The sequence below is a fragment of the Somniosus microcephalus genome, chromosome 6 (genome assembly GCF_052327205.1).
Source record: "Somniosus microcephalus isolate GS21.2 chromosome 6, FLI_Smic_1.0, whole genome shotgun sequence".
Classification (NCBI taxonomy): domain Eukaryota; kingdom Metazoa; phylum Chordata; class Chondrichthyes; order Squaliformes; family Somniosidae; genus Somniosus; species Somniosus microcephalus.
Window position 1 is genome coordinate 206,642,454 of NC_140992.1, and position 108,704 is coordinate 206,751,157.

At 45.4% G+C, this 108,704-nt stretch overlaps 1 protein-coding gene across 2 annotated transcripts; it reads left to right on the plus strand.

Moving 5' to 3' along the window:
- Positions 1 to 12,687: 12,687 nt before the first annotated feature.
- Positions 12,688 to 89,898, plus strand: hsd11b2 (hydroxysteroid (11-beta) dehydrogenase 2). 2 transcript variants are annotated; one of them, XM_085991288.1, is made up of 5 exons: positions 12,688 to 13,029; positions 61,933 to 62,145; positions 68,921 to 69,025; positions 70,864 to 71,001; positions 86,339 to 89,898. In XM_085991288.1, exons 1-5 carry the CDS (start codon positions 12,759 to 12,761, stop codon positions 86,674 to 86,676), a joined length of 1,065 nt encoding a protein of 354 aa, XP_085847414.1. In that variant the 5' UTR covers positions 12,688 to 12,758; the 3' UTR covers positions 86,677 to 89,898. The 2 variants fall into 2 exon arrangements, with proteins under 2 accessions (XP_085847414.1, XP_085847413.1); XM_085991287.1 differs by having other exon boundaries at positions 12,691 to 13,029; positions 68,921 to 69,106.
- The last annotated feature ends 18,806 nt before the right edge of the window (positions 89,899 to 108,704 follow it).

Consider the following 108,704-nt stretch of genomic DNA (forward strand, 5'->3'; position numbering starts at 1 on the left):
GCTCCTGGAGATGGCGGAAAAGGACGCGCAGGTGACGTAGGTGTTCTTCCTTGGACGCGCTGACGACGAGGATGTCATCGAGGTATACGAAAAGGAATTTGAGATCCCGGAGCACCGAATCCATGAGGCATTGGAACGCCTGCGCCGCATTTTTAAGCCCGAAAGGCATCCGTAAAAATTCAAAAAGGCCAAATGGGGTAATGACCGCCGTTTTCTGGACGTCCTGAGGGTGGACGGGCACCTGGTGGTATCCGCGGACGAGGTCGATCTTGGAGAACCACGACATGCCGGCCAAATGGGCGGAAAAATCTTGAATATACGGTATCGGGTACCGGTCTGGAGTTGTGACCTCGTTGAGGCGCCGATAATCACCACAGGGCCGCCACCCACCACCGGGCTTTGGCACGATGTGTAGCGGAGACGACCAGGGACTATCAGATCGGCGAACGATGCCCAACCGCTCTATAGTGGCGAATTCCGCCTTTGCGGCCTCGAGTTTACTGGCCTCTAATCGCCGAGCCCGGGCGTAAACCGGGGGGCCGGTCGTCGCGATGTGGTGTTCAACACCGTGTTTGGCGGTCGTCGCAGTGAAAGTGGGTCGAGCGAGCTCCGGAAATTCCTTGAGCAGGCGGGTGAACTCGTCGGGCGGCGACTTGGTGCTGGCAACCGCGTGGGTCGCGCCGGAGCCCCGAAAACAGGGGATGGGGGCTCGTGAGGTGGCATGGATCAGGCGGCGATTACGTACGTCGACCAGTAGGTCATGCGTGCAGAAAAAATCGGCACCAAGGATTGCCAGTGGTATCGTGGCGGTGATAAACTCCCAGTGGAAGAGTTGGCCGCCGAGACACAATCGGATACGCCGCTTCCCGTACGTATGGATGGCGCTGCCATTGGCGGCCTGTAGTGGAGAACCGCGCCGCCCAGATCGGACGTCGAGAACCGAAGCGGGGAGGATGCTGCACTGAGCGCCCGTGGCGCATAAGAAACGCCGGCCCGAAATGGAGTCGGTGATGTACAACAATTTCCCGGAATCACCAACTGTCATTGTGGAGGCGAAACCAACCTCGGGGCTTCTCTTCCGGTCGCGCAATCGGCGTTGCTGCTTTCTCGGTGCCGGCGGCACGAATTTACACGGGGGTCAGCAGCATCTGGCTTTCTGACCGAAACGGGCGTGGTAGTAGCAAAGGCCGGTCTGCGGAGGTGCCGAGGCGGGGTTCTTGGAGGTGGGGCACGTCAAGGTGGCACAATACTGTTGCATCACCGCGTAAATGGTGTCGGCTTCGGCCACGAGTGCCACACCGTCCGTAGCTGTCGACCTGGCCAGGGCTGCTTGTACCTTCTCAGGGAGCTGGCTCAGGAACCGTTCACGAAATATAAAACACTGCGGCTCAGACCCGAGGAGGGTGAGCATGTGGCTCAGCAACTCGGAAGGCTTAGCATCGCCTAACCCGGGGAGTGCGAGCAAGCGTCGTGCGCGCTCCGCCTTTGTGAGACCGAATACTTGCATGAGGCGCGCCTTGAGCGTTTCGTACTTGTTCTCCACGGGCGGGGTCTCCAGCAGGCTGATAATGCGGGAAGCCGTCGAGCTGTCCAGTGCGGAGACCACATAAAGGTAACGGGTCTGATCCAGCACTATGTTTCGCAGTTGGAACTGAGCCTCCGCTTGAACGAACCAGGAGGCTGCCTGTTGTTCCCCAAATTGAGGGGGCTTCAAACTCGCTGCATTTACATCCATCTTGTTCTCGAGCTTGCCTCCGCGAAAATCGTCCGCGAAGCTTCGGAGTCACCAATGTAGGATTCCTATCTAAATCACTGAGGTCGAGTCAGTTCAGTAAATTAACCGAATTTAATTAAACTGGTGAACAAAACAAAAACATGCAGGAACAACAGCAAACAGGTCTATACCGTAGCTTGTTCCACGAGGTCTGAACTCAAAACCTCCCACCTCTGACGTCATGATGTCATCACATTTCCCGCCACTCGGGGCACCACATGACCAACGTGATGACGTCATCGCGTTGTTTCAGGGTTTTTACAGAAAGCTTGTTTACACTCAGCAAACGGACATAGGTGCTGTAACATTGCTTTAAAGACAGTTATTCATTTGTACAGGAGTTCATTGGTGGTTTTACCACAACATTAAACTTTTCCACCATTACCCAAATTGGACTAGAAAATCTGCATCAAATAAGAACAGGAAAAATAAGTCTAAACTAATTTTCTTGTGTGGTAACAGCTATAATATGTATCCCAAACTAATGCAGCAGTAACACGTCAGAACACATTAGAGAAGCTGAAGCATTTATAATTTAAACTTGTAATATTACATATTTAGCATCTATGTGAAGCAGTTTTGGCTTTGTATTGATGCAATCTGTGTGGTATAACTTGGGCACAAAGTTACCCACATCAAATTTAAGCAGGTGGCATGCGCCTTGTGGGATCTAACTAACACTTTGTTACTGAACCCAACTACCAGCTCCAGCTCACTTCCCAGCCAATGTCACAGGCTGAAGCAGACTGTTTGCAACCTGAGCATCCTGCAGAAGCAGGCGATGTTATGGAAGTAGTGTGGCAGAGCCACTGAGGGACTCTGAACAACTGTACATAATTCCCTTTAACGATGTGTTAGCTACAGACTAAACCTGTACCATTGTATATACTGTTTGCATGTACAGTGCGCGGTCCCTTTAAGAGCGCGGGCAAACGCGATGACGGCATGCCGCTAATCACGTGATCACCGAAACGCGGGAAAAACGTGATGACGTCATGACGCCATCCACGGGACCGCCCAGGCAGTCCTCGTGGAGCCTCCGACCTGTTAAGACCTGTATTCATAGTTCTCTTGCATCAATCTGTTTAAACTCGTTAGTTTGACATTAGAAACCTTTTTGATTGATTGCCTGTGTCGAACTCAATCTCTAGATAGGAATTTGACCATTCCTACTTTGGTGACCCCGACTTTTGTGAACGGATTTCGCAAAAGGAACACAGCATGGAGGCAAACGCCATTTCGTTGAATCTGCCGCAGTTCTGGGAGCAACAAGCGACCTCGTGGTTCATCCAAGTTGAAGCCCAGTTCACCCTGAGAGGCATCGTTGAGGATCAGACCCGATACTTATATGTGGTCTCCGCACTCGACGGCGCTACCGCCTCGCGGATCATCAGTCTTCTCGAGAACCCCCCGACGGACCGCAAGTATGAAACCCTCAAGGTGCGGTTGCTACAGGTTTTCGGGCTCACGAAATCAGAGCGCGCCCTTCGGCTGCTCGCTATGCCCGGGATCGGGGACTCCAAACCTTCCGAGCTGATGAACCAAATGCTCACACTCCTCGGCTCCAAACCGGAATGCTTTCTCTTCAGAGAGTTATTCCTCAGTCAATTACCGGAGCAAGTGCAAGCGGCCTTGGCGAGATCCGAGGTCAAAGACTGCGCAGCGCTCGCTGCCGAGGCAGACAAAATATTCGCAGTTACGCAACAGTACTGCACTGCCACGAGGTGCCCATCCCCCACAGACGCCGCCCCAGCTCCTCAGCCCGCGGGGCTGTGCTTCTACCATGCGCGGTTTGGCGCGAAGGCGAGATGTTGCCGCCCTCCCTGCAGCTTCTCTCAAAAAAAAACAACAGCTCCGTCCAATGAAAAACGGGTCTAATGGGTGCCCCGTGGCCGTGATGGCAATCGGCAATGCCGGCAAGCTGCTCTTCATCACAGATACCATCTCCGGTCGTTGGTTCCTGTGCGACACCGGAGCGCAGTGCAGCATTCTACCCGCGTCAGCTCTTGATGTACAGGCTGGGAGGCACGGCCTCCCCCTCAAAGCGGCTAATGGCGGAGCTATTCAGACCTTCGGCAGACGGCGGGTCCAGGTGTGCTTCGGCGGCCAGCAGTTTTTCTGGGAATTCGTTACGGCCAAGGTTTCGCAAGCCATTCTCGGTGCAGATTTCCTGTGCGCCAACGGCTTCCTGGTCGATGTAAGGAACCGATGGCTGATCAACGCGGCCACGTTTCACTCTATCCCTTGCCACCGTAGTAACACCATGTCGCGCACCATCTCCTGCGCTTTCCCGACTCCGAATGAGTTCGCTTGCCTGCTAGGCGAATTTCCAGACCTGACCAGGCCCACGTTCTCCTCCACGGCCACGAAACATGGTGTGGAACACCACATCACCACCACCGACCCCCCGGTCCACACGCGGGCCCGGCGCCTCGAACCTGGCAAGCTAGTGGTCGCGAAGGTTGAGTTCGCAACAATGGAATGCTTAGGGATTATTCGCAGGTCAAATAGTCTCTGGTCTTCGCCTCTTCACATCGTTCTGAAACCTGGCGGCGGATGGCGGCCCTGCGGCGACTATCGGCGCCTAAACGATGCCAACACTCCTGATCGATACCCGATCCCCCACATCCAGGATTTCTCTGCCCATTTGGCAGGAAACACCGTTTTTTCCAAGGTTGACCTTGTCCGAGGCTACCACCAGGTCCCGGTGCACCCGCAAGACGTCCAAAAGACCGCAGTCATCACCCTTTTTGGTCTCTTCGAATTTTTAAGGATGCCGTTTGGGTTGAAGAACGCCGTCCAGGCTTTCCAGCGCCTCATGGACTCCGTGCTGCGGGACCTCAAGTTCCTTTTCGTCTACTTAGAAGATATCCTCATTGCCAGTCCTAATAAGGAGGAACACATCTCTCACCTCCGCACCCTCTTTCGACGCCTCAGCCAACATGGCCTGATTATCAACCCAGCCAAGTGTCAGTTTGTTCTGCACCAAATTGATTTCCTGGGACATCGCATTGCCTCAGAGGGGGCGGTTCCTTTGCAAGCGAAGGTAGAGGCGGTGACATCCTTTCCACGCCCGCAGAACATAAAGGCGCTGCAGGAGTTCCTCGGCATGGTAAACTTTTACCACTGTTTCGTGCCTAAGGCAGCAATGCTCATGCAGCCCCTGTACGAGGCCCTCAAGGGCAAGTCTGGCAAGGATCCAGTAGGCTGGACGGTTGACATGGACCGGGCATTCACTGACACCAAGAGCGCCTTAGCCAACGCGACCATGCTGGCGCACCCGCTACTGGGAGCCACCATCGCCCTCACCACCGACGCGTCAGATTACGCAATCGGCGCCGTTCAGGAGCAGTGGGTGAACGGGACGTGGCAGCCGTTGGCATTCTTCAGCCGTCAACTGTGGCATAACGAGCGGGCGTACAGTACTTTTGACAGGGAGTTGCTAGCCCTTTTTCTGGCCATCCGCCATTTCCGGTTCTTGTTGGAAGGACGTCCTTTCACCGCTTTCGTCGACCATAAGCCACTGACTTTTGCCATGGCCAAGACCGCCGAACCGTGGTCATCGCGACAACAATGTCAGCTGACATACATCTCCGAATTTACCACAGATATCCAGCACGTGGCCGGTAAAGACAACCTGGTGGCAGATTGCCTCTCCCGCGCGACCGTGCATGCGGTCCAGCTGGGCATCGACTACGCCCTCATGGCAGCAGACCAAGTCTCAGACGCAGAAGTGCAGGCTCACCGCACCAACACCACTAGCCTCCAGTTGGCCGACGTCAAGTTCCATTCGGCTGGTACCACGTTGCTGTGTGACGTCTCCGTTCGGGACCCTCGACCTATTGTGCCGGTCGCCTGGCGCCGCAAGGTGTTTGACGCCATACATGGGTTGTCACACCCAGGAATGAAGGCTTCTCAGAAGCTAATGTCATCTAAGTTCATTTGGTGGGGCCTGCATAAAGATGTCCGTGACTGGGCCAACACCTGTGTGGTCTGCCAAAAGGCCAAGGTACAGCGCTACATCAAGGCTCCATTGGCCACCTTTGCAGTTCCTGAGCGACGGTTTAACCATGTTAATGTGGACCTGGTAGGACCACTTCCACCTTCCCATGGTTTTACGCACATCCTGACCATAGTAGATCGCACCACCAGATGGCCGGAGGTGGTTCCCCTGGCATCTACTACTTCGGCGGACGTGGCCAGGGCGTTCATCTCTTCATGGGTCGCCCGTTTTGGAGTGCCTGCTGACATCTCTTTGGACCGGCGACCGCAGTTTTCCTCCGAACTCTGGAATGCGGTGGCTCAACGACTCGGTGTCAAGTTACACCGCACCACAGCCTACCACCCACAAGTGAACGGTCTGTGCAAACGTTTTCACAGATCGCTTAAGGCCGCACTGAGGGCCAGCCTCCAAGGCGCTGGATGGGCAGACAAGCTGCCGTGGGTCATGTTGGGCCTTCGCACGGCCCCCAAGGAAGAGCTTCACTCTTCCGCGGCAGAGCTCGTTTATGGTCAGCCACTGCGAGTGCCAGGGGATTTCCTGCCAACACCAACGGAGCCATGGTCTGCATCACGCCAGCTTATCAGTCACCAGGAAGCAGCCAGATGTTTCGCGCCGGTTCCCACATCGCATCACGGGTTTCAGGGCTGTCACGTTCCAGCGGAGCTGAAACAAGCTGACTACATGTTCATCCGCCACGATGCTCACCGGGATCCGCTCAAGGCCCCATACACTGGTCCTTTCCGCGTGTTAGAGGCAGGAGACAAAACCTTCAAGGTGGATATCGGTGGTAAACCGGACCACATTTCGGTCGACCGTTTGAAGCCAGCACACCTGGACCTTTACCATCCCATCGAGACCGCACAGCCACCGAGACGAGGTCGGCCGCCCACCATCGTCACGCCAGATCAAGTGCAACCACCCGCCAGACCGCCCGCCGTCCAACAGCTTCCGCTTCAGGAATACAGGAGTCGTTCTGACAGGCTTGTCAGACCCCCTCACCGTTTGACTTTTTCCGTTAAGGACAATTCTGGGGGGGCGCATGTGGCAGAGCCACTGAGGGACTCTGAACAACTGTACATAATTCCCTTTAACGATGTGTTAGCTACAGACTAAATCTGTACCATTGTATATACTGTTTGCATGTACAGTGCGCGGGCAAACGCGATGACGTCATGCCGTTAATCACATGATCACCGAAACGCGGGAAAAACGTGATGACGTCATGACGCCATCCACGGGACCGCCCAGGCAGTCCTCGTGGAGCCTCCGACCTGTTAAGACCTGTATTCATAGTTCTCTTGACCCTTAGTGTTAGGGGGTTAAATACGTGGGGTTACAGGGATAGGGTGGGATATGTGTCGGTGCAGGCTCGATGGGCCAAAATGGCCTCTATCTGCACTGTAGATTCTGTGATTCTGTGATTCTGTGAATCTGTTTAAACTCGTTAGTTTGACATTAAAAACCTTTTTGATTGATTGCCTGCGTCGAACTCAATCTCTAGATAAGAATTTGACCATTCCTACAGTAGAAGTAGACAGCCTTTGTAATGGAGAAGATATGGAGTCAGTGCTCAGCTCGGGCTCAAATAGGACGTTGAGATTGCAAACAATCTGGTCTAACCTGAGACAGTGACTAGAAATGGATGAGAGACAAGCAGTCTGACAGCACAGAGGCAGTGGAGGGGTTGAGTGCCTCTTTTAAATGGACCAAGTAAATTAAACAAATAAACTGTAATTAAACCTCTAAAACTTTAAATAAACCTTAGCAAATCAAATTAAAATTTGGTTGTCCAATCCAATTATGCACTCCAGTCCCCGCGGCGCCCACCGGTCACGGAAGTGCTCGGGCGCGCCGGCGGACACCGCGTGCTCCATCTCCAGGGCCACCCGGGCGCGAACATGGCCGCGGAAGAGAGGGAGGCAATCTGGCTGGACGACCCCCTCGACCGCCCGCTGCCTGGACCAATTGATGGCTTTCTTAGCCAGGCCCAGGAGCAGACCCACGAGGAGGTCCTCCAACCTGCCCGCTCCGGAGGGGTTGAGTCAAGTGGTGAAGAGGTACAGCTGGGGGCCATCAGCATATATGTTAACACCATTGAGGTTAAATTGGAGAGCCCCTGATAAAGGGTGCGTGGATCGCGATGGGCGATTACCCTGTGCCCGTTCAATGTAATGCAGGCAGCACATAACTTCGTGCTGCCTGCTCATTATAATGATTTTTGCGTGCAGCCAGCGCTACCTGCGCTATTCATTGGCTGCACGCATCAGCTAGGGCCCAATATCGTTACTTGCTAGCACTACTTAAAGCTAGACTGCACTGCCAAAGCTAGCCTGCACCTCTTAAAGGGAAGGTTCATTGTGGCTGCTGGAGGTGCTGACAACATTCAGAACAGTGCTGTGCAACAAGCAACAATAGATGACCATGGGAGAGAGCATGCACCAAGGTTTTCTGACGCTGCACTGGATGTCTTGGTAGAAGAGGTGGAAAGGAGGAGAGATGCCCTGTATCCGTAGGGGGAAGGCAGTGGGAACAGATGGCCATGGAAGTAAATGCCAGGAGTTTAGCCCTGAGGACCTGGGATGCAGTGCCACAGAAGTTTAATGACCTCACATGAATGGTCAAGGTTAGTGAATGTATCTTCAAATGGCATATCCCACCAACTGCAACTCTAGTCTCAGCCACTGCTCAATTCACCACACCTCCATTACTCACCAACCAACAATCTCTATCAATCAGGACTCATACCTAACATTCATATGCTTCGCCTCCTCTCACACTTAGCATTGTTGCAAGCCTCACACCTACATCTCACAGCTTGCACACACTGCCAGCTATTCAACCATGACAGCCACATCACCCAAACACATTGCACCACACTCACTAACACACTTCACCCAAACACTTTTGCACCACATTCACTAACACACTTACCTCTCTCTTGCAGGTGAAGGTGGCGTGCCTGCATGTTCTCTTCCCCCATGGAGGAGACATTGCTGGCCATAATGGGAAGGGCCATTGCTGAGGCTGTGGCCAATGGCGGGGCTGAATCCATTGAAGAGGACGGTATCCTCATACCTAATCCTTCTTCACACATCCCACTTCCCCATCCCACAATTTAGTTTAATTTTGAATGCAATATGGCATGGTTTAATTTATAAATTTATTTGGAATGTGTATTTTGTGTTGGCTTTTATTTTTGCATTGGGGTCAAGAGGACGATGTGCTAGTCAGTGACAGAGGGAAGGTAAGGAGTGTGAGACTGTTGGTGAATGGGGAATTGAGGTTGAGGTTACCGGTATCGCACTTGAATTAGTTCTTCAAGTACAGCTCGGGCGGAAAGGGGCTGTCTAGGTTGCAGCCTTCCCTTCCTTTTCCTTCTCCTCCTCGTGCTCCTACTCCTCAACTGCTCGCCTGATAGCTGGTGGCAAGGGCTGTTCATAGAATGGTTACAGCAAAGAAGGAGGCCATTCGGCCCATTGAGTGTGTGCTGGATCTCTGCACTCAATGCCTCTGACACAATACCTTAAGAGCTTCCGTTTACACCATTCCTTCATGATGGCAAGGTTGTGCAGCATGTAGGATACCACCACAAATCTTGAGACCTACTCAGCCGAGTACTGCAAGGCTCCTCCAGAGCGGCCCAGGCAGCGGAATCGTTGCTTCAGCATGGCAATGGCCTGCTCTATCACATTTCTTGTGGCAGCATAGCTCTCATAGTATGCATGCTGTGCACGTGTGCATGGGTTGGGGATTCATGAGCCATGTCATCAGCAGATAGCCCTCGTCACCCAGTAGCCACCCGCTGGTTAGCCATGGTGGCTGAAATACAGCTGGCACAACAGACTGCCGCAGAATGAACCCATCATGACTGCTTCCAGGATACCGGGTATGATGCACTACTGCATATGGTCACACACCAGCTGGAAGTTGAGGGAGTGGAATCCCTTTCGATTCCTGTACATGGCATAGTTGACATGCAGTGCACGCAAAGCAACGTGCATGCAGTCAATGGCACTCTGCACCGTGGGAAGCCTGCAATTCTTGCAAACCCTCGTGCTCGCTCTGCCTGCTTGTCTCTGGCAAGAGGGAATGAAATGAAGTTATATCTCTTTGAATAGAGAGCCTCAGTGACCTCCCTTATGCAACAGTGGATGGCAAACTGCAAGATGTTGCTAATACTGTATCTCCAGCTCCAGCCTGGAAGGAGCCAGACGCATAAAAGTTCACAGCCATGGTCACCTGGCAACTCAGTCCTTGTCTTGCTCGGAGGTTGGAGTTGTGGCCGCAGCAGTTGGCAGATTTCAGTGACGACCTCCTCAGTGAAGCGCAGACGTCTCAAACATTGGTTGTCACTGAGGTTCAGGTCGGAGCATTGCTCCCTGAACATCCTGGGCAGATATTGCCTCCTACTGAGAGCCCCTCTCCTCTTCCTCCTCCCTATTCTAGCAGCTTGCCCTGCTCATTGCAGCCTCTGCTCACCCAGTCGTGCTCTATTCCAAGAGGAAGGCCGACTAGTGCACCCATGTCTGGGAGCAACTGGTTTGTGCAGAAGCCTTGAGGTCAGCAAAAAGTACTTCAGCACCTGCCACACTACTCCCTGTACACTTTTGAAACTACAGGTACTATGGAAAGCACCACAAATGCATAGAATTGTAGCAACAGCCAGAAGAAATAAACCAGCAACTAACCTATAAGTAGTTGATGATCCCTTTAAATAGCACTGGTGGGGGTCCTTCATGCTGCTTAATGCCTGTTCAGCTGTGCAAGGTTAAGACAGGGCGTCGGCTAGAGTGTGGAGTTCTAAAATGGCAGCACTGGCGTCAAATCAGCGTTGCACGTTGATTTATCAAGATCTGCCTGCTTGGCATGATTCTGACGGATGTGAACTGCGCGTGTGCACACTAACCCGGTGCACTTCGTATCAGACATGTTTGTGCACCCCACAGACTCCATTTTGGAACCCTAACGACACTCATGGTGCTACTGAGCCCACTTTTGCCCCCCCCATGTCTTCAGATGATATTGCCACGGGGCAGCATGTAGATAAGGAAGAAGAGGGGCAAGGATAGATTCATGGAGACTACAGAGTTAACTACATGGTGCTGGGAAGAGAAGCTATTGCTGAAGATGGATAGGTAAGATTGGAGCCAAATGAGGAGAGTCTCACTGAGTTGGATAATGGAAGAGAGGCATTTAAGGAGGATGGTGTGGTTGATTATGCCAAAGGCTGCAGAAAGGTCAAGGAGGAAGAGGAGGGATAGAATAGCATGATCACAGATGTCATTTGTGACTTTGATTAGGACTGTTGCAGTGCTGTAGAAGGGGCAGAAACCTGATTGAAGAAATTCAAACATGGAGTTATGTGGAAAATGGGCACAGTTTTGATTGGCAACATGTCCAAGGACTTTGGAGAGGGAGGTTGGAGATGGGTGGTAGTTTACAAGGACAGCAGAATTGAGTATCGTTTTTTTTAAGGAGGCGGGTGATGATGGCAGCTTTGAAAGGGAGGAAGACCGTTCCTGAGGAGAGGGAACCATTTTTAATATCAGCTAGCAGGGGGAACCAAGAAGGGAAGTTGGGTGGTTAGCTCTTTAGTGGCAATGGGGTTAAGGGAGCAGGAGGTGGGTCTCATCGACAAGATGGGAGTAAATTTCAACTTCAGGGGTGCAAAACAAGTGGTAGCTGTTCAACCACCCTTCATACCCCGCCTGATTGACATCAATGGAAAAGAAAATTGGGTGGGGTGTATTGGGGCTGCCGATCCCCTAACACCCACTTTACACCCCTGCTGAAGTTGAATTTTACTCCCAGTGAGCTTGGAGAGGGCATGAGGGGAGATAGGAAAGAAACTAGTGAAAGTTGGGGGGGTCTTGGTGGCCAAGGGAAGGGGGGGAAGCAGCAGAGGCAACCGAACAGATAATCTCAATCAGCTTGGATAGCGTGCTGGTAAATTCTTAAATCAGGAGCTGAGCGATCTATCAAACCATATTTAGAATTTACCAGCCTAGGAGTCATCATTGCCCACCTCGGCTGTTAGTTCTTCCCCCCCCAAAAAAAGCAGTTAAATATGAAGGCAGTGGATTCAGGTTGTGGCTTTCATTACCGAAAGGGTTCACGGAAATTGACAGTTTGCGTGTCCTCAGCATGAGGTCAGATGCAGTATTTTCTGTTTTTAATGTAGAATTACAATACATTTAAGAAAAGAAAGCCCATCGAGTGTTATTTGGAGAGTATTCTTTTAAAAGTGGCCTCTAGATGTTATTTAAACTGAATGAGACGCTACATTTAATTTAGTACAAGGAATCAAACTAACCAGGGGTTGCTGTGCTCCTGAAATGCTGCATTCTCTGAATAGCACATTTCAGGTTTGCACAGTACTCCGTTTCCAAGCCGTTTTACAACTGAGCATTTGGCCTTCTCTTCCACTGCGACTGGGAACGGAGGGACCTCCCATGATTTGTGGTGAAATGCACGATTTTCTTGTTTAAAATTGAAATATTGAATGTTACACTTGAGTAGTGCAGTTTGTATGTATACTGCTCACATTGTTTTAATTAATTTTTTTTTAAGTCGTGGCTCTCCGTGCTGGGAAGTTTCTGTGTACCTCTTCAGGTTAAAGTTCAGCCTCTTGGCAGACTTCCAACGTGAAATGGCAGCCTATTCTTCCAGCCCGAATTTGTCTTTTTTTAAACTGGAAAGCATCGTGCGCGGGGCACTTATAAATTAGCTGATCAGAGGTATTGGCACCGCCTCCAGCAATTGACTGAAGATTTCAAATCGTTTTGTCTCCAATAGTGAACTTCATATTAGACGTCCGAGCTTTTTAAAAAAAAAACTTTTCTCTAACTATTTAAACTAGTGCATATTTCCATAGTCCCGCCCCCTTTTGGGGCTACGCGCTCCTTTCGAACAGTATATAAATCCTGTCTTTGCATCAAGTCGGCTCTTGGACCAGTTGCATATGTGCCTCTGCCAGCACTAATGGAGGGATACTCTAGTTCCTTTTTAGCTTATGTGTGTGTTATCACCGTGTTAGGCACTATTGCTTTTCTGAGATTGGTCATGTCTGAAATACAATTGACTCATCGCCTAGTCATTTATGTGATTCTCCTTATCGCCCTGGAGAGGATCTGTTGCATGTATCTGGCAGGCTTGTCAGGAGTTCTGATTTTCACAGCTGCATGCTTGCTTGCCGTTCAGTCACTTTCCTCTCCTAAGTTATCTGTGCAGGGAAAGGCTGTGTTCATTACAGGTAAGAGGTACCCTGATTTAAATAAATGCAAGTGTATTTGGATTTTTTTATTTAAGTGTTTTTAAAAATAATCAAAACACATTTTCAAAAATAATCATCACTTAAGCAGAAATAATGTATTCTGTTAAGAGCTTATCAGTTCAAATTATGAATGGAGATTTTTGAAGTCTCAAGTATGTTTCAGTAGTTCAGAGTCCAGCATCTGGTGCTCTGAAATGATAAAACATGAGTTGCATTGTGTACAATCTTTTAATGTCTGTGCCTTAGTCCCACAGTGGCAAAAATAATTGTGCTCCCTAAGGCTCGGCACTTCCTTCTGATTGATGCTGTTATTATCTGCTAAACTGCAGTGGGCAGGAATATTTTGCGAGCACTCTCAATATGCTGGAACTCTGGTAGAGCAATTCTTGGCAAGGCCTTGCTTCATGCCGTGTTTAAACCTATCTCAAATTACCTACTTTTTAAAATGATTCATTAAAGTTTTTTTTAAACAAAGGTTAAAGTATTAATTTCTGTTTTTAGAAAACAATCTAATCTTTCCTGGAAATCATTTTGAAGATTTGATCAGATCGAAACCAAATTAAGCTGGACTGGTGCCAGTCTGCAGTGCAGACATTGCGCTTGCTATTTCTAAGAAACTCTAAAGAATATTGTTCTCTTTGCGTGTGATGAAATAACTGTGTTCTGGATTGTCTGTTGTTGTACTTGTTAATGTCTGGAATATTTTACAGGTGTAACTACTAATGTTCCTCCCTAGCTCCGCCTTTATGGATCCTCCTGATTGGTGTGAGTCTAAGAGCTGGGTTTTACTCATAAGGGCTGGGTCGGTGATGAATGATGGTTGCCCTGTGTTAACTTGATGCCATGATTCTTACTTAATAAAAGTCTTTAGTTTTAAGTTTTAACCTCATGGATTCAGGCAGTTATTTGGCACATCATTGCGTCATGTACCTTTTTTGAAAAATCAAGTATTTCACAAGTTGAAATCAATGGGCTGAGGCATTTTCCTTAATCAATCAGTGAGGAACAACAATCTTAACACATACTCATCTATTCACCCAGGTACAGACATGACTCTCTCCCCTTTCCCTGCCTCCTCTTTCTCTTCCATTCATCCCCATCACTGTAAACAGGAAAAACTGGCACTGCTTTAATTGATGAACCAGGCTCAGACACCACTGAACTGGGCACTTCCCCAACTGCAATTCTTGGTGCTTGCTTTTTAAAAGTTTGTTTCAAACCATTTTTGTTCTAGCTCCAGCCTATTGGTTGTCTACAAATCCACACCATCCACTCACTGAAGGCAGGGCTTGATAAATAGCACTTGCTGCATATAAAAAGGGAATTTGGCCCCTCTGCATTTTTGTTACCATTCTTTTAAAACAGCAAGTCAAAATGAGCAGAGTTTTGCAAATTTTGTGTATTCATAGTTTAGAAGCTCTGTTTTGCCACACAATCATTGGGGGTGTGTGGAGTAGGCCAGTCAGCCCCTTGTACCTGTTCGCCATTCAATTAGATCATAGATCCTTGTTAAGATACAGATCAGCCATCAAGCTCTGTTTTGAATTTTTTATTTAATTAGCTGTAACAGCTTTTTGGGGGGAGAGAATTCCAGATTTCCACTACCTTTTTGTGTGAAGTGTTTTTTGACATCACCCCTGAACACTAATTTTAAGATTATGCCCCCTTGTTTTGGGCTCTCGCCACAGGAAATAGTTTCTATCTATCTATCTACTCTATCAAATCCTCTAATTATCTTAAACACCTCAATTAGATCACCCCTTAATCTTCTATACTGAAAAGAATGCAAGTCTTGTCTATGCAACCTGCCCTCTTAATTTAGCCCTGGTATAATTATGCTGAATCTGTGCTGCACCTCCTCCAAGGCTAATATACCCTTACTGGGGTGCGGTGCCCACAACACAGTGCACCAAATATGGTCTAATCGGAGCTTTATACAACTGTAGCAAAACTTCCATTGTATGGGGTGGGTGGAGCATGGAACAGTGTTCCATCTGCAACACCATTTTGTTTCATGTCATAGGTTATGTTTCTCTCTCGGCTCCAAATTTCAGAATTGCCATTGATGTTCCTTCTCCCCCCCCCCCCAAAAAAAAAACTCCATAAGTGGTTGTGCCCATACACCCTCTCGTACTAATAAATCATCTCCTGTCAGTCAGTTGATGACTGAATAATAAACCATTCCTTGATCCAGGCTGAATATAGAAAGTTCAGAGGGGAAGTGCAAAAGAAAGAGAGGCAAAGAGAGAGAGTATGAGAATAGACTGGCAGCTAACATAAAAGGGAATCCAAAAGTCTTCTATAGGCATGTAAATAGGTAGTAAGAGGAGGGATGGGGCTGATTAGGGACCAAAATGGAGACCTCCGCATGGAGGCAGAGGGCATAGCTGAGGTACTAAATGTGTACTTTGCATCTGCCTTTACCAAGGAAGAAGATGTTGCCAAAGCCATAGTGAAAGAGGAGGTAGTGGAGATACTGGATGGGATAAAAATTGATAGAGGAAGTACTAGAAAGGCTCACAGTGCATAAAGTAGATATGTCACCCGATGGGCTGCATCCTTGGATGCTGAGGGAAGTAAAGGTGGAAATTGCAGAGGTACTGGCCATAATCTTCTGATCCTTCTTGGATGTGGGGATGGTGCCAGAAAACTTGAGAATTGCAAATGTTACACCCTTGTTCAAAAATGGTGTAAGGATAAACCCAGCAACTACCAGTCAGTTTAACCTCGGTGGTGGAGAAGCTTTTAGAAACAATAATCCGGGATGGTCACCTGGACAAGTAATTAAGGAAAGCCAGCACGGATTTGTTAAAGGCAAATCGTGTTTAACTAACTTGAGTTTTTTGATGAGGTAACAGAGGGTTTATGAGGGCAATGCTGTGATGTGGTGTACATGGACTTCCAAAAGGTGTTTGATAAAGTGCCACCCACACAAGGGACAGTGGCAGCATAGACACAAAATTGGCTAAGTGACCGGAAACAGTAGTTTATCGCCTGGAGGAAGGTATCCAATGGTGTCCTCCAGGGGTCAGTACTAGGACCATTGCTTTTCTTAATATATATTAGTGACTTGGGTGTACAGGGCACAATTTCAAAATTTGCAGATGACACAAAACTTGAAGTATAGTGAACAGTGAGGAGGATAGTGATAGACTTCAAGTGGCAGATGAAATTTAATGCAGAAAAGCGTGAAGTGATACATTTTAGTAGGAAGAACGAGGAGAGGCGATATAAACTAAAGGGGGTGCAGGAACAGAGAGAACTGGGGCTATATGTGCACAAATCGTTGAAGGTGACAGGGCATGTTAAAAAAGCATACAGGATCCTGGGCAGTGGAGGCCAATTCATTAAATATATTCAAGAAGGAGTTGGATATATTTCTTAAGGCTAAAGGGATCAAGAGATATGGGGAGAAGGCAGGAACGGGTACTGAATTTGGATGATCAGCCATGATCTCATTGAATGGCGGAGCAGGCTCGAGGGGCCGAATGGCCTACTCCTGCTCCTATCTTCTATGTTTCTATAAATAGAGGCCTAGAGTACAAAAGCAACAAAGTTATGATGAACCTTTATAAAACACTGGTTCGGCCTCAACTGGAGCATTGTGTCCAATTCTGGGCACCTCACTTTAGGAAGGATGTGAAGGTCTTGCAAGAATGAAGATTTACAAGAATGGTTCCAGGAATGAGGGACTTCAATTATGTGGATAGACTGGCAAAGCTGGGGTTGTTTTCCTTAGAGCAGAGACAGTTGAGAGGAGATTTGATAGAGGTGCTCAAAATCATGAGGGGTCTAGATAGAGAAAAACTGTTCCCATTGGCGGAAGTGTTGAGAACCAGAGGACACAGATTTAAGGTGACTGGCAGAAAGTCCAAAGGTGACATAAAGAAAAACTTTTTTACGCAGCGAGTGCTTAGGATCTGGAATGCACTGCTTGACAGGGTGGTGGAGGCAGATTCAATCATTGCTTTCACAAGGGAACTGGATAAGTACCTGAAGGAGGGGAAAACATTTGCAGGACTATGGGGAATGGGACAAGCTGAAGTGCTCTTGCAGAGAGCCGGCACGGGCTTGACAGGCCGAATCGCCGCCTCCTGTAATTCTATGATGATAAAAGTAATTATGCCATGTTGTGACTGTGTTCAAAAACTGTGACAGAATATCTTCATAACACACTTCTGTCTCAGATTCTTTTGGTGGGGTGGGGGGAAATACTTTCAGATGGTCATTAATACAACTGAGAATCCCCTCCGCAACAGTTAAAAGTCCCACTGAGGAAAGGGTCAGATTCGGACAGATGTTCTGTCTGCTGCTGTGGGAACATCACTGTCTCCAGCATCTTGCACCAGCTATTTTTTTTTTAAATTGAGCTGGGCAGCATAACTCCCCAAGAAGGCGCCAATGAATTTTAAAGTGGTCCTGAAGTGACAGTTACAGACTCCTTCTCCTTTTCACACGTTCAGTTCACTTTTTTTCTTCTCTGCTGTTTTCTACTTAAACATTTGATGGTTTAGGGGGAAGGTTTCTTGCTGCTATGTGTCAGCAATGTTGTAATCACAGCAGGAAGATTGCCTGTTATCTCAACAAAAATCATAAACCCACTCTAAAAGAATGGGTTTACTGTTCTAGAAATAGTAATCCGTGGAAATCTTATCACTTTCTGAGGTTGCTCACATATATTGCTCCGAAGAAGGCTCGCTCCCCCACCCCTGCCTTACTTATTGTGTGGTGTTTCCACTTTAAGTTCATTTGCTCTCTCTACTTTTTCAGTCTTGTTCATCACTGCCTTTTTCCCTTTCTTTATGATCTTTCACCTTTTTTATTATTACCTTATTTTCCTTTGGGTCAAATTGCTTGCCTGGGTTGGGCTATATCTCGTATGTCCCTGCTTTGCTTTGTCTGTGCTGCATTTTTTTCTCCATTTCCTGTGTCTCTGTAGAGTATCTATTTCTGAGTCTATTACCTTCCATTGCATTTCTTTTTTAGCAGTCCCATTCCCTTTATGCAGCTCCCTTTCTCTCGGCACAGCCTCTTTCCTTGTGAACACTGTTAAAGTTAATACAAAAGTACTGTATGTTGGTAGATGGCTGGGGGAGGGGCACTAATAGCAGATGGCTGTGGACCTGAGTGGCACGCTGTTGCTGGAGTTACTGTAATGCTTATAAACCTTGCAACAATTCACCCTTCCATCTAAGGCATACCACAATAATTTAGGGATACACTGAACAAAATATAGGGAAATCTGAGGAAATGGGATGCTTGGGAATTACGCTTGGGGCAACAACAATAACAACTTGCATTTATATAGCGCCTTTAATGTAGTAAAATGTCCCAGGAGCGTAATCAGGCAAAAATTGACCGAGTCAAAGGAGGAGATATTGGACTGGTAACTCAAAGCTTGGTCAAAGGTGGGCTTTAAGGGTGGTCTTGAAGGAGACGAGAGAGCGGTGGAGAAGTTTAGGGTGGGAATTTCAAAGCTTGGAACCTAGGCAGCTGAAGGTACGACTGCCAATGGTGGGGCGAAGGAATAGGGGAGGGATGCAAAAGAAGCCAGAGTTGGAGGAACATAGAAATCTTGGTGAGTTGTTGTAGGACTAGAGGAGGTTACAGAGTTAGGGAGGGGTGAGGCCATGGAGGAATTTGAACAGGCGGATGAGAATTTTAAAATTTGGGCGTTGGTGGACTGGGAGCCAGTAGGTCAGCGAGCACAGGGGTGATGCGTGAGCAGAACTTGGTGCATGTTAGGATACGGGCAGCAGAGTTTTGGATGAGCTCCAGTTTATGGAGAGTGGAAGGTGGGTGGCTGGCCAGGAAAGCATTTAAATAGTCAAGTCTGGAGGTAACAAAAAAGCATGGTTGAGGGTTGAGGCAGGGGCAGAGACCGGTGATGTTCTGGAGATAGAAGTGAGTCGGAAGCTCTGCTCAAGGTCAAGTAGGACACAGAAATTTTGAACTGTCTGGTTCTACCTGAAACTATGGCCTGGGAGGGGCACGGTGGCATAGTGGTTAGCACTGTTGCCTCACAGCGCCAGGGACCCGGGTTCGAATCCGGCCTCGGGCGACCGTCTGTGTGGAGTTTGCACATTCTCCCCGTGTTTGCGTGGGTTTCCTCCGGGTGCTCTGGTTTCCTCCCACAGTCCAAAGATGTGCGGGTTAGGTTGATTGGCTATGATAAATTGACCCTTAGTGTTAGGGGGATTAATACGTGGGGATAGGGTGGGATATGTGTTGGTGTAGGGGTTACAGGGATCGGGTGGGATATGTGTCAGTGCAGGCTCGATGGGCCGAAATGGCCTCTCTCTGCACTGTGGGGTTTCTGTGATTTCTGAGGGGTTGAGCCAATAGATCTATTTTCAACATGCATTGAACTGAATAGAATGGATCTATTTTAACATGTGTTGGCAATTAGAATTATTGAATCCCAGCTCTCCAATGGGATGAGAGTGAATATTAATAGGGATATTTAACATGAAAATGGGAGGAAAGGAATACTTTAAGCATAAAGCTTTCCTCCACGTGTATAATTTCAAGAATTGAAATAAATTGCCTTGTTTCTATAGAGAGAGAGAGAGAGAAACAGTTAACGTTTTAGGTCGATGACCCTTTGTCAGACCTGAAACGTTAACTTTGTTTCTCTCTCCACAGATGCTGCCTGACCTATTTCCAGCATTTTCTGATATTTTATTTCAGATTTCCAGCATCTGCAGTATTTTGCTTTTGTGTAGCCTTGTTTCTATCCCTGATTTCCTGCTTGTGGCGACCCTGCCTTTATAGACTAACTCAGAAATCAACACTTTGGATTGTCATGAATGGTGATGGGTAGATTCCGCTCCTGGCCTACCCATATAGGCTATTGATGTCTCCGGCTCTGAGAAACCCACTGATAATTGCCTGTGCAGGCGTAGTTATTTTTCCTGTGTTACTATTGGTAGTCTAAATTCAGCTCCGTAATGCAAGCAAAGCAAATCCAATGCATTAGGACCCTCCATATTATATGAAGTTGCTTTCAATATAAGTGGTTCTGAGAGCAGACAGCTGACGTAATGCTGCATTCTAATCGTAATTATTTGTGAGCACTGGGAAGCTCCGTCGCCAGTGTCACTTGGCTTTACTTTATGTCAAAAGAAGTTCTAGTATGCTGAACCCCAGAGACGAGCATGTTTTCTCCCTTGTTGCTGTATTGTTTTTGTACAACTGTAGTATGTTGCGTTTTACTTGTGTTTTGTAAGGGTTGATAATATCACTAGTTTCTTTTGGGTCTCCATGGGTGAGTATGCACGGGGTACTCACCCGTAGGCCCGATTTGAAGTGCCGGTTTCCTGCATGCACTGCGCATGTGCGGGAAACCGGCACTTCCGTTCCCCTGAACAAAGAGGTTCAGAGGTCGAACGCGTGCGCGGGGGAGGCTGCGCGTGCGCATCGAACGTAGGTTTTATTTTACAGGTTTTCCCAGGAGGGTAAGCCTGCAGAATTTAGAAATATAAAAAGCAGGCATAAGGCCTGCTTTTTACAAGGTAAGTGGTGAATTAATTAAAATTAAAACATTTTTTCCACAGGTTTATTATTTTTAAATACTTTAAAGAAAGGTAAGTGTAATTTTAGCCCCATTAGAAAATAAAATTATTTTTTTCAAAAATTTAAATTATTGTAATTTATAGTTTATTTAAAAAAATGTGATTTAAAAAAGAAAAAAAGAAAAATTTGAAGATTTAGTGCTATTTTGGGGCCGTAGTATTTATAAGTCTTGACAGCTCTTCCTGTCAGACTTATGAATGGAGCATTCCCTGCTCCGATTGGCTGCCCATGGCCCACGTGATCCCAGGGGACGCATCGAACTAACTGCGCCCCTGGGATACGCAAGCACTGCGCGCCGGCAGCTGGACCAGGCCCCGGATCGGAATTCCACGCGGGCCCACAGCTCAACGGCCGGCGCGCAAGGTAAGTGCAGATCGGGGGCTTGCACCCGTGGGAAGCCCCCGACCCGAATTTCTGGGCCAAACTGAAAGGCAGAATCTCTGACTCTTGAAAGCAAATAATAGTTGGAAATTGGGCAATAGGAGAGTAATTCTTCCAAACCCAAAGCTTAGAATTCTGATACAACTGTTGGTATTTTGTACTGGAACCTTTTTCTGGAGTAACTGTCGCCACTCTCTGAACTGTTGTATTGTTCATGCAACAAAAAGAAAAATTGCTCATGTGGAATTCGGTAGTGAAGAGTTAAACCTTCCCATTTGCTAATGATTTGGTCAACACTTCAAAGAAATGTCCTATTTAATCATCCAGGCTTTCTGTAAATGATCCATTGCACTGCATCCTTCGTTATTCCACAGCACAATGAGGACCAACTATATAATTAAGTAGTTTATGTTCCTGGTCACAGCGCTGTGTGTTTGGTTGTAATGATGTTACTAGTGGTCTGGCAGGTTTTATTGTGCGTTTAAAAATGCCTGAGGTATTTCGGTATCGATCAAAGCAGCGTTATTTTCTGTGAAGTTCAAAGTTATGCCGTCTATGTCGAGGATCAAATGGCATTGATGACACAAAGTCCGTGTTGAAACCAGTGTTTTGCAATTTTCTCTCCTCCTCACCTGAAGGTGCTGATGAGTGGTGGGTATCGTGCCTCGCCCGTGTGCCATTCTTCATGCTGGCAGTCTAGCTCAGTTGACAACACTCTCGCCTGTGGGCTAGAAGTTTGTGGCAGGAGCCCGCAAGAGTCTGGCGCTCCAGTACAGGGAGTGTTACTTTGTTGGCGAAGTGCCGTCCAGCAGATGCACTTGTGGTTTGCGTGGACATTCAAATTTCCACAGCACTATTTTAAATGGAGCAGGCAGTTCCCCCATGGACACCGCCTACATTCCTCCCTTAACCAACGGCATTTAAAACTAGATTGGTCGTTCATTTTGGAGGAGTTAATGTGGACGCAGAATCACTGCCCTGGTTTTTTACATATGTCACTGCACTTCTGACATGAAGAAGCAATTCCTTGTGTGAAACATTTTGACATGAAATTATATAAAATCAATTATTTTTAACCTAGACAAAGAGCTGAAAATCCTCTGCTCTTCCAGCGCACTCCTGCTAGAAGTGTGTCGGAAAGGTCTGAAATGTTGGATTCCAACCTTCTCTGCTGGCTCCTGTGGGGCCTTGTTTGGGGAGATTCTTCTTCGAAATAGAGCCATGGGATCTTTTACATCCACCTGAGAGTAGACGGGGCCTCGGTTTAATGTCTCATCCAAAAGGCAATGCAGCACTCCCTCAAGGTTATGGCCAGTGGACTCCCAGCCCAGGAGTTTCCTGGGAATCTGCTGGCAGACTGGCACACCCAGTGAGGAAAGGGTGTACTAGCCTGCCAGCCAGCAGAAGTACTAACCCATCTGTAGTTACAGGTCTGGAACTTGGCCTGTACCCCCAAAAATTTTGAAAATTTCCAATTATTTTCCACCCCTCTTTTTTTATAAAGGGCAGGCAGCCTCCGCTGCATGTTGCAGCTTTCTTCAAATGGTGGTCACCCAAGATGCACCCCTAGTGTGCCAGTGACTTGTAAGATGCTGTGGTACGTTTAACCCTTCCAGTCTCTATAAACATTCTTACGAACATATTCAAGGTGTACTTTGATTGCAAACAGCGGCTGTTGCTAGGCTACGGCAACTCTGACTCTCTTCCCTCGACTGTTGCCCGGCTGTCTCCCTCATGTACCAACACTAAGGGAGCACTGCACTGTCGGAGGTGCCGTCTTTTGGATGAGATGTTAAACCGAGGCCCTGACTAATCTCTCGGGTGGATGTAAAGGAGCCTATGGCTCTATTTCAAAGAAGAGCAGGGGAGTTATCCCTAGTGTCCTAACCAATATTTATTCCTCAATCATCATAACGAAAACTAATTTTGTGGTCATTATCACATTGCTGTTTGTGGGAGCTTGCTGAATGCAAATTGGCTGCCACATTTCCTACATTACAACAGTGACTACACTTCCAAAAGTAATTAATTGGCTGTAAAGCACATTAGTGGTGCAGACACCTGCCCTGATATTAAAATTAGGGAACCCACCCCCCCACCACAGACTTTGGAAAGCACACCAGGATCTCCAATAAAGGTTTCTGGCAGACACCTCCCAGCACCTGTGCCAGGGGGTTGCCCCATGGAATATCGTGGCCAGAGTATCTATGGGGATCACAGCTGAACTCCCCCAATATCCATGTTCATTCTCCAGCAGGGATCACTGAGGAGCAAGAGCCGTGCCTGAACTTTATTTTATCTCCGGCCTCTTTTAGCCCAGGGATGCTGAAGCCAGTCATTGTGTTTCACTCCCTGGCGGAGATTAGCTATTCTAGCATAGACAAGGGTACAAGGTGCTTCTGCTCTGCATCATGCCACATATCACCGTTTGAGCAATTAGGGCAGTTTTCAACAATTATTTGAACATTATTGCACATCCTGGTTATGAACTGATGATTTTCCCAGGAACCCTGCAGCAATGTAATTTCAACTGATAATTTTTGTAAAAATGAAAACTGCTTTTTTAACAGGGGAAACTGCACTCGGAAGTGATCACATCAACTTGTGCATGGTTTTTAAAAAAAAATAAATAAAAAAAAATAGCTTCTTGCAAAGGAAATTTAGATCAGATTACAAGATGGTAAGAACTCTGTAAACCAGTATTGCACTCGATTCAGTACATAGCATTGCAATTGATATTTGTTTTTCTAATGGAGCAGGCACTTTAAAACATTAGGTTTTTTTTTAAAAGGAAATTTAATTTTCAAAAATTCTGGGTGGGGTGGTGGGGAAGGGGAGGGTGGCTCAAGCTTGAGGGAGTGATCCTCAAGAAGGTCATCACTGGAGTTTAATTCTGGAAAGTGAAACAAACTATAGGGCCAATTGTCTTCCCGAAACTGAGCAACTGATCAGCTTCTAAATAGAGTAAGAATAAGTGAGAACAGGTTTGACGAGTCAACTTTGCAATAACAAGTGAGGCGGCATTCTGATGCATACTTTACACTATCGCAAGACAGTGGAATTTCAGGGGTAGGGCTACAGCTACTCCTGAAGCTGTGTGACACTTTTAGTAAAAGAATCTTCTTTCAGTCCTGAGACATTTTGAATCTAGCCCAGTCTAATGCAGTGACGATGGTCCCTCTTGACAGCTGTCTGGGCCCTTCAGTGAAATGAGGTTGTGCAACTTCAATCTGGTTCCAAGTGGGCAGGAGTCCACAGTACAAAGCTGCCCATAATTTTTTACTAATTGACAGTAAATTGGCAGTTTTGCTCAAAGAGGCCACAAAGATGGCTAGAGTGAGAAATGGAAATACTGTTCTAGTGCAGCAGGACTGTGTTGTTCAGGCACTTTTCTTTGGATGGTGTAGGTGGAACTTGCCTGTACTTTCAATGTTTGGTGTCGAAAGCAGAAATACTTAATTTCCCCAGGACTGCCATCCCATAGCTCGATAGGAACTAAATTCACAGAAATTGTTTTATGAAAAAGAAAACTCGGGATTCTACTTGGGACTCATAGGAAAGAAGATAAATGGAGTTGGATTCTCCAACACTTAGTCATCTTTGCCATCCAGAACACCACAACCAGGGTCTCTTCTCCTTGGGTGTCAGCTTTTGGTCAGTGCTAGCTCTCTCACCTCTGATTCAGAAGATGGTGAGTTTAAATCCCATTCCAGAGACTTGAGCACAAAATCCAGGCTGACACCTTTTGTGCAGTACTGAGGGAATGCTGCACTGTCAGAGGTGCTGTCTTTCAGATGAGACGTTCAACCGAGGCCTTGTCTGCCCTCTGGTGGAGGTAAAAGATTCCATGGCAATATTTCGAAGAAGAGCAGTGAAGTTCTCCCTGATATCCTGGTAATTAATTTACTTTATTCATTTATTTCCCTCCTCCCTTCTCCATTCCTGATGAGATTCTTATCCGCCTATTCAAATCTTCCCACCCTAACTCAGTCAGTCTTTGTATGCACGCTCAACATATCCAGCAGCGTATGGTTCCTTCCTTAATTCCTCTGCTCTTATCAGCAGCTCTACTTTCAGACACCATGGTCTGTCCTCCCAACTGCTTCCCTAAAGTCCTTTGGCTCGCCGTCTAGCCCCCTCGCTTTCAAAGCCCTTGTGCTTGACCGTGCGCTTGCTCCCTTCCCGAATTTTTGTTTCCCCTTTTCTCTCTTGCTTGGTCGCCACCTTTTCCATTATCCTACGAAGTGCTCGGAGACTTTTTTTCTCTCTGGAAATGGAAATGGAATAGAAACAGAAAATGCTGGAAACGCTCAGCAGGTCAGGCAGCATCTGTGGAGAGAGAAACGGTTAACGTTTCAGATCGATGACCTTTCATCAGAAATGGAAGTTTGTTGCTCGGTGTCTGCCTTGTTCGGGTAGATGTGGATGCAAGTGTCTTTGACACAGTTCTTCAGTTTTATGATTTGCAGACTGATGTTTACATTATTGAAGAAATCATCTAATGAAATCTGAACAATTATCCTTCCCCTTTTGCACGTGTTGGGAGAGTTGCAGTCATTGCCCAATGCTGCATTTATCTTCAGGGTTTTCAATGCTTTCAGATGATCCAGACTGATACGGGAGTACTAGTCATTGAATCCAGCGCTCCCCAATTACAGGACTGAGCCAAGTTCTTAAATGTCATTTTTTGTAGCAGCGCCATTTTCTGTAGCAGCGCCAGTCACAAAAATAATTTGTACGCCTTCAATTGTGGGGGGGGGGGGTTGTTGAGGTTCAGAAATACAAGAGCCACTGGTGCTGTTCAAGCTTGTAAACTGGTTAGAGGCCAGGGTGTAATTAGCATTCTGTGCCAATGTACATATCAAATCCTTGTTAGAGCAGGTAAAGAACATCACCCATAGTTGCATTGGGAAATTTTAGGTTGGCACCATTTCTGGGGAGCTACTCCAGAAATGACTGACACTGGGAAGCTGTTCTATGGGCCAATGATGAGATTTCCCAGCTAGTAGCTTGGTTTCACTGGGTTGAGCAGCTCTGGAAAGGCCCTCAGACTGGGCTAAAGTCACAGTTGCCACTGTTTACTATGGAGCTGCATTTGGGTGCAATTGGACCCTCCCTATTGTCGACGCCATCATTTGAACCAGCTTGATGGAGGGATACATGCCTGCAGTCTCTCCATACTGGCTGAAAATTAATGTTTTTAAAAAAAAAAAAAAACTCTTTCAGAAGCATATTTTTGTTTTCTATTAAATGTGGGGGGGGGGGTACTTTGAATTAAATAGTGCTCCCCTGTAATTTATTTCTTTATTAACCAGTTGATCAACTGAAGGGGCAGCGTAGTCCATTGATGCATTCACCAGTCCAGGTAGAAATTGCAAACACAGTCAAAGTGCAATTACATCGCCTCCAAACAAACGCACAAAGGACAGATCACTGTGGCTCTACCTGCTTCTGGGAGGGTGGGTAAGCTGCTGTGCCTAAATTTGGAGTGGTTGGGGGGTGGGGGGGAGCTTCTTAAATTGATGGATGGGGTGCCGGTCATAATTCTCTTGTGTGCTTCCAGCGCTAGAAGCTCAATGCTGAAATCAGTTAAAGATGAACATTGACCCTTGTGTTTAATTGAGGTAAGATGTGAGAAACAAAGACACTGGGGCCGGGGGAGGGGGTGGTGGTAAATTGAACATTACCACCTGGGATGACAATCGGACGAGATCTATGAAGGGTGGGAGACTTGCTCTGCCGCCCAGACGATGTGAAGTTGAAATTGCTCCCTAGTGGAGTTCTAGTTGTTGGATACTAGATGAGCATGCCATTTATATTAAAAAAAAAAAAAAAAAAAAAAATCTGAAGCAAAAACAAATTGCTGGAAACCTGCAACATTTATATAGCGCCTTTAACATAATAAAACTTCCCAAGGAGCTTCACAGTAGTGTAATCAGACAAAGAAAAACCACAGCAGCTCCTTCATCTGGAGGAAGGAGCTTAATGGCCTTTTTTTTGTTTTGTTGTATCTGTAATTGTCACATAATAATGCACACAGCTTGCTTCATGGTGTTTAGTATTATAAACAGCTAACCGCTGGCACTGATGCACAGGAAAAACAATCTTGTTTGCTTATCGCAGGATAGCTAACTTTAACCAATGATTTGGCATAAATCCAGATATATTTCAAAATAGATGTCTAGATGAATTATCTTTAGGAACCTAATGTTACATTCCTTGGGTGCTGGATCAACAGGTGTGTTGACTGTTTATGGAATATTGTATTTTTTTTTAGAGATTTCCCTCAGTTGTGAGAACTGTGCTTACCCCTCACCTCACTTACCCCTCACTTTATAGAGCAATTAACCAATCCATTTGCTCCATTCTGCTTTAGAAGTGATACTATAATTTTGTTAAACAATAATAGCACCATAACATGTTACGATAACTGCCATCTGATGAATGCATTTACAAACAATTTATTTCACCTGAGCCAAGCTAGCAAGAGGGGAGGTGAAGTTTGTCAATTAAATAAGATTCTTCACTTCCGTTTAATAAATCATTAGATTAGAGGGTACATATTACACTCATTTATACAGTGCCTTTCACGACCACCAGATATACCAACACGCTTCACAGCCAATGAAGTACTTTTTGGAGTGTAGTCACTGTTGTAGGAAACGTGGCAGCCAATTTGTGCACAGTAAGGTCCCACAAACAGCAATGTGATAATGACCAGATAATCAGTTTGTGATGTTAATTGAGGGATAAATATGGCCAGGACACCGGGGATAACTCCCTTGGTCGTCTTCAAAATAGTGTCATGGGATTTTTACATCCACCTGAGAGCAGATGGGGTCTCGGTTTAATGTCTCGTCTGAAAAAAGGCACCTCTGACAGTGCCATGCTCCCTCAGTATTGCACAAATTGTGTCGACCTAGATTTTTGTGCTCCAGTCGCTGGAGTGGGACTTGAACCCACAACCTTCTGACTCGGGTACTACCAACAGGAGCCACAGCGGACACTCATTTCAGGATTAGCTTTATTGAAGGATACTGATTTATGAAAGTAGGCTTGTGTTGACAGGACTCCTAATAACCAAGAGAAAATCCACTTCAAAACAGGAGGATTACAGTGTGTGTGTGACGTATGAACGGTAGCATAGTGGTTCTATTACTGGACTAATGATCCAGAGACCTGGATTAATATCCAGAGTTCAAATCCCACCACGGCAGCTGGGGAATTTAAATTCAGTTAATTAAATAAATCTAGAATAAAAAGCTAGCATCAGTAATGTTGACTGTGGAACTATCGGATTGTCCTAGAAAACCCATGTGGTTCACTAATGTCCTTTTTAGGGAATGAAATCTGCTGCCCTTAACTGGTCTGGCCTATATGTGACTCCAGACCCACAGCAATGTGGTTGACTCTTAACTGCCCTCTGAAATGGCCTAGCAAGTCACTCCGTTGTGCTTTTTTAAAAATAAAAAAAAAATGAAACCAGACGGACCACCCGGCATCGACTTTGGCACCGGCTACGGACACGACAACAGCACACCCAGCCCAGTCGACCCTGCAAAGTCCTCCTCACCAACATGTGGAGACTTGTGCCAAAATTGGGGGAGCTGTCCCACTGACTAGTCAATAACAGCCTGACATAGTCATACTCACAATCATACCTTTCAGCCAATGTCCCGAACTCCTCCATCACCATCCCTGGGTATGTACTGTCCCACCGGCAGGACAGACCCACCAGGGGTGGTGGCACAGTGGTATACAGTCGGGAAGGAGTGGCCCTGGGGGTCCTCAACATTGACTCAGGACCCCACGAAGCCTCATGGCTTCAGTTCAAGCATAGGCAAGGAAACCTCCTGCTGATTACCACCTACCGCCCTCCCTCAGCTGATGAATCTGTACTCTTCCATGTTGAACACCACTTGGAAGAAGCACTGAGAGAAGCAAGGGCACAGAATGTACTTGGTGATGGACATTGAAGTCCCCCACCCCAAGAGGAGCTTGGTAGCACCACTACTGGCTGAGTCCTGAAGGGCAAAGCTGCCAGTCTGGGTTTGCGACAGGTGGCGAGAGAACCAACATGAGGGGAAAAACCTACTTGACCTCGTTCTCACCAATCTACCTGTGGCAGATGCATCTGTCCATGACGGCATTGGTAGCAGTGACCACTGTACAGTCCTTGTGAAGATGAAGGTCTGTCTTCACACTGACAACACCCTTCATCATGTTGTGTGGCACTACCACCATGCTAAATGGAACAGATTCGAAACAGATCTAGCAGCTCAAAACTGGGCATCCATGAGGTGCTGTGGGCCATCAGCAGCAGCAGAATTGTATTCCACCACAATCTGTAACCTCATGGCCAGGCATATCCCTCACTCTCCATTAACATCAAGCAGGGGACGAACCCTGGTTCAATAAGGAGTGTAGAAGAGCATTCCAGGAGCAGCACCAGGCATACCTAAAAATGGGGAAGCTGCAACACAGGACTACATGCATGCTAAAAAGCAGAAGCAGCATGTACTATAGACAGAGCTAAGCGATCTCTCAATCAATGGATCAGATCAAAGCTCTGCAGTCCTGCCACATCTAGTTGTGAATGGTGATGGACAATTAAACAACTAACTGGAGGAGGAGGCTCCATGAATATACCCATCCTCAATGATGGTGGAGCCCAGCACGTGAGTGCAAAAGACAAAGCTGAAGCATTTGCAACCAACTTCAGCCAGAAGTGCCAAGTGGATGATCCATGTCGGCCTCCTCCCGAGGTCCCCACCACCACAGAAGCCAGTCTTCAGCCAATTCGATTCACTCCACGTGATCTCAAGAAACGGCTGAGCGCACTGGATACAGCAAAGGCTGTGGGCCCCGACAACATCCCGGCTGTCGTGCTGAAGACTTGTGCTCCAGAACTAGCTGCGCTTCTAGCCAAGCTGTTCCAGTACAGCTACAACACTGGCATCTATCTGACAATGTGGAAAACTGCCCATGTATGTCCTATCCACAAAAAGCAGGACAAATCCAATCCGGCCAATTACCACCCCATCCGTCTACTCTCAATCATCAGCAGCACGTACTCCTCAATAACCTGCTCACTGATGCCCAGTTTGGGTTTCGGCAGGATCACTCTGCTCCAGACCTCATTACAGCCTTGGTCCAAACGAACCAAAGAGCTGAATTCCAGAGGTGAGGTGATGCGTGACTGCCCTTGATATCAAGGCAACATTTGACTGAGTGTGGCATAAAGGAGCCCTAGTAAAACTGGCTGGAGTCATACCTAGCACAAAGGAAGATGGTTGTGGTGGTTGGAGGACCATCATCACAGCCCCAGGACATCGCTGCAGGTGTTCCTCAGGGCAGTGTCCTAGGCCCAACCATCTTTGGCTGTTTCATCAATGACCTTCGTAAAGTCAGAAATGGGGATGTTTGCTGATGACTGCACAATGTTCAGTGCCATTCGCAACTCAGATAATGAAGCAGTCCATGCCCACATGCAGCAAGACCTGGATGACATTCAGGCTTGGGCTGACAAGTGGCAGGTAATATTCGTGCCACACAAGTGCCAGGCCAGCAAGCGAGAGTCTAACCACTGCACCTTGACATTCAATGGCATTATCATTGCCGAATCCCCCATCAATATCCTGGGGGTCACCATTAACCAGAAACTTAACTGGACCAGCCACAAATAATGTGGCAACAAGAGCAGGTCAGAGGCTGGGTATTCTGTGGCGAGTGTCTCACCTCCTGACTCCCTAAAGCCTTTCCACCATCTACAAGGCACAAGTCAGGAGTGTGATGGAATACTCTTCACTTGCCTGGATGAGTGCAACTCCAACAACACAAGAAGCTCGACACCATCCAAGACACAGCAGGCTGCTTGATTGGCACCCCATCCACCACCTTAAACGTTCACTCCCTCCACCACCGGCACACTGTGGCTGCAGTGTGTCCCATCTACAAGATGCACTGCAGCAACTCGCTAAGGCTTCTTCGGCAGCACCTTCCAAACCCGCGACCTCTACCACCTAGAAGGACAAGGGCAGCAGGCACATGGGAACACCGCCACCTCCAAGTTACACACCGTCCTGACTTGAAAGTATATCGCCATTCCTTCATTGTCGCTGGGTCTAAACCCTGGAACTCCCTCCTTTAACAGCACTGTGGGAGTACCTTCACCACACTGACTGCAGTGGTTCAAGAAGGCGGCTCACCACCACCTTCTCGAGTGCAACTAGGTATGGGCAATAAATGGTGGCCTTGCCAGCGATGCCCACTGTAGAGATTAAGGCCAATTAGTAGCTTATCTCTAGTCTTTCAAATAATCAGGATCGACTGCAAACCAATATGGTGGGAATATTGTGCTTAATCAGAGTTTGAAGACCGAATATAACATGCTAGTTATACAGCAAAAACATACGACCGTGACAAGCAGATGGTACTGGTCCCGATCAGACGGCTGGCACGCATGGCATAGTGGCATAGTGGTTAGCACTGTTGCCTCACAGCGCCAGGGACCCGGGTTCGAATCCGGCCTCGGGTGACTGTCTGTGTGGAGTTTGCACATTCTCCCCGTGTTTGCGTGGGTTTCCTCCGGGTGCTCCGGTTTCCTCCCACAGTCCAAAGATGTGCGGGTTAGGTTGATTGGCCATGATAAATTGACCCTTAGTGTTAGGGGGATTAAATACGTGGGGTTACGGGGATCGGGTGGGATATGTGTCGGTGCAGGCTCGATGGGCCGAAATGGCCTCTATCTGCACTGTGGGGTTTCTGTGATTCTGTGATGAACAGCTCTCTGTCTGTCTCTCTGTCTCTTGAGTTGGTGAGCATGGGATCACTCTCAGAGCGTTTGACCAGCCCAACTTCTGCTTGGCTCTCCCATCCACCGTCTCTGTGGGTAAGCACTCGGTGTTATTTTTATTCTCTTTTTAGGGGTGGGCCTGAGGCCAAATTCTTGACAAGACCATTTAACCTATAGAGGTTCCCCATAAACCTCATGACCCAATGGGGCATCAAGTTCTTTGTCTCGATTCTTGGATGAAAGCCCTCCCCTACAGGGATCTTCACAATCATTACACATGCTTTACTGTGTATACGTTTTGAAGGCCTACCCATTGGAATTTCTCTCATCTCCCTTGTCCCTATTCTCCTTAGTTTGGAGTTGGACATGCCATTCTCTGCCATCTGATGCTCGTAACTGCTTGTTATCAGTTATTTATGTTCATGCAGCTTTAGCTTTAGCTATGCAAAACTATCTATTTCATTATCGGACTATTGTACCATGGAATGAATTATTAAATTCCCAAAGATATCTTCTATTCTCATACATTGTTTAACAAAACTGCTTTAAAATGCATAAGTTAACCAAAAGTCAAAATCCTAACTTAGCATTATAATATTTCTTCCATTACTGCTAATAATCATAACGTTGGGCCTTGGGTTGGTCAAATTAAAGATGCATAAAACAACCTTCCTAGCACACAAACAGCAGACAGGTAGCCTGGAAACCAGGCCATATGTGACCGTCACACTGCAAAATGTTATAACCTAAGCAGATTCTAAGCATCTATCCAGTTATTCTAATGCTAGTCTGAAGACTTTTTGTCTCCAGTTCTAATACCATCCTGTAAACACAGCATTATTCACGTCACAATTTTGTTCGCATAACCATATACATTTTGGGCCCCCTGATTTCTAACACCACATCTCGTGAACGAATAAAGAATGATGCACTGGGGGTACCTCATGGGTCAACAGCCAAGGAGGGGCTGCTGACTGTCTGTACCATAATCACTTTTTTTGGCCTGTGTTGGAAATAAAGACTAATTGAAAAGCTGGTCATTGTTGGCTGAATTACAAGTGAGGCTGAAAGAAAGGGTGCTCCTCTAATAAGGAGGGGGCCACTCTGGAGTAGAATGGGTCTTCTTGAAGAGTCTATCCCAAACTGACACTCGACACCACTCCAGTGTTCCAGCTGCAAAGAACTTCTGGAGCCCTAAGCTCAAGTCCCTCCCTGAACCTCTCCTCAGGTCGTAGTCATCATCTTAATGGGTTTGCACACATCCGAACCCCTCTAAGATTTGTAATCACGCCTAGGTCTCTGTTATATTCAGTAGTATCTCCCTCCCTCCTTCCTTCTCTCGCTCGCCCTCCCTCCTTCCTTCTCTCGCTCGCCCTCCCTCCTTCCTTCTCTCACTTTCCCCCTCTCTTTCTCTTCTCTCCCTTTTTCTCCCCCCCCCCCCCCCCCCCCCCAAATGTGGTCTGTGTGTGTCTCCCTCTATCTCGCAAATCCTTTCTTTCTTTCTTTCTGTCTCTCTTTCTCTGTCTGTCTCTCTTTCTCTGTCTGTCTCTCTTTCTTGTCTGTTTCTTTCTTTCTTTCTTTCTTTCTTTCTTTCTTGTCTGTCTCTCTCTCAAATGTGGCTCCTTTTTTTGTATTTGTTCCTGGGAAGTGGGTGTCGAGGCCAGCATTTATTGCCCTTGAGAAGGTGGTGGCAAGCCACCTTGAACCGCTGCAGTCCATGTGTTGAAGGTACTCCCACAGTGCTATTAGGGAGGGAGTTCCGGACTTTTGATCCAGTGACTATGAAGGAATGGCATTATGGTGTGTAACTTGGAGGTGGTAGTGTTCCCATGCGCCTGCTGCCCTTGTCTTTCTAGGTGGAAGAGGTCGTGGGTTTGGGAGGTGCTGCCGAAGAAGCCTTGGCGAGTTGCTGCAGTACATCTTGTAGATGGTACACACTGCAGCCACAGTACACCGGTGGTGGAGGGAGTGAATGTTTAAGGTGATGGATGGGGTGCCAATCAAGTGGGCTGCTTTGTCCTGGATGGTGTTGAGCTTTGAGTGTATTTGGAGCTGCACTCATCCAGGCAAGTGGAGAGTATTCCATCACACTCCTGACTTGTGCCTTTGTAGATGGTGGAAAGGCTTTGGGGAGTCGGGAGGTGAGACAGCCGCCGCAGAATACACAGACTCTGACCTGCTCTTGTAGCCACAGTATTTATGTGGCTATTCCTGTTAAGTTTCTGGTCAATGGTAACCCCCCAAAGATGTTGATGGCGGGGGATTCAGTGATGGTAATGCTGTTGAATGTCAAGGGGAGGTGTTTAGAGTCTCACTTGTTGGAGATAGTCATTGCCTGTCACTTGTGTGGTGCGAATGTTACTTGCCACTTATCAGCCCAAGCCTGAATGTTGTCCAGGTCTTGCTCCAAAAGACAGTAAGTAGTAAACCATAGAGATCCGGAAGATCCCAGAAACAATCCCAGGCATCTGCTAATTTAGTGGATCTCTGCCAAGGTAGCACTTGGACATTACAGTTAATCCAATTATCATTCAGGATTCCTGTTCTTGGATGTGTGTGGACATTGGGCCAAGATTAAACTTGGCTGTGACTCTCCCTACAGTTGATATCCTGCTAACACTCGCTTTTCAGGCTTGTACATGAAGAACAGATGCTTTAGCAAGGTCCACTAACAGCACGCACCAGGAATTGACCCAGTGAGCTTCATGGCACAGCTATTCGCTGTGTAGTCCCACTGAACCATGGGGGAATACGACACAGCTGTTACTGGGCAGTTCTACTCCTACAGCCCCAGTCTTCTTTCTATGTCTGAGTCATAAGCATTTTACTTAGCCACTTAGTTTAATGATCTACTGGAAACGACTTGGCTCTTGGTCTGTGCTTCGTTAATCTCAGTAAAAAGCATGACCGAAGGCCCCAACATCCCTGGGCGAAGGAGAAGTGGGGGGGGGGGGGGGGGGGAAATCATTCAAATTTGACAACCCCCCCACCACCATGGTCAAAAAGAATGCCAATGCTCGTTGTCTAAAGTTGATCATCGAGAATGACCAATTTTCCAGGAGCGCTGCTGGGTAGCTGGTGCTGTTGAGCCAGAATCCCGATGTGAGTCAGCGCCTTCTGAGGGAAGGGGAAAAAGTTAAGTATAATGGATTTCTCTTTGTGATTATCTACGCAAGCATGGGTACATTTTCAACATGTCCACTGGGTGTAAAACTGGCATTGCAGTTTGGCCGCCTGTTCTAGAAACCGCCTGATTTTGAAATCTGCCTCGCAAGTTTTACGACGGGGTGGCAAAGTGAAAACCTACCCCATAATGTTACACGAGTGGTGTTTGTACATTCATGTCACGTGTCTATAAACAACACAGGGAAAAACCCATCCAGTAACTTTTCAGTGGCAAAAATATCCTCCTAAATTGCCCTTTGCCCAGTTTTTTTATTTTCATCTGCAGTGGAGTCCTGTAACCATTAAACCATTGTGTCTCTTCCAACTAATAACATTTGCTGATGATTGGAACTGAATGTGTTCATGTGGTCCATAGAGCAGACCTATTGAAGATTGAGGTGGGGGCTGTGTACAAGCAAACATCTAACTTCCAGATATTTTTGGTTTTCTACATGTTTAAAGGAAATTGTTCTGAGAGCATAAAACACAGGTTTATATCGAGGACATTGATTTTTTTTTTTTTAAAGATGTTTAGCGCTGGATTATTGCAATCTTTTTTCAGCTGAGATTTTTGGCATGTGAGCTCAGGGAATAAGTGTCGGCAGGCTATTGGCCAATGGGGGACATAGAAACATAGAAGTTAGGAGCAGGAGTAGGCCATTCGGCCCCTCGAGCTTGTTCTGCCATTTAATGAGATCATGACTGATCATCCAAATTCAATACCCTGTCCCTGCTTTCTCCCCATATCCCTTGATCCCTTTAGCCTTGAGAAATATATCTAACTCCTTCTTGAATATATTTAATGAATTGGCCTCAACTGCCTTGTGTGGTAGAGAATTCTACAGGTTCACCACTCTCTGGGTGAAGAAATTCCTCCTCATCTCAGTCCTAAAATGGCTTACCCCTTATCCTTAGGCTGTGACCCCTGGTTCTGGACTCCCCCGCCATCAGGAACATCCTTCCTGCATCTAGTCTGTCTAGTCCTGTTAGAATTTTATAAGTTTCAATGAGATCTCCTCTCATCTAAACTCTAGTGAATACAAGCCCAATCAACCCAATCTCTCTTCATACGTCATTCCTGCCATCCCAGGTATCAGTCTGGTGAATCTTCGCTGCACTCCCTCCATGGCAAGAACATCCTTCCTCTGATAAGGTGACCAAAACTGCACACAATACTCAAGATGTACTCTCACCAAGGCCCTGTACAACTGCAGCAAGACATCCTTGCTCCTGTACTCGAATCCTCTCGCTATGAAGGCCAACATACCATTTGCCGCCTTAACCGCCTGCTGCACCTGTATGCTTACCTTCAGCGACTGGTGCACAAGGACACCCAGATCTCGTTGCACTTCCCCTTTTCCCAATCTATTGCCGTTCAGGTAATCTGCCTTCCTGTTTTTGCCACCAAAGTAGGTAACCTCGCATTTATCCACATGATACTGCATCTACCCAATCACCCACCCTGTCTAAGTCAAACTGGAGTTTCTCGTCATCCTCCTCACAGCACACATGACCACCCAGATTTGTGTCGTCTGCAAACTTGGAGATATTACATCTAGTTCCCTCGTCTAGATCATTAATATACATTGTGAATAACTGGGGTCCTAACACCGATCCCTGTGGTACCCCACTAGTCACTGCCTGCCACTCGGAAAAAGACCTGTTTATTCCAACCCTTTGCTTCCTGTCTGCCAACAGTTCTCTATCCAAGTCAGTACCTTACCCCCAATTCCATGTGCTTTAACTTTGCACACTAATCTCTTATGCAGGACCTTATCGAAAGCCTTCTGAAAGTCCAAATACACCACATCCACTGGTTCTCCCTTAGCTATTCTACCAGTTACATCCTCAAAAAATTCCAGTAGATTAGTCAAGCATGATTTACCTTTTGTAAATCCATGTTGACTTTGTCTGATCCTGTCACTGTTTTCTAAGTGCTCTGTTATTACATCTTTTATAATGGACTCTAGCATTTTCCCCACTACCGATGTCAGGCTTACCGGTCTATAATTCCCCGTTTTCTCTCTACCACCTTTTTTAAATAGTGGGGTTACATTAGCTACCTTCCAATCCATGGGAACTATTCCAGAGTCTATAGAATTTTGGAAGATGACCAGCAATGCATCCACTATTTCTAGGGTCACTTCCTTAAGTACCCTAGGATGTAGATTATCAGGCCCTGGGGATTTATCGACCTTCAATCCCGTCAATTTCCCTAACACCATTTCCCTACAAATACTGATTTCTTTCAGTTCCTCCCTCTCATTAGACCCTATGTTCCCTGACATCTCTGGGAGGTTATTTGTGTCCTCCTTTGTGAAGACAGAACCAAAGTATGTATTTAATTGGTCTGCCATTTCTTTGTTCCCCATTATAAATTCCCCTGATTCTGACTGCAAGGGACCTACGCTTGACTTCACCAATCTTTTTCTCTTCACATATCTATAGAAGATAAATGGAGTAAGGGACGGAACTGAACCTGATCTAAGCCTAGAAATTGGACTGCACAGTGCCCATTTTTTTGGACATTAAAAGGCCTGCTAGGACTCCAGTATGGTGGGAAAGAAGTGCATACATGAGCTGGAAATGTGCTGTCCACCATGTTGGTAAGGGCCAAAAAATTGACATGCAGTGCCCATGCCTGAAATAGGTGTTGGGTTCCTTATTTGAATATGTAAAAGGTATAATGAATGTCCGAGGCCATCATTACCCCCTGACCTGGTCACCCCACTTCATCAACAAAAATCATCAGGGGGGTCTAGGATGTTTTTTTTAACATTTACCTAAATTAACCTTCACTGCTAAAAAGTGTTACTTGAACTGAATAGAAGTAAACCTCTAAAATACGCTTTTGTCAGACACAGAGCTGGTCACTGGAGTAAGAAATAGATAAGGGAAAGTAAAGTACAATGAGAGATAACGCCTAAATCTGAGAGAGGCTGGCGAGGCGTCTTGGTTTTCAGATTTAAAATAAAACTTGACTGAGCTAAATTTCCCAACTCTCTAATGAACACATTCAGTGGCTTTTACTGTGTGACTGCAGACTGTTAATGGCTGATTAATTGCATAGACCACAGGAGAAAAGGTCACCGGCACTGCATTGAAGAGAAGAAAATTGTTTATAAATGAAACAACTTGCACTTATCCTATTTGGTCGGTCTATAAATTTGTGAGGCGCCCCTTAAAAGAGTAAAGCAGTGCATTTGCTATTGTCTCCCATAGCAGTGAATCCTTACTCCATTTAAAGCCTCGTGCAACACATCACCATGACATTTGTTGATTTTGCTGCATCTGATTCACAGGGAGTAGATTTTGCAGTAATATAATTTCTGTTGTATGAACACTTCAGTGTGGTCATTTGTCATTTGCAGGTGCACTTTCTGGTGACTTCAAGTTGACTCTTGGGATGCTGGTTTTCAATAGTTCACACGAGCACACCCATTGTAATTTATCACCGTATGCCTGTGTGAATTTATCTCCCGTTCCAAATATCGCACTTTGATTCTTTCTGGAGTTCCATGGATGATCCAAGGATGATCCAAGCATATTCTAACATCGCCCTTGTATTTCACATTTGGCTTTGGAGCATTTCAATTGTTTGGGTTGCACCAGTGCTAAAGTCAGTGTAACACTGCTGATCTTGCATCGATGCCGAATGTGGTACCAGTAGCAGGCCTACCTGGAAGAGATGGACTCTTGTTGGCACCAGGACTTCAACTGCTGTTACATTCTAGCGCGTGTGCAGTCCGCTTTTCCAAAGCGCTTTTGGAAAATTCAGAACGACCTGCTGTGCCACGTTGGGTTATAATAATGGGGCAACAAAAGTGAGCTCTTTTGAATCTGTAGGAATCCCCCGAATGGTTGTTGGCCAGCTATCGGCTCTGTGCCTGCGTTCGTAGGCAGGCAGAGAGCTCTGTCTTGCCCACACTCAACCGTGATGTGAGCAGCCAGCCAGAACAAGGGCTTATTGCTCACAGTTTTAAAAACTCAGTATCACTGCACTGGAGTATAACAACCACATCAAATAACTCATTGGCAAAAATAGCCCAAAAAATGAAGGGACCTGCAGTAAGAATAGGGCTGATTATTAACTCCTCTGGTGTCCTGAGCAAATTGGATTCTCTTGCCCAAATCTGGATGTTAAAGCATTAAATCAATATGCTTGACTGAGACTGTTACTCAAGAATGACTTCCTTCTGGGTTCCTTTCAAGTTTACACTGCAGTTAATCAAATGCTCACCACAAAAGTAATGCATCCTTTTAATAATGGGCTTCATTTTTTTAAAATTAGAATCGCAGCACGAAAAATGCACTTTGCCTTCACTTAAAATAAAATCCTCCTTCAATCTAAAAATAACCTGGCAAAAGATCAAGGAAATAAATGTAGACAGCCCAAACTGCTGCATTCAGATTTATTTGCACATTTAATTTTTTTTTTTTTTTTTTAATCTTTTGCTTAAGATATCATATGGTTCCTGTTCAGAATAATGATCTAGGCAGCTGGCATCTCTGCATCTGGCTTGTGCTCGGACCTTTCTCGAGTGTGGTTTTTAAAGCTATGTACCATGCATGTACTGTCAAATTAAGTGTTGCTTGAAAGAAAACTATCTAACCCACAACACACAATAAACCGTTTACACAGTTTCTCCAATTTACATTGATCTTCTACCATAATGTTGGGAGGTCGGGTGAACCCCTGGGGAAATTTTACCCCATAGTTTGTAAAAGATCTATAGTGTTAAATAAGGTACAAAAGTGATTAAACAGTTTGATTGGCAATTGATTTGGCCTTTATAGAGCTATGTAAGGTATTGAATGGGATAAAGTCAAACCAGAACTGCACTTTCAGATACCCAGGGAAGCGGGACAAGACCACATAGCTTCAAGGATGTAAATATCAAGCTTGAGAAAGATGCTAGAAAGCATTTCTTTATACCGAGTGTGATAAACAGCTGGAATGGGTTACCAGAAATGGTGGTTGCATCCATGATGTTGGAATTCTATGAAGAAAAGTTGCCGTAATGAGTTGATATTTTGGAAGAGTATAGAATCAAATGGGCTAACAGACCTCCTTGATCTTGTTATAGGATTCTTGCTGGTGAGATGCATAATATAGCACCTGCCATTCTCACACTGGCCAGGTTACCTCCTTCCCTTCCTCCTGTAACCTCCTCCAGTACTGCAACCCTCCAAGAACTCTGCCATCCTCCAATTCTGGCCTTTTGTGCATTCCCCACTTCCTTCGCCCCACCATTGGTGGCCGTACCAATGCAAAAACCTACCTCTTTGACCAAGCTTTTGGTCACCTGTCCTAATGTCTCCTCTGTCTCAATTTTTGTCTGATTACACTCCTATGAAGTGTCTTTGGGCTGTTTTACTATGCTAAAGGCACTATATAAATACAAGTTGTTATACTGGCTGTGGCTGGTGGCACTATGGGGTAAGTTTAATGGGGGCCAGGGCATGCTGACCTCTACCCCAATTCTTGATGAGCATTCCTGCCTTTGAAGCTCTGTAGACAGTGTTGTGCCCTAAACTCTACCCCGAGGCTTCTTCTCAAAACCTTGAGCTGCTGTGCATGTGCGGGGGTATATCCTGAATCTACTCCCCATGAGAGTTTATTGGCCGGAAGGCAGTCAGACTTGCATCAGTAAATAAATTAATAATGTGGTTTTGATGTGCAGTGTGATACAACATTGACTTAAATTGATTTGTGGTGCACCGCTCAGCTTTTCCAGCATGAATCATCCACTTGTGTAGGGCTTGGTAGTGGTGGGCTCACCTAAGATGTTGGAGCAATACCTAAAATCTCAAACAAATTGATTTTAGTTTTACATCTTGAGCCTGCCTTTTGCACGCAACTTGTTCACTGGTCCATTTTTAGTTGCAAATCACCAATTCTTTTCCCCTCGTGTTCTCTCTCTTCCCTCTACTTTTTTTTTGGATTCTCCTTTCCCTCTCTGTCTTGTAGCTCTTCGCTATCCTTCTGTGCATGATTCACTTTGTCACCATTTGTAGTTGATGCCCTTGGGACAACTTTGGCGGCTCCCAACCCGCTCTCTGATTCTGGCTGCTCCCAATGCATTTCCATACCAGCTGTCCATTAGATGAAGATTTCTATGCAAATGTTTCCTCATTTGCAAATTTGCATTTTAAATCTGTAAAATTTCAACATGCAAGTAGGCGCCTACTAAAAGTAAGAGGATGCCTGTGCTATGCAAGCATCAAGCACTGTTTATGGTATACTGCTAGATTTGCAAAGTCCTGGCCTCATCGCTTGCGTCTTAAACCTCAGAAGCTGCACCCCCAACTTGGTGCTAAAGGGATTACATCAATTTACAGCACAGAAATGGGCCATTTGGCCCAACAGGTCTATGCCGGTGTTTATGCTCCACAGGAGCTGCCTCCTTGCATTACTTCATCTCACCCTATCAACATATCCTTCTATTTCTTTCTCCCTTGTGTTTATTCAGCTCCCCCTTAAAAGCAGCCATGCTAATCGCCTCAACCACTCCATGTAGTAGCGAGTTCCACATTCTCACCACTCTGGGTAAAGATGTTTCTTCTGAATTCCTTCATTTAAACAACTCTTGACATGTTTTCTCATTAATTCACTATGATTCTGACAACAATTTACATGCTTGCTGCACATCAGGTAGACTTGTAAGCTGCTCATTAGAGCAATCTTGTGTTACTTTGAGTCTTTGTCCTGTTCTCAAAAGACAAGGCTGTGTACAACCATCGGCACTGGTGGAGCAGCCAACCTGTAGTGCTGCAGCCATGGTGGGGAGTAGACCATCCAAATAATTGGGGTGGATTTCCTCGGGAATGGACACGGGAGAACTGCCTGGCCGTGTCCCAGTCCAGCAAGGTAAGGCCTCAATTCAATAACTTCTTGCTAGCCTTTTACTCATTTAGTGACTCAAAGCTGCCACATCTGTCCCTCTGCTGCAGGGAACAGTCTAGGCTTGCTACTGTGGTTACAGCCAATGGCTACATAACCAATGCTAATATGTACCCTTTCCTTTGTGTTAGAGCTTTCCCAAGATGAGGATGCTGGCCCCAGGGAGGAAGAGGAAACTGTTCCCCATCACCTCAGCTACTGTCAAGCATGCCAGACCCCACAGCACCAGTACAGAAACATTCACTTCAGGGGTACTCCAATGGGGGTATTGGGATGGAGCAGTGAAGCACTGAACACCAGTGAGGAAGTGAAATTGAAGATGGCATTAGATGAGTAGCAACAAGAGGAAGGGGCTGCATATCGAGCTGCACTGGTTAATTAGTGGAAGCTCCTCATGCAGTCCTTTGAGAATCTCCAGAGCTCCCTGCATGAAATGTCTCTCCAAGATGCAACAATGCTGCTCCAACATCTGTGTAAGTATGGAGAACCTTCAGAACATCATGGAATGAGTAGCAACTCCTGGGCATCCTTCAGGGCAGCCCCCAGAGACGGAGCCTTAAACAATGATTCAATTCTGCTCCCCAACTGTTTGCACTATAAAGATCTTGGACTCCAATTTACAGGAAGTTCTTCTGATCTACAGAGGTCAGGGGATCAGCTTGAGTGGGCCTTAATGGCAGGCTTCACCCTCTTTTAGTGGTTGCCAAAAGTCTTTCAAGGCACAGATGCCTGGTCTTCAGCTAGTAGCTGAGGCATGACATGAGGATTTTATTTCTCCCTCTCAATTAGCCCCTGCAGAAATGGCAGGTAAGGCAAGGCTGTGTTGTCCAGTACATTAGCCAGTGGCCACCTGTGGCTAATTGGGAATCTAGATTGCATTTTTGATTAGTAAATAAAAAATGAGTAATGGGCATAGTCGCTGGGTCTTTGATCCCAATACTCATGCACACAATGCACTTCATCAATTGGCTGAGCATGTTGCTGGCAAGGGATTGCTCCCCATGCACACCACCACAGATTAGCCCTAAGGTGCCCCTACCCCAGCATGCAACATTTGGGGTCATCCTATCATTGTTTACCATATATGATGGGATTCATGTCTTGGGAGACTGTGTGGATTCTTTTACAGATCTGGCAAATCAAAGGCTCTCTGCCTCTGCCCACCTCCGGGTGTTCCATAGAGCTCTTGCATGTGGTGACTGTACGTACTCATTTCATTTGCCTCCAGCTACATGATAACATAAGAAATAGGAGCAGGAATAGGCCACTTGGCCCCTCGAGCCTGCTCCGCCATTCAATAAAATCATGGCTGATTTTGGGCTCAAAGCCTGCTCCCCATAACCCTTCACTCCCTTATCTTGCAAAAATTTGTCTATCTTTACTGTAAATGTATTTAATGACCCAGCCTCCACAACTCTCTGGGGCAGAGAATTCCACAGATTTACGACCCTCAGAGAAGAGATTCCTCCTCATCTCCATTCTAAAAGGGCGACCCTTTATTCTAAAACTGTGCCCCCGCGTTCTAGATTTCCCCATGAGGGGAAACATCCTCTCTGCATCTACCTTGCCGAGCCCCCTCAGTATCTTGTATTTCAATAAGATCACCTCTCATTCTTCTAAATTCCAATGAGTATAGGCCCAGCCTGCTCAACCTTTCCTCATAAGTCAACCCCCTCATCTCTGGAATTAACCTAGTGAATCGTCTCTGAACTGCCTCCAATGCAAGTATATCCTTCCTTAAATAAGGAGACCAAAACTGTACGCAGTACTCAAGGTGCGGTTTCACCAATAACCTGTACAGTTGTAGCAGGACTTCCCTGCTTTTATACTCCAACCCCCTTGAAATAAAGGCCAATATTCCATTTGCCTTTTTGATTACTTGCTGTACCTGCATGCTAACTTTTTGTGTTTCATGCACAAGGACCCCCAGGTCCCTCTGAACTGTAGCATTTTGTAATCTCCATTTAAATAATTTGCGCTTTTATTTTTCCTGCCAAAGTGTATATCCTCACACTTTTCCACATTATACTCCATCTGCCAAATGTTTGCCCACTCAATTAGCCTGTCTATATCCCTTTGCAGGTTTAGAGTCATAGAGTCATAGAGTTTTACAGCACAGAAAGAGGCCCTTCGGCCCATCGTGTCTGCGCCGCCCATCCATCCCTGTCCAGTCTAATCCCATTTTCCAGCATTTGGTCCATAGCCTTGTATGCAATGGCATTTCAAGTGCTCATCCAAATGCTTCTTGAATGTTGTGAGGGTTCCTGCCTCTACCACCCTTTTAGGCATTGAGTTCCACATTCCAACCACCCTCTGGGTGAAAAAGTTCCTCCTCAAATCCCCTCTAAATCTCCTGCCCCTTACCCTGAAGGTTCTTTGAGTCCACTGCACAACTTGCTTTCCCACCCATCTTTGTATCATCCGCAAACTTGGCTACATTACACTCGGTCCCTTCATCCAAGTCATTAATGTAGATTGTAAATAGTTGAGGCCCCAGCACCAATCCCTGTGGCACCCCACTAGTTACTGTTTGCCAACTGGAAAATGACCCATTTATCCCGACTCTCTGCTTTGTTAGTTAGCCAATTCTCTATCCATGCTAATATATTACCCCCAATTCCGTGAACTCTTAACTTACGCAGTAACCTTTTATGTGGCATCTTATTGAATGCCTTCTGGAAATCCAAATACACCACACCCACTGGTTCACCTTTGCCCACCCTGCTCGTTATCTCCTCAAAGAACTCCAGCAAGTTTGTTAAACATGATTTCCCTTTCATAAAACCATGCTGACTCTGCTAATATGCTAGATGTTAATATGCCACTTAACATTCAAAATAAAAAAGAATGTGCCTGTCTGCTTCCTCATGGAGAACTTGGCCTTCATTTTATTTTCCTTTCGCTGAATATGCACTTTGTAGATTTCCAGCTAATCTCGTTAAATACTCACATTTTTAAATTCTCACAGAATATTAAAGCATTGCAAAGATGGCAAATTACTATGGGATTTCTGTATAATTGCATGAGAACAAAAATTCAGTGAATGCACTGGAATAGTGGCATTTCTCAAATGTTGTAGCATTAACTTGCTTTTAAAAAAGCAGTGAACCACTGAAGAGGAGGATTCTACTTGTATAGCCATCTGTGTTGCATGCTAAACTATTTAAACAACTATTTCCCACCCACCATACTTGTATGTTGCAATTTTGCTATCCTGCCAAGCTGTTTATCATTTAATATCCTCCAGCAGAGAGTGTGAGGCAGTGTGGACAACAGATGTCTCCTGACTCAGCATTAATAATGCATGACTGGCCCTTGCGTTAACCACCTAAGATGTTACTGTCTTCCGACCAATCCCCCCACCCAAATGAAACATCTTCACCATGGGAAGTTCAAGCAGCAGATTGCAAACTCTCCACCCAACCCTGAAGCAGTCAGCTCCAACCCCCCCCCCCCCCCCCCCCCAAAGTACAATAGCTAGCTCCCCAATTGGAACAATAAGATTGATGGTGATTCAGAGCCAGCAGCAGTTTAATAGTTGCAGCAAATTTTGGGTAAAGTTGGGTCAAATGTATTCAATTGGCTGCAGAGAGTCGGTTATGGAAAAATAAATGTTAAAGGTATTTACTCCGACTGGTGGGAAGTGGTGTTCCACAGAGATCGGTGCTGGGACTACTGTCGTTCACCATTTACGTAAACTATTTGGCCTCTGGAGTCAGAAGTACAATTTCAAAATTTGCAGATGACCCCAAATTGGAGGCTACAGTTAATACAGAGGAAGACGATGACAAATTGCAAGATGTTAAACTTTCAGAATGGGTGTGTAAATGGCAAATTATTTTCAATACCGATGAGTGAGGTGGTGCATTTTGGTAGGAAGAATAAGGAGGCCACATACACCTTGGAAATAAGTCTAAATGGGGTAGAGGAGCAAAGGGATCTAGGGGTATAAATTCATAAATCATTTAGAAGTAGCAATGCAAGGCCATAAAAATTGCAAATGTAAGAAGTCACACAACACCAGGTTATAGTCCAACAGCTTTATTTGAAATCACAAGCTTTCGGAGCGCTGCTCCTTCTTCAGGTGATTGCAAACTAAGCACTGGGATTCATTTCTAGAAGAATAGAATTTAAAAGCAGAGCAGAGAAGTTATGTTAAACTTGTATAGAACCTTGGTTAAACCACACTTAGTACTATAAACAGTTCCGGTCTCCATATTTCAAAAAGGATATAGAGGCACAAGAGAAGGTGCAAAAAAGATTTACAAGTATGGCACCAGAATTAACTGAGGTGGTAACTATCAGTAAAAACTAAAAAGAGAAGACTGAAAGGTGACCAAATAGCAGTCTTTAAAATCATGAAAGGGTTTGACCGCAGATGTGAGAAAATGTTTCTACTTGTGGAAGATAGTCACTAATAAATCCAATAGGGAATTCGGGAGAAACTTGTTTACCCAGAGTGGTTAGAATGTGGAACTTGCTACCAAATGGCAGTAGTTGAGGTGAACAGCATAGTAGCATTTAAGGTGCACTGACCATACGTCCCTGTTTTCCAGGGACAGTCCCAGGGCAAACCATGTCCCAGGGCAAACCATGTACCTGGAAGAGGCCCCGGTTCAGGAAACGCTTCCCTGAATAGAGCCATATTCATTGGTCCACTGAAATTTCAATCTTCTTCATGCCTCAGATCTTCTAGACCAATCCGAACACGGCACTTGAGTGTCAGGGTGGTGCCCTCCTGGGATTGGCTGCTGCTGGTGGCGTAGGTGGGACATGTGGATTAGGTTTCATCCTAATGAGGAGGCAGCTGTTTCAGCCAATAGTGACTGGTGGGAGGGCAGATCCTTTAACCTGAGCAGGAAAAAAAAATTCGGAGAAGCCAAGGGCGCGGTGAGTGGATTTACTTTACCTCTGAGATCCACACGGTGCAAAGATCGGATCAAATTTTTTTTAAAAAATGAGTAAGCTCTAAATTCTCCCAATGGAAAGAGGTTTCTGAGACCGAGGGTGTTTCACACCTTGTATGGAAAATCTCCGTCTGTTTGGAACAGATTTAAAATTGAGAAATTAATAGGTTATTCGGGGACGAGTATAGATGGCACAGCAATATTGCAGTTGCCATAACTACGACACTGACTGAACGGTGTATGACGTAGAACACGCAAGATTCGAGATTCGGTGTAAAGTGAAATTAGCGTTGTCAAAAAAGCATAATTGTTTCTTACAACAACACTGTTCAGGCTGTTTGTTAATTATTTATAAGCTGTGTCTGAATTCACTTCAATAGTGTGACGTCACATTTGCAGAAATTATATGCACATTTGTTTTGCATTTGTAGTGTGTATGTGCAACTGTTAAAACATAGGCTGCTAAAAAATGTTGCCTTGCTACGCTGAGCAACCTACATTTTCCGCCCTGGCTACTTTGCTGATACTTTAACAAAACAACCACATGCAGTTATATAGCATCTTTTTTAATTTGGAAAACGGTCCCCAGGCATAATCAGACAGAAATGGATGCTGAGCCAAAGAACGAGGTATTAGGAGGCAAGACCAAATGCTTGGCCAAATAGTTGGGTTACTTGTTACAATACTAGTGAGTTGCCTGTTACTCTTGCTGTTGGATCCGTGGTTCAGTGGATATGCTATTATTAAATAATCACACGGATGCTGTACATTAACAAATAACAGGTCTTTACTGGAGGAGGGTAGTCTCTAGACTGGGGGTACAGAGGCATGCGCAAAGCTTATATACCGGTGTGGTCACTGCCGGTACTACAGTATACAGGAGCTGTAAAAGTAGTTCTGACTTAAAGGCACATACACTACAATTCCTCCCCTTTTTAGATTAGTAATACCCCTAATATTCAAATAACAATTAACATTTCAACATGTACATTAAACAACAAAAGTCCATTTATAGATTCAGTCTTTGGGGCGGCTTCCTGACCCTTTCGGGATAGCGCCTTTCCAGAGGTTCTTGTTCTTGGTGCAGAGGCGATTCTGACCCCTTTTCATCGGGTAGTTCATCGGGTTCCACTGCTACTGGGTCTGAAGTAGATGCTACCGGTATGTCGGGTTCATCCCCAGGTACTCGAGACATGGGGTTGACGCGTTCCTGTGACGCTAAGATCTGATCGACGTGGCATCTCACAATGTTCTCCCCGACATCCACTGTGTACATTAATGGCCCCTACCTTGTACATATCGTTCCGGGTTGCCACTTCTCTGTTCGATAGTCACGGGCCAAGACTGGTTGCCCTACATTGAAGCTCCTTGTCGGCTTCTCATTGATGTGCTGGAATTGTTTGTCCTCAACATTTCTTCGCACATTTGGTCTGCGCAAGTCCATATGTGATCTCAACCTTCGGTTAAAGAACATCATGGCCGGGGTCTGGTTGGTAACTGCATGTGTTGCGTTTCGGTAGGCTAATAAGAAATTGTCCATCTTATGCTGTAGTGGAATTTCATCGTCGCACATGGCCTTTATCGCCTTCCTAAAGGTTTGTACGAACCTCTCAGCCAATCCATTTCTGGCTGGATGATATGGGGTGGCTGTGTAATGCCTTACCCCATTCCTTTTCATGAACTTTTAGAACTCGTCGGACACAAACTGTGGTCCATTATCAGAGCAAATCTGCTCTGGCGAACCGTTTCTGGCAAATATGGTCCATAGGACTGCAATCGTTTTCTCTAGTGGTTGAAGACATTTTTATCACCTCAGGCCACTTTGAATGAGCATCCACTGCTATTAAGAACATTGAGTCCATGAATGGACCAGCGAAATCAATATGCACCCGTTGCCATGGAGAGGAGGGCCACTCCCATGGGTGTAGAGGGGCATGTGGTGGTGCGTTTTGGACCTTCTGGCATCCTAAGCAGCTCTTAGTTAGGTCTTCGATTTGTTGATCGATTCCCGGCCACCACACAAGCCCTAGCAAGGCTTTTCATTTTCACTCCCCCCAGATGACCTTCATGTAGCTCATTTAGCACTCCCTTAACTTGGGTGGAATCACCACTCTGGATCCACATGATGCGCCCTCAATAACGCCAGAAGACTAAGAGTTAAACTTATAACAAGTAGGCTTTTATTAACAAAAGAATACGAGCATGCCTCTGCTGGTAGACCGATCCTTAAAGCCAGGGGGACTGGAGGTCAATCACCTTTATACCTGGGCTTAGGGGTGGAGCCAGGGGCGGAGCCAGCTGAGGCATGCCCAGACATGTTCTGTACAGGCAGATTAGTGGTTTACCACATTCACCCCTTGTTTAAAATGAGTCCGGCGGGGTGAAGTGTCTCAGAAGTTCGTATAGGCAAGCCTCTCCGGGGGTCTTGTCTGCCGTAGTGATCGTCGTGGTGCCGGCTGCGGCGGTTCTTTTCCCGCGGCCGTTTCCCGCGTGGGCCAGAGCACCGGTGTGTCGTCTTCGTGGGTGCGGGGTCGGTGGGTGTATAAGGGTGGGTCACAGGGCCCTGGCGTGCCGTCTACTTGGGTTAGATGTGGATTCCCTTCTAGGGGTGTGTCATGGGTAATGGTAATGGGGTAGTGGGTAATGGTGTTTTCGGTGGCACCTGCGGGTGCGAGGTCTCGTATGGAGACCGTGTCCTCCCGCCCGTCAGGATACGCCACGTATGCATATTGTGGGTTGGCGTGGAGGAGGTGGACCCTTTCGATCAGGGGGTCTGTTTTATGGCTCCTCACGTACTTCCTGAGCAAGACGGGTCCTGGAGACGTCGGCCATGGCGGTAGCGATGTCCCCGAGGTGGATTTCCTAGGGAAGACGAACATTTTCTCGTGAGGGGTGGCGGTACAGAGTAGTGACCGTATGGAGTGAAGCGCATCGGGGAGGACTTCTTGCCAGCGGGAGGTTGGGAGGCCTCTGGACTTTAAGGCTAGCATGGCGGTTTTCCACACTGTCGCGTTCTCCCTTTCTACTTGTCCGTTACCCCGGGGGTTGTAGCTGGTGGTCTTGCTCGTGGCTATCCCTTTTTCGAGCAGGTACTGGCGCAGCTCGTCGCTCATGAACGACGAGCCCCTGTCACTATGGATGTAGCTGGGAAAACCGAATATGGCAAAGAAGTCATTGAGACATTTGATGACTGTGGCGCTGGTCATGTCCGGGCAGGGGATAGCGAACGGTAAATGGGAGTACTCGTCAATGATGTTGAGGAAGTACGTGTTGCGGTCAGAGGAGGGGAGGGGCCCTTTAAAATCTACGCTTAGGCGCTCGAAGGGGCGGGTGGCTTTTATCAGGTGCGCCCTGTCTGGCCTATAAAAGTGCGGTTTGCATTCGGCACAGACTTGGCAGTTCCTGGTCATGGTCCTGACCTCCTCGATGGAGTAAGGCAGGTTGCGGGCCTTAATGAAGTGGAAAAACCTGGTGACCCCCGGGTGGCAGAGATTGTTGTGGAGGGCCTGTAGCCTATCGACCTGTGCGTTGGCACATGTTCCACGGGATAGGGCGTCCGGGGGCTCATTAAGTTTCCCGGGCCGGTATAAGATATCATAATTGTAGATGGATAATTCGATCCTCCACCGCAATATCTTGTCGTTTTTGATTTTGCCCCTCTGCTTGTTATTGAACATAAATGCTACTGATCGTTGGTCAGTGAGCAGGGTGAAGCGTTTACCGGCCAGGTAATGCCTCCAATGCCGTACAGCCTCCACTATAGCCTGGGCCTCCCTTTTCGACTGAGGAGTGTCTAATTTCGGGGCCCTGGAGGGTTCGTGAAAAGAAGGCCACGGGTCTCCCCGCCTGGTTAAGGGTTGCGGCCAGGGCGAAGTCAGACGCATCGCTCTCCACTTAAAAAGGGATGGACTCATCCACGGCGTGCATTGTAGCCTTTGCAATGTCCTCTTTTATGCGGGTGAAGGCTGCACGGGCCTCTGCCGCCAGGGGGAAGGAGGTTGACTTGATAAGGGGCCGGGCTTTGTCCGCGTAATTGGGCACCCATTGGGCGTAATAAGAGAAAAACCCCAGACATCTCTTCAGGGCTTTGAGGCAGTAAAGCAAGGGTAGTTCCAGAAGGGGGCGCATTCGGTCGGGGTTGGGGCCGATGACTCCGTTTTCCACTACACAGCCAAGGATAGTGAGGCGGGTGGTGCGAAACATACACTTTTCTTTGTTGTATGTCAAATTTAAGCGCTGGGCTGTTCGGAGGAATTTTTCTAGATTGGCGTCATGGCCCTGCTGGTCATGGCCGCAGATGGTGACATTGTCCATGTGGTGTATTTAACCTGTTCCACCTTAAAAGAACTCGAGCCTGTTCCACCTTAAGAGAAGTACTACGTAATACCGGTGGTGCCCACCGGTATATAAGCACTGTGTAGTAAGATTGTATTTCATATAGTCCTGACCTCCAACCAGTAAAGACCTGCTGAACTTTAATCTTGTAGTCTGTGTGTTATTAATTACAACTAGAACACACAGACTTTACAGTGGCGACGAGTCAGATTCTTACCCTGCGGCAGTTATATCCATGGCGGCTTCGTCCACAGAACGGACGTCGAAGAGAGGCTTCCACCCTTATCACCCTGCTGGAAGACACGTCGCGCGGCAGACATCGAGAAACCAGAGTGCAGAAGACATCCTGAACTCGAAGCCTCCATCAGCGGCTGTCAGCTATCTTCTTTCTACCTCGGTAGTGGGTAAGCCGGGCAGCGACGCGACCAGAAAATCGGCCGCGTTGGCTGTACAGACGGGGAGGGAAGACGGAGGAATAAGGGCGGTGAGATCGATCGCGACCGGAGATAAGGGCCGGGCCGCATTCGGGCTAAAAAGGCGCAGCGTCTGGGGGCAACTGAAGGCGCGAGAGCCGCGGTGAAGCGGAGACAGCGTTGGGGGAAGGGTGAAGACCGCCAAGCGCGGGAAAACCGCCATTTTGTAGGCGGAGGACGAAGACAAGAGCGCGGAAGCCGCCATCTTAGATAAAAATAAAAAGAAATTAAATTGCAACGATGCCTAAACATGGGAACATTAATACCTTTGATAGCGAAATCGAAGATTGGGCTATGTATGTAGAACGCATACAAAATTATTGTAAAGCAAATAAAATCCCAGATGAAGAGAAAGCACTAACCATTATTAAACTTAATGGGTGCGAAGACATACGGGCAATTGAAACACCTTGTATCACCAGATGAACCGGCGGAGAAGACGTTCAAGGAGATTGTTACTGTCCTGAAAAATCACCTAAACCCCACGCCGCTGATGCTAGCGGAACGATTTAAATTTTACAGCAGAAGGCAGCTGAAGGATGAAAGCAATGCTGAATATTTGATGGAATTGCGTAAGCTAGCAAAGTACTGTCAATTCGGAACGAGACTGAGAGGCGCTACGAGATAAATTTGTGTGTGGTTTATTAAAAGAATATACACAAAAGCGATTGCTCGAGGAGAATGAGCTGACGCTTGAGAAAGCGGTCACTATGGCAGCAGCACACGAAGCCGCAGCGAGAGGCACGGCAGTAATGCAGCTACGGTCACCGGAACTCAGTACAAATAAATTGGGTTTGAGTACTGTAAAATGTTATCGTTGCGGAAAGACAACGCACGATCAGAACCAGTGTTGGTTTAAAAACCAAGAATGCAGAACGTGTGGCAGGCTTGGCCACATAGCTAAAGTATGCCGGTCAGGAAAGAAGACCAGCAACAAAAAGTCACCGCAAGGAAAATACATAAAGGTACACAAGGTGACAAAGAACAGTTCGAACGAACAGAAGTCAGATTCAGACGCCAGCAGTAATGAACTGGGTAGCTTAAGAGTACACAACGTTGGTAAGGATGCAGACCTCCAGACAATTTGGGTCACTCTTCAGATAGCAGGAGTCCAAGTAAAGATGGAATTGGACACTGGATCGGCATTGACGGTCATGAATAAGAAAGATTACAAAAGGTTATTCCAACATATTCCCCTACGGGATACGGAGATTATATTGAAAACATACATGGGGCAAAGAGTGTACCCCATCGGAAAGATAGAGGTAAAAGTGGTCCACAAGGGCAAAGAAAGCCAAGTAATGGACTTATATGTGCTACCTGAAGGAGGTCCACCACTACTGGGACGGGAGTGGATTAGGAAAATGAATATGGACTGGCACTCCTTGAAGGCACTAACGGTAGATTCCGGGGAAACCGATGTCAAACCTAAACGATTGTCCAGAATATTGGATGATGCTAAAGAGGTGTTCCAGCAGGGACTGGGAACACTGAGAGGAATTACGGCAAACACCAAGATTGATGAACATGCACACCCAATTTTTTAAAGCCAGACCGGTACCCTATGCGATACGACCTACTGTAGAAGCGGAACTGGAAGCGCTAGAACGTTCAGGTGTACTGTCTAAGGTAGATTGGAGTGAGTGGGCTACGCCCATCGTTCCCGTTATGAAACGTCCTTCGAGCAACAAGCCAGGAGAACCAGGGAAGGTTCGCATCTGTGGAGATTTCAAAATCACCGTTAATCCGGTGCTTCACACGGTGCAGTATCTGCTTCCGCGGATTGAGGATATTTTTGCTTCGTTGTCTGGCGGGAAACACTTCACCAAGATAGACCTGGCGCAGGCGTACTTGCAGATGGAGGTTGAAGAAGAGTCACACCAATACCTCACGATCAACATGCATCGAGGTTTGTACCGGTACAATAGGCTGGTTTTTGGAGTGGCATCGGCTCCAGCAATTTGGCAGAGGGCCATGGAGCAGGTATTACAGGGAATTCCAGGCACACAATGTTACCTGGATGATATTCTGATTACAGGTGATGGTGATGAAGAACACCTCGCAAACTTGGAACTGGTGCTCAACAGACTGAAAGAGTATGGACTTCGAGTTAATCGGCAGAAATGTGAGTTCTTCCAGAAGCGGATCTCGTACTGTGGTCATGTCATTGACCGGGAGGGGCTTCATAAGTCTCCTGACAAGATAGAGGCAGCTGTAAAGGCTCCCGCTCCAGATAATGTGTCTCTGTTGAAGTCATTTCTAGGATTGATTAACTATTACCATAAATTTCTACCAAATCTATCCACGGTACTGCACCCGCTAAACGCTCTTTTACAGAAGGGGGTACCATGGGAATGGAGCGAAAACTGTAAGAAGGCATTTCGCAAAAGCAAAGAATTGATCACCTCAGGAAGCGTTGGCTCACTTCAACCCGACACTGCCTATTCGGTTGGCTTGTGATGCTTCTCCATATGGTATTGGGGCAGTACTCTCTCACAAGTTGCCAAATGGCACGGAAAGGCCAGTCGCGTTTGCATCCAGATCATTGACCTCCGCTGAGCGCAACTATGCGCAGATCGATAGGGAGGTTCTCAGCCTTGTATGGGGAGTGAAGAAGTTTAATCATTACCTGCAGGGCCAAAAATTCACACTTCTGACAGACCATCAGCCGTTGGTATCCATTTTTAACCCTAAGAAGGGTGTTTCAGTGATGACAGCACAGCGTCTCCAGAGATGGTCCCTTTTCCTAGGGGCACATCAATATCAAATAGAATTCAAAGGTACGAAACAGCATGGCAATGCTGATGGGCTGTCGCGCCTGCCACTACCTGAAGAAGAAGAAGAAACGACGAAAGTTGACCCTGTTGAGTTATTTCGTTTGACCATCATCGAGTGTTTACCAGTCACCAATGCAAGTATTGAAAGAGAAACCAGGAACGACCCGACACTGTCCAGAGTCTACGAAGTGACAATGAAAGGATGGCCAACACGTGGTGATCCTCTGTTACCGGCATTCTCGGCAAGGCGAGACCAGCTGTCCGTCTGCCATGGTACTTTGATGTACGGGACAAGAGTGATTATTCCTCCCAAGTTAAGGGAAAGAGTTCTAAAGGAACTGCATGAAGGTCACCTGGGGGGAGTTAAGATGAAAAGTCTTGCTAGGGCTTATGTATGGTGGCCGGGTATTGACCAACGGATAGAGGAGTTGACGAAAAGCTGCGCTGGGTGCCAAAAAGTGCAAAATGCACCTCCGATCGCACCACTACACCCATGGGAATGGCCTTCAGCCCCATGGCAACGCATACATATTGACTTTGCTGGTCCATTCATGGACTCCATGTTCCTAATTGCGGTGGACGCACATTCCAAATGGCCAGAAGTGATCAAGATGAATACCACTACTTCAGAAAAGACAATTGTGGTGTTAAGAACAATATTCGCAAGGAACGGATTGCCAGAACAGATATGTTCGGACAACGGACCACAGTTCGTGTCGGAAGAATTCCAAAAATTCTTAAAGAAGAATGGGGTGAAACATTATACCTCTGCCCCATATCATCCGGCGACAAACGGGTTGGCCGAGAGATTTGTCCAAACATTCAAAAAGGCAATAAAGGCCATGAATGATGATCAGATTCCGCTACAGCACAAGGTGGACAATTTCCTAATGGCGTATCGAAACGCCGCTCATGCAGTGACTAACCAAAGTCCTGCCATGATGTTTTATAACAGGAGGTTGCGGTCCAGGTTGGACTTGTTAAAACCAAATGTGCGGAGGGAAGTGGAAAACAAACCGTTCCGGCATATTAATAACAAGTCCATTTGAAGTAGGACAACCAGTGTTGGCAAGGGGCTATGGAAACGAAAAATGGCAGTCCGGAACAATTCGGGCCAGACAAGGACCTCTGATATACACAGTAGATATTGGTAACTATGTGTGAAGGCATCATGCAGATCAACTGGTAGAATCAAGAGCATGGGTCGAACCCATGGTTGCGACAGAGACAACTGTGGAAGACGTTAATGAACCTGAAGCATCTACCTCGGCAGGGACTGTACCTGATGATGACGTCCAATACATAGGAAACCAACAAGAAGAGTCACCTCCGCAACAAGAATCAGAGACCACTGAAAGGCGTTATCCAGACCGGATCAGAAGGCCTCCTGAGAGACTGAACCTTTGAACTGTTTATACCTGAAGTTATATATGTATATATGTTATGATGTTATGTTAAATGGGGATATGACTATTAAGCTAAAAAGGGAGGATTGTGGTGTATTTAACCTGTTCCACCTTAAGAGAAGTACTACGTAATACCGGTGGTGACCACCGGTATATAAGCACTGTGTAGTAAGATTGTATTTCATATAGTCCTGACCTCCAACCAGTAAAGACCTGCTGAACTTTAATCTTGTAGTCTGTGTGTTAATTACAACTAGAACACACAGACTTTACAGTCCAGGTAGGGAAAAGTGGCCTGCAGCGCGTTCTGGTCAACCATCCGGTCCATCTTCCTTTGGAAGACTGAGGGACGCCGAAGGGGACTCTGAGGAAGTGGTAGAGGCGGCCGTTTGCCTCGAAGGCAGTATACTGGCGGTCTTCAGGCCTGATAGGGAGTTGGTGGTATGCCGACTTCAGGTCAATGGTAGAGAATACCTGGTACTGTGCAATCTGATTGAACATATCAGATATGCGGGGAAGGGGGTATGCGTCTAATTGGGTATACCTATTCATTGTTTGACTGTAGTCAATGACCAGGCGCTGTTTCTCGCCGGTCTTCATGACCACTACTTGGGCTCGCCATGGGCTGGTGCTGCCCTCGATAATCCCCTCCCGCAGGAGTCTCTCTACTTCTATTTTAATGAAGCTTCTATCCCCGGCACTGTACCGGCTGCTTTTTGTTGCGATGGGCTTGCAGTCGTGGGCGAGATTAGCAAACAACGGGGGGGGGGGGGGGGGGGCTGACTTTCAGGGTGGCTAGGCTGCATATTGTGTGCGGCGGTTGTTTTAAATTTTGCCGGCTGCAGACTGTAAGTGGGGGCAGGGGCCCGCCGTACGCCATCGTGACACTCTCTAGGTGGCACTGGAAATCCAGTCCCAGCAGCGCAGAGCTGTGGCAGGACAAGGAGTTTAAAGTCTTTGTACTCCGTGCCCATTACTGTCAGGGTCGCTACACAGTAGCCGTCGACGTCCGCCGTATGGGACTTGGAGGCCATAGAGACCCGGTGGCGCGTGGGCATGACTGATGGGGAGTAGCGTCTCACTGTGTCGGGGTGGATAAAGCTCTCCGTGCTCCCGCAGTCAAATAGGCAGTTTGTTGCGTGACCGTTTACCTTGATGTCCATCATGGACCTGGCCAGTTGGTGAGGCCTGGATTGGTCCAGGATGATGGAGGCCATCGTTGAGGTCGGTGGGTCGCTGTTGTACTCTCGCGAGGCAGTGGGGGAGTCAGCGGCCTGGTCCCAAAGTGACGTCCAAGATGGCGGCCCGCACCGCTCACACGTGGCTGGTGGTGTCCAAGATGGCGGCCCGCACGGCTCACACGCGGCGCTGCTGGAGTTGGTCGGTTTTGCCCTGCACACTTTGGCATAGTGCCCCTTCTTTCCGCATTTGGAGCAGATCGCGTCCTTCGCCGGGCAGTGTTGTCTGGGGTGCTTGGCCTGGCCACAGAAATAGCACTTTGAGCCTCTGGACATCGCAGCTGCAGGTGGGCTGTGGTGGTGGTGGCGTGGCGCAGGCCTGTGGCCTTACCGTGTCCCAAGATGGCGGCCCCCGCGACATCCATGGGGCGGGGAGGGCCGTATGGTCGGGGGGGGTAGGCATCCATGTTTCGGAGGGCCACGTCCAGCGAGTTAGCAAGGGCCACAGCCTTCTGCAGATTGAGCCCACTTTGCTCTAGCAGCCTCTGTCGAGTGTAGCTGGACCTGATGCCGGCGACGTAGGCGTCTCTGATTAGGTCATCAGTATTTTCCGCGGCCGTCACCGATTTGCACTTGCAGTCCCGGCCGAGGACTCTCAGTGCCCGTAGGTATTCGTCACCCGATTCCCCGGGTAGCCAGGAGGTGTCTAGTGTAGACCTCGTTGACCGGCTTAGTATATTCTTTTAGTATCGTGCTAGCGGCCGTGTAGGATACAGCGTCTCGGATAATCGAATATACTTGGTGGCTCACCCGTGAGTTCAGTACTAGCAGTTTGTCAGCTTCGGTCCTGACGGTAGTGCTGGAGGCCTGCAGGAATGCTTCGAAGCAGCTCAGCCAGTGCTCGAAGTTATTTGATGCATCCGCCGTTTGAGGGTCCAGTTCCAGGCGTTCCGGTTTCAGGATTTGCTCCATTTCAAAACCTTTTGTTAATAAAATTGATGCGCCCTCAATAACGCCAGAAGACTAAGAGTTAAACTTATAACAAGTAGGCTTTTATTAACAAAAGAATACGAGCATGCCTCTGCTGGTAGACCGATCCTTAAAGCCAGGGGGACTGGAGGTCAATCACCTTTATACCTGGGCTTAGGGGTGGAGCCAGGGGTGGAGCCAGCTGAGGCATGCCCAGACATGTTCTGTACAGGCAGATTAGTGGTTTACCACACCACACATCACTGTCCCCTGGCATACTGACAGCTGTTCTCTTCTGGATGAGCATGCTGGCAACAGTGAGTCGCCATGTGTTGGCCATCCCCTCACCGTCAATTCATATACCAGTGACAGCGTCGGATCATTGCGGGTCTCCTCTATATCCGCGTTTGTTACTGGCAATCGTTCAATTATTGACGAATAAAATATCTCTATGGTCCACTGCTGGTGCTTCCTACACAGTAGGCAGTGGCAGACGCGATGGCCCATCAGCGTTCCCATGCTGTTTCGTGCCTTTATATTCTATTTCATATTAATTCGCCCCTAGAAACAGGGACCATCTTTGTAACCGCTGTGCAGTCATCACTGGAACGCCCTTCTTAGGATTAAAGATGGAGACAAGTGGTTGGTGGTCAGTCAGCAAGGTGAACTTCTGCCCATGCAGAAATTGGTTGAATTTTTTTACTCCCCATATTAGGCCGAGGGCCTCCCTGTCAATCTGGGCATAGTTGCGCTCGGCTGAGGTTAGTGACCGAGACGCAAAGGCTACTGGCCTCTCCAATCCGTCTGGGAATTTGTGCGACGGCACCGCTCCAATACCGTAGGGTGATGCATCACATGCCAAACGAATTGGTAGTGCTGGGTTGAAATGGGCCAACACCTCTTTTGATGTGATCAATTCTTTACACTTCTGGAAAGCTCGTCTACGTTCGTCATCCCACTTCCATGGTACCCCTGTTTGCAGTAGGATGTTCAGCGGGTGTAATACCGTAGACAAATTTGGTAAGAACTTGTGGTAGTAGTTTACCAGCCCGAGGAACGACCTCAGTTGTGACACATTTTCCGGTGCTGGAGCCTTGACTACTGCCTCAATCTTGTCAGGGGACTTATGTAACCCCTCTTCATCGATGACGTGGCCACAATACGAGATCTGTTTCTGGAAAAACTCGCACTTGTGGCGATTAGCTCGTAGCCCATACTCCTTTTAATCTGGTGAGCACCTTCTCCAAGTTGGCGAGGTGATCACCGTCATTTTCGCCCGTGACCAAGATGTCGTCCAAATAACACTGGGTCCCTGGAATCCCTTGCAGGACCTGATCCACCGCCCTTTGACAGATAGCCGGAGCCGAGGCTTCTCCAAACACCAGCCGGTTGTATTGATAGAGACCTTTGAGTGTTGATCGAAAGGTAACGTTTCGAAGCTTCTTCTACCTCCATTTGCAAGTACGCCTGGGCTAGATCAATTTTGGTGAAGCGTTTACCTCCAGATAGCGAGGCGAAAATATCCTCAATTCGTGGAAGCGGATATTGCACCGTGTGAAGGACTGGGTTCACTGTCACCTTAAAATCCCCACAGATGCGGACCTTCTTTGGTTCCCCAGGCGTATTACTCAACGACCTCTTCATTACAGGAACGATGGGTGTAGCCCACTCGCTCCAGTCCACTTTGGACAGTACTCCTGAACGTTCCAACCCTTCCAGCTCTGCTTCAACAGCTGGTCTGATCGCATAAGACACTAGTCTGGCCTTCAGAAACTTTGGGCTTGCATTATCCTCTATTTTAATTGTTGCTGTTATTCCTTTTAGTGTTCCTAGTCCCTCCTGGAACACTTCTTTTGCGTCAGTTAGCATTTTTGACAGTCGTCCAGGTGTGACGTCGTCATCCTTTTTGGCCTCCACCTTCAGTGCCTGTATGGAATGCCAATCTAAATGTATCTTCCGGATCCATTCACGTCCTAGCAGTGGTGGTCCTCCATTTGGCAATACATATATATCAATTTTGAGTATTTCCTGGCCTTTATATGTCACTTTCACCCTTATTTTTCCTTTGGGGTAGACTTTTTGCCCCGTATACGTCTTCAAGACAATCTCTAGCTTTCAAGGGTATGTGTGAAAATAGCCGCTTGTAGTCTCTTTGATTTATGACTGTTAGAGCTGACCCTGTGTCCAATTCCATTTCCACTTGGACTCCGTCTATCTTGAGTGTAACCCAGATAGTCTGGTGATCCTCCATTTCGGTTACCTTATGTAGTTTCAGACAACCCAGCTCCTTGCTTCCGGAGTCTGTCACTTTTCTGTTCGTCTGAACCACTGTCCATCACCTGGTGTACCTTTTTGTACTTCTCCTGTGGAGATTTCTTACTGTTGGTTTTCTTCCCAGACCTGCAGACTCTTGCTATGTGTCCTGCTTTCCCACACTGTCTGCACACTTGGTCCTTGAACCAACAATCTTTTCTGGTCATGTGTTGTTCTGCTGCAGCGATAGCACTTCCCTGTTCCATAGGACATTTCATTGGTGCCATATTCTTGCGGTCTCCGTTGTATCTCTGCAGCGCCCCTTGCGGCTGCTTCGTGTGATACTGCCATACTGAAAGCTTTGTCCAGCGTAAGGTCCTTTTCTGATAGAAGCCGTTTCTGGGTTCCTTCACTTTGTAGCCCACACACAAACTTGTCCCTTAATGTGTCTGCTAGTCCTGCTCCAAACTGGCAGTGTTTCGATAACTTGCGCAGTTCCGTTAAGTACTCAGCATTGCTTTCGTCTTTGTTGGTTCCTTTTATGGAACTTAAATCGTTCTGCTATCAGCAGCGGTGTGGGGTTTAAGTGGTCCTGTAGGATTTCTACTATGCTTTCAAAATTCTTGTTTACCGGCTTCTCTGGGGTTATTAGATTTCGCAGTAACCCATAAGTTTTTGCACCCATGGAATTCAACAGAACCAGTGCTTTATTAGCATCTGGCACTTCATTCGGCCTGCAGTACACCTCCATGCGTTCCACATATGTCGCCCAATCTTCGACTTCATTGTCGAACGTAGAGATACTGCCACTCTTCGGCATCCTTGGGTGTGCGTTAACTATCACAAATGGCGCCTCCCGCGCTTCCCCTTTTCTTCTCCACTGGCACAAAATGGCGTCTCCCACGCTTTCCTTCCTTCCCGCGCTCGCCCTTCTCCGCTGCGGCTTCTAAAAATGGCGCCTCCCGCGCTCTTCCTTCTCGATGGCGTCTCCCGCGCTCTCCCTTCTTCTCCGCGGCTCAATGGCGCCTCCCGCGCTCTTCCTTCTCAATGGCGTCTCCCCTTTCTTCGCCCCGCAGACCCTGTTCAGCCCGTGAGCACTGGCTGTGCTCTGCGCTTTCTTTTTATATTTTTCGACACCGCTCAGTCTAGAACCCGGCTGTTTCTTACCCTCTCTCCGGTTTGTTTTATTTTTCTCGACGCCCCTTGGTGTTCAACCCCCGGCTGCGCCCTGCGTTCTTCACCCTCTGTCTTACCCCGTCGACGCTGCTCGGCTTTCTCTCTGCCGTCGGTCGGCTCCAGCCGCCGCTGCTCGGGAAGGGTCTGTGCTGGACCTGTCGTCTGTCTCTTACTGCTCGTTGTGGCTGGGGAACCAAGCCCGGCTCTCCACAGCCTCCCCTGCGAAGTTGGATCTCTGCCTGACTGCTGGGCGGCTGCTCGTGGTCAACGCCCGTGTTCCTGGCCTCGACTATTTTTTTTTATGTTGCAGGTAGATTCGAATCGACACTCGTCGCCACTGTTGGATCCTTGGTTCAGTGGATATGCTATTATTAAATAATCACACGGATGCTGTACATTAACAAATAACAGGTCTTTACTGGAGGAGAGTAGTCTCTAGACTGGGGGTACAGAGGCATCCGCAAAACTTGTATACTGGTGTGGTCACTGCCGGTACTACAGTATACAGGAGCTGTAAAAGTAGTTCTGACTTAAAGGCACATACACTACACTTGCATTGCAGAATAATTAAATATTTATCAATTCTAGGATGTGATTCGGGCTTTGGAAAGACAATCGCTCAACACTTTGACTCCCTGGGCTTTGAAGTGTTTGCTACAGTGCTGAATAAAGATGGGCCAGGAGCAAAGGAGCTGTTACAGATGTGTTCCGAACAACTTACCTTAATTCAGATGGATCTCACTAAACCCGAGGATATTGACAGAGCCTTGCAAATCACGAAGGAGAAGCTTGGTGGAAAAGGTAAGAGGAATTTAATTAGTCCAAATATTCTGGTTATGGCATGATTTTTAAAACAATTGTGTAACCAACCCTAAAAAGAATGATAGAATGTCTATTGCACTCGTTAATATAATGGGCTGGACTTTGCATTGGAAATAATGGTGAGGCTAACGGTGCTCACCGTTATTAACGTGCAACTTCCAGCGACCGCACAAGCACAGTTAAATGCGTAAATCAGGAAGTTGCTGTCTGAGATGCTCTGCTCCTGCAAAAGTTGTGTAAAAATGGTATCTCGCCATTTAAATACCTGGAACAGGTTGAAGTTGCTGTACTTACCTGATATAGACATACGCAATAAACTTGCCAGTAAAAGTTGGGGCTTGTCCATTCCAGCGTAAGTAACAGTGTGGTAAGTTGTAATAACTGCCAAACGACCTCTCTGGTGCTAAAAATGAACTTTTACAAGTGTGGAATCTCATTCCTTCAGATTTTGATTATTTGAGATTTTATAAATTTTACTTTTACTTTCTGCCCCTGATTGATCTCTCTCAATCCCATCTCTCTTTCCGTCTCTTTAATTTCACTTTCTGTACCTGATTTTGGCATTGAATTCCTTATTCAAACTGATTTTTCCTGGTTCAGACTCTGCGCTGCTCATTATCGATTCTTCAATCTGGTTAAGGAGATGCACAGTTGCTTGCCCTGTGCCCACAGGTCCCAAACTTCCAGTGCAAAAGCCCATTAAAAGTCTATGTGCAAATGTAACAAACGGCTGGCTCCGTCTGTCCGTTCATTCGCCGCTGACCGCAAAATTCAGGCTAGTATCTTCTGCGTCGAGCCTGTGAGTTCCATTGTGCACCCCTTGACAATGTTTGAAAACGGTTTGCTATAAATCCCAAGAACCTGTTTTCCCACTCACTATTGAACAATGTGATGTATAAATCACAGACTTGTATATATTTTCATATTCCTTAAGTATAGTTGTGGCTTATACATTGGTACAATATTATTTAACCAAATTGTACTTGTACACCAGATTTTATGAAGCCTAGAATATATTTGATAATTGCTGGAAACATGAAGTTTTTTTATTCTTTATAAATTGAAAGGAATATTTTGTTGTAACACTACAGCAGGGCAATGATGGGCCAGAAATTGGTGAACGGGGCTTGCCGCGCGTGCAAGCCCCGTATATGCACTTACCCCGCGCTACTGCCGATCAGCTCCAGGGACGCCTGGACTTGGTGTTTGAAAAAGAAGAATCCCGGGCAGCGTATGATGTCACGCCGCCCAGGAGTGCAGCCAGCGCGAAGCCAGGAGCGTGCAGTGTAAGTGAGACACGCCCCTTGAGGTCTCAGTTTCACTGGACACGCCCCCAATGTTTCTGTCAAGCTGCTAAGCATTTGTACATGCAAAGCAGCAGTTTAAATAGGTTTTTGGAAGTTTTTTGAAGATTTTGGTAACTTTTATAAACTTTTTTAAATGTTTACATTATTTTGAGTAATCTGAAGTAGTTTTAAAGAGAATTAAAGCAATTTAAAGACTTTTAAAAGCCCTAAAAGAATTTTTTTAATTCCATTTATTTATTTAGCAATGTCGTCGTCATACGTGTCTTCACACTGTTCCCTTTGGGGAACTGTATGAAGTGGTGGAAGGATTTATGGCCATGATTAACGCTCATTCCGTGACCGTAACCATCTTTGAACCAGCCATTAGGGCGGTTAGTCCTATGGCGGGAGGGTTTTACGGGCTCCCACAAGCTATACAAGGAGGGGGGGCCACCCACACCCACGGACGCAAATATCCCACTGGATGTCAACCCAGAATTTAGAGCCGGAGCTCCGACTCCACTTGCAGGGACTGTCTGGAGCGGGGTTCGAAACCCTACCCTGATCTGGCCCAGCGGCGGGGATCCTACCGCTATGACAAAGACCCAATCCGATTAGCAACGTGAAATGGCAGCATAGGGCTCCAGTCACGGGGAGGGAAAAGGCGCAGGAAACGTATGGGTGTCACCTTTTGTGCGGAGTGGGCCTTTTGCGTAGCAGTAAGCATCCCCGCCGCTGGGCCAGAAGGAGTAGGGTTTTGAACCCCACTCCAGACAGTCCCGGCAAGTGGAGTCGGAGCTCCAACTTTAAATTCTGGGTGGACATCCAGCGGGATACTTGCGTCCGTGGGTGTTGGTGGCCCCCCCCCCCCCCCCCCCCCGTCAGATGGGTTGTGGGAGCCCGTAAAACCCTCCCGCCATAGGACTAACCACCCTAATGGCTGGTTCAAAGATGGTTACGGTCACGGAATGAGCGTCAATCACGGCCATAAATCCTTCCACCACTTCATACAGTTCCCCAAAGAGAACAGTGTGAGGATACGTACGATGATGGCCTCTTGCGCAATGCACCTCCTTGGACCCTCAGTCGCAGATGCGAGGGGGCAAGTCGTGCAATTGTTAAATTTTTCATTTTATTGACATGTAAAATGTTGGCCCAGTAATTCCCTTCCAAATGCGCGAGTACGGTCGGGGTACTTACGCATCTGGCCGGATGAAATGCCGGTTTTCAGCATGCACAGTGCATGTGGGGAAAACCGGCATTTCCTGTCCTCTGAACGAAGGGGTTCAGAGGCAGAATGCGTGCGACTGCACAGGCAGCGCGTGCGCAGTATAATTCGCCGCTTTCATTAATGCTTTCAGTGAGGTCAAGTCATTACAACTTACACATGAAAAAAGCATGGGTACAGTTGCTCCAGAGGCTGCGGAGGAAGATATTTATTATCGTGGAGCTTCTGAAAGTATGTATGTCTGTATATATTCCTTTGCGTGTTATGTATATATTCCTTTACTTATGTGTATGAATGTATTATTTAATTATGACTTTCAGAGAAAGTAACTTATTGGAAAATCATAATTAAAAACATACATTCATACACATTAGTAAAGGAATATAAAACATACATACATATACGTAAAGGAATATATGTGGACATACATACATAACGCATTCTCACATTCCATTCACACAGCCACAATTGCTCCTTCGACCTACCGTTCTGAAAACCCTTTTTTAAAAAAAAAAAAAAAATTTAAACTTTAAAACTTACTTAAAATTTCTTAAAATAACTTCCCTCCCTTTCCCAAACAAAAATATTGCATTTCAGAAGCTCCACGATAAAATATATCTTCCTCCGCAGCCAATGAACAACTTTACACTTGCTTTTTTCAAGTGTAACTTCTAAGGACTTACCCTCACTGAATCCATCATTGAAATCCACAAAGTTCACTGCGCAAGCGCTGCCTGTGCAGTCACACGCGCTGTGAATAGACCTCGGGTCTGGAAATGCCGGCGTTCCCCGCATGTGCTGTTCCTGCTGAACGCCGGCATTTCCAACGGCCAGATGCGTGAGTACCCCGACCGTACTCACGCTTCTGGCCGCGAATTTCTGGCCCGCTATCTCTGGTTTGGCCAACACCTTTTTTGTAAGAAATTTTAAGAGACATTGGGCTGCATTTTCATTCAGCAGTCGGGAAGGAGGCGGGACTACAACTTTTGGGTTTTAGTCCCGACTACAACTTTTGGGTCTTGGTCCCGCCTCCATTGACATCCGGCCAATCCATGCGATTTTCCCTTGATTGACCTTGTTGAGCCCACTCAGCAGGCCAATTAAGGGCCACCCGGCAACAGGTGACATCACAGACTGAAATTTCATCTGTCAAGAGGTGTTGACAGATGAAATATCAGTGTTTCACAGCTGTTTGAAGCTGTCAAACACTGACAGTCTGACTTCTAACCTGAGTCCTTCTACGCAGAATCAGTTAGAACTCTCACCGGCACTGAAAGCTGAAGGCTGTCACTTTTGACAGATCGCAGCCATTCGGCTTTCAGTGCCAGCTGAGTGATGGACTCCCGACGCCTAGGGGAAGAAAGGCTGTTAAGGTAAGTACAGGTAATTTAAACTTCTTTACACACTTTAGACACACCAAACACACTTACCTTTGCACTCATGCTCCCATCACTCACCTGAACACCGACATCGCGACCCCTCCAAGTCCTTTAACCCGACGGCCCGCCTGCTCTAACCTGGCGTGGTTTGGAGCCGTCGGGAATCCCACACGACACCCCTCAAAATAGGGATTAGGCTAAAGACTGCCTGTTAACTACCTGTTAACAGGCAGTTAATTGGCACTAATCCCTTCCTGCCTCGGGTCGGCGGGTCCCAGTGCGGGGCGGGTGCCCGCCTCCTTTGAAACTTGCGTGGAGGCGGGATGGTGTCGGGACCCCTGAATTCGGGATTTTTGCCCCCGGCACGCCTAAAAGCCCGCCTCATGGCACACTGAAAATCTGGCCCATTGGGTCTGTAATTCCAACAGCACCGCTGCTCCATCAGAACTGCAGTGAGGTGGGACCTCACTGTAAATTGTAGGGTTGGCTAATTTAAATTTGCAGAGGTGTACAGGCTGTTCTAAATCCAGCCTACAATGCCTCCAGATAGTTTAGGGGAAAATCCCCATGCAGTGTTTTAAGGTCGGCACAGAGAAACGCTCTGGGGTTGGCACAACGGTAACCAGAAGCATGCTGTAAATTAAAACGTGCACGGTAAACTATTTTGTGATGTGAAGTCCAGTGTTCTGCACCAAGCCTGTGTTTTTATGTTTGAGAGGATACTTGGCGGTCAGTTTGCAATGGGACACCGAGTTCTGAACTGTTGCCTCCTTAAGCCGACTCCAGAGACATCATCAAAGGAGTGGTGGGATCTGCAGACTTGGGATAAGGCTACATCAAAGATGACCACCAACTAGTAATCTGCCACCCGTGTGCCTTCCCTCATTGCCTCTTTGTCCTGCTCCTGTTCTGCCTCCATTTCTGGGACAACAGTTATTGCCCTCATTATGGTGGGAAAGCAAGTTGTGCAGAGGACTCAAAGAATCTGCAAAGGGATATAGACAGGCTAAGTGAGTGGGCAAACATTTGGCAGATGGAGTATAATGTGGGAAAGTGCGAGGTTATCCACTTTGGCAGGAAGAATAAAAAGCAAACTTATTTAAATGGAGAGAGATTACAAAATGCTACAGTTCAGAATGACCTAGGGGTCCTTGTGCATGAAACACAGTAAGTAATCAAAAAGGCAAATGGAATGTTGGCCTTTATCTCAAGGGGGTTGGAGTATAAAAGCAGGGAAGTCCTGCTACAACTGTACAGGGTATTGTTGAGACCACACCTTGAGTACTGCGTACAGTTTTGGTCTCCTTTATTTAAGGAAGGATATACTTGCATTGGAGGCAGTTCAGAGACGATGCACTAGGTTAATTCCAGAGATGAGGGGGTTGACTTATGAGGAAAGGTTGAGCAGGCTGGGCCTATACTCATTGGAATTTAGAAGAAATGAGAGGTGATCTTATTGAAACATATAAGATACTGAGGGGCTCAACAAGGTAGATGCAGAGGGGATGTTTCTCCTCATGGGGTAATCTAGAACTTGGGGGCATAGTCTCAGAATAAAGGGTCGCCCTTTTAGAACTGATGAGGAACTACTTCTCTCAGAGGGTAGTAAATTTGTGGAATTCTCTGCCCCAGAGCGCTGTGGAGGCTAGGTCATTAAATACATTTAAAATGGAGATAGACAAATTTTTGCAAGATAAGGGAGTGAAGGGTTATGGGGAGTGGGCTGGGAAGTGGCTTTGAGCCCTAGATCAGCCATGATCTTATTGAATGGCGGAGCAGGCTCAAGGAGCCAAGTGGCCTATTCCTGCTCCTGTTTCTTATGTTCTTATATTATCCTGTCATTTGCAGACATGGACCACTTTTGGGCGGTGGGTGGGGGGTGTCTATCCTGGTATCCACAATGCATGTACAACCTATAGATCTAACATGCAGTTTTAATAGCGCTCTCGGCCCCAATATTCTCCACCCCAACCCCATTACTTCCTCTGGGGAACTGCCTTAATTCAACATAATGTCTGTGACTTCTTGAGGTGGTGCATTTAAGATCAGGAGCTCACTGTTTGGACTGCAGATCCATTACTCTGAAGGACATTATCAGTATCACTCCAACATGCTGCACTACAAAGAAGACAGTGCTTGGGATTGTGGCCATTACCAAAAAATTAGTAACATTGCTATAAACTCCAACATTGTAATTAGGCTGGCTCAGGGCAGCCCAGTGGATTGTTGTACCAGCTCTCTGAGCCATGCATAGGATGCAAGCTGGGTTTGTCGAGGGACTGCCCCTCAAGAGGCAGAAGAAACAAAGGGAAAGTTGAACCAACTCCTCTCTTGCACATCTTCAAATATCGTGTTAACAGAATCCTGGTAACAAGTCACCTCTCTGGCTTTTCCGCTGGGGAATGATCCATGGTGTTGCTACAAGAGAAGGAGGGGGAATATTTTACAATGGGATGTAGGAGGGACTATATTGTAACTATATTACCCTAACACCCACAACCCCTCATGAAACCAGGTCCACATTCCAAAGCCAGCCTGAGTGGACACAGTAACTTACCAGACTCCATTATAGGCTGTAGATTTTTAAAAGAAAAAATATACAGTATGGTTTTTTTTAAATTACCGTGTTTAATGTTGCTTGATTGTAAATGGAGCAACATTTTACTGTACAGGAATGATTCTACGACTCGGTGCTCCCAGGGTGTGCATCTCAGGAAATTGAGGATGAACAGCCCATGATTTTCCATCCAGTATCTCAAAACATTACAGAAAAAAAAAATCAAGTGGTTATCCTTTTTAGTTTCAGACTTATGAACCCAGGCACCAGCCTCAGTAAGAAGGTATTATACTTTTTTTTTCAGGTTTATGGGGTTTGGTCAACAATGCTGGAATGTGCTTCAACATTAGTGACGCTGAACTCTCGGCCATGTCCAACTACAGAGGCTGCATGGAAGTCAACTTCTTTGGTACAATAGCTGTTACAAAGGGCTTCCTTCCTTTGATACGCAAAGCAAAAGGCAGAATTGTAAATGTTTCCAGTCCAGTGGGTAAGCTATAAATGTATAACGTAGACACAAAACCAAATTCCGAGAGATATATAATAGATGCCAACTGATACACAACAAAACAATTATATAGAAGACTTGTCGGGCGAAATGGCCTTAGTTTGCTGTGTTTCTATTTTTCCCCCCATTTGTCTACATACTGAGTCTGATCATCCTCAGGGTGCTAGATGCACTCCAGCAAGGAGAAGCTGGTGGCACACACTGGGTGCTCCAGAGTCTTCTCAAACTCTCATGCTGGTGGCGAATCCAGACACAAACCAAGGGGATGAATATCCTCTGAGCTTCTTCGCTCCGCCACTTTAACTTTGACGGAAACCCTGTTCCCACCTGTTGATGGAGTTTCTGCCTAAGTTACGGCGGCGGAGCAGGAGAAAGTCTGAGGAAACTGGCCCCCTCCCCCACAATCCGCTACTACATGGAGCAGTGTGTTAATTCATCAATGCACTGCTTTACTGTTCATACATCTTTAAAATATTGTCCTCCCTCCTGGTAGAATTTTAAAATTTAAGCAACAGCTAAGCTGTTATTGTCACTGTACAGCTGACCGTGCAGTGTTTCATGGTATGACCCTGACTTTATAAAAAAAAAAAAAAAAAATTAAATTAAAATTACAACTTGACTACTAGATACAGGAAACTTTCAATTTTACCGGCACCTAAATAACTGGAAATCTCGGTTAACCGGCAAAATTCAGGAGCAGGTTCAGGTAAGTTTTACTTCATATTACTTGCCTTCCTTGATCTGTTGCTGTGCAATTGGGTGTGGCTGCAGCTGTTGCTAAGCTACAGAGACGTTTGGAACTTGTGGCCATTGTTCTGCACCTGTTGCTAAGCAACAAGGTTTGTTGCTTTAGACGCAGCTCTCGGCTCTCTGTATCTTTTACTATAGCTCTCGGTTATCTGGAATTTTTGATGAACCGGCACCATGTCGGTGCTGGATTTAAAAAAAAAAAAAAAAAGTTTCCTGTAGTAAAATACTAAAATAAATAACCCTATATGAGCTATCTAATATACACAATGGCCAGAATTTTCCCTTTATATAAAAAAAAAAACAGGTGGGTTTGCAGAGTGGGGGCAGTTAAATTGTTAAAAATGGTATTCCCGCTCCCAGGGGTGGAAGGTCAATTTAAATATTGTAATGAATTTTTTTTTTTTTAACCTCCATTTTGAATTTAACTGCATGTGGACTGGTTTCTCACAGTTCATGAAATCAGGCAGTTAAACAGAGGCAGGGACTGCTGCATCCAGGAGGTAAGTGGCTTTATACCTACCTCCTGGATCCAGGGTCCCTACCTAACCCACACCCTCGAGATCGGAGACCCTCATGAGGCCTCCAATTCCGCCCCCCCCCCCCCCCCCTGCCCACAACACCGATTTTGATACTGAGGCTGGCCACCATCCTCTTTCCCACCAGTCCCCCCTTTTCCCCCCCCCCCCCCCCCCCTTTGCTGGTGATCCCTGTCAAAGCTGGCAGGGCCTCTGGGTTTCCCGCCTGCCTCAGAGGCCGCCCATCCCAAACCCTCCTCCCTGGAGAAAAGTCCGGCCAATGATTACATGTATATTAATGAGCAATGTTTCAATGGTAGAATAACTTCATACTGTCTGTATTCAAAAATAAATTTCCAATAACAAAATCCATTGCATGCCATTAATCAAGATTCCCATGTGCAGTATCTTGCATTTTATTTAATGCCATTTACTAAAAATGTAACTAATCTTTCACCATCCGTTTCCTTCCAGGAGAGATTCCATTACCCTATTTAGTGGCTTATGGCGCTTCGAAAGCTGCACTCACCTTATTCACAAATATTTTGCGCCTGGAGTTGAGTCACTGGGGAGTGAAAGTTTGCACCATACTTCCTGGATTCTATAAAACTGGTAGGTATTATTTGGCATAATGGCAAAAGCCAGCATAGGTTGTACTTTGTGCCTGCATTATTTGCACCATCACTCACTCTTTGTGCCCCCATTATTTGACTTGACTGTGGAATGCTGCTCGACTTCCATTAATAACCCAAAATCAGCACACGTTGGCTTTTTGGAAGAAAGAAAATGTCACAATATTCATTATTCCATTTTTGGAGGGATATTCAGGGTACTGTTAAACATGGACAAATATACGATTAGCATTGTCTAATGGTATTGCGCACTTAGAAGTAGAACCAACTATTTGCCCTAAAAGTAGCAAAGAAACAAAAACTTTGCCCTTATTTCATCAGTCGCAGTTTGAGGTGAGTGCGGAGGAAGCTGCTGAGGAACAATTGCCAGCCACCAGAACCATCTGCCTGCATCGGATTTATGAGTCCTTCACATCATAACTCCTAACCCTCCCCCACCCACCTTGGCAGTAACTGGCAGGAGGGTCGGTAATCTGAGAACACAGATTTAAAATAATTGGCAAAAGAGCCAGGAAGGAGATTAAACTTTTTTTTAATCACAGTGAGTTGTTATGATCTGGAATGTACTTCCTGAAGGGGTTGTGGTAGCAGATTCCATAGTAACTTTCAAAAGGGAAATAGAAATATACTTAAAAAGGCAAAATTTGCAGGGCTATGGGCAAAGAGCGGTGGGGGGGGGTGGGTAGTGAGACTAATTGGATATCTTATTCAAAAAGCCCACATAGGCACGATGGGCCAAATGGCTGCCTTCTGTGCTGAGAGATTCTATGAACAGTGCTGCCAACTATCTTCTTGAGAGAACGAAAAACACCTGATTAAAACCTGCAGCCAATTCAGGAAAAACTCCTCAGCAAGCAAGCGAGCTCCAAAACATCATAGTTGCCTATGACTCCACAAAATCAACTAACTAGCAACATACCCCCTATGACTGGAAGTGTCCTCTTCTCTCAGGCTCTTGTCAATTCCCCTTTCACAGGACTGAATAACTCCATGGCCCGGAATTTGGCCAAAACCTGTTCCCACTTGTTGACTGAGTTTCTGCCTAAGTTACGGTGGCCAAGCAGGAGAAGCTTTGAATGGCATACTAAGTTATAATTACTGCTGAGCAACCTCTCTGGTCCTGAAAAACTAATTTTACAAGTGTTCCTTCAGAAGAACATTAAAAAATTCCATGATTTAAAATTTTTAAATTTATTTTTAAAGTTAATATTTCAGCTTTTACCTTAATCCTATGTGTATGTTCCAATCTTTATTTCACTTTCTGTACAATGTCCTAAAACATGAATTATAATCCCTGCTTTTTACTTCCTGCTTTGCTGTCTGAGAATTCTTCAATCTGATTGGCTGATCAGCCTGCCTGCACTGTTGGTAGACACTATAGATGCCGCCAGATTCAAGTCATGTTGAAATCGACACTCTAGAGCCTGCTAAATCTTTGTGGGCAGCTTTTTTCGAGGTCAGCGGCGAGTGCCGTCCCTTCACCACTGACTGCAAAATCCAGGCCCTTATTTATCAGTTTGTTCCGGAGGTGATGACTCTTTGCAAAAATAAATAATGCATGCTATCTGACTGGTTGGTTGAACAGAATCTAACTTCATATGCTTTTAAATATGCTTGAAGCGTTGAAGATCAGAGTGCTCTTGCACAGGCCAACTGTACAATACAAGTGGCTTTTGGGAAGAGTGGGTTGTTCCTATTTTGTTTGGCACTATGCTCCATGATTTTCATTCAACAACCAAAGCAAAACTATCATAAATAATTGCACTGAAGTTAATAGTTGCTGTAATTTATTCTGCGGGAATGTTCAGTGCTCATTAGAGTGATCATTCAGACAAGTGAACAGAAGGCTGAAGCACAGCTGTGGGCTATCACTTGCCAGCTAGCAGCGCTGTGCAGCATTAATTGGAAGAGTGTGCTGGGATTCCAGTGACCACTGAGCCCCACAGAATAGGCTAAATACCTCACCAGTGAGCATGTGTGCCAGTTGTCCTCTCACTCAAGCCAATAGTCAAGAAACTCACTGAATCCTTTGGGCACCCTCTATTTACACATTGACCTGGATAACTTGATGAACATCTAGATAGATACAATGCAACTTTTACTCTGCACTTCCTGATACTTAAGTAAAATATCCTGCACAATATTTTATCTAGACTCCCCTAGACTCTGTTTTATGTATGTTGTAAGAACAATTACAGTAGGATATTATAAAGATTCATTGCACATTGTCTCCGACTATAACTCATTCTTTCTAGGATGTCAAAACTGTGGAACTCCTTTACCTTCCTCAGTTTCTGTCTTTCTACAATATTGTAAAATTTGTAAATTTTTTAATTTGGTGTCACCTGTAATGTATGTGGGTGGAACAAATGAAGGACAGAGACAGGATGAGTTGCTAGTCCAAATGCTTGCTTTCTTAGGCAAGAGCGAACTGAGCATGCTCATACCAAACCATGTGTTAATACATTACACTGCTTTCCCCCTTTTTAAAAAAAAAAAAAAAAAATACCTATTCCCCTCTCAAATACAACAAAACTATGATCCCACCTTTCTCAGCATTACATGTACCACATAACAAAAACTCCTGGCTTTTTAAAAAATGAACTACAAATCCAGTTTAATAACAGGTTTGCGGCACCTTCCTGATCTCCTTACAGAAGGTTTTGGTGTTGAACCAATTTTTGGGCTGTTTTGTTTTGTTTTGGTTCCGAACTCAAAGATGATCCTGTTTCTATCTCTGACTTGTTTGAACCTGTATGTTTCACTTCAATCCACTTTGAGTGACTATCTACAAGTACCAGGAAATCATTTGCTTTCTCACAGAAATTTCCATGTATTCTCTGAAAACGTCTACTTGGCCATGACCAAGGTTGTAGTGGAGTTTTGGGTGGTTTGCTTCTGCAATTTTGGCAAACGCTGCATTTGCTGACAAGTGATTTAAGATCACTGTCCAATCCAGGCCAGTAAACAAAGCTTCTTACAATTGATTTCATACTGACGATCCCTGGATGTTCAATATGAAGTTCGGCCAGAATTCTCTCTCTCAAAGTAGATACCACCACTCTGTTTCCCTGCTTGATACAACCTTGTTCACAAGACAATTCAGTACGATGGTTATGGAATGGTTTCATTTCTGTGTCCATACACTGATCAGTCCATCCACTCAAGGTGTTTTCATACACTCTTTTCAGTACTGAGTCCTTTTGAGTCTCATCTGCAATTGCCGTTGCATTCACGGGAAAGTCTTTGTCAACTGCACCTAGCGTGAAAATCACACCTTCACTCCCAACACGTGCGTCTTCATGTGTCAACCTGGACAAGGCATCTGCGATTGCATTTTGCTTTGAAGTGCAATATTCAATTGTGTAGTCCTATTGTGACAACAACACTGCCCAATGTTGCATTCTTGATGCAGGTATGGCAGATTTGGGCTCCAGTATTGCTAGGAGCAGTTTGTGATCGATTATCAGGGTAAACTTTCTGCCAATCAGGAACTGTTGGAATTTCTTGATTCTAAACACTATGGCGGGTACTTTCTTTTCAATTTGCACGTAGTTTTTTTTTGCTCTGAGGGTTCGCAAGGCAAACGCGATTGGTTTCTCTTGGCCGTCATCCATTATGTGGCTTATGACAGCTCCCACACCGTAGCTGGAAGCATCACACACTAACGTAAGCTCACACTCTGTGTCGTAGTGCACAAGTAGAGCATCGCCAAGAGACTTCTCTTACAAGTGTCATAAGCTTCCTGTTCCGCTTTCGTCCACTTCCACTGGACATCCTTCTTGAGGATGGAGCTAACATGGTTGCTAACTCAGGTAAGAAACGTGCGGAGTACTGGACCATTCCAAGGAAAGATCTTCACTCGGACACATTCTGTGGCTTTGGAGCATTGATGACAGCATCAACCTTTTCCTTCACTGGTTGCAAGCCATTTGCATCAACTTTCAGACCAAGGTGCACAACCTCTGGCTGCACAAAAGCACATTTGCTCCTTTTCAATTTGACACTGTGGGCATTCAACCTTCGAAGCACTATATCTAACACTTCTAGATTTTCTTCCTCACTGCTTGTTGTGATCAGCATGTCATCTTGGTTGCATAAGCAATTTGGAACTCCTTGCAAAAATCTTTTCCCTTGTAGGCTGGAAGACACATCATATGGCAACTTGGTGTATGAGTACAGTCCCTTGTGTGTGTTGATGGTGAGGTACTGTTAACTCTCTTTGTCAACATTCAGCTGAATGTAAGCATGTGACAGGTCAAGCTTGGAGAAAACCTTTGACCCAGAGAGTGCTACATACAAATCTTGCGATATAGGCAGCAGGTACTGCTCATCGTCAACTGCTTGGTTGATAGTAACTTTGTAGTCACCGCACAAGCGTACAGTTTTGACTGCTTTTGGCACTACCACAATCTTGGTAGCTCATTCACTTTTGTCAGTTTGTACTAGCACTCCGTTCTCTCTGAACTTCGCTAGCTCTTCCTCCACCTGACTTTTCAACGCATAGGGGACCGGCCTTGCCTTACAATAGACAGGCTTCGCGTTGGACTTGATGCGGATATACGGGTCATATCTAGTGATGCCCTCACAACTGCCTGTGAACATGCTTTTTGTACTTGTTCAGCATTGTGCCGAGTCACTTCTTCATCTACACTGAAGATGTTTTACCAGTCTAACTTTAACTTTCTCAACCTGTCTTTGCCCATAAGAGTTAGCCAGTTGTTGTAGCTCATTTACAATAATAGGCAGCTTACTGACTGTCCATTGTGTTGAACTGTACATTCCATTTGTCCACATGTCTCTAGGATTTTTCAGGGTAGGTTTTTAACTCTACGGTACTCTTTGTAAGTGGTATTTGATTAAACTTACTCTCATGTGTCCTTACTCATGATAGAGCAAGCTGCTGCTGCGTTGATGCACATCAATATATTGCTTGTTGATCAAAAGCTTTGTACGAAAGTCTTTCTCACGACTGCTAGCATTGCCGTTAGTGGAATAGTTACTGTCTGCCTAGCTCTTCAACATCAGGTGTGTTCACTTCAATATTGTGAACTCCTCCCTTTTGTTGTCTCTGCTTTGCATTGCCACTAGAATGGTTCTTTCTTCCTGCTTTAGATCTAGCACTGCAAACTGTTGAAATATGGCCTTGTTTCTGGCAGTGAAAACACTTCACATTTCTGTATTGGTAGGACTGTGGTGAGTAATTTCCATTGCAGTGATAACAATTCACTTGTGATAAATCCAGAAAGTGGAACAAGGAACTCAGAGGCTAGATGTTAGAATTAACACGAGTACTTTATTAACAACTGGGAAACACATTTACAGACAGCCTGCATCAGCATCCTGGCATTCCACCTTGTGCTGATCTATACAGGAAGCAAACCTCTGACCTTAGTAGCAGCATTGGCTACAGCACCACCTGGTGGATAACCTTAATCATAACATCCCAGATTACGATATCCCTCCCCCCTTAAGATTTCAGTATGAATTTCTTAAACAATCATTCCTGAGGGTCACATAAGCAGTCTCCATTCATCATGTTCCATACTTGACGAATCTAACAGTTCAGTATCTCTCTGGTGGCTTGCGAGTCCTTTGTGAACGTCTAACAGTAAAGTCCCTGCTTGTTTGTGGTGAAGCCACCAGCTGCTCCTGAGCAGTGCTCAGAGTATCTGACTCTGCAACGATCGTTTCCTCTTGACGGATAGGTTCCTGTGGAATTATCTCTGTCCCTGGTGGTGGCACCACAGATGCACTTGGATAACTGGGAGCAAACCTGTCTTCAGTCATTGCATCTGGAACCTTCATTTCAATTTCCCCTTGTCTGGGAAGTATCTGATCTACATGTCTGCGTACTACCCTACCATCTCCCAACATGACCTTGTATGATACCGGACCTGTCATTGAGTCTATGAAGCCAGGAATCCACTTTAGCCCATAACTGAAATTCCTGGTAAGGGTCGCATCTCCTTCTCCAAAACTTCGGCACTTTGTTCTTTTGTCATGGTTCTCTTTTTGTTTATTTTGTCTGTTTTCCATTTTCCTTTTTAGGTCTGGGTGGACAAGGTCAAGAGTGGAGTGTAGTCTATGACCTAATAACATCTCAGCAGGAGAGAGTCCTGTGGTGGATTGAGGTGTTATTCTGTAGCTGAACAGAACCCGTGACACTTTGGCTGCTAAACTCCCTTCTGCACTTTTTTTCATCATCTCCTTAAATGTTTGTACGGCTCTCTCCGCAAGTCCATTCGAGGACAGATGATATGGAGCCGAGGTCACCTGCACTATGCCATTTTTTCTCGAACTCTTTTGTCTCTGTACTCAAAACAAGTGGCATTGTCACTCGCCACAATCTCCGGTAGCCCTTGATTACTGAAGCTCCGACGCAAGCAGTCTATAGTAGTAGTGGCGGAAGCAGAATTTACAGGATAAACATCCATCCATTTGGAATGTGTATCAATGATTATGAGGACCATCTTCCCCATGAATGGACCCGCATAATCTAAGTGCAATCTTCTCCATGGTTTATCCGGCCACTCCCTGGGGTGGAGAGGAGCCGCTGCTGGTGCCTTCCGGTGTTCCTGACAAGTGCTGCATGTCTTGACTAGATTTTCTATCTCCTCATCTAGCTTTGGCCACCACAAGTAACTCCTAGCCAAGGCTTTCATATGCGAGACCCCAGGATGACACTGATGTAGTTGCTCTAGGATAGACTGTCGTGCTGGCTGTGGAATAATCACTCGTGCTCCCCACAACATGCAACCATCCTGCACACTCAGCTCTGTTTTCCTGACACTGTAGGGTGTGAAGTCAGCCCCTTCTGGATGCTGTGGCCATCCCCTCACCACATATTCTCGAACTCTAGACACTACTGGATCTTTACCTGTCCATGTTCTTACTTGCTCTGCAGTCACAAGTGCCGTGTCAGTGTCCTCCAACATCAAAACTCTCCTCTGGAGCTGCACGGATAGGTGTGCCTGGCAGTGGAAGACGGCTCAAGGCATCTGCATTCCCATGGTACTTGCCCGCCTTGTAGACGATGACCTACTCATGTCCTCAACGTCACTGCCCACCTGGATCCGGGGTGACACCATCTGTGGAACTGCTTTCATTTCATTGAAAAGTGAGAGAAGTGGTTTATGATGGTGCATATGGTGAACTTCCTGCCATATATGTACTTGTGGAACCTCTGTAACCCAAACATTACTGCTAACCCCTCTTTTTGTCTAACTGGGAATAGTTTTTTTCTGCTGATAGAGTTCGGGACATAAACCCTATTGGTCTTTCAGTTCCATCTTCCATGCAGTGTGAAAGAACTGCCCCCACCCCGTAAGGTGAAGCGTCACAAGAGAGAATGATGTCTTTCTCTGCATTGTAGTGAACCAGCACATCCGACGACAGCATCAGTTTCTTGGACTGTTCAAATGAAACCCCCTGCTCCCCTCCCCACTGCCACTGTGTCTCCTTGCGCAGTAGTTTGTGAAGAGGTGCTAACACAGTTGACAAGTTTGGTAAAAACCTGTTCATAGTTCAGCAGTCCCAGGTAAGCTTTTAACTCGGCCACATTTGTAGGAGCAGGGGCGTCCTGCAGTGCTTGTACCTTCTCCTTGAGCGGATGGAGCCTGGTGGCGTCCACTCTGTGTCCCAGGAACACTGCCTCATTCCCCAGGAAAGTGCACTTACTCCTCTTGAGCCGGAACCCTGCCCTCTCCAATCTCTGTAGTACCTCTCTGAGTGCTCAGATGCTCCTGGTCGGTTCTTCCTGTCACCAGAATGTCATCCAGATAGATGTAAACAGTACACCTTCGATTATCCTCTGGAAGATAGCTGGACTAGATGAGACACCAAACGGTAAGTGGTTATATGTAAACAAGCCCTTGTGTGTATTTATGGTGACATACTTCTTTGATTCGTCATCCAGTGTAATCTGCAAGTAGGCATGACTCATATCCAACTTTGTGAATTTCTTTCCTCCAGCCAGGTTTGCAAAGAGATCCTCTGTTTTGGGAATAGGATACTGCTCTAGTTTGGACACCCGATTGACAGTCAATTTATAGTCTCCACAGAGTCTTACCGAATTGTCCGGTTTTAAAACGGGTACTATGGGAGCTGCCCATTCCGAACATTTCACCGGCTCCAGCATGTTCTCTCTCAATAGACGGTCAAGCTCAGCCTCTACCTTTGGCTTCATGGCATAAGGCACAGGTCGTTGTTTAAAAAACCTTGGCGGTGCCTCCTTGTCTACATAAATCTTAGCTGGGGGGCCATTAAATGTGCCAAGTTCCTCCTTGAACACACTCTCATGTTCACTCAACACTTCTTGCAAAGTCAACTGTTTGCCCACATCTATTTGATGTACTGCTCCCCAGTCTAATTTAAGTTCTTTATCCAGCCCTGACCTAACAGGTTTGGTCCGGTACCCGATACTATAACTAACTACAGGTAGCTGTTCCACTGTGTCCCTGTGTTGCACAGTTACCTTAGCTGTACCTAATGTCGCTACTCGTTCACCTGTATGTTTTAAGATGCAGGGAGCAAGGCTTTAACTCTGGAACTTTTGCACGGTTCCACAATTTTGAGTACTCTGCCTTGTTCATTATGGTCACGCCGCACCCTGTATCCACTTCAAAGTTCACCTTGGAGTCATTTACTGTCAGTTGCAATGTGATAGGAGCCACTTTTGGAATGTTCTCTAACATGCTATACATTATGAACATGTCCTCTTCTTCCTCAGCTTCCCCGCTGATGTGGTGTGCTCCATGTTTTTTCACTTCTCTCCCTTGGTTTTGCTGTTCTCCCCCTTTTTGGTTTGGATTCCTCCACGGGTGATTTCGCCCTGCAAGCTCGTTTTATGTGTCCTTGTTTCCCACACTTGTAGCACTTTTCCTCCAGAAACCAGCATTCACTCACCAGGTGATTGCCCTTGCATCTATAACATGCCTTCACATGTTCACGTTGTGGTTTCTGACACATGTTCAACTTGTGCACAACAACCTGACCAACTTGCGTAGCATTAGCCCTGTCTGAACCCTGTGTTTCTTTTACATCTCGGTTCGCTGTCTCTATGGCTTGAGCAAGTTCCAATGCTTTTTCATAAGTAAGCCCAGTCTCGGATAATAATCTACTGCATTCGGTTGTCCATAATTCCGCAAACTAGCCTATCTCGCAGCATTTCCTTCAGGTTGTTCCCATAATTGCAATCTTGTGCTAATTTACGCAACACCGCTGCATAGTCCATTACGCTCTCTTCCTCTTTCCTGTTCCTTGAATTAAACTTGAACTGCTGTACAATCTCACTAGGCTTAGGGTTGAAATGTTCTTCTAGCAAAGCCACTAATTCAATAAATGATTTGTCTCCAGGCTTTTCAGGACTGAGCAGATTTTTCATCAAACTGTAGGTTTGGCTTCCCACTGAATTAAGCAGAATGGCTTTCCTTTTTCCGGCATCATTTGCTTTGAAAAAATAACCCAACGCTTCACAGTATTCTTCCCAGGTTTGTGCTTGAATATCAAAAGCGGAAACTGTTCCTACCGTGGCAGCCATGCTCTCTTCCAGCTTGTAGCTAACTTTAGCTCGTGATTTTGTTGTTTAAACGTCCCGGCAGACTTTTCTTCTTTATGCAGGGTCCTTTAGTTGCCTCGTCACCAAATGTGATAAATCCAGAAAGTGGAACAAGGAACTCAGAGGCTAGATGTTAGAATTAACACAAGTACTTTATTAACAACTGGGAAACACGTTTACAGACAGCCTGCATCAGCATCCTGGCATTCCACCTTGTGCTGACCTATACAGGAAGCAAACCTCTGACCTTAGTAGCAGCATTGGCTACAGCACCACCTGGTGGATAACCTTAATCATAACATCCCAGATTACTATACACTGAACTGCTCTCACATAGAAACATAGAAGATAGGAGCAGGAGTAGGCCATTCGGCCCCTCGAGCCTGCTCTGCCATTCAATGAGATCATGACTGATCATCCAAATTCAGTACCCCGTTCCTGCCTTCCTTCCATATCCCTTGATCCCTTTAGCCTTAAGAAATATATCCAACTCCTTGAATATATTTAATGAATTGGCCTCTACTGCCTTCTGTGGTAGAGAATTCCACAGGTTCACCACTCTCTGGGTGAAGAAATTCCTCCTCATCTCTGTCCTAAATGGCTTACCCCTTATCCCTTAGACTGTGACCCCTGGTTCAGGACTCCCCGACCATCGGGAACATCCTTCCTGCATCTAGTCTGTCTAGTCCTGTTGGAATTTTATAAGTTTCAATGAGATCCCCTCTCATTCTTCTAAACTCCAGCGAGTATAAGCCCAATCGACCCAATCTCTCCTCATACGTCATTCCTGCCATCCCAGGTATCAGTCTGGTGAATCTTTGCTGAACTCCCTCCATGGCAAGAACATCCTTCCTCAGATAAATCGACCAGAACTGCACACAATACTCAAGATGTGGTCTCGCCAAGGCCCTGTAACTGCAGCAAGACATCCTTGTTCCTGTACTCAAACCCTCTCGCTACGAAGGCCAACATACCATTTGCCACCTTAACCGCCTGCTGCACCTGCATGCTTCAGCGACTGGTGCACAAAGACACCCAGGTCTCATTGCTCTTCCCCTTCTCCCAATCTATTGCCGTTCAGATAATCTGCCTTCCTGTTTTTGACACCAAAGTGGATAACCTCGCATTTATCCACGTTATATTGCATCTGCCATGCTTCTGCCCAATCACCCAACCTGTCCAAATCATACTGGAGTTTCTCGGCATCCTTCTCACAGCACACACGCCCACCCAGCTTTGTGTCATCTGCAAACTTGGAGATATTACATCTAGTTCCCTTGTCTAGATCATTAATATATATATATTGTGAATAGCTGGGGTCCAAGGACCGATCCCTGTGGTACCCCACTAGTCACTGCCTGCCACTCGGAAAAAGACCCGTTTATTCCAACTCTTTGCTTTCTGTCTGCCAACCAGTTCTCTATCCAAGTCAATACCTTGCCCCCAATCCCATGTGCCTTAACTTTACATGCTAATCTCTTATGTGGGACCTTATCAAAAGCCTTTTGAAAGTCCAAATACACCACATCCACTGGTTCTCCCTTATCTATTCTACCAGTTACATCCTCAAAAAATTCCAGTAGATTAGTCAAGCACGATTTACCTTTTGTAAATCCATGTTGACTTTGTCCGATCCTGTCACTGTTTTCCAAGTGCTCTGCTATTACATCTTTTATTATAATGGACTCTAGCATTTTCCCCACTACCGATGTCAGGCTTACCGGTCTGTAATTCCCTGTTTTTCTCTCTACCACCTTTTTTGAATAGTGGGGTAACATTAGCTACCCTCCAATCCATGGGTACTGTTCCTGAGTCTATCGAATGTTGGAAGATGACCAGCAATGCATCTACTATTTCTAGGGCCACTTCCTTAAGTATCCTAGGATGTAGATTATCCGGCCCTGGGGATTTATCGGCCTTCAATCCCGTCAATTTCCCTAACACCATTTCCCTACAAATACTGATTTAATTCAGTTCCTCCCTCTCATTAGACCCTATGTTCCCCGACATCTCTGGGAGGTTATTTGTGTCCTCCTTTGTGAAGACAGAACCAAAATATGTATTTAATTGGTCAGCCATTTCTTTGTTCCCCATTATAAATTCCCCTGATTCTGACTGCAAGGGACCTATGCTTGACTTCACCAATCTTTTTCTCTTCACATATCTATAGACGCTTTTACAGTCAGTTTTTATGTTCCCTGCAAGCTTATTCTCATATTCTATTTTCCCGTCATGCTTTTGTCTCAGTCTCACCACTTTAGGTTTGGCGGTGGCTTTGTGACTGTAGACCTCAGCTGCACTAGTCACTTGAGTTGGATGGAGCTCCCTAGTATTCTTTAACACCATCTCCACAGATGGGGCAATTTTGCATGCTGTGCCAATCGTTGGGTTCGGAGTGTTCAGTAACTTGGACTGTGTGCGCTCATCCACCAGTCCACACACAAACTTATCTCGCAACGCACAATCCAAAAATGTGCCGAAGTTGCAATGCAAAAACAGGTTCTTAAGAGTTACAATGTACTCACTTTTTTGTTTTTGGTTTCTGATTCCAAACTTTGGATTGAAATGGTCCTTGAATTTCTCAACAATGTCTGTCTTCAAACAACGCATCCTTCGCTTTCCCTGGTGTGAGTAGATTTGTCAATGTTCCATAGACATCTGGCCTGATCTCCGTTAGAAAAATTGCTTTCTTCCGTACACGAATTACTTTTTGAGCTTGACCATTCTCATCTGTACCTTTTCAGTCTCAATAATGTTACTGGCCCAAAAAAAAAAAAAAAAAATTAAAAAAATCTCCATCCGCCCACTAAAAACTGAATGGTTCGCTAGCTCGGTCATGCATGCTGAGGCTTCCAATGAATCCCATAGGTGCGGCCATGATTGTCCTGATCCCACTGAACAGTAACTCGCGCGCTACCTGTACATGTGCGAATCAATGGCGCTGTTGCTGTGTATACATACACGGGGAAGGCAAAGCACAGACAATTCTGCACAAGCATTAATGGTAAAACATCGCAAAAATTCAGTTTACGTGTCACAAATTCATCTTCAACTTGTCCACTCGAAGGTTGAACACTGTCCTTCCATGATCTCTAAAAATGGCTTTGGGATCTCATCTTTGTCGCCAAAATGTAATACCTGTGGGTAGAACAAATGAAGGACAGACAGGATGAGTTGCTCGTCCATGTACTTGCTTTATTAGGTCAGAGTGAACTGGGCATGCTCATATGAAACCATGTGATAATTCATTACATAACTGAATCACAACTTCCCAATTTACATTTTTTAACTCTTTTTCAATCATGTCCAACTTGATCCTTCAGCTTGGTTTCCTTTTTTTAAAGTGGGCAGTAAGCTTGCTCACCGATTGGCTCAGTGAGGAAGAACTTTTTAATACAAAGGGTAGTGGATGGTGGGACAATTGGAGCTTTCAAGACTGAGATTGATAGATTTTTGTTAGGTAAGGGTATCAAGGGCTATGGAGCTAAAGCAGGTAAATGGAGTTGAGGTGCCGATCAGCCAAGATCTAAATGAATGGTGGAGCAGGCTCCAAGGTTCCTAGGTCTAAATTTTGATCCCTGATCTGTGCTCCAGTAGCTTATCTCAGTTGTCACTAAGTGCTATAATTGGCCTCCGTACCCCAGGGCTTCGGGGTGGGAATCTGTCTGGACTGCTGCTGCTATCTTAGTAACCTCTGCTGTAAAGTATGATTTGTTTTGGACAATGCGGGGTTTGGCTGTGATGCTGCTGACTGTTAACTTGCCTGCCAAAGCAGAGGGAATCCTGAATAATTTACTACCTGTTATATCCAGAAACTTGAAATTGGCAATCCAATCCACTCAATCTTTCTGCTCATAAATTTAACAATTTTCAACTTTAGAATATTTAGCAATTTTTGTTGTTGTGTATAATAGCCTAGAAATTCTGACCCAACTTGGGCAAGGAATTGGCATAATCTGGGGGAGAGTGAGAATTTGGTGGGTGGGGGAGAAGAGGACACAAACCCAAATCACAGTGGAGACTGTTAGGCAGCTAGTCTACCCCAGAAGTCCTGTGAGTGCCACTCAGCATGCGTTCAATGGAAGGGATGCACGAGGGCCTGCCACGCAACAGCCATAATTGGAGTCCACAATAGCGCTCGATCGATCGCCATTAGGAAAGCAGCAAATCGTTCTAGGAGCAAGTTGGTGCAAAACCTTTTTTCTCTTTGTATAATATGCTGAGACCACACTAAAATTCCAGTAATTCCACCGCCACAGGGTGTTTGCCTCAGTAGGGAACTCAGTAGTATGTAATTGACATGGGTGCTTGTCCCTTTTATGCAAATGCCCCCATCCCTGAGATTTGGGATGAGCGGTTATCACTGGGGCATATTGGCATTTTGAAGTCCTGGTACTGACTCCCATCCAGCGATGCAGCTGCCAAACTGGAATTTCTGGGAAAACTTTTAACTTTGTAATACTTTTTCATTTGAATAACTCAAAGCACTGAGCCATTGCTTAAAGAGCACCCCAATGTAAGCACATTTATTGGTACAAGATGCCTGTGGCTTTGTTATACATACATGTACATGGTTCCATTCATTTAGATGATCTTTCAATGCCAGATCCCATGAGGTACACTTCTTAGTAACATATAATGTACATAATATATTTTCATGTAGGCTAAAACAATCACTCGCATGTGAAATAACACCTGGAGGCCAACAGCAGTTCACGCTGTTCCAAAATCAATTTTTAGTTGTGTTGAAGGTTCTACTAGTGAATGCAAAACCAATAAGTCACTGTTCTGGTGAGTTCGTCATTGTGTTGAAGGTTCTACTAGTGAATGCAAAACCAATAAGTCACTGTTCTGGTGAGTTCGTCATTCTTTTACTGATGCAAAAGACTGTCATTCAGTTACCTGCCCTAATTTATTCTTATGTGGATTGGTGTCATTTTTTGTCTTAAAATACTCCTGTGCAGCGCCTTGGGACATTTTACTACGTTAAAGGCGCTATATAAATACAAGTTGTTGTTTAATTTGCCTGTTTGCTTTTTAAAAAAAAAAAAAGCAAAAATGTAAATCATCTCCATTACAGTGCGTGGCATTGTGCCCTTGATGTAAACAGCAGCATAGAATTGGAATCGTTTTCATATAGCTAGCAATCAATGCCTGTTATGTAAGAATTATGACAAGAGCCAACTATGTATATTCATGAAATATACGGGCACATTTTGTGACAGCCAGTTTAATCATGATTAATAACACTACATAATTCTTGATCGAGGCAAACTGATAGAAATAATTTTGCCTCCAAGTCTTTTATTTTTGGCACCAGAAGTCTAACTGGTCTGTAGTTACTAGTTTATTCTCCCCCCCCCCCCCCCCCCCCCCCCTCCTTGGACAAAAGCATTGCATTGGCCACTCCCCAGCCCCATGGTACAATTTGCATATTTAAGGATTGATGACTTGTGTCCCGAGCCTATGCTTATCTCCCTTCTGACTTTTTTCAGTCTAGGGAGCATGCCATCAGGCCCCTCTGACTTGTCTATCTTGAGTTCTGCTAATTTATTAAAACCAATTGCTTTTCTACAGTCATCTCTAATAATTGTTCCATATTCTGCTCTAGTACATCTAAATTCTCACTTCCACCACCATTTGTATCGACTGATCCAAAATATTTATTTGATATCTCTGCCATACCTTCACAGTATTCTTTCCTGTAATTTTTTTTTGTTGGTTCTCTGTTTAACCATCCTTGTAATCTATCTTTCAGCTCCGTCGTGTAATACTGAATACTGGGAACAGCAAGTCCACCATCTCATAAAAAGTATTTCTTCAGAACTGCTTCAGGACTATGGAGAAGAATATATGCTAGAGACAAAAGACCTATTCCTGAAATATGTCACTACTGCCAAAGAGGACCTTAGCCCAGTGATCGAAAGTATCACAGATGCTATCCTCTCAACAAATCCAAAACCGAGATATTACGCTGGAAGAGAGATTATCGTTATGTATATCTTGCTCTGTATTTTACCAACATCGTTAAGTGATTTAATTTTCAACAGGTTGTTCCTACTTAAGAAAGTCTTACCAAAGGCTTTGCAAAAATAGTGTAGTGTGGGGAAAAACCTTAATATTGTGAATAATTTCTCCTCCAAAATAATCAGTTGTTTTGATAATTCTCAATGTATTAGTTGCTCATTTGGTAATTAGTACGTGAACAGAGTTGATTTTGTTGGGAATAGTGAGATAAGTGGGAGGGGATGAAAGGGGGTAATTTTTACTTTCATCGTCTGGGTGGTGATCTGGTGAAGCAGATAGCCCGCACGTAATAGAACCCTTCCACCCCCCCCCCCCCCCCCCCCCCACCTCCTTCCCCAGCTGCCAATTTTCATCCCATTGATTCTGATCAATGATGGTGAAAATTACTCCCAAGGATTTAATGCCAGGGCATTTTGTATATAAAATGACAACTGTAGAAGTACAGCTGAATTTTTTTTGTCAATGACTATGCAGAAATGTTCATGATCCCAAGTTCCAATTATTGAGTTTTTTTAGAATATTGTTGACTATTTTACTGTAGCTTAAATATGGGTTAAGTGTTCTGTGTCCCCATGAGTTGCTACTTTGAAAAACATTAAACTCCAACATGATCCTTTTTTGGGGGAAGAGAGCTTGCAAAATGGTATGCCTAACAATGGAATCCAGTATAAATTTCAGTTTTTGAACAATTTTGATGCTGCAATCTAAATTATTGGGGAAAATCTGGGCTGTTTTAGCAAGTTATGTTTCAATCTTCATCAACCTGTTAAAGAAATTGTGGTATAGATGCAATAAGCCTATGAACAAAGAAGGACTTTTGAACTTCTCAATAGACAAGCCTACTTCTCTGAGCAGTCTGTTTAATAACTAATTTTAGAAATGTGTTATTCTCTCTACCTACAACTGTATTAGATGGCCTCCAAAGGTAAAGGAATAGAGATTAGGACTGGGAATTTCTTGTACTAGTTAGGAAGAATTCTTAACACCTTTTCCGGATGCACTGATGAGGGAATATTCCTTGTTAAAATGGTCCCCATCCCATACATTATCCTTCACATTCAAAAAAAAAAAAATAGAACTTTTTGCATTTGTTATTTTAATATGCCTAAACATGTTTGTTTAATGAATATTTGAGATTAGATACTGTGTTGCACCAACAAAGCATTGCTGCTTGATGTTGCCCATTGACAAACCTCTATCGTGTAAAACTGATGAATGCCAAAGCTTTCTGTTAGCCTTTAGAAACTGTAGCTGCCTAGTATAAAATTAAACCAAACATGGAATGTATAACAAACAGCAATGGCATCAGCTGTTACTGTGGTCTTTTATTATGTATACTGGCTATACATTTGATCCTGTGTGTGTGTATTGAACTGTCATTTATGCTTAATTCATCATAAGCATAATTTATGATTTTGTGAGTCATTGTAGCCCATCAACACTGCAAGAATTAGTACTAGTCAAATAGTTAATGATGCATAACCTGCATAATTATGATATCCTGTAGGTTAGTGTTTCTTTATATCTATTATAACTGTTGCAACAAAACTTGCAGAGGAAGTTGAAGCCTTGATTATTCTTCTTCAAAGACTCTTATTTGTGCAAAATATGTACTGGGGTAAATTCAGCAAATGGCAGAATGATCTGTTCTGCATCATTTCTCTAATACTTTCATACTTGCAAGATAATTTAGAAATATAAATATACCAAGGTCAAATTTAGTTCTTTAAATTTGAAATTGTAATATTTGATAGATTGAGTTAGAACCACAAATGCCAGGGACCTTGAAGAGTATGAAAATACAGAATGTAAAAACATGTGATGTGACTTAAACCTTGTTAAGCATTATTCCTATTTAAAAGTATAAGACGAGCCATTTTGTATGTACCCAAGGACCTTACTACTCCACTATAAGCCTACTCACTCCCACAGCTACCTGGACACTTCCTCCCACCCTGCTTCCTGTAAGGACTTGATTCCATTCTTCCAGTTTCTGTATCTCCGCCGCATCTGCTGACGATGCCAACTTCCATACTAGTGCTTCCGATATGTCTTTTTTCCTCAACCGAGGATTCCCCTCTACCGTGGTTGACATGGCCTTCGACTGTGTCCGTTCCATTTCCTGCACTTCTGCTCACCCCTTCCTCTCTCTCCCAAAACCACGCTAGGGTTCCCCTTGTCCTCATCTTTCACCCCACCAGTCTCCACATTCAACAGATCATTTTCCACCTCCAGCATGATCCCATCACCAAACACATCTTCCCCTCCACCCACCCCCCCCCCCCCCTTTTTAGCATTCCGAAGGGACTGCTCCCTCTGCAACACCCTGGTCCACTCCTCTATCACCCCCAACACCCCTGCCCCTTCCCACAGCATTTTCTCGTGCAAGCTCAGGAGATGCAACACCTGCCTTTTTACCACCTCCCTTGCCACTGTCCAGAGCCCCAAACACTCCTTCCAGGTGAAACAGCGATTTACTTGTACTTCTTGCAATTTAGTATACTGTATTTGCTGCTCATGATGTGGTCTCCTCTACATTGGGGAGACCAAACACAAATTGGGTGACCACTTTGCAAAACACCTTAGTTCAGTCCGTAAGCATGACTCCGAGCTTCCCGTCGCCTATCACTTTAATTCTCCACTCCACTCCTACTCTGACCTCTGTCCTCGGCCTCTTACACTGTTCCAACGAAGCTCAACATAAGCTCGAGGAACAGCACCTCTTTTGATTAGGCACTTTACAGCCTTCTGGACTCAACATTGAGTTCAACAATTTCAGACTATAACCTCGGCCCTTATGTTTTTTTCTCTCTCCTGGCAGCTGTTGATTCTGCCATTGTCATTTACACCTCATCTAGAGTCATCTTTTGTAGCTTAACTTGTCCCATGACCATCTCCTTTTGCCTTGCACCATCATCCCTTTTGTCTTTTAATCTCTCCTGCCTTCCATCCTATCACAGACCTTCTTTGTTCTTTCCTCCCCTCCTCCCTTTCCTGGCCTCACATTTCTCCAACTTTTTCCAGTTCTGACGAAGGGTCATCAACCTGAAACGTTAATTCTGTTTCTCTCCACGATGCTGCCTGACCTGAGTGTTTCCAGCATTTTCTGTTTCAGATTTCCAGCACCTGCAGTCTTTTGCTATTGACCTTACTGCTTGTTTTATTTCCCAGGATGGAATAAAATTATCCAGTTTTTTTTTTTTAACAAGAGAATAGATTGCTATGATGTTGTTCTGCAATATATATTCTCATTGTTTTCTGTATTACTTAAATAAACATCAGATCACAGATCTTGGTTTTTGTACCAACATGATTGTGACTCTTAGCGCAATAAGTAAAGTGCACTAATGTGTTAACCTATCACAATGTAAATAATATCTCGGCAAAATCTTCAGTTTCTATCCCATACTTTGTGCTGATCCTAAACAGATCCACATTGAAGCTGGACAGGTACATAAATTTCATGGCTGTGTTAACTCCTTGAGGGCTAGATGCCATTTGCAGTTGTAGAATACACACTTTTGATCACAATAGTTGCATTAGCTAAGTTCTATAGATTTCTAGCGCTGAATATTTAAAAAAATAAAAATAAAAAATAAAAAATTAATCTACAGAACCATTCTTTGTTTGTACCCTGTCTGAATATTTGGTTTTTAAAAAAAAAATCATTTTGTAATGGAGTTCAAATGAAATAGTCTCCAGTTAAATGGCAGTTTAAATAAGAACAAAACACATTTAGAATGCATACTAGTTACCATAAAGAAGCTACAAAAATAGCATATAAATCTGTCCTATTAAAATTTTTTAACCCCAAACTTCAGGTGGATGAAGGCAGAAATAGGGCACAGTTTGTCCAGGGACTGTAATTTGGATGGACCCCAGCTCTTCCCCATTTGCGCTATATTAAAAATTCCAGGGTAAGTGAGGGCTGAAAGAGGAGCCCTCACAGACCCTCCAACAGTGCAGCCATGCAAATTTAGGATGGGATGACATCATCCTAAATTCCAAGATTTCCATCCAAGAATCTGCTCCTGTAATGTAGGGGCAATCAATTTTTATAGAATCACAGGCTTTTCTAGAGTGGGATTATCAACTGCAAATATGGTATGAGCTTTGACTAATGACTCACCATCTTAACAAAGAACATTTTGTTACTTGAATGTGTGTGGGGAAAAACTTTCTACATGTTAATGCCAAGTATGTCAGAGCTGCTACAACTCCTTTCATCTTGTGTTAGCTACTGTCCGCACTCGCTTTCAAATTGAAGAGAAAGGTATGGGATAACTATTTGGTGATGTGTTACGCTAAACTCCCTTAGATCTTGACACCATTACATAGGGAGCATAGGAACAGGAGTAGGCCATTCAGCTCCCTTGAGCCTGCTCCGCCATTCAATGAGATCATGGCTGATCTGCGACCTAACTCCACATACCCACCTTTGGCCCATATCCCTCAATACCTTTGGTTAACAGAAAGCGATCAATCCAATTTAAAATTAACAATTGATCTAGCATCAATTGCCGTTTGCGGAAGAGAGTTCCAAACTTCTACCACCCTTTGTGTGTAGAAGTGTTTCCTAATTTCACTCCTGAAAGGTCTGGCTCTAATTTTTAGACTATGCCCCCTAGTCCTAGAATCACCAACCAGTGGAAATAGTTTCTCTCTCGGTTCCCCTTAATATCTTGAACTTTGATCAGATCACCCCTTAACCATCTAAATTTTGGGGAATACAACCCTAATTTGTGTAATCTCTCCTTGTAACTTAACCCTTGAAGTCCAGGTATCATTCTGGTCAACCTACACTGCACTCCCTCCAAGGCCAATATATCCTTCCTACGGTGTGGTGCTCGGAGCTGCTCTCAGTACTCCAGGTGTGGTCTAAGCAGGGTTTTGTATAGCTGCAGCATAACTTCTACCCCCTTGTATTCTTGTTCTCTAGATATAAAGTCCAGTATTCCATTCACCTTTTTGATTATTTTTCTGTTCCTGTTCATGACATTTTAATGATCTATGCACCTGGACCCCCAAGTCTCTTTGGACTTCCACTGTTTTTAGCCTTTCACCATTTAGAAAGTACCCTGTTTTATCCTTTTTAGATCCAAAGTGGATGACCTCATATTTGCCTACATTGAAATCCATTTGCCAGTTTTGTCCATTCACTTAATCTGTCGATATCTCTCTAATTTTATGCTTCCATCTACACTGCCTACAATACCACCCATCTTTGTCATCCGCAAATTTGGATATGACTTTCTATGCCAATCTAAGTTAATAAATATTGCAAATTGCATCAAATCAGCAGAGGTGTGTTACATAGAAACATAGAAGGTAGGAGCAGGCCATTCGGCCCTTCGAGCCTGCTCCGCCATTCAATGTGACCATGGCTGATCATCCAAACTCAGTACCCTGTCCCCGCCTTTTCCCCATATCCCTTGATCCCTTCAGCCTCAAGAAACATATCCAACTCTTTCTTGAATATATTTAATGAACTGGCCTCCACCGCCCTCTGTGGCAGAGAATTCCACAGGTTCACCACTCTCTGGGTGAAGAAATTCCTCCTCATTTCAGTCCTAAATGGCTTACCCCTTATCCTTAGACTATGACCCCTGGTTCTGGACTCCCCGGCCATCAGACACATCCTTCCTGCATCTAGTCTGTCCAGACCTGACAGAATTTTATAGGTCTCGATGAGATCCCCTCTCAATCTTCTAAACTCCAGTGAGTATAAGCCCAATCGACACAATCTCTCCTCATACGTCATTCCTGCCATCCCAGGTATCAGCCTGGTGAATCTTCGCTGCACTCCCTCCATGGCAAGAACGTCCTTCCTCGGGTATGGTGACCAAAATTGCACACAATACTCGAGGTGCGGTCTCACCAAGGCCCTGTACAACTGTAGCAAGACATCCTTGTTCCTGTATTCGAACCCTCTTGCTACAAAGGCCAACATACCATTTGCCTTCTTAACCGCCTGCTGCACCTGCATGCTTACCTTCAGCGACTGGTGCACAAGGACACCCAGGTCTCTTTGCACTTCCCCTTCTCCCAATCTATTGCCATTCAAATAATAATCTGCCTTCCTGTTTTTGCCACCAAAGTGGATAACCTCACATTTATCCACATTATAGTGCATTTGCCATATTTCTGCCCAATCACCCAACCTGTCCAAATCGTACTGGATTTTCCCGACATCCTCCTCGCAGCTTACCCTCCCGCCCACCTTTGTGTTGTCTGCAAATTTGGAGATATTACATCCAATTCCCTCATCCAGATCATTAATATATATTGTGAACAGCTGGGGTCCTAGGACCGATCCTTGCGGTACCCCACTAGTCACTGCCTGCCACTCGGAAAACGACCCGTTTATTCCAACTCTTTGCTTTCTGTCCGCCAATCAGTTCTCTATCCAAGTCAATACCTTGCCCCCAATCCCATGTGCCTTAATTTTGCACGCTAATCTGTTGTGTGGGACCTTATCAAAAGCCTTCTGAAAGTCCAAATACACCACATCCACTGGTTCTCCCTTATCTATTTTACTAGTTACATCCTCAAAAAATTCCAGTAGATTAGTCAAGCATGATTTACCTTTTGTAAATCCATGTTGACTTTGTCCGATCCTGTCACTGCTTTCCAAGTGCTCTGCTATTACATCTTTTATAATAGACTCCAGCATTTTCCCCACTACCGATGTCAGGCTTACCGGTCTATAATTCCCCGCTTTTTCTCTACCACCTTTTTTGAATAGTGGGGTAACATTAGCTACCCTCCAATCCATGGGTACCGTTCCAGAGCCTATCGAGTTCTGGAAGATGATCAGTAGTGCATCTACTATCTCTAGGGCCACTTCCTTAAGTACCCTGGGATGTAGACCATCAGGCCCTGGGGATTTATTGGCCTTCAGTCCCATCAATTTTCCTAACACCATTTTCCTACAAATACTGATTTCTTTCAGTTCCTCGCTTTCATCAGACCCTATGTTCCCCGGCATCTCTGGGAGGTTATTTGTGTCCTCCTTTGTGAAGACAGGACCAAAGTATGCATTTAGTTGGTCTGCCATTTCCTTGTTTCCCATTATAAATTCCCCCGATTCTGACTGCAAGGGACCTACGCTTGACTTCACTAATCTTTTTCTCTTCACATATCTATAAAAGCTTTTACAGTCAGTTTTTATGTTCCCTGCTAGCTTACTCTCATATTCTATTTTCCCTTTCTTAATCAATCCCTTTGTCCTCCTTTGTTGACTCCTAAACTGCTCCCAACCCTCAGGATTATTGCTTTTTCTAGCCAATTTATGTCCTCTCCTTGGATCTTATGCTATCCCTAATTTCCCTTGTTAGCCACGGTTGAGTCACCTTTTTTGTTTTATTTTTGCGCCAAACTGGGATGAACAAATTCTGTAGCTCATCCATTCGGTCTTTGAATGTTTGCCATTGCCTATCCACCGTCAACCCTTTGAGCGCCATTCCCCACTCAATCCTGCCCAACTCGCTCCTCAGACCATCATAGTTTCCTTTATTTAAATTGAGGACCCTTGTCTCTGAGTCAACTACTTCATTCTCCATCTTAATGAAGAATTCGATCATATTATGATCGCTCCGACCCAAGGGGCCTCGTACAACAAGATTGCTAATTAATCCTTTCTCGTTGCATAATACCCAGTCTAAGATGGCCTGATCTCTGGTTGGTTCCTCGACATATTGGTCCAGGAAACCATCCCGTAAACACTCCAGGAATTCCTCCTCCACAGTATTGTTACTAATTTGGTTGGCCCAATCTATATGTAGGTTAACGCCACCCATGATGACTGCTGTGCCCTTATTGCACGCTTCTTTAATTTCCCTTTTAATGCCATCCCCAACCTCTACCTTACTGTTTGGAGGTCTATATACCACTCCCACTAATGTTTTTTTCCCCTTAGTATTTCTCAATTCTACCCATACAGATTCCACATCATCAGAGCTAATATCCTTCATTACAATTGTATTAATCCCTTCTTTAACCAGTAATGCTACCCCACCTCCCTTTCCTTTTTGCCTATCTTTCCTGAATATCGAATACCCCTGGATGTTGAGTTCCCAGTCTTGGCCATCCTTGAGCCACGTTTCTGTAATCCCAACCAAATCGTATTCATTTACCTCTATTTGCGCAGCCAATTCATCCACCTTATTACAAATGCTCCTCGCATTAAGACACAAAGCCTTCAGGCTTGTTTTTTTTAACGCTCTTAGACCTATTAGAATTATTATTTACTGTGGCCACGTTTGATTTAAACCGTTGATTTCTCTGACTGCCACTTTTGTTTTTCTCCTTCCTATCTTTTGCTTTTATCCCTGTTTTCCTTTCCTCTGTCTCCCTGCTCAGGTTCCCAACCTCCTGCCATTTTAGTTTAAACCCCCCCGAACAGTGCTAGCAAACCTCCCCGCAAGGATATTTATCACGCTCTGGTTCAGGTGCAACCCGTCCGACTTGTACAAGTCCCACCTTTCCAGAAGCAGGCCCAGTGATCCAGGAAACTAACTCTTTAGCCACGCATTCATCTGCTCTATCCTCCTATTCCTATACTCACTAGCACGTGGCACCGGGAGTAATCCAGAGATTACTACCTTTGAGGTCCTGCTCTTTAATCTGCTACCTAGCTCCCTAAATTCTTGTTGCAGGACCTCATCCGTCTTCCTACCTATGTCGTTGGTCCCAATGTGAACCACGACCTCTGCCTGTTCCCCCTCCCCCTTCAGAATGCCCTGCAGCCATTCAGTGACATCCTTGACCCTGGCACCAGGGAGGCAACAAACCATCCTGGAGTCACGTCTACGGCCACAGAACCATCTATCTGTTCCCCTTACGATAGAATCCCCTACCACTATTGCTCTCCCACTCTTTTTCCTCCCTTCCTGAGCAGCAGCAACACCCCCGGTGCCAGGAAGTTGGCTGCTGCCGCCTTCCTCTGGTGAGTCATCCCCCTCAACAGTATCCAAATTGGTATACCTGTTTAAAAGGGGGATGGTCACAGGGGTCTCCTGCACTACCTGCCTGCTTCTACTGCTCCGCCTGGTGGTCACCCATTTCCCTCCTGCCTGTGCAGCCCTACCCTGCGGCGTGACCAACTCATCAAACATGTAATCCACGACTCTCTCAGCATCGTGAATGCTGCACAACCCATCCATCCACAGCTCCAGCGCCTCAATACGGCCCGTTAGTAGCTGCAGCTGGATGCATTTCCAGCACACGTGGTCATCAGGGACACTGGCAGCCTCCCTGAATTCCCACATAGAGCAAGAGGAGCATAACACGGGGCTGGGCTCTCCTGGCATGACTTACCCCTTTAATTAATTTAAATTAATTCAATACCACCAGTTAAAGATATACTCTAGGGCGCTTATTTACCAACTGTCCCCACTACACCACAGAGACCCAAGAAAATATAAACCGCAGAATTTAAGCTTGTAATAAAAGAGATACTCACCAACCAATCACTTACCTGCTTCCTGGTGACGTCACACTTGGATTACTTTTTACCTCTCCTCTGCTGTTGAATTGGTCGGGCCTCGCCTCGCCTCGCCTCGCCTCGCCTCGCCTCGCAACTGCCGCCGATTTTAAACTGCCGCCGCTTTTAAGCTCTGCCGGTCACTGCCCCCTCACAGGTCCGATGCTCTGATCGGGCCTCGCCTCGCAACTGCCGCCACTTTTAAGCTCTGCCGGTCACTGCCCATATCCATTTATGTATTAGGATTGAGCAAACAATTGGCATGCTGAAATAAAGATTCAAAGGGCTGGCCAGGTCATGTGGTTTGTTGCAACACACTCCTAGCACGGTGTCCAGAATTGTAATAGCCTTAATTTTGCTCTGCTTCCCATATGCTCCATCTGACCTTTAGCACAATCTGCCTCCTACTTGTTCTCTTCATTCCTTAATATTCTTCGACCAATCCTGTTTTGTGCTGGGAGACTTGGTGAGTGTTGCCTGTGTAGTTGAGGTGCAGCGGTGCACAACACAAAAAAAAACAAGCCTAATTTTTTGGTACATGAAAAACACTGCACAAGACAATAGTACTCAAATGTCCACTTCACTGTGTCCAATTGGGCATGTTTGAACAGAATTTAAAATTCACTGTCCTTATCAAATTGCTTCTATATTAGAATTTACTGCGGTAATCTCTATTCATTAAATAAAGGGTTGAATGGGATTTTAATGGGGAATGTTTGTTGGTTTAGCCTCTTTACAAAAGCTGTACCATTTTATCTGTTTAAAACTTCAAGTTGAAAGCACTTCCTTCCTCTTTGGCTTTGAGGAATATCAGTGAATTAGATTAAATCTAGCTCTTGATTATCTTGGATCTAACTTTCCTAGAAGCTGTTCTTTTGGCAAGTCATATTGGTGAGTCCACTAATTTGAATCTAACTTGTCCCAATAATTCATTTTGTTGATTAATCTGGCTATATGTAGCCAATGGGCAGGACAAGTCAAGATTCTTTTGTTTCTTTTAGGCTGTGGTGGCTATTATTAAAAGGAATTGGACTAAGATTCTTTTACATTAGTCCTCCTCTGTTAGTTATTTATAAAGCCTTATTTTGAAAGGTCGGCACTGTGGTCGCACAAGTGGATAGGTGCTGTGTGTGCCTTGTGTGTACTACCATTGCTATTTTTATTACAAGTACACTGACCTCTGTAAAACTACAAGTGGGAACTTGATTTCCAAGCCAGTGCTGGAATAGCAAAATAAATGGTCGACAAGTGTACCATTCACATCATTCCAACAGCCACCAATCATGTCTGGGCCATGTGTCATAACAGACCAAGCTTGGGAGAAGAAAGCAAATAAAAATCTTTCCTGACATGTATCTGGCCACGAGAGAAAGAAAAATATTTATATTAAATATCACTTAAACCTGGCTTTAAAATTGAAAGTCCAGATTTTCTGATTGCTTGCGATCCCAACTGGAAGTAGGGTACAGTGTGAATAGCCTCAGTCCAATGTCTTGAGGATTGACCCTACAATATTTCCAGAGTCAACCTAATATTCTGGGTGAGCTCCATCTGTTAGAAATGCTTCTGGTTGGGAAACATTGTGCTGCTGTACATTTTAAAGGCTGCAGCAGCATAAGGGACAGGCATCATTTGCTGCACATAAACGTGATTTGACAATGAAAGGAGATGGCCAGGACAGTCAGTGCATACTCAGACATCCCATGCATAGCTACTCAGTACAGAAAAAAGTTTAATGTTCCTGTCAGTAGTCTGGACGTCCCATGCAGGCCACTCACCGGCTTTTAAGTGGAAAAAACGCACATGCACAAACATCTGAATGGGCTGCACACCCAAAAAAAAGAACACATTCCCAAGCAGGTGAGGCGAGGTAAGAGAAGCCAGCTATATCTTTCAGGCTAGTACTATGCTGTGCATGTCTCCTTACTCTGTGTTAAAGTGTTTGAATTACTTATGATTAATTCCCATGAAGTAGTACGGTGTCTTTTACAACCTCGGCCTTCACCCACCTGTGCTCCTTCACTCATATCCTTATGTTTTAACCCCACTAAAAGCCTTGCCTGATATGTAACTCCCTGCTGCATGCACATCATCACACTCATTATGGGCTGCATGCTGAGAACTGTGCTTTACTGCATGTCATGGTAACTTGTCTCTTTTTGCTTTCTTTTCCAAGGACAAGACAACCCATAACAGGAGAGAACTATGACTGCTTCCAATCCTCAAATCTCCAAGTTCTCACCCTGATGAGGAGGAATTGTTCAAATCCTAGGGAGGGAGGCCATAGCAGGGATAGAGCAGAAAGAGGAGGGGATGTGTCAGGTGGAGCTTCACAATGACGTTCTGCTTCTCGTTATCCTATTGCACTACACGTTAACCATCAGTGAACCACATCATTTCACTTCTGCTGAAGTGACATGAGCTCCACTTGTCAGGAAACCATTCTAACCTCTCTTCCTCTTGGAGATGTGCTAGAGGAAGAAGGCACATTGCCCACTGCATCTGCTGCTGGCTGCACTGCAAACTTCCTCTATCTGTTTCAAGTAGCAGTTCATAGATATCCACTCTAGGAGTAGTTAGAGAAAAAGAGAGCCAGAGGGGAGTGCATGCAGAAAAGTGAGCAGGATCAAAAGAGGAGGAAGTCATTGCACTCTTGACTGAACAGTCTAGATCTCATGGGTCCTGATGATAATAGAACAGTGCATGCAGAACATCAACCATTAATGCAGTTGGGAGCACATCTCAGTATGCTTGGGTGGAGGAGTCCACCAGCAGCATGTACATCCTGTTACACAACACTGCACTCCATCATGGAGTGTGCATAGCTCCAGGGACATCTGCAACAGCGACCCCATCACAGAGGGCAATCTGTGCTTCTTCCATCGATGCTCAGCCTACTGCCACAGAGGCCGTCAGTGCCAGATCAGAGAAGGCTGTCTCTTCTGCCTTTGACAATTACAGACAACCATCAGTGAGGGCTTGACTGATCCCTATTGCTAACATTAGGTCTGTTTTCTACCCGGTCAGTGGTCAGGCTGAGCCAATGCCCAGTCCGAATGTCATGGCAGGAATGCACACAATGGTGCCGTCTCGCATGATAATAGCACCTGCACTCCCTCAAACGTCTGCATAATTAACAGAAAGGACGCAGGCCAGGTTTCCTGTGCAATAGCACAAGAACTGCAGCCTGATCTTAAATGTCAGTGGTCAGAGGTCGAACCTCTGCTACACTCCAATATCTCTTCAACCCATGACATTGCCTTAAGACACATCCGACGTGCAATTGTGGCAATAACATTTTTGTAGTAGATTCAGGATTTTGAGTTCTTAACATTGAATTCTAACAAGGCACATAATAGATGCCAGAATTCTTTAAAAAAAAGTTAGTTTTTATATAAATATAGGAAAAGGCTCCCATCTTATTGCTGTGATACTAAGGATAAGAAATGTCAGTGCTAACATTCTTATATTTATACACTCAGGCAGTTAAAATTGCTATTGGGCTTGATCGGGTGGATGCGGTGAGGATGTTTCCACTGATGGGTGAGATTAGAACTAGGGGGCACAATCTTAGAATAAGGGGCTGCCCTTTCAAAACTGAGATGAGGAGAAACTTCTTCACTCAGAGGGTAGTAAATCTATGGAATTTGCTACCCCAGAGAGCTGTGGAAGCTGCAACATTAAATAAATTTAAAATGGAGATAGACATTTTCCTAGCAGATAAGGGAATTAGGGGTTACAGGGAGAGGGCAGGGAAGTGGACGTGAGTCTAGGTTCAGATCAGCCATGATCCGATTGAATGGAGGAGCAGGCCCGAGGAGCCGTATGGCCTACTCCTGCTCCTATTTCTTATGTTATGTACATTGAGAAAAATCCATCATTAGGCATTTTCCATTTAGTAGTTTATTAAATTTGATGAAGTAAATGTTATTGATTCCAACTAGCTGATTTTTATTGTCTCAGACTAGTGTTAGAAAAATCAATTGCCAAGTAAAATGGAGTTTCTGGTGTTAGTACAGAGATAATTGTACACCACTTGAAGACTGCAACAAGACCTTGTCAAATGCCATGTGAATCAGTGTGGCTTTAAAGTAATACATTAACTCTTCATGACTTGTCTTCATGACTTTCTTGAACAAAGGGCTTATGCATTAGACAATTAGTTAAATACTTCTTCTAGTTCATTGAGCACAGCTTTCCGTAGCTTGTAAATTGCACTGATGCTGGTTCCCAGTGGCTGTTGTTTCCAGGACTGCAATATAGATTTTAAAACAGGGTGAAGTCTGAATGTATTGATGATCTAAAATTAACTAAATTGGACCTTGATTAATTTGAAAATACCATTTTATTTGCACAAATGGACCTTTCTCTTTGAACATAGAAGGTTGGTATTGCAGCCAAAGGTTTTCTCAGCGTGGTGCTTTGTGTCTATTAATGAATACACAGCTACACAGAAAGGTAACTTACTATTTTATTTTTAATGTTCAACTGGTGTTCTGGATAAGGGAAGCAGGAAAACATCCAATGCCCTTGCAGCAGAAGAGGTATTTTTTTCTTTTTATTTCTGACAGTCTACTGTAGAGTTACTAATTCATGGCGGTCTGGTGGTAAGCGTACAGCGCCAGAAAGACCAACAGACCACCGCGCCGTCCATATTCTCCAACAGTCTAATACACATCTTTGACTCATGAATCAGTCAGCTTGATCTTCACGAGTAAGCAAATGTTTAACATTGAAAGCCAAAATTCACTGCCAACCAAAATGGAATCCATATTTCAAGAGTAATGAAGATGTCAATACAGAGCTTGCATACTACACTAGAAGCTTGCTGTGTGGCATGTCGAGTTGTATAAACCTGAAATTTTGTTGGACTTGTAACTTAAATTGGAATCTGTCCTGATCTGCATTCAAATGATTAACGGATTTTGTGCGCTTTGGACTATTGTCGTGGCTTAGTATTGGCTTCCTTCCACAGTTACAGTTAAGCTGTTATAATGACAGTATAAGCAATGACGTTTAGGAGACAGTTGCTGGAGAAAAACAGTTTGTTCTTTATTTTAATCCCAGTAACCTCAGGCAGAAAAGGAGTTCACTTTAGAGACACTGCTAAATGGAGACTTCTTGTCTGTACATTATGGGACGGTTATACTATAGATATTTATTTGAGGCTAGTCTCTGCCTAAAGTGAAGTACAACTAGCAGTGCTGAGTTATGCCGCCAGCTTTGCACTGGTTTCTGATTGGACAAGTAAAACTCTGCAGCTTTACTTGTGTGTGCACATGTGCGGAGCCCTGCTAACCACTATCCAAATGGGATTACATTTTAACTTACATTTCTAACCTTTTCATGTTAGCAAAGAGCTGATCTCTGCTCTTTTCTCAAATTAAAAGGTTAGAAATGAAGGGCAAAAATTCTGCTTTCCACAAGCCACATCTATACAGAAATTCCAGTATAACTGGACCATTCGCGGCACAACTGGGTGCGGCCACAAACAACCAGAAGAAAGTCAGATGACTCATGAGAATGACTCTGGTGGTTGCGGAGAGCATGAAAAGGCCCAAAATGAATTCCGCAGTGCCAAGAGGAATATTCAGATCCTGCCCATGAGCTATTGCATACATATTAACTAATTTATTATTGAGATCACAATCCTAAATTCAATGGCTATACACAAATACAACTCTACAAGACTTACTTTTGACAGCATAAATGCCATGTACACCTGCAATACCAATAAAAATCTATACCCACAAATTACTATATTTTGCAGTTTATTTAGCATTATTGTGGCTTATACAGTGTCCAGTAATTACTTTTATAAATTTTGTGCCAAAATTTACTTCAACAAAATAGGTGTCTACAGTTTCATTGTAAACCTGACACTGCACTTCAGAACAGTTGGTCCCAGGATCCTCTGCTAATCTACTGTGGTGCATATTCATCATTCAGAATGAACCCTCACACAGATAGGAGAACTCAAAAGTACAAGTGATCTTTCTGGCTGCTTTTGTGAAAACAAACTGCCCCAGAACAATTTTCCACAGCTCCATTGCTCTGTTCCTCAGAAATGTAGCTTCAAGCTTCAGGAGCAAAACAGTGTTGAAGCTCAAACAGCTCCATCTCTGCTGGGGCTCTATCCAAACCAAGGATTCCAACCATATGGATCTTATGCACTCTCTGGATTCTCTGAGCTTCAGTAAGGGACTTCGATCTTTCAGCTAGATATACCGCAATCAGTAAAATTAATTTATTCTTTCAAGTTTGGATATCATCTTGTAGGATTTTAAAATTTGCAAAATGGGAGAAAGTGAGAATCAACGTGTGAGCTTCGAAAAGGATTTCTTCCTTGTAGTGACAAATTGGTCAAGATGATGGGCAAGATCATAACACAAGGCTTCAGGAACCAATTCCCTCATACAAGCTCAGTATGATTTAAAACTGGCTCTCAGTAGTAGAACAACAAGCTGCTGAAGCACATTGGGGTAGATTTTCAACCTGCTGGTGTTACAGATTGATCACCCGTTATAGAAACACTGAAAATCAGCGGATCTTCAACGCCAGCTTTATACCTGGTCGGCAAGTTGAAAATCTACCCCTTTGTCTCAGTCAGCCAGCTCACTTGATAGAGGGAGAAATTGCGATTGAGAGGTTTACTATCTACCACTAGCTGTTTAGATGATTCTGAAGCCTCTGCTGGGTCAGTGGAAGAACTGTATATCTTTGGCCAAATTGTCTTCCTCTTTCCAACTTGGCTATTTTGATGTTGTGCAGTTTAGAAATGTTATCGTATAGATGAAGATATTGTATGTAACAAAGAGAATGCTGCAAGCTTACTGACCTGGTATTTTGTTGGAAACCCAACCATAATTGCTATATTAAAATTAGAAGCGGTGAATTACAGTGACCTGCATAACTTTCTTCAAACAGGGTAAAACAACAGGCAGCACTTTATTCACATGTGCATAGTTTGAAGCAACACGGTAGACACTGGACATTTATCCAGTGTAGCAGCATTAATGTTACAGCATTGTGTCTGAATTAAGTTGCAGTCTCCCATTGCAGAGACAGGTCACTAGTGTTTTCTCTGACCACTGAGCCGTACACAATGAGACAGTGCATGCCTTGTCCAATGGAGCAGACCATTTTTGACATCAGAATCTTTCTTGAACCTCTTGTTTTCTGTCTGGGTTATTATTGCTGAGCCAGTCCCCCCACAATAAGGAGCTAGTGCTTAACTACGAAAGTAGTCTGAAACGTGGAAGCCAAAGATATCCACAAGTAAGGAAGCGTACGTGAGACAGAATATCACTCATGGGTCAATGAGCTAAATTTAAAGCAAGTGGAGTAATAACATACAACAGTCGTTAAAATATCCAGAGGGACTTGGAAAGGTATGGCCAGAGAAATAAAATTAGCCTATTTACTGCTGCGAAAAAAGCACAGGCACAGGTGTAACAGTTTCAGCACCTTGACCTGGGAGACTGTGAAGCAAGAACACCAAGAGAAGGGGTAGAGGAACAGAAAAAATAGCAACGGCACGAGGCAGAGAAAAATGAGAGAGAGCAATGATGTGCTCTTAAACCTGCAGGGAAGGGGGAAGAGAAGTCTGGGATGAAAGACTGATACTATGTAAAGCACATAATTCATTTTCTCAGAGCTGGTGATACAGTACAGAAGACGACATCATGCGATGACACCAGAGATTTTAGGTGCACGCAATGGCTGGTTCAAGCCCCAGTTGGGATGACAGCAGCGGGGCTATAAAAATCCCAGAGACCAGGTAAGGCCTCCGTGCGTCGGCGGGAACTCAGCGGCAGCAGCAGGGCTATAAAAGTCCCAGAGACCAGGTAAGGCCTCCGTGCGTCGGCGGGAACTCAGCGGCAGCAGCAGGGCTATAAAAGTCCCAGAGACCAGGTAAGGCCTCCGTGCGTCGGCGGGAACTCAGCGGCAGCAGCGGGGCTATAAAAGTCCCAGAGACCAGGTAAGGCCTACCAGTCTCCAGGCTGGGAACTCGGCAGGAAGGAGCGAGGTAAAAAGTAATCCAAGTGTGGCGTCACCAGAAAGCGGGTAAGTGATTGGTTGGTAAGTATTTCTCCCTTTTTAAGCTTAAATCTCTTTGGTTTATAGTTTCTAAGGTGTGATATTCACCATCTAGAATTGGGGCAAAGGGTATTTAAGAATAATATTAATAAATTTAATTAATTACATAGAATGGGAGATCAGGTGATGTGTTGCTGCTGGTGGACACCATTGATGCTCACAGTGATCACATTTGCAGTAAGTGTTGGCTGCTCGAGGAATTCCGGCTCCATGTTGAAGAGCTGGAGTCCGAGCTTCAAACACTGAGACACATCAGGGAGGAGGAGAGTTACCTGGACTCTGTATCAGGAGGTAGTCACACCAATTAGATTAATTAATTCAGATATAGTCCATGGCCAGGATGGTGTGACTACAAGTGAGGCAGGTACGGGGATCCAGGAGGTAGTGTTGGAGGAGCCGCAGCCCTTGCACTTGTCCAACAGGTTCGAGGCTCTTACTCCGTGAGGATGGGAACAGGAACTGCGGGGAGGATGAGCAACCTGGCCAGGGTTAAGGACATCTCCTCTGGACTGGAGAGAAACTTGGAGTGGGAGGGGGAGGATTCAGTTGTCGTGGTCCATGTTGGTACCAACGACATAGATAGGACAAGGAAGGAGGTTCTGCTGAGGGAGTTTGAGCAGCTAGGGGCCAAATTTAAAAGCAGAACCACAAGGGTAATAATCTCTGGATTATTACCTGAGCCACGAGCAAATTTGGCTAGGACAAATAAAATTAGAGAGTTAAATGCGTGGCTCAAAGACTGGTGTGGGAGAAATGGGTTTTGCTTCCTGGGACACTGGCACCAGTACTGGGGCAGGAGAGAGCTGTTCCGTTGGGACAGGCTTCACTTGGCCAGTGCTGGGACTAGAGTCCTGGCGGATCATATAACTAGGGCTGTAGAGAGGGCTTTAAACTAACTAGTGGGGGGGGAGGTTCCTAGAGAGCAAATAATAAAAATGACAACAGAGAAGGTCATAGACTTAGGTAGCAGTGGGGAAATTAAAAACCAGAGCATGTCAGGAAGGGGCAGAAGGTATGGAGTAAAAGGTAAAGTAATAAAAAGGGCAAAAGCAGGAACTAAGTGTCACAAAACATCTTTGAAAGTTCTCTATCTGAATGCATGTAGCATTCGTAACAAAATAGACGAGTTAATGGCACAAATAACTACATATGGGTATGATCTTGTGGCCATTACAGAAACATGGCTGCAGGGTGACAATGCCTGGGAATTAAACATACCAGGTTATTTAACGATCAGGAAGGACAGGCAGGAAGGAAGGGTGGCTATGTTAATAAAGGAAGGAATCACTGTAATACAGAGAAATGATATTGGGTCAAAAGATCAGGATAATGAAACAGTTTGGGTGGAGGTAAGGAATAATAAGGGGAAAAAAAACACTAGTGGGCGTAGTCTATAGGCCTCCGAACAGTTGCAACTCTGTTGGACGGAGTATCAATCAGGGAATAGTTGAGGCTTGTAATAAGGGAACATCTATAATTATGGGGGATTTTAACTATCATATTAATTGGACAAATCAAATTGGGCAGGGCTGCCTTGAGGATGAGTTCATTGAGTGTATTAGGGATGGGTTTCTTGAGCAGTATGTAACTGAACCAACCAGGGGGCAAGCAACCTTAGATCTGGTCCTGTGTAACGAGACAGGATTAATTAAAAATGTCCTAGTAAAGGATCCCCTTGGAATGAGTGACCATAACATGGTTGAATTCCATATTCAATTAGAGGGTGAGAAGGTTGGATCTCAAACAAGCATGCTAAGCTTGAATAAAGGAGACTATGAAGGTATGAGAGCGGAATTGAGTAGAGTGGATTGGGAAAATAGATTAAAAAGGGTAAGACGATACATGATCAGTGGTGTACATTTAAGGAGTTATTTTACAACTTCCAAAAAATATATATTCCACTGAGAAGAAAAGGGTGTAAAAGAAAACAGCCATCCGTGGCTAAGTAAAGAAATTAAGGATAGTATTTGACTAAAAACAAGGGCATATAAGGTAGCCAAATTTAGTGGGAGGATAGAGGATTGGGAAAACTTTAAAAGACAGCAAAAAATAACAAAAAGATTGATTAAGAAAGGGAAGATAGATTATGAAAGTAAATTAGCAAAAAATATAAAAACAGATAGTAAGAGTTTTTATAGTTATATAAAAAGAGAAAGGGTGGCTAAAGTAAATGTTGGTCCCTTAGAGGATGAGACCGGGAAATTAATGGTGGGAAATATGGAGATGGCAAAAACACTGAATGAATATTTTGTATCAGTCTTAACAGTAGAGGACACTAAGAATATCCCAACACTGGACAAACAGGGGGCTATTGGGGGGGGGGGGGGGGGGGGGGGGTGGTGGGGGAAAGGAGCTAAACACGATCAAAATCACTAAGGAAGTGGTACTCGGTAAAATAATGGGACTCCAGGCGGATAAATCACCTGGACCTGATGGCTTACATCCTAGGGTCTTGAGGGAAGTGGCGGTAGGGATTGTGGATGCATTGGTAATAATTTTCCAAAACTCCCTGGACTCAGCAAAGGTCCCGGCAGACTGGAAAACTGCTAATGTAACACCCTTATTTAAAAAGGGCAGTAGACAGAAGGCTGGAAACTATTGACCGGTTAGCCTAACATCTGTGGTAGGTAAAATTTTGGAGTCCATTATTAAGGAGACAGTAACAGGACATTTGGATAATCATAATTTAATAGGACAAAGTCAGCACGGTTTTATGAAGGGGAAGTCATGTTTGACAAATTTGCTGGAGTTCTTTGGGGAATTAACATATAGGGTGGATAAAGGGGAACCAGTGGACGTAGTGTATTTAGACTTCCAAAAGGCATTTGACAAGGTGCCACACAAAAGATTATTGCTTAAGATAAAAAAAAATCACAGGATTGGGGGTAATATTCTGGCATGGATAGAGGATTGGCTATCTAACAGAAGGCAGAGAGTTGGGATAAATGGTTCATTCTCAGACTGGCAATCAGTAACTAGTGGTGTTCCGCAGGGGTCAGTGCTGGGTCCCCAACTCTTTACAATCTATATTAACAATTTGGAGGAGGGGACCGAGTGTAACATATCAAAGTTTGCAGATGATACTAAGATGGGGGGGAAAGTAGTGAGTGAGGAGGACATAAAAAACCTTCAAGGGGACATAGACAGGCTAAGTAAGTGGGCAGAGATTTGGCAGATGGAATACAATACTGGAAAGTGTGAGGTTATGCACTTTGGCAGGAAAAATCGTAGAGCAAGTTATTATCTTAATGGCAAGAAACTGGAAAGTACTGAAGTACAAAGGGATCTGGGGGTCCTGGTGCACGAAACTCAAAAAGGTTAGTATGCAGGTGCAGCAAGTGATTAAGGCGGCCAATGGAATGTTGGCTTTCATTGCTAGGGGGATAGAATATAAAAATAGGGAGGTATTGCTTCAGTTGTACAAGGCATTGGTGAGACCGCACCTGGAATACTGCGTACAGTTTTGGTGTCCATACTTAAGAAAGGACATACTTGCTCTCGAGTCAGTACAAAGGTGGTTCACTCGGTTAATCCCGGGGATGAGGGGATGGACATATGAGGAGAGGTTGAGTAGATTGGGACTCTACTCATTGGAGTTCAGAAGAATGAGAGGCGATCTTATTGAAACATATAAGATTGTGAAGGGGTTGGATCGGGTGGATGCAGGGAAGATGTTCCCGATGATGGGTGAAACTAGAACTAGGGGGCATAGTCTTAGAATAAGGGGCTGCTCTTTCAAAACTGAGATGAGGAGGAACTACTTCACTCAGAGGGTGGTAGGTCCATGGAATATGCTGCCCCAAAAAACTGTAGAAGCTACATCATTACATAAATTTAAAACAGAAATAGACCGTTTCCTAGAAGTAAAAGGAATTAAGGGTTACGGGGAGCGGGCAGGAATTTGGACGAGTCTAGGTTCGGATCGGTCATGGCCCTGTGGGTAGCGGAGCGGGCCCAGGGGCCGTGTAACCTGATCCTGCTCCTATTTCGTGTGTCTAATTCTGTTAGATTCAGGAGATGGTTCTGTGATAGTAGATTGGCAGTTAGGATCAGATCAGCCATGATCTTATTGAATGGCGGAGCAGGCTTGAGGGGCTGATTGGCCTACTCCTGCTCCTATTTCTTATGTTATGACTGAACCCAGTTATGAATTATGAGACAGGAGGGTGTACAACACTCTAAGCAAGGAATATAACAGCATTCCTATGGTTAATCTTAGTGAACAGGCAACCAACCGAAGGACTACATAGTACTGCGTGCACTCTATCACTGGTATGACCATACCTAGAGTGGAACAACCAGTACTGAGAAGGCACCACTGGCCAGAGTATAAATGGAGTATCAGTCATGTTGAGGAGTGAAAGTAGCAGGGGTCTCTACATTAATTCCATTCCAGGTTCTGCTCAGGAATGATTCGAAAGGAATCATGAAAAAAATGCTGTGTTTTGTCCATGGAATATTTTTTGTTTATTCCAGCTTTATGTTATGGCACCTTCAGGGTTAAATCCAGGTT

Bases quoted from the DNA above. Each gene is read 5' to 3' on its own strand.
- hsd11b2 (XM_085991287.1), top strand. From the start codon at position 12,759: ATGGAGGGATACTCTAGTTCCTTTTTAGCTTATGTGTGTGTTATCACC. The intron at 13,030-61,932 runs GTAAGAGGTACC...TATCAATTCTAG, and splicing joins AAAGGCTGTGTTCATTACAG to GATGTGATTCGGGCTTTGGA. The intron at 71,002-86,338 runs GTAGGTATTATT...TCTATCTTTCAG, and splicing joins TCCTGGATTCTATAAAACTG to CTCCGTCGTGTAATACTGAA.